General features: G+C 36.9%; 7 protein-coding genes across 14 annotated transcripts; 2 read left to right on the top strand and 5 right to left on the bottom strand.

The window, feature by feature from the left end:
• Positions 1 to 4,359: 4,359 nt before the first annotated feature.
• LOC117413406 (paired mesoderm homeobox protein 1) lies at positions 4,360 to 15,616 on the bottom strand. Of its 3 annotated transcripts, none has more exons than XM_034022589.3 (5): positions 14,650 to 15,616; positions 8,711 to 8,886; positions 7,147 to 7,328; positions 6,352 to 6,417; positions 4,360 to 5,273 (listed from the first exon to the last, which is right to left on the bottom strand). In XM_034022589.3, the coding sequence occupies exons 1-5, from the start codon at positions 14,894 to 14,896 to the stop codon at positions 5,141 to 5,143; spliced, it is 804 nt and encodes a 267-aa protein (XP_033878480.2). In that variant the 5' UTR covers positions 14,897 to 15,616; the 3' UTR covers positions 4,360 to 5,140. The 3 variants fall into 3 exon arrangements, with proteins under 3 accessions (XP_033878480.2, XP_033878470.2, XP_033878460.2); XM_034022579.3 differs by having other exon boundaries at positions 6,356 to 6,417; positions 14,650 to 15,611; XM_034022569.3 differs by lacking the exon at positions 6,352 to 6,417 and having other exon boundaries at positions 14,650 to 15,602.
• Positions 15,617 to 27,359: 11,743 nt separating this feature from the next.
• On the bottom strand, positions 27,360 to 32,317 carry LOC117403815 (RAB6-interacting golgin). Its single transcript, XM_034006257.3, has 5 exons — positions 32,086 to 32,317; positions 30,979 to 31,345; positions 30,507 to 30,608; positions 29,651 to 29,791; positions 27,360 to 29,005 (listed from the first exon to the last, which is right to left on the bottom strand). The coding sequence occupies exons 1-5, from the start codon at positions 32,138 to 32,140 to the stop codon at positions 28,618 to 28,620; spliced, it is 1,053 nt and encodes a 350-aa protein (XP_033862148.2). The 5' UTR covers positions 32,141 to 32,317; the 3' UTR covers positions 27,360 to 28,617.
• Positions 32,318 to 63,084: 30,767 nt separating this feature from the next.
• LOC117406079 (N-terminal Xaa-Pro-Lys N-methyltransferase 2-like) lies at positions 63,085 to 68,955 on the bottom strand. Its single transcript, XM_034009832.3, has 4 exons — positions 68,747 to 68,955; positions 67,257 to 67,432; positions 66,309 to 66,561; positions 63,085 to 65,102 (listed from the first exon to the last, which is right to left on the bottom strand). The coding sequence occupies exons 1-4, from the start codon at positions 68,898 to 68,900 to the stop codon at positions 64,846 to 64,848; spliced, it is 840 nt and encodes a 279-aa protein (XP_033865723.1). The 5' UTR covers positions 68,901 to 68,955; the 3' UTR covers positions 63,085 to 64,845.
• A 905-nt stretch (positions 68,956 to 69,860) lies between these two features.
• LOC117409820 (kinesin-associated protein 3) lies at positions 69,861 to 95,090 on the top strand. The gene is made up of 20 exons (XM_034016118.3): positions 69,861 to 70,054; positions 71,106 to 71,237; positions 71,424 to 71,578; positions 71,767 to 71,825; positions 71,907 to 72,048; positions 72,906 to 73,005; positions 73,939 to 74,063; positions 75,729 to 75,827; positions 76,011 to 76,189; positions 78,041 to 78,203; positions 84,115 to 84,215; positions 86,397 to 86,505; positions 86,681 to 86,793; positions 87,169 to 87,334; positions 87,452 to 87,577; positions 88,521 to 88,619; positions 88,905 to 88,990; positions 90,439 to 90,628; positions 90,965 to 91,064; positions 93,999 to 95,090. Exons 1-20 carry the CDS (start codon positions 70,023 to 70,025, stop codon positions 94,105 to 94,107), a joined length of 2,385 nt encoding a protein of 794 aa, XP_033872009.2. The 5' UTR covers positions 69,861 to 70,022; the 3' UTR covers positions 94,108 to 95,090.
• Positions 95,091 to 95,744: 654 nt separating this feature from the next.
• LOC117409827 (protein Niban 1-like) lies at positions 95,745 to 120,686 on the bottom strand. Of its 2 annotated transcripts, none has more exons than XM_034016131.3 (14): positions 120,483 to 120,686; positions 107,872 to 108,002; positions 107,554 to 107,685; positions 107,244 to 107,358; positions 105,910 to 106,074; positions 103,713 to 103,828; positions 102,825 to 102,929; positions 102,421 to 102,583; positions 101,856 to 102,043; positions 101,418 to 101,579; positions 98,952 to 99,062; positions 98,047 to 98,154; positions 97,558 to 97,669; positions 95,745 to 97,409 (listed from the first exon to the last, which is right to left on the bottom strand). In XM_034016131.3, exons 1-14 carry the CDS (start codon positions 120,535 to 120,537, stop codon positions 96,799 to 96,801), a joined length of 2,274 nt encoding a protein of 757 aa, XP_033872022.3. In that variant the 5' UTR covers positions 120,538 to 120,686; the 3' UTR covers positions 95,745 to 96,798. The 2 variants fall into 2 exon arrangements, with proteins under 2 accessions (XP_033872022.3, XP_033872032.3); XM_034016141.3 differs by having other exon boundaries at positions 107,554 to 107,682.
• A 1,967-nt stretch (positions 120,687 to 122,653) lies between these two features.
• LOC117407530 (E3 ubiquitin-protein ligase RING2-like) lies at positions 122,654 to 129,457 on the top strand. Of its 5 annotated transcripts, none has more exons than XM_059031751.1 (7): positions 122,654 to 122,674; positions 125,071 to 125,167; positions 125,597 to 125,757; positions 126,560 to 126,775; positions 127,313 to 127,585; positions 127,973 to 128,162; positions 128,639 to 129,457. In XM_059031751.1, exons 2-7 carry the CDS (start codon positions 125,081 to 125,083, stop codon positions 128,738 to 128,740), a joined length of 1,029 nt encoding a protein of 342 aa, XP_058887734.1. In that variant the 5' UTR covers positions 122,654 to 122,674; positions 125,071 to 125,080; the 3' UTR covers positions 128,741 to 129,457. The 5 variants fall into 5 exon arrangements, with proteins under 5 accessions (XP_058887734.1, XP_058887735.1, XP_033868568.1 ...); XM_059031752.1 differs by having other exon boundaries at positions 122,655 to 122,674; positions 127,991 to 128,162; XM_034012677.3 differs by lacking the exon at positions 122,654 to 122,674 and adding an exon at positions 122,722 to 123,410 and having other exon boundaries at positions 127,991 to 128,162.
• Positions 129,458 to 131,942: 2,485 nt separating this feature from the next.
• On the bottom strand, positions 131,943 to 142,946 carry LOC117407523 (TRMT1-like protein). The gene is made up of 16 exons (XM_034012653.3): positions 142,790 to 142,946; positions 141,655 to 141,810; positions 141,321 to 141,383; positions 140,388 to 140,501; positions 140,091 to 140,155; positions 139,577 to 139,733; positions 139,086 to 139,206; positions 138,747 to 138,826; positions 138,188 to 138,425; positions 137,678 to 137,890; positions 137,099 to 137,289; positions 136,678 to 136,756; positions 136,327 to 136,493; positions 135,892 to 135,963; positions 135,471 to 135,597; positions 131,943 to 133,065 (listed from the first exon to the last, which is right to left on the bottom strand). Exons 1-16 carry the CDS (start codon positions 142,848 to 142,850, stop codon positions 132,852 to 132,854), a joined length of 2,118 nt encoding a protein of 705 aa, XP_033868544.2. The 5' UTR covers positions 142,851 to 142,946; the 3' UTR covers positions 131,943 to 132,851.
• Positions 142,947 to 144,179: the final 1,233 nt, after the last annotated feature.

The raw sequence follows: 144,179 nt of genomic DNA, 5'->3' as shown, positions 1-144,179 counted from the left end.
ATGGCTCACCTGAAAGTGGTCTGATCATTGTTTTCTGCGGTTTAATCTTCCCCAGACAGCTTGGCTGCAGATGCGTTAAAATGTGTATTTGATGAATGATGCAACAGTTTTAATATATCCTGCTATACTGTGGATGAAAGTAGTGTTTTTTAAAAATGTTTTAAAAAATATGAAGGTTATTCTGCGTCAACAATGGTTCCTTCAAGAACCGTAACAGCCATTGGTATTGGTTAATGTATTGTGTGGTTGGTTATGAAAAATAAAGAACAAAACCCAATACACATGGCTTTTAAAATCCATGTCTGAATAGAAGTGCAGGACTGAGTGTCGCAGGCAGGTCAGAGTGTGTATGAATAGGAAAAGTGTTGTGGCCGGAACTGTGGTAAACAGAAACATTGGTCTTTCTGCTCTGAGCAACATCCTTCCACCAACAGCAAGCCTCAGGGATGGGGCGCTTCACCACATTATAGGCCCCTGTGTTAAATATAAAAACAAAGGTTTTGTGAACCAAGGCTAGGATTTTTTTTTTTAATCTTTAACAGTGCATGTGATTGTCTTTAGTGTATTTTTGTCTGTAAAAGTATATGAAATATGGGAGGACAGTATTTTCATATTCAAACAATGGTGGCATTTAGATCTGCCAACATTCATATAGTCAGTTAAACCGCCAGAGACTAAGTGGTGAAGATTTTTTTTTTTATAAATGGGTCTGTTTTCTCTTTGGTAAAGTGGTAACTCATTGTTATTACCAATATCTGTGTAACCATTTTTCAAACAGAAGTCTCATGACTACATGTGATATGGTTAAAAAAGTAGTCTTTTTTTTAATATAGTGGATCAGTTTGTCAAAGTCATATCAGCTACCAAGCCCTCGCTAGAATCTGTGTTTCATAATAACTCAGTCTATAACTGCGCCGCATATAATTGCCTCCAGATGCAAAGTTGAAGAGGTGAACTCCCTGTATGTCATCCAGCAGTGGAAGGAGCCGGCTGTCCGAAGGGACGCTGTCAGCGCTGATAGAAGGCTGTGTTTGGGGCTAGGAGCAGGAGAGACATCTGGAAGTACTCCAGGCACCCTGCAGCTCCATGACACCCGAATCCAGAGGCTTGAGGAGGTGGGGGCTCAGTATGGTCTGGGTGCTGCACAGGGAGTGGACTGGAAAAACAATACATGTCCAAACAGTTTCTGTCTTGAAAAAAAAGCCTCTGAAGTATTTTGTTTTCTAAAAGGCTAACACAAAGTTTGAATGAGATTCCAGAGTTTCTACACAGTATTCAAAATGGATGTTTCTATAAAGAAATGATCTTATTGAGAAAAATATACAGTATGTGAAGCAGAACTGTCAGTATATTCAATGACAAAGATATCTGTTAAGTATTTATAAAAAGCTTTTCCATACTGGTTAATGCAACTAATCCTTCATGGCAATGTTTATCAATAGTGAAACAAATACCTGATAACCAGTGAAAATTGTTAACAAAACAAAACTAAAATAATCAAAGAAAATTATTTCCAAAATTGGAAAGTTACTCTAATGTCTTTCTGAACGTTTATTGAACTGGTGTGACATGATCTTTGGCAAGGGCATAAAGATTATATTTCCAATTAAATTAACTTGGACTTGCAACTAGGGGATATAAAAACTCACCATCATTTTACTTTTATAAGGAATGTATTATAGGTCTTACATTCATGTGAAAAGAGCTAATGGGACTTGTAAGAACATTTTATTGTTTCCAGTTTCAAAAAATATGTTTCAATAATCTTTAAATAGTCTCCCAAAGGACTATACATAAAAATAGTTGCTCTTTAATGATTAAGTTACCTAATGAAAAGATATTGCCATTCAGGTAGTTTTTTTAAGACATCACACGTTAGTGCTTGTATTGAAATATCTGAAACTGGGAATCAACCCAACTGTTAAAAAAAAGTTTTTATTCTTCTGAATAGCCCATCAGTATTTTTCTACAAAGACATTCTAAATCGAGTTTCAAGCTGAGCACAGTAAATACATCTTGCTGTTTCTTGCTGCTCTGCTGTTCAACACTAGAATATATTTCAAAAAAGGAATGTTCTCACCTGGGAAAAAAATGTGTGGTTACCAGAAACCAAGCTATTAGTGAGCCGACAAGTAGCAGCCGCACTAAAAAGAAAAGAGAATCTGGATATCCAGTAATGTTCACAACTCCCAGTGGTTAAGTCTAACAAGCTCCCTGGAGACAAGGACAAGTTACAAACGAAGCATGAAGGCTCTAAGGCAGTGGTATCAAACAGTTCCTGGAGGGCTGCAGTGTCTTCTGGCTTTCGTTCCACCCGAGATCTTAGTTACTAAATTGGTCTAATTATTTGATTAATTGGACACATTTAACATTTCTCTCCAGGCCTCAAAATGTTTCATAGGTAGTGTACCTTGAATCAACTGCATTTTTCAAATCATTAACTGTAAAAGACATATTAAATATATCCAATTGAACAAATAATTTGATCAATTATGTTAATTGAGAGCTTAAGTTGGAATGAAAACCAGAAGACTGCGGCCCTCGAGCACTGGAATTTGACAAGTGAAACAGGAGTTTACAGAAGGCAATCACTCAGCTGATTGATGAACTGGCCATCAGATTGGGTTTAGCTGTAGAGTCACTGCTATAACGCAGCCCTAACTGAGCACATCTGAGTCATGATGACTTGCTTGAGGTTTACAAAGACATGTTTTGTTGAAGTCAACACATTTATCTCAGGGTCTGTCTTGGTCTTCATCGGCCAAGCATGTCATATAATACTGATGATGCTTTCTATTCTCACTGCCTGAGAAGGGCAGTGTTCACTCATCGCTTATAATGGGCTATTACAATATTATGTATTATAACTTGTGTATAGTAATATAGTGGAATATGTGTAATTTGCTATACAGTACAACTGTGTCTGTAATATTTAGTGGCTAAGATAAAGTTACACTGTACCTCAAAGCAAGATATAACTCCATTGAAGATGTGTACATATTATAAGGAAGAACAGGGTTTTAAATATTTACAAGGCCATATTTTCAGTTGAGAACCAGGCCTTCTTGCACAGCTGTAATGATTTCACTCTGTGGTCAGGGGGCATTCCTACTTCATAGCAAACACTACTGCGTACCATGGATTTCAAAAGAGAAGTGCAGCTAAAAAAGCATTGACACAATGGGGCAAAGCAATGGAACTGTGACCTTAAATCACCACCTACAGTTTCAGATGGGCTTCTCAGGAAGTCAGCTGATGCTTCAAGCTGTGAGGGACTCCAAGTCTTAAAGACCATGGCAGTGCAGCAATGCAACTTTCACAGACGCCCCATCGTCAGAGACACTGGACCCAGCTGCCACTGACTGAATGAATTTCCATTCACGCCTGATCTAGGACTTGTTTAAACTCACTTTTGAACTATGTTACAGTATATCGCCATCCCACTGGTTCCCTCTGTTGCTGGTTGACATAATTTCTTGGCTCAGTAGAAGAAAACTGGTCTTGTTTTTTGTTTTCCTCAGTCTTATATTTTTAACATATTTCTGTCTTGATCCTCTTAAGGTAATGTGCAATTTTGTAGCTAATGCTAAAATGTGGATGCAGAGAATAGAACACATTAGGGTCCTTGGTCAATCCCTGCTCCAGGTAAACTTACCTGTATGCTTCAAAAGCAGTTTGTATAGATGTATAGGAGTCACTGAGAATCTTGCTTAAGATCTTGAAATCAATAAGTCATATGTACCACATACGGTACTGTAAACCAACAGGCCTTTACTCAGCCAGACCATGAGCTGGGCAGCATTATGGGAGATGAATATGGGAGTACTGAATGATTGAAAACATGAAAATAAAACATGCCAAGGAATTGGATGTATTGTAGGAAAGACATGAGGAAGAATCGGCAGCTTAAAAGTTTCTTAGGACGGAAAGTGAATAATCTCCCCTGCAAGCTTAAAATATTTGGTGCTCCACATCAGTGTGTATAAGGAAAGTATGAACTATCACCTTGGCTTATATTACACATGCAAGTGGCAAAATTAGAAGAGCGTTTGGTAGAAATAACATTTAATACTACATTTAATCCAGATGAGACCACAGGGTCCACTGCTAAGAAATAAGGATTTCCTGTGTCATAAAAAAAGTTGTTTTTAAAATAAATATTTCCATTCAGCAAGTCAGTAGCAGCATGAACAAGGGAGAGGGGGCTCGCAGAAAAAAAGATAACAAGCCAGAAAAATAACCAGCAGCCCCAAAACACTACTGTGAAAGACCCAGACTTTTACCAGCACTGCAAATGATACCCCTTCTCAAATTCACAATGCATTTCTATACCAAGCCATGTTATACAATTTCACCAAATTGTTTGTACAGCATATTTTATTATATTCAAAATCGTAACCTTCAGTAAGAAATACAGATATAGTACAAAAAGAAACAACTTTTTTTTCAAAAGCATGGTTTTGTTCATTGAAAATGAATATGACACCAAATGCTTTGTTGACACGTGTTAGTCAGTGGTATAAAATGAAAAAAAAAATAGAAACAGTTAATTAAGACAACCCAGTCTGTAGCTTTTGTATTGTTCTTATAATTCCCAGCGACATGAGTCGATAAAATCCAAAATCTTGCTTTAAAGTTGTTTGAGACAGAAAGGTTGTGCTTGTTTGCTGTCCACAAGAATGGGGTGATTGAGAAGGTCCACTTTTTTGATTGAAGCTTCTCAAATCCATGATCTTCAATAAAGACATCTCTGAAAAGGCCAGGTGATACCTTCTCAAACACCAAAGACTGATGCATGGTGTCTGCATCTGTTTACTTTGACACCTTGCGGGCGAGAGACTTGTTGGTTATTTTTTGGGGGGGTGGGGGGGTGGGAACACTTTTTGGTCTAATTATATACAAATGTTTTAGGGTTACAGCATCCAAAGAAGCATGCCATGGCATAATATTCTTAACACTTCAAGTTTTATTCAGTCTTTTACTGTCTGATTGGATTTCGCATCTTATAAATTTTCATCAATGGAATGATGCACCAAGTAGAGTAAGCTTTAGTTGTAATTCCCAGGAGATTTTTCCAGCCTTGGTCAGTCTTGGACAGGTCTTCTTTGTGAAAGCAGGTGCAGCCATAATCCTGTTGCTTTCAGTTCACTGTTGGCACCTGGTTTAAGCTGTACTCCTTTGCTTTGAGGCGCAGGTTGGCGATGCTATTTGCCATGTTCATTCCCTGGGTGGTATTGGTGTTAGCGCATGTGGGTGGGTAGGTAGCCATGGCACTGCAAAAGAAAAGGAAAGAAGATTGTTAAAAATATATATAAGCAGTCTAACAGCATCTTAGGGTAACAGTCCTGATGCACACTATACTGTACCTATTTCATTCAAGATCATTAAACATGCAGACATTTTTCAAGGGAGACTCTGCTGCAGATTGAAGTTATCCTACTTGTGATGCTATAGGGTTAACACTCGCGGATACAATAATCTTTCTAAGCTTCCGTAACAGAGACTATACTCTCCCACAACAAGCTACCTTATTATATTCTTAAATAAATAGATGTCTTCTTGGATTAGCCCACTATATTTGGCATGCCAGTACCCACATATTTAAATGGGTAACATCCTCCTTATCTTAAAGGATATTGGAATTTGTAGCCAATGCTTTTATCTGAAAAAAAGCTTTATTGGTGTGTGCATATAACAGTACTAACTGAAACTCTTCAAGTGTATATACCTCAGTGTATAGAGAATGTAGAGGGCATCTAATTTTAATTAATAACAACCTGCACAATGTGATGGCTATGGTTCTTAAGTGTAATATGGGACACAAGCTAGACATTCCAAACAGTAACTGTAACAAGAGGCAGAGCTGCCAACCTCTTTAACCCAATTGAGCCCATAAAAAAACACCTTTTCTTATTTTAATTTGTGTTTACAATGTATCTGGTTGTGTTTCTTTTATTTTTTTTTTACTATTTTTCTTTCTCTTTTTTCCCCCCCAAGCTCCTTATTAATTTGACCCAAATAGACAAAAGAATAATACATCTAAACGAGACATTGAAAGTGGTTTTATATCTAAATGAGACATTACCAGTGGTTTATATCTAAACAGGACATTGACAGTGGTTTTTGGTCACTTGACATGTTGTGTTTTTCTGATTTACAAAGGATGGAAAGCTAATTCTTGGGTTTAGAAATAAGCACCTGAGAAACTGAGAAAAAAAAGTGTTATCAAGAAAACATAGACACTGATTGTAAACTAAAATTATGGATACTTTCCAAGCTCCTTGGCTGTCCAGGTGGGGGGGTTGTGAAACACATAAACATAAAACTGCAGTTAATAAAATCAAAAAGTACTTGCATTCTGAAGGCAGCATTTTCTGTGAGACTCTCATTGGCACTCCTTCCGGACTTGGATACCAGCTTGAAATATATAAATTGTAACATGTGATGGCTCTGTTGTGCCTGCATTCACTTGTTTAGGGGGTTTAAATGTTAGTGGCCGGTTTGCCTATTTTTTGTAAAGTACCCCTTACAAAATAATAAAATAAGTAACATTTGAGAAATTAATTTTGACAGAATTATAGTAAAATATATCTTTCTTTCAAATGGGAGATAACAATTCAAAGCCAATGGGAGTCACACAAAAATCTGTGCCAAAAATACTTAACAGTATATATAATAGTACATTTACAAAGGTTGGCACTCCTGTGTAATTAGAAATGACCAGCACTGGTTTAAAATGGGTGAAGGCAGACTGTGTGGGATTTCAGCCTCTTTTGCTGGCTCAACGGTTTTAATTATGGTTCAAGATTTGCTTATGCTGGTTAAAAAAAAATAACTGCAGGTTTTTTTCTTTTCATGCCAATACCTACAGCCCACTGAATGTTTTCTAAAATTAAATATACTTGGTAGTGCTGTATATTGAGTTGCTGTTAACTTGTGCTGCTTTTTATTGTAAACCAGCTGAATGACCAGAAGAAAACCAGTAAAGTGGGAGCAAGAAAAAAAGAAGGGGCAGTCTGAGAGAGTCTAAACAAGAAGAAACAGAGCAGAAGGAGCAAAAGGGAAAGAAGGAGACAGAGATTGAAGGAGAGAGAGAATACAAGATGCACAGGGGAGGGATGGAAAGAGTAACCGAGCTGTTCTTACCTGTACGGAGAGGCAGTGCCCCAGGACAGGTAATCATTGGATCGGGGGGCAGGGCGAGGCACTATTGGCTGCTCCACCGCCGTCACGTCCCCAGAGTAGGACTTGAGCAGGGAGGCGTTTTTACTGGCCAGCATGGCTCGCTCATTCCGGCGGAACTTGGCCCTTCGGTTCTGAAACCACACCTGTTTTTCAAAGAAGATATATGTTTACAATCTGATATTGGCATTTGTTGGAAACAAATGAAAAGAAAAAAATATATATTAAAAGATGATCCACACACATAGCAAAATGAAGGCAGATAAATGTTAACTTTAGTGGGTTCAGGGGGTGTGAGCCAGGGCTTCACTATTTCCTAATTTCACCTGTCTATCATCATTGACTCACTATTTAAACCCAGTCACAGCTCAGCTCTTTCTCTTGCATTTTGCTTTTTCCCTCTTCCTCCTCACTTCTTTCATATGCCGTGTGCCTCTTTCATGTGTCGGTCCCCTCTGGGGGGGTATAGTGACTCTCACTTCCCCGACCTGGAGTTCCAGTAACTCTGCAGGTTCTTTGTGTGGTCAGAGGGGACCACTGGCCACACTATTTCTTTCAGATTCTCTTTTCTTCCTTATGTCAAGGCTTCGTATGAGCCGTTCCATCCTCTGAGGGTCGAACCCGGTCGCTAAATGGGACCCAGTCGCGTGGCCGAGCGTATAACGACTCTCTGAGAAGTCAGAGGACTCTGTCTTTTCAGGGGCCCGGAGGCCATTAGGGCTAGCCTCGACTCCATAGGGAAGGCTCTCTCGGTTGGAGTCCGGCCCGTCCTTTTCTCTCTCCCTTGTCTAGGGGCAGAGCCTCCAATCCTAAATTGCAAAAAACGCTTCCTTCCTCTCGCAGCTTTGGCTCCCACCCAGTGAAATGGCTTAAACACATATATTAAAGGTTCCCTTGTCACCATAAATATAAATTCTACCACTGAGCTAAATAAACTGCTAGACTAACTTAGGTCAGTAGAGATATTTTCATCACTCTGACTGAACTTTTACAATCAGTCTCAGCCCACTAATACAGTGTTAGTGAATTTGGCTGCTGTGGTTTATGAAAATTGAGCTGCAAAAAAAAAAAAAAAGTAATATATGATGGTTTAGAAAACACTTGCAACTTCTTAGCCAATGTGTAATTAGATATTGGTTCAGGGTAAAGTTGAAACAACTGTCTACTCTTGGTATTGGTTGTGAATTCCTGTGGTCACATTTTGCCTTTTACACAGGTCATAAGTTTAGATTCTAGCCTTATCTGATATTACCAGTAATGTCTTGTGTACTTTTCAACATTCTCTAACAGGCACATGGCAGACTTACAATAAACTACTGAGCGCATTTAAAATGCTGAGCTGTTTGGTTAAGGCAGAGAAAAATGGCATTCTATGCAATGCTGAAAGAGTTGCATTAAAGGTATGCCTTTTAGTCTGCTGGTTTTGCCAAATACAATAATGCATATAAATAGAAATTAGAAAAAGAACAAAAACAGATCTATGTAAAACAGTTTCCTTCTGCTGAAGGGTCCCGTGTGTGTGCATTACCTGGACTCGGGCCTCGGTCAGGTTCACTCTGCGTGCCAGGTCCTCTCGCACAAAGGCATCGGGGTAGTGCGTCCTCTCAAACACTCTCTCTAGTGCCTGCAACTGGCTGCTGTTGAACGTGGTTCTGTTACGTCGTTGTTTCCGTTTCTTCTTTTCCTCTGAGTTTAATTGATCATCTGGAATTAAAGAATATAAAAAATATGTTTTCGGAAATGTCACTTGTGTAAGCCAGAGAACTCCTAGTTACATTTACATGCATGCACATATCTTCTGAAATATATAGGCGACAATTAAGTAGCACAAATGGGCATTTAGAAGTTATAATTTACATTGACATCAAAAATACAGGCTACCACAATGGCTTATAGTTTTCTAGAACTTGGTTAATTAATTGGGGAAAAAATAGTTTCCACCACTGCAGCACATAGTATCTCTCTTGTAAGGATAATACTATGTGGTTTTAGATGAAGGGAATAGTGGTATCAGTGGTAAAAGTCTCCTAGTGCTGCAATCGTTTGATGATGGACTTGTAAATAATTGTACTAAACTAAACACATGTCATATATAGGGATACATTTTACAAATATTACAATATAATAGAAATTAATAAGGCTTATGAATGATTCAAAACGGTCAAAACTGTTCTATTTTATTTCTACGCAATATATTACATATATTATATGTTAAAAGATGGTAGAAAATTCAAGTTTTTAAAGTGTTAAAAAAGTTATTTTATAATTACAAATAAATGACCATTTACAGTATGTCTTATAAGACTAGATACAATATTTATCCACGATACCTAATAATAATAATAATAATAATAATAATAATAATAATAATAATAATAATAATAATAATAATAATAGGAAACAGTATTTCTGCTATAACAGAACCCGCACCTCATATATGTTGTTTTCTTGTTGGTTACATCCCATTATTATAAGAATTATAAAGGCCCTGTGTATATTTTTTCCTGGAGATTACCTACAGTTTTTACAGAATGTTGTTCATATGTCCATTTCGTTTTGTTTGCCTTTCAATGTTATTTATAGAAAACATACAGTTACAATTACTGTTCAATGAATATTTTAAATAATGTACGACGCTCAAATAATAGTGTTATTATCTTTATTTCCGCACATTTAAATGATTGTAATAGCATTGGAATAATACGTTTTTTCAAAAGATAGATTTTAAAATCTCAGAGGTGGAAGTCTCCCAAATCTAGAGTTAAATATGTAGCTACCCCGAGGAATTATCAGGGAATACAGGCTATACATTTGTGTTTCATCCTTTAAAATCATCACATAAGTGTGTATATATATATATATATATATATATATATATATATATATATATATATATATATATATATATATATGACATTTTCCAGAATAGACACATTTAAAATAAAACGAGGCCATTCTCAAAAAGACACAGTTGAAGTTATTTTGTTTATTTTGCACCGACGTTGTATATAAGAGAACCTTCGTTTTTACTGGAAGGATGAGTCAATAATGAATTACATAAATACATTAAACCAAAAATGTGTTTAGTGATTAGTCTGACTGGTTTGGCAAGTACAGGCAAAAATAAGTCCTAGCATAAAGCATATAACCTTTATTTACATTGATTCATTTCCTTGTAGGCACAGTGGTAATTAGGCCTACAGGCCTACGACTAAATACTTTGGTTATACAACTTTGAAGCGTAGACCTATTAAAGACTTTACCATTAATAAGTGTACGATTAATGACTGGTTTTATCATTTGATTCATAAACCCTTAAAAAATAACCACAACAAAACAGTAACACTAATATCAGTTCCTAAACGTAATATATGATTAGATATAAATTGCAGTGCAAACATTATGGTTTGTAGATTGTGAGAATGAAAAATAGACCGAGTAAAAAAGTGCAATAGAGTGACAATAGAGCCTTATTTTGTTCAGTTGAGTTTGCTCTCAGATGTTTTATTGGCTATGTATAAATTGGTATGCATGAAAGATGTGACTAAGGTTGTGTAACGCAGTCTAACAAAACGTATTCATATACTTTATGGGTTATATAAAGGTTGGTTATAGTTATCATTTAAAAATGTAAAACTGATAATGGAAGCAAGACTGTATCAGCAACTGAGATCTTTCGTGTTCACTTTACCAAATGACCAAACCCAGCCTCCCTTTCATCTCTGTGGTTTGAGATAAAGAGGGTTTAGAGTTCAGCGCTGATCCATTCATCACGGTGACTTTTCCCTCTTTGTTCTGAAGTTTTATTACTGTGATTTAAGGTCTGATTGATGTGGCACGGCTGGCATTCTCCTGAGGCTTTTCGTCTGTACAGATTTAAAAAAGCATTTTCCATTCCATTTACTTCAACGATGAGAGGTCTTTATTGTGAAATTGTCTCAATAAACAGATATCAATAACATTTAAGATATTGACTGAGAAAAGCAGATAATCCAGTAAAAAAAAAAAATCATTTTATTCCAATGAAATTGCCAAATCCCTATTACGCTTCGGGAAGGTCTTACTCGTATTGATACAGTTGACTGCAGATAAAGTGAAGTGTCTTTTCTGGATCTATCTTAAAGAAGGACAGATTAATATTATTTTCAAAAATACAGCATTCAGCATTGATATATAAAATGTGTTTGCGGCTGCTAATCCAAATCGAGGTCAGATTTGGATTATTTTAATTGTCTCCAAAGCAGATGACTTTTTTGTGCAATATAAAACGAGGCTATTAAATAAAACACTTCATAGCATCAGAATAGTCACTAAAATTCACTATTGGACGCATATACTAAATGTGTCCAAAACATTAACTATATATAAAAAAAATGGGGCCATATTCAAAAAGTATCCACCATCCTAAAATGTACACATTTTTTGTAAAACGAAAAGCAAACTGCGGTGTTACAGAAGCTGAAAGCAGCATCTCCCATGTCACATATGTCACTGTTGTAGTCCTTACGAAACACTGGTTCAGGAGGTGGCATAGTTCGGTTTTAAACTAGTGCGCATTTATTGTAGACGTGTATGCTTTATGTCTAAAATCAGTTCGTCTGATATAGATTAAATCATAAACATTTCCTGTATTTTAAAGGGTCTTGTTTTTATTATTTTATATTATTTTATTTAAAAAGTCCAACTGGAGGCCATTTTTTTAATAAACGATTTAACTATTGTTAAACATGTTTGTGTGTAAGTAGGCCTACTGCGAGTATAACGAGAAATGCAAAGCAAATAGGAAGACTCAAACCGTGTAAAAGACGATGTTGTTTAGGGTAAAAAGGGGTGGAAGCTAAATATATTGTTTTTCTTCTTTAAGTGGTAAATTCGTTCTACCCGGAGAGCTCTGTATTAAATTTGACTCATGACTAATCGATGTAGCCAATGTAATCAGTTTAGTGACCATTTAACCCCAACTGCGCAAGGACATCTCAGTGCGAAAATATATCTCGCCAGCTGATTCAGTTTGTCTACCGTTTTATGGTTACATGTGTTTCTCACAATGAACTTGTTAAAATAATCTGTTTCCACTAATTTAGGAATTATATACTGTGAGAGACATGCTCATTTGATTATATGCAGATTAAAAGTGACACAGCAGCACACAGTTTCTGTAATTGAACAGTTATTTCACACAGATCGCGTGCGCAACTGTTGTTTCGGTCCACTAATTGTGCACCCTCTTTTCCATTTAGATATTACATCGCAATCTTTATTAACGGTTTTACCACTGCCATACAGGTGTTACTTTTAGGCCAGCTCAATGTCATTGCTATAAACTGCAATCACCGTGACCTGGGCTGGTTGATAAAAACAGACTGGACACATTTCTAAACCAAAAAGGCAACTTCTACACACTATAATAACAACAACAACAACAATAATAATAATAATAATAATAATAATAATAATAATAATAATAATAATAATAATAATAATAATAATAATAGTTTGTATTCATATTTCACGTGTTTTAAGTAGACATTTTTAGGCAGGCTAATGTTTTAAAATCGAAAAGGCTTTTAGGCATTTGGCTGTAAACGCACCCTGTTGAGAGATTTTCAGATTGGGTAATGAATTGAAAGTGCAATTATTTTGAGTCATATGTCGACTTTGTAAAATGTTAAACATTGTGGACACTAAATAAAAACAGTCTGAGTGTGAAAAGGGTTTTATTTTTAGTCTACACACAACCCGGGTGCTGATTTCGAGATTCAAACACAATTCCATCATTTCGATCCAATGACGAACGTAATAGTAGGCCTGCTAGCAGTTCAATTGCAGTTAAACTTCATGCCAGAAATGTCTCGTTTGCACGAATTTGAAATTCTGCCAAGTTGACGCCGTAGTAGGTTTTATTTATTTATTTAATTTACAGTTTAGCAAAGTATGTTTCATACAGTACGAGTGTATAACCTAAAAATTACAGCCTTGTTGTTTTTCGTTTATAATTTTTAAACTTTAATTTTTAATGGTGGTGGTGGGTGGGGGGTGTCGTATCTATATTATCAAATAAGATAACTGCATATCTGTATGCTTTTTTAATTTAAGCAATTGGTGATACTTACTAGTTACTGGTGTTAATTACGCAGCACTTCAGCAGGTACAGTAATTGTTACAAATGACTGTTTACGCTTGCAAAAATGTTTGACAAGTGAAAGAGCGCACAATTGATGAAGCTGCCTTGCACTCAACTATTTAGAGGCGATTTCGCTGAGCAGTGCCGAGTGCTTTCCTAAACTGAGCCACTGACAATATGCCACGGCACCTAATTGAAATAAATAATAATTATACAAAATACAGGTGATGCATTATGAAAGTCCACAATCAAGCGAAACAAACTCACAAGTTGTTTCTGAATCTGTTAAATAAATATTGGCCAAAAACATGTGTGTTTTTCTTTTTGCACACACGTGAACCTGATTCCAAATCAGAAAACCTCTTTACCCTAAAGACGATCTTAATAATGAATGACTTTGGTCTTTCTGAAGTGAGACGTTTTATAGCACAGTAGGCCATATCCCGGAAGTTCACTAAAGCAATAATTAAAATGAATTACATGGTGCTGAGGTGTAACCGCTGAATATGCTGGCAGCGTAAGGCATACTCTACATATTCCATTAGTTTACTTAAATACCGTGACAATATCCAGAGCCCACTGGCTACACTGTAAGCCTATTGTTAAAATACAAAGATCATTAGGCGCATCAGATTTCAATTAACACACAGAATAATATCAACCAATAGTCGAGCATATGGTTTTAATGTCATTCTAAACAGATGATAAATACCTACATACTTTTTCTTTTGTACCCATTCACCCGTAGGAAGAGTCGAACTGATAACATCAACTCACACTGCCACTCTTCGCTGACATCAAAATGTTAATGTTAAAATAATGACCAGTTCTTCAATGGAGGCGTCAAAGGGTGTTTTGCGATTGATGTGCAATTTTTAAAATATTATTATTTACACAGCCAGCAATTAAATAATTCATATATATATATATATATATATATATATATATATATATATATATATATATATATATATATATATATGTATCCTACATCGAATTAAAACGCTCATAACTAAAGGTTAATGGCAAATAAATGATAGAGAAATGGAGGCATTTTAAGTTGCAGTCGTATTACAAAATACAATGGCTTACGTGGATTCTAGTGCAATAAACCCTACTATGTAGATGTTTTTGTTTTTTCTAAATGTATTTGTATGAAAGACTATGCTAGTTCTATAGAATGCAGCGAGTTATGTTCATTTTATTCTCTAGTGTCTTACTTACAGATGTCAGATCATTTGGCGCCGTCTAATTGACATGTATGTGCTAATGTGACAATCCTTTCTGCATTAATTACAGCTCAAACCCCCAGATATTTCCCCGCGAGTTTAATTCGCACTTACTCTCCTGCTGCGTGGTGTCACTGCCGCTTGTCAGCCCCGGAGACTCCAGCATACTCCTGCCCGCCTCTCCGGCACCTTCCTCCGGGTGTGTCCCCACCATCTCCCCTGCCTCTTCCAGATCCAACAGGTGACTTACAGAGAAGTTCTTTTTAGCCTGAAGATTGTCCAGATTTGCTGTAATCGGGCTCTCCAAGCGACTGGAAATCGAAGCTTGCCTGTCCATTACATGGGCATAACTAGAAGTCATGACTCACACCGTTCAATGCAAAAAAAAAAAATTAAAAAAAAAAAAAATCCCCCAAAATATTCCTTAAATACAACAATCACAACCAGCACCAAAAGACAAAAAACAAACAAAAAAGTCTTTTTTTCTTTTACTTTTTCAAAACAAAGGACACAAAGTTCAAAATAGTAGCTATCCAGATGGAATAACGGTTACCAGTGAGCTCCCAGGTTTCTTTAACTTGTCGACCATGGGTCTCGTCACACAGATCAAGAGCGTGTTTTTGCAGAGATTGGTAAACACGCTGTTTTCGCTTCAGCCCTTGCTTACTTCCACACACAGAACATTCGGGACATAACTTGAAACGCCTCGCTACGTCTTTTTAAAATATCTTCGGGAAAATCGTTCCCCCTTTCTTACTCCTGTTGACTCACATAGATGACTAAGGTTATAGAAAAGATGATGTCTTACAGATGTAGATATGAGCAAACTCACTCGGATTACTCTCGCGGAGGAAGAAGGCTGGACACTGCGCTTTTAGGAGCGCTTCTCTCAGCTGGATCAAGGAACTCTCTTGCACTTCAAAAGGCACACACTGGCATGCTAGTGAGCCTTTACAGGGAATACATGAAAATGTGAGACCCCTGGGAGGGTAGATCGACTTAATAGGAGCCTGTAATTACGTGGCAATGCCTTTGCGTTGTTTCTGACGTTTCACAGACCCCCTGAGTCCATCACAAGCCACCCCTCCCCATACACACACGCACACACACCATTACTACCAAAACAGTCTGATTAAGGCAACATCTGAGCTGGGCAAGGAGCCCCGGGGTTTCGTAAGGAGACCTAATTAGCATCTAGCGAAATAATATAACAAAGAGAAACTGACAGCTAGGATACGCGGTCCACTTCAAACACAATGATTATTTTGATTTGGAATTAACTCCTCCTAATATGTTTTAGATCCTGGTCAAAAATCTCATTTGCATTTTTTGTTAAGAGCTGCAGGGAGACTTTTGGAAAAACTCCACATCCAATGCAATCAGCTTTCTTGTTTCCTGCTGTTTCTGTGCTTTCCGCTCTGGGCTCGAAAGAATATAAAAAGCAATAGAAAATTAAGTTTAGTTGAGAGGCGCGCTGTAAGGACCACGTTGGTCTTTTTGATTGTAGAACAAGGCATTGTTTTGTAGGCTATGTAATGTATAGTTTGTAAGTGGATTTGGGTGTGTGTACTACACCCGACCGACATTCTAATGATAATCCAATTTACCTAACTATTGTACCTCAATAACCCGTTCACTATTCTAAAACTGCACTGCATTATTTTGACAACGGGTAGATATATTTCTGTTTTGCCGTTTTTTTTAGGACGCAATGTATAGAGTTGGAAAAAAAAATAGCTAAATGGTAATTGAGGGGGAAAAAAAGCTTACATTTTTTAAAAACAATATTATTATCCCTGTTAATCTTCTCATTATAAATACAGTACTATCTGGCAAGGAATTAGAATGTGATGTATGTGAGTATTTTGTCGCTTTTCCATTAAGAAATGAATTTAAAGTAGGGGTTGAGTGCGCTTTGAGGAGATGGGGGTCCATGTGGTCAAATGAGAGGAGTCTGGGCTCCAAGCTGCCATAGACAGCCCATGGCTTCCAACCCCTGATCTGGGAAAAGAACACTTGATGCCATCAAAGGGATCTAGATTGAAACCAGATGTGCCTCTCCGTTCATTCCATGCATTTAATTAAGGCGCTGGGATGGAGGAGACCTTTTTCATCATTAGTTTTCCTCCAGATCCCCTTTCCCCTTTAAGTCTAAACGCCCATGTTGGTGCCAGTACAATATGTCTGTCTTTTTCATCTAGTGCAAATCTGCCTAAATTCAACCCCCCTGTCAACGCGTGTTTGGAGAAAGTATTCTTTTTTTCTTTTTTTTTTTGCTTACACAAAAACGAGGAAGGAAACGTCAAATGAACTCTGCAGGAAGTTTATTAACTGGCTTTTCCTTGATTTCTTAATCGCACCTTTCAGAGATATGTTTATTTTAAAAGCTTTAAACGTTAAAAGCTTTGTATAAAGAAAAACTATCAGATGTTAGAAATGTTGTTATTTTCTCTAGTAAAGTATTTTTTTTTAACAGGGCGGTCAGTTTTTGTTTTAAGCTTCGACTACCGCTAAGGTAAAAAAAATACATTTCTTCAACAGCTGCTATACAAATAGATTATGTCATCTTCTGGATCCAGTGAGACAAATGTAGTCAACTTCAGTAATAATAATAGTTAATTGTGAAAACCAGCTTGGCAAAAAGGTAAAGGAAGAAAAAAAAACGTTGTTTAAAAAGAGTGTGGAACTATTAAAATATATTGGGTTGTTTTTCTTGTTTTCCCACAAATAAACAACAATTACACACATAAAAACAGACACGTGTTTAAATGTAATGTTGAGAAAACTATGATTTTACAATGTAACTGAGGCAGGCTAGCGACTATAATTTAAGGCCCCTTTTACAGCGTTCTTCTGATATCCGAGGCAAAGACTCAAGACAGGGCTATAGATTTGGGGAAATACGTACATTACATACACGTCATTATTACAAATCAGCATGTAATCCTTTTTCTGTGGGATATGCTTTATTAAAATCGTTTTCCATATTTCAGAGGCATCCACAATGGTGTAATTTGCCCAACAGTAATCTAGTAGACGAGTCCCCATTGTGTATTTAAAACCAGTCCTTAATTATCAATCGTTATATTGGACAGACAGCCTTTCCACTTGTTAGATCAGTGAACCATCCCAGGGTCACCGGTTGATCCCCATGTCCCTACTCGGCTAACGGTAGGAATGATTAAAGCAGTCACTTCCAGACGTCTCTGGGCAAGGCGACGCCAACCTACAACACTACTCTCTCTGTTTGAGGCTTTGAAGCTACCCTCAGGCAACATCCCAACGTCTTGTAGACGTCATGCAGAGGCGTGTCTAAGCTGTTGCAGGAGGTACCCCCAATTTAGTGAGAACCATAGGGGTGCTAATTTTTGCAGAATACCGCTTGTAGTAATTAGTAATGTAAATACCAATGCAGAGCAGAAAATACCACTCTGCGCCACGCGACGCCTAAATTACACCTTACCCTTCTCACCATCGTGTTGGCAACATGAAGATGGCAATATTAGGCTACACTTGACCCTGGACCAAAATATATGAGCTTGCCATAAAATGCTAGCTATCGTCAACTATTTTGCTTCTCAGTTTTTTTTTTTAAATTAACACCAACATGTTATGAGGTAACAAAAAAGCGCTTAAAAGTACAAGTAGTAGAATAGTTGTAGCATAGTAGTATTAGTTTTTGTCTACAGAACCATTGCTGGGTGACTGGAGCATGTTTCTTAAACAATACACAGGCTTATCAAAAACAGCGCATGAACCATCGACAACTGAAGTAACACATATACAATAACAATACAACGAAATGCTGAAATCAGTCTTTATATAACGATTGGATGCAGGAGAAATTTGAAGTTTTTTGTGGGAATAACATCTGTAGTGTTTTAGTACATTTTGAAGCCTTAGACACATATAGCTAGATATTTGGTCAGAGATTGTAATGAAACAATATAAACGTGTTTCACATGGCGTATGTTGTGTCCATTCATTATATGTTAAATTAATTTCACACCTGGCTTGGTAATCTCTATATTGTACATTGCTAATTCACAACAGATTGATCTCATATGGTAACACCGCAAGCAGTTTGTAATTAGTGTTTAGAATTAGTGTTGAACACAGTGAGAGAAAGACGGGACGCTTTAATGTGCGGCCGCCCGAGCTCAGCCAGCGGTGATGAACCATACAGGAACACAGAGCTTCACTCAGGGACAGATTAACAAAGATTCTTTTCCAGTGCAATATTTGCTCCTCATTTGAATGTTAATAAAAAAAAGAAAATCCTACACACACCTAAATTGTTATGTTCGAGCTCTGAAATAACAGCAGTTTTTTTTGTATATATTATTATTATTATTTTTTAGCAGACGCCCTTATCCAAGGCGACTTACTATTGTTACAAGATATCACATTATCTTTACATACAATTACCCATTTATACAGTTGGGTTTTTACTAGAACAATCTAGGTAAAGTACCTTGCTCAAGGGTACAGCAGCAGTGTCCCCCACCTGGAATTGAACCCACGACCCTCCAGTGATGAGTCCAGAGCCCTAACCACTACTCCACACTGCTGTGTGTGTGTATATCTATATACACACATATATAGATATACACACTACACAGGCGGTGACAACATCTGTATTACCTACTCCATCCTCCCTCAGCACCGTTATATATATTGCATTCTGTATATTGTAATCAGGCATTGTATTTCTGTTGGGATTACCCCAATAATATGCAGCTGGTGATACAAATCTTCATTGTCATTTGGCTTTAAACGATTCCAAGTGTTTGCATATTAGAAACATATACAAATCAGAATGTCTCTGAAATACTTTACATCATTGAATCATTACACGTAAAGGAAAACACATAGCTTTTAAATATTACTGTTATTGCAACAAAATCAAACGTTTAAGAATTAAACAAACAACTGATGGGACATATTATAGACACACATTGGTGATTTTTTTAATTATTTATTTCTCTCGCCAAAGTTCGGGTTACCAAATTAATCATACAGTGAGAAACAATACAATGCATTTATAATCTACTGCAAAATATACCTATCAAAACAACGATGTGTTTCTTCATACCAGCATCACAGAAAATGTTATCGAGCAAGGAAAGAAAGAATTAGGAATTCGATTTGTAAACGAATTCATATTTTTTTGAAAAAGAAACGGTGCAGCATGACAGCGAATCGAGGAAGCACTTCAAACTGTCTTTGCAAAAATAGAACGTGACTATCACATATTAATTTTCGATAAGTTGCAAGCGCCAAATTGCAGCAAGGACAGAGTTGTATTGCCAAATGAGGGGAATAAAAGCAGTCTGAGGTCACGGCGCCCCTTTAATCAGCACCAGGGGTCACTGGACAGCGCTGTTTCACGTGAAGAGGGGCAAGCGAGAAGGGTAAAGGGATTGAACCAATCAGGTCGTGTCGGAGGGAGGGGGAGAAACGCGATTTGAGTATCGAGAAAAGTCAAAACTAACATAATTGCCGAACGGAAACTGCAGATCTGATACACATTTAGGCAAGAATTTGATCCAAGTTTAGTGGGAAAAAAGGTATTTTGAAGTTTGGCCCCAAACCTCGGCCCCGGTTGGGTATCAGATAACTCTACCCCAGAGGAACAGAATTCCCACCAATTTCTCTTCACTGAAAACTAAAGCCAAAAATGAGTCTGGGCAGACAAATTGGCACCACTGTGTTTTTTTTTTTTTTTTTTCCAGAGGAAAGAAGGCACTAGATTTGTTTTCATAAAAATTACATAAATTAATGTATTAGGATCTCTAGGTTATTATATATATATATATATATATATATATATATATATATATATATATATATATATATATATATATATATATATAAAAAATAAAGAGGACCTAATAAAATCAGCTTTCAATGTTGCTTCCATTGCAACTGTTTTTGATTTAGGCTATTATTGGTTTAAGGTCAAATATAGTTTAGTGCAAATATAAAATGTAATGCTTGAAAAGTCACCTTTGACTCAAATAAAATGTTATTTAATTGTCAATTTAATGTGGTAAAGTACAAAATATATAGTCTACTTTATGTCCACCGCTAATGTATCATAAAAACAAGTGCACTTAAAATAAAGCAACATCAAATGCACTTTTTATTTCTGACAAATAATTATTACAAGATCATTATAAAGGATTTAGTTGTAAAATAGACTCCTATATCAGACAAAAACAGTATTGTTTCATTTTATATGGGAAGTCGCTGATGACATTTTACATAGCTGTTTACGTGGTCTTCAATTCACTGCCTACATAGTACAGTGGGGGTTGGTTGGTTTGTTTGTTTGATATCTGTTTTCAATATCAATTAGCAGCGTATATTTGAAAAACATCTGACCTAATGTTTTTCATTCTGTTTGTAGCACGTGGATATTTTAATATCAGTTTGCTTCAGATTTTAAATATGATTTTAATTTTAAAAAGGCAGAACTGTCCCTCAGTTTTATTTCAATAAAAAATCATTAAAACAGGAACTGTTTTCTCTGCAAACGATTCAAATTTGACCTGTACCAGAAATAATATGACATTTCAGGCGATTACTCAGCTAACAAAACCGTGGCTATACTGCACACTGCAAACCAGAAGCAAAGGTTCAAGGAATACACTCTGCGGAGAAGTTCCACTTGAAATCGTAGGATGCTTGGTTTCATTTATACAGCTATTTTACTAGAAAAACATAATCCATATTTACGCTGTTCAGATTTAATTGGATTATGATTTAATATGATCAATATGCCTAATAATCGTCACCATCATCATTAACATCATCACTATTCTTTGAGTAATGCATAGATGCAATTTACATAATAAAAACATTGCTGGTGGTTTGAGCCTTACTCAATATGTGTTGAGATCTTAGGTTGAAAATGTTTTGACAATTTTACTGCCAGTGTGTACCATGATGTTCCTTCCTTCTAATGTTGTAATTACCACCTGAGTGAGGGTTATAAGGCGTTACCAAAAGAATATATGCGAACATTGTTAATCAGTAAACCAATGAATTTGTGGGTTGAGATACAGTATTACTGTTGTCAATTAGGCAAAAAAGCTAACCATTTTTTGCGTTCGAGAATTTTTGTTTTCTGTCCTGATTAGGACAACACGATTTAGTTACATTTGACTCAAATCATAGCCTACTGCCTTATCGTATGCACGTTAATTAAACGTTTGTCGTTTGGGGATGCACATATAGCCGAAGAGAAGGGTACAAGCACACACATTCCAGAAATCTGTTGGTTGGGAAATCAAAGTATCCCTTGTGAAAATGCCCCATGATAATTGTATTTGGATTCTGTGATTCAGCGTTTACTAGACTGTGGAAAAACACAATGGAATAATTGGGCTGCTGAATAGTAAAAACGACTGGTTGTGATTTCATGAGCGATGCGTTTAAAATATGATGACTTCGGTCTTTATCTAGTAATCCATCAATAGTATTTCTAAAGGAATGTCAACCCATTTGGTTATTTTTTCATGTTTATTTTCTAGAAACAGGTCCAATGGTGGCATTAACTACATACATTATAAATACCCTACTACATTCAAACCCTAAATGTCAAGTTATGGAATCTGTTAAAGATAATGTTAATTATGCGCAACCTGTTTTAACTTTATGTAAATAATTTCAAAATGTAATTTGTATGTGTGTAGTTCATGGCTTCACTGACAGGTGCCACTTTGTTTTCTTATGAAATCTAAAATTATTCTTCGCTTTAAATATGCTTCAGACTATATTAATTAAAAATGACGCTGGAGATATAGAAATTGCTATTACTGTAGACAAGAATTACAATTCCGCGATTTATTGGACTCATTCGACGTTGAACAGCTGATTCAATGCTTCTTTTTTACATGTATCTGTTTATTGTGTCAGTTTAAGAATATCAGTTAACTTTTATCCAACACGTTATCCATTTCCTTACTAACTAACGTAATGTTTCAATTAATAAGATTGATAGTTTGATGGGACAAATGTCTATTTTTTAATGGCAATGTGTTAACGTGTCATTATGCTAAAACACAGTCTTTATTAATTTAACGCAAGCTTTTTTATCGTTAACCCATTGCACCTTCACTTTTTATGTGATACCAAAAAAAAATGGATACATTAATTATTCAAATACAGTTGTTAATATACAGACCTATGTAAATGCTGACATTTGAAACAGGTCTGCGTTCAATACCAATGCTTTTCGTTCTATAACCCTTGATATACACCATTCCATCGTTCTGGTAGGTTCTAATATTCAAACGTGTTACCCACTCATCGGTGGTTTTTGATACTGTGGGGCTTTTGTAAAACTGCAGATTAAAAATAACTTAGACCTATTGCTTTTACTATTTTAAAAGCAATCAGCATTAACAACACTAAAGTAAAAGCAGCTAAGTAATATTGTGCAGGCAACAAAAGCTAGACAGTTCTCACATTCTTTCAATAGGATGCATTTTCACTTAGGGCCAATTAATGTATTTAAGTACGTTTATGCTTTCAATCATATTTATATATATATATATATATATATATATATATATATATATATATATATATATATATATATATATATATATATAAAGTATGTTTGAACACCAGCGTGTTAACACATTCAGTATTTAACCCATTAAAACTATATAACTGTACAAAACTATTTATTAAAACAACACGCATAGAGCTTTGATCCTTGCTTGCATATGGGTTTTAAAAAAGTAGACCTACGTGTTACATCTGTGCAAGGAGGCATTGCTATAAGCCTATTTGAATAATAACCCCCATGTAACATTTAACTGCAGATAAGTCCGTAGGAGATTCAGCTAAAACCGCTCTAATGTACTTTTTACAGTAGCCTAGTAATTTATATAAGTACTTAGGCATTGTGGTGTTCGTTTTTAAGCTTCCTGTGGCCTTGTCAGAGTAAAAGGTTAACAAAGCAGAGTGTATAGTTCCAAAGTTAAAATGCACCTCTAAAATACCCAACACCAAAAATGCGCCTATAATTATTAATGATTTATGTTAATCCAATTAATTTAATTCATTTCGTATACACAGCGTGTCAATGTTTAAATTTTGTAACTAATGCGTGGCCAGAGGCACAGATTTTCAATAAAAGTTGATCTCACCGTCTTTCCAGTTCTCGGGTTACACAGTCTTTTCCAACCTGTCTGGCGAAACTGGCTCCATATAAATCAGGAACAGTTAGAAGGGAGAGTGGTCCTCTGAAGTCAAATCCTACATTTGACTTAATATTAGGCCTATACCTAATGTATGTATACGACCCCTCTTCTGCGCCGTCGTATGGTTTTCATTATGCCGAGGAAAATTCAAGTCATTATAATCAAGTTGTTAATCTCCCCTATTTATGTCTAGAGCACTGATGATTATTGTTTTGAAAAAAGGTGATTATATTTGTATAGGAAATACAAACCTCACACAAGTTACAGTCCTGATTAATTCTTGAAGATAACAAAGCTTGTTCTGTTTGGAAACGTTGATAAGGGGTTAGTAGATTATTTACAGGTGATGATTGAAAGCATCTACATCTGTACGTATCTCTATATTTATAATCGGCTGTTAAACTAGTCCAAGGTATATTAAGGGGAATGAAATGCAGTGGTTTTTACTTTATGTAAAAACAAAAGCGATCTGTGCAGCTTCTTCCTTCAAACACCATGCAGGGCTGAAAGGAGATGAGCTCCAAACAACGAGTAAGTAATACATTTGTTTGTTCTTTACATTTCAATATATATATCTATATCTATATCTATATCTATCTATCTATCTATCTATCTATCTATATATCTATCTATATATATATATATATATATATATATATATATATATATATATATATATATTGTTTGAAGCAGTCGGTAATAAGAATGTCGCCGTAAATATTTTCAAATATTTTTTAGCAAGAAACAAAACATAGTTGCACAAGACTATTTATATGAATCATTTCTTGCTCGTTTTATACAGTTGGGAATTATACTCTCAGAAAATAGAGCAGCAGTGTGGAGTAGTGGTTAGGGCTCTGGACTCCTGACCGGAGGGTTGTGGGTTCAGTCCCCAGTGGGGGATACTGCTGTTGTACCCTTGAGCAAGGTACTTTACCTAGATTGCTCTAGTAAAAACCCAACTGTATAAATGGGTAATTGTATGTAAAAATAATGTGATATCTGTATAATGTGAAATAATGTGATATCTTGTAACAATTGTAAGTCGCCCTGGGTAAGGGCGTCTGCTAAGAAATAAATAATAATAATAAAATGTGCCTTTATCTTTGCACCGAATTAACTGTGTTTATATATAGAGAGAAAGTCAACCGAAAGTTTATAAAATCCTTAAATTGTAAGAGCTGGCTGTTTTTTTGTTTTGTTTGTTTGTTTTGTTTTTTTAGTCTAAAACATTATAATAAAAAGTAAATTGTGTTTATAATTTGTGTGTACTTGATTACTGTACTTGATTATTTACACAGTCAGCACTTCCGCAGTACTGGCATCGGCCCCGTTTAAGTACCATACAGGTATGGTGCCATGTGTAAAAATCTTTTTTTCCTAGATTTAACTTAAATCTTGTATTTTTTCCCCCAGATTTATAAATGTGTGTGTGTGTGTATATATATATATATATATATATATATATATATATATATATATATATATATATATATATATAATTTATAAATCTAGTTACAAGATTAAACATTTAGCTATATATTTTACAATCTTAAATCTCTTAACTAGATTTAACATTTAGCTAAATATTTAACTGGCCTAAATCTGGGGGTTGTATGCAAATAAGCTCCGCCCGCTTTGTGCTTTCACGCGATTTGATTGGCTATGTAATGCTAATCGGGAAATATGCAAATGTCAGCATTACAAGAGCCAATCGAATCGCGTGAAAGGATTTAAGATTCAGTTCAATATTTGGCTAACTGTTCAATCTTTTTTTTAGAGATTGAGCAGGCCAGTTAAATATTTAGCTAAATGTTTAATCTAGTTAAGAGATTTAAGATTTAATTAAATATTCAGCTAAATGTTAAATCTGGTTAAGAGATTTAAGATTTAGCTAAATGTTAAATTTAAGTTAGATCTGGGAAAACACACAAGATTTAAGTTAAATCTGGGAATAAAGACATGTTAAAATATTAACGCTTTTTTTTTTTTTTTTTTTTTTTTTTTTTACACATGGCACCCCATATACTGGTAACCTCACCAATACAAGCTCTCAAGCATATGCTGAAGTTGAAAAGGAAAAAAAGGATACAAATGTGGTGTATGGAAATCTAGATTGCATTGATTTTTTTTTTTTTTTACAGAAACATATGGCACATTACACACTTAAATAATCTTTTAAGTTTTTTGTTTTGTTAAGAAATGTGTATTTATATAAAAAAAAAAGTGCATTACAACAAAATGCATGGATACTGCCACAAGTTCCAGTTATATATGAGCAGAAGAAATCTGCAACCATAAACCTGCAAGCCGCTGAAACAAACACGCTATTCATTTTAATGAACAACTTTTATACCAGAGATTGTGTGCATATAGAACCGTTTGGGGAGGCAAGCCGTCTACCTAGAATATTTGTACTAGCACCATATTTCTAAAATGTACGTGACAAATAAAGTTTGTTCATATAATATTGAAACACTTTCGTAAATATAATATGTACATGTAAAATATAACTCTTCTTACTCAAATGTTTTAGAATGTAAATGTTTTTTATTACGATATTCAAGGTTATTATGCTGGACTGCAGAATATTTCTTTAAAATATATTTAGTTAAAAATAGTAATCACCATCATCATAGTTTTCATTGTAAAACATTAACAAAGCACAACCCGACAGATTAAATCTTACTTGGTAACATACCTTATCATCAGGAGCAGTGTTTTCAATGAGATTAGCCTGCTCTCACTCAGAAAAGCACACGTTCATGGCACGGTTGATAAACTGAATGTCAGGTTCCCATACAAGTGCACAAAGATAACCTCTTTAGTCAGACCTCCTGCAGTCATTTACACAAGATATACATGGCTCACATGTCACTTCACACTTAAAAGACAAAGTGACTCAGAAGTCACTGGACAAATGGGATGAACACATTTATTAATGAATAAACATTAAAGTTAGATACCGTTCAGACTTGTCCAGTGACATTTCATTTTTCAAATTAAAGTTGGAACAGCAGTGTAATTACTGAGTTTGCCAAATCATAAATGTGTTCACAGATTTCAAACATTAACATTAAAGCAAGATCAGAAGGCTGCTATTTTAAAAGTCAGGGACTTATCAGTGTATGATAATGTATACTTAAACAGCTTGTTCAAGCTTTGAAATGCGGTATAGTTATTACTGTAGAACATGTATTATTATTTAGTCATTTAGCAGATGCTTTTATCCAAAGCAACTTAGAGACATGGGGATGAACTATGCATCACAATTGCTACTGCAGAGTCACTTACAATAGGACATCAGTTTTGCATCTCATCTGAAAGATAGTTAAGTGACTTGCTCAGGATCAAATACATTGAGTCAGTGGCTGGGATTGAACCTAGAACCTCCTGGTAAACAAGTCCCTTTCTTTAACCACTGGACCACCAAGCCTCCATAACACACAGCATAAGATACAAAAGTACTAAACTAAAAATAAATCAGTCAAATTTGTAAACTATTTGAATAAGTCTTTAAATGATATCCACATCAGCCATTTGTAATGTAACAGATGTTAGTGGATTAGCAAAAGCAACAGAATAAAACATGCAAGGCATCAAACATTAATAACCAAATATCTATTAACATTTATTTTGTACAACCCTGATTTTAGCCAACAGTTTTGTTAAAAATGCATGTATTACAAAAAGTGTAAAGATTTAAGTACATTGCTATCAAGCAATTTATTGGCACAAGCCTAACTTTTGTATTTGTTGCCAAACTCAAGATGTCATCATTGTTGTGGCAAGATCTGTAAACAAGATGCAATTGTAAATACCCCCTCCCAAAGACACTGCAAGAGTAATTATAGAAACACAAATAAATAATCCATAATACAGGTGAAATAATGTCTAACAAATGCCTATGAACCATTTCATTACAATTGAAGGGTTCCCAAGATAAAGACTTCAGTAGCTCGGGACATTAAAAAAAAAAACAAGTCACCATGGTCTACAACCACAGTATGCAGAATCCTTTGTTACAACCATCCATCAAATTCAGGATGCCAGTTCTAAACCTAACCAACCAGAGCTCTCAAGAAACTAGAGGAAAAGGAGGCAACTCTGATCTACAGTCTCAGATGTTGAACACAATTCCATACCACACTTCATCACAATAGTTGAGCGGTTCTCAACATACATTATATAATCATTCAAATGTGGAGTAGTGGTTAGGGCTCTGGACTCTTGACTGGAGGGTCGTGGGTTCAATCCCCGGTGGTGTACCCTTGAACAAGGTACTTTACCTAGATTGCTCTAGTTAAAACCCAACTGTATAAATGGGTAATTGTATGTAAAAATAATGTGATATCGTGAAACAATTGTAAGTCGCCCTGGCTAAGGGTGTCTGCTAAGAAATAAATAATAGTAAGACTTCCATATACTGGCAGAGAGAACAGGAAAAGGTATGGAAGTTTAGATTCAGTATTTCCACACTTATTCTTCTTTGTATCAAATATTAAATTCAATATATAACTTTCCACCATCCCCTGCTCAGAATAATTAAGAAGCAAAACATTGGTGGATATGTGTTTAAAGTGGTTGGAAATAATAATGAAAATGGTTTGGATTGCTCTTGCATATTGTATGATTACAGTACCATCAGACAACCCTTAGCAGTTTACAGTGCACCATAACATACATTATATATGTATATGTATGTTCATGTATACTACCTACATGTACATTACACAAAATGTGTTTCTTTTATGTATTAAAGGCTTTAAACACAAATATAATACCCCCACCACCCTTCTCATATTGTGCAGGTAGGCCCATTATTCTTTAGCAGCTTGCATTTCACAATGAGTATTACATTCTGTCATTTAGTGTCTTCAGCTTTTAGCTCCTTTGCAGAGTCACACAGCTTAGTATCCTCTGCTTTCCTCTCCTCCACTTGTATACTTGCACTGCTGCTGCCGTCTTCCTTTGCTTGGTCTCCCGTCTGTGCGCTGTTCCCCTCCCCATTCCCAGACTGGGCTTCCTGATGCTGCAACAGCCTCTCAACCTCAATCTCCAGCTCTAGCCTCTCCTCGTCAGTCTCCATCTCCAGCAGTATCATGAGCTCCTCCAGTTTGTAGGCTTTGCGCAGCTCATTCTGCTGGATGATGGTGTACAGGTGCTCTGTAAGCTGCTCCTTCACATCCATCTTCTTGTGCAGGTCCAGCTTCGCTGACACATACTCCACCTCTGCCTTTTCAAAACGCTTCCTGGAAAGAGAACACAGTAACCCAAACAATACAATAAGAAAAGACTTAAAGATAAGCATCTTCAAATACTTTGCGCAATAACTGATTTGTTTATGTTTTCCTTTTATTTATACATTTGACCCACCTTTTTTAATCTTACACTGCTTGTAAAAACCTAAAGGGCTTTTTTGTTTATTAAAAAAGGGAACACTACTCCTCAAATATGTATTTATTTGTTTAGTAGAGAATAGAATGTGAAAAGGTTCCTAATGTACATCGTCAGGGGACAGCCTGTTAGGAGGACAATCAAAACAGACTACAGTTTGAAATTCTGCATGTTGCTGTGCGCACTGCAGTAGGATATGTAAGCAGGCATAAGGACAAGCCAATACTGCTATTTCTCTGTAAAAGGTCCAAAAATGTCAGAGAGAAACAAGAACAGGCTGTCGACCCTTGACACAGTGGTCAAATACAAACTGTTAATAAAAAATAAGGTTACCATACAATCAAAATATGAATATATGCTGCCTTATATTTACTTTTGGGAGGCCCAGAGCTAAGTTTGGTAATGTTTCAGATCAACACACTAATGGAATACACAAATCTGTCCAGTCTTGCTTTAGAAAGAAAACTACAGCTCCCAGCCTGTTTAAGTGCTTACAGTACCTCGCTTGGGAGTACTCCCAGCTGGCTTGCTCTATGCGGCTGCGCAGGATCCCGATGCCATTGGACACCATGTCATCCAGTGTCTGTAGCTCCTTCTGGATTCGCTTCAGTTTCACAGCCTCTGCCTGTGTGTGCTTAGACCTACAAAGAAAATCAGTTTCATCTTTAGAACAGAAAAGAGTAGAGCCTTGCTACCCGACCCGAGCCTGACGGGACCCGACAATAAGTGTCGGGTTCGGGTCGGGTGTAGTTTGTATATGTATAGTTCAGGCTTGGGTCGGGTCAGTGTGTTATCAGTGAGTGGATTATGGCATTTTTAATTTTAAGTGAGTATTTTTTTTCTCCCTCTGTGTGCAAGTGCTTCCTAAAACTCACTTCCTGCTTCACGACTTTTGAAAAACCACTCGTCATGCACGATAGGTTCTTTGAGAAATGACCCCTCTTAATATCTTCTCACAAACACGCTTATGCGTTTTGTGCAGCCTGTCAAATGCTGCGTGGCCAGGCTTTACTAAGGAACCACAGGATATAATTAAATTTCCAACGCAACTAACAACCAATAATCATCTCAGCTGATAAACTGACATTTTGTGCAGCCTGTCAAATGCTGCATGAGTGGTCTTAATGGGATATAGTTCAGTTACAAAACACCAATGTCACCAAATTTTAAGTCAGTCTTACACAAATGCACACACAAAACCCACCCAAGTATTGATAGCTATCATCAGTCGACAATTCATGCCTTTTTTAGATAATGACACAAGCAGACCGCTAGAAGAGAGTATTAACAATCAACATTGTTGTTGCTGACACTCATCTCCAGTCTTGTTCCATTAGTAATGTGCATTACTCCTACCTTTCTGCAATGGCTTTTGACAGAAGTGCCTTTTTTCGTTTATTCTTCTCTTCCATGAATCGCTGTTCCTGCTGCAGATGCTGTAGACGAGACTTCTCTCTCCTTTAAGAGAACACCAAAAGAACAGTGTGAACAGCGTTCAGAATTAACACAGCTTTACAATATGGACCAGTTACACTGTTGTTATGCACCCTGTAATAATTTCGTGTCAAAATAAGAATCATTTTCATTTACCTATTCACTAAATTAATAGGACTGTCCTATTTCTATGTAGTAATATGAAGTCTTGTATATAAAAACTAAATCTGATTAATATATCAATTTGTAAGAAATTCAGTCTATTGCTCTATACATAGGACCTATGAAGAAAGTCACTATTCAGGTTTACATTTATGAACCACATGCCTTACATTTTTCAAGCACTACTTAGTCTAAATCCTGACCCCGCCTTAAATGTCATAGACTTACTAACAATTCCCCCTGCTGCTTCTCTGGTTCTTCCATGACTGGACATTTTTCTGCTTCTGTTCCTTGTGGTGTGGGATAGCTCTGGACTCTGGCCTCGTCCTGCTGGTTCTTGGCTGTGTGAATGGCCTCCTTCTCCCGGGTTAGTGTTAGTGCTGGTGCTGGTGCTGGTGCTGGTGCTGGAGCTGGAGCTGGAGCTGTCTGGATAGAAGGCTGTGGTTGGGGCCTGGAGAGCTGCTGCTCAGGAGGGATTGAAGGGGCTCTATTCAGCTGAGCTGCCTGCTGCATGGCTCTCTCTTGCTGTAACTGCTGGCGGCTCCTATTGGTGGGAGGTGGTCTTCTGCCCCGCACTGGTACATTGGGTGCAGCTTGTTCTGTAAAAGAGAATGCAAAACAAATGAACTAAGACTATCAAACAATAATTGGGCATTTTGGAATGTGACCATAAAGTTAAGTAATAATACTGTAGGGCACCAGGTAGAAAATAAAATCATCCTAAAATGTAGGCTTTACTATACTAATAAAACTGGAACACTTTGTAATATTTACTTTTGTGTGCTTTAATAAGATACCAGTACATTATTACAAACAATAAGACTCATGTGTACATGATAGTAGGCATGCCTCAATTAAATTATTTAACATTTCAGAGAACCACTTCCACTCTCACAAAACCCCCAATACAACCCTAATTACAGAACAATTAATTTGACATGTATGTTGTGGATCTCTGTGCTTTGTTTGATATAGGCCTATATGTTACGATCAAGTGTGACAAGAATATACTCACTGTTTGGTTCCAAACACAAGAACCCTCAATTTACGCAAAACTTAAATATTATCAAATGTTTCATCAGACATTTAGCAGCAGAATGTTCTTATTACTACAACTCTATTGACCAACATGTAAACAAATAAATAAATTCACTGCTGCAGTACACAGGAATGTAATTTCTGTTAATTAAAAATACGCTTCCTCTTAAACAGTGCCTTGTGTGGACACGTATTATATTACAGTATTGTACTAGTAACACCTATAGCACGACAATGGCGATAAGGTCAATTAATAATATGAAGCAAAGTCCTAATCAATAACTGATTTAGTGTCCGATACCTTTTTGCTGCAGTCTACGAAGTTCTTCCTCCGAAAACCCCGCCCAGCCAGCCATTGTCGAGCCTCAAAACAAAGTGTTAGATAAAATCCTTTAATCTCAACGACAGAAAAGTCAAAGTTAAATAAGCATAACTGAAAATGACTATGCTTCCTACTAGCTAAACTACCATTACTACACCACAGCCACGTACAAGCCCCAAATGAAGGCCCCTATTGCTGTCTGGTATGAAGCCTGACAAAGCGATTGATTTAAGTGAATTGTGCAGCCCCATAGCTCAAATAATATCCATCGTAACAATTTAATATGTGAGTGGATTGCTGATGGGGTTTTAAAATGTGTTTATTTATTTATTTATATTTAAGGCATATTTTCAACAGTTGAAACGAAAAACGACCACGTTCTCTGAGTAGTTCCCATGGCAACAAGACGCTGGCCGACATCAAAAGCATTGCAACTTTCTTAGCATTTAAGTTTTTTTTTGGTGTCAGCTTTTTAGGATTTATTTATTTATGTATTTATTTATTTATTTTTTACATGATTAGCAAATAAATGTGTCAGATGCTATTGAGACCATTTCCTAATTAAAAAACAGACTTAATATTTGATAAGGTTTACCAAAATGTTACATTACAGCCAATAATATTTCTGACAACTTTGTATAAACACCCTTTATTCATGTTCTACCAAGGTGATTATCAATGTTCTGCACAGTAGACTGTGCAATTACAAACCAACAAAAACAACAACAACAACAACAATTATTATTATTATTATTATTATTATTATTATTATTATTATTATTATTATTATAATAACAAGTCAAAAGCATGAAGAAACCGACTATCATCACATTTACGTTTCCATTGCAGACAGTGTGTAGTGTCACTGTCATATTAGCTGGTACCCATTAGCGAGATGTAGCCTCCTTTCGATTTCATTGATAAGCATTTTAGTTGTTATAATCTAGGACAAGTTGTTTACAAACGGAGGAACTCATTTTTTCTCTTTTATCAATAATTAGTTTATATTCTGCTTGCTTAAACCATCGGTATTATTATGCTGTGCTTCGAACACAGTTTAATACAGCGCTGTTTCAAATTCCAAGACTCCCAGGAGAGCTCACGTTGTTTGAAATTGCGCTCATTCTTATATTAACCTCTGAACCGAATGGTTGCGAGGTTCAAGAAATTCACTGCAAGGAGCAAAAGGAGCAAAAGGTTAATTGTTAGCTGTAGGTCATATTTTTGGAGTGATAGTTAACTAAAAGCATGGACTGATGTCTGTGACACTTCTACATTTGATTACATGCACCAGAGACAAGGTTTAGTGCTGTCTATGGATTCCTCTGGGATGTATAGTAGCTTTGTTTTCATAGAGATGATTACTTCAGGACCCATTACACCATGTTTAATTAAATCACTACAGCTATGAATTGTCTTTACATTTCATGATGGTTTACAATAAAACCTTTTTAATGCGGTAAAACTCAGGTCTATGACCATTTTCAGGGCTGGTATTTTTCATCAATACACCTTGACACGTGGACAAGCACATGTCATTTTTATCAATTCTGACATCGACGTGACATGTCATTTTTATCAGTTTTGACATGGAAGTGACATTGATCATTTTACATTTGTGCTCTTGAAATTGGAAAGTACTGGTTATTGTGGAAAGCCACTTGTGTTATCTATAATGGGCTCCCTTTGGTACAGTTTAATATTGCGTAGTTATCAAAACCACGGATACATCACTGGTAAGCACTCCAGAAAGAGCCAAGATTCAAACAATCAATGTGAACTATATCAGCAAACAACAAATTATTTCTAGGTTATTTTTTAAAATTATTATTATTATTTTTATGCTTTGCAGTAATGTCAAGTTTATCTACAAACACTCCTCTATGTGTGTACAAACTGTTTAAAATATTTATCCAAAGAAGCATGCAATATATAAACAAGTATACAGCCTGTCCCTCTACTTGCTTTTTTGTAGTTTTGTTTTTGTTTGCCTGTGGTTATTCTTGCTTGTTTCAAATTTCAGTTGTTTGTCCTCATTTGCATTTCAAACACAAGAGCCTTCATCATTGGAGAAATATTAGCAGGAAATGTTTCAACAGCAGTGTATAGGTTAGAGCCCCAGACATTGCCCTTAGGGTTGTGAGGTGCCCAGGCGCCTACAATTCCGAGGAGTAATCCACTGGACACTCGCAGCATGACTCCAGTGCCTCCAAGCACTAAAAAAGGAGGAAAAGGGGGTATTTTTAAAGGACCATTACTCACAATATTTTCTACTGTGCCAGACTTTACTGGCAAAGCTGAGAATTTGATATGGAACATCTGGGGCCGAGCTAGGTTGGATAAGCCAGTTTGGGGAATTCAACAAAAACATTCTAAGGAACAAAATATGAAAAAAAAACCAGCTTTGAACAAAAACACACACACCATATAAATCGAATCTCACTAGCTGTAATTGCACTTTAAATTGATATGAATTGCAGTTGGCAGAAGCAAGCTTAAAATCCAATAAAACAAAAGTCACGCAATATTAGATCCAAACTACTTTGTATTATTATTATCACCATAATGCAATGGCACTGCAAAGAGTTATAGCTGTGATTGTGGAAAAATGATTGGGATAGTGGAAGGCTGATGAAGTTGTCAACACTGTAATGAGGACATAACAAAGGAAAAAAAACGAGTTCTATTTATTCGGACATGGGGCAGTAACCATATTTAATTGCACGTAGCGATTTAGATATTTGGTTTGGTTCAATAGTTCCTATAACACATCTGAACTCAATTTGCTATTATTTACTTTTGATATTTGAAATCAACTACATTATATGTTCCTATACAGGGTATACCGGAATATGTACCACACTCAGGGATCTTGCCCATCAAGCATCTGCACGGCTGAGTAATTTACGAAATATGAGTGTTACACCATTGAGATATAAAACAAAACAACAGAGTAATAGACCAAACAACATACTAGCAACAATATCCATGTGTATTTGTAGACAAGTGACTTTTTTCAACCCAAACAGTCTTTATTAGGAAACAGTTTAGACAAGGCTAGGGTAATCCCTTCCCAGACAAAGCTTAAATTTTGATCTGTACCGATTCTGTTTTGTGAGTAGAGTCTCCACTGGTCAAAACAAATTGTGCCAAACCCTTCTAACCCCCACTTCCGTTGTGACCACCCAGTCACCTTCAATGGCACCACCAGCCACTGTTTTACCAGACTGTACTGCTTCACCCTGTTTGTATTGTTTTAGTCTTGGTTGTTCTCTCAGAGTGCTGGTGGTCATCTTCAACACTTAGCCAGTCAGCAGTTGGGATGCTTCAAGAGCTAAACACAATAAAAACAATGGTGAAGGAGAAAGAGGTCTGCAGAAAACATATAAGAAATACCTATAGTGTCCTCTTGCCAGAGCACACAGCGGCCAGATATGAGTCTTAAAACCATTCATCTTCAGATTAGCTATCTCATCAGTCCTTCACAGTAGGCTGTCATCACACTTAGAAACAGAAGTCTGTTTAAAATGGACACTATAAAGGGTAGTTGGCTCATTGCTGTTTTTATTTAAAATGTCTATGAAATCCCAGTAGACTTTAAAAAAGCTGGTGGTGTATTATGCACACTAGAGACTCAATGACTCCAACTAGATTGTAAGGATGTGTTATTTATTAGCAGCCATAATTTCAGGAAGTACAATATATACACGTATATATATATATATATATATATATATATATATATATATATATATATATATATATATATATATAGTATTAAAAAAAATGACAAAGAATGTCTTTGTGTAACATCATATACATTAACAAAAGTGTCTCATCAAAACATTTGTCTTATTTTAGTACATCAGGGTTGCTTACAGACCTTTTCTTCAAGTTTTATAAACACACATGGATATCTGTTATCTGTAAAGAAGTATTAACCACAATTATTATCTGACAGACCCTTTTGCAATTAACAGCAGAACACATTTTCAAACAATCTTCTTCCTTATAGCTACCCAAACCCATTTTAGGCTAATTTCTTCATTCAGCTTCAGATTAAAACACAAAACACCTGGAACTTTTCAGCCAAAGAAAAAAAAAAGCTGATATGATTTATAACTCAAAACTCCATTATCTTTGAAATTGGTTAACTGGCCTTTTTGACAAATGTGTTGTGGTGTGTACCCTATCCCTAGAGGGGATGTACCGTAGAGGTGTACTTATTCAGACAGGAAACAGGAAATGGGGTTTCATAACATCTTATCCCAGACTGATCGTTCTAACTGTTCCACTGCCTGGCAGCAGAATGCATCATACTGGGATCCCGGAAGACTCGTAGCACCCAATCCCACTCATATACATTACTGTACCTCCAGGAAAACAGAAAACCTGTGCTTCTTAAGGAGACAATGTGAAACATTCTTTCACACACAGTGCTTGGATATTATTTCCTCCTGTTGCAGCAGTTACAAGTGAAAACTCACAGCAAATGAGGGAAACTCAGTAGGCATCATTTCCACTTCTCCAGGAAAACATGTTTTTATAAACCAATTCCTGTTTAAAACTTGCTCATTTTGTAGATGGTGGAGGCTTGTGATTAATAAATCTAGCAGATGAATATGTGATGTTAAATATAGCAGACATCACAGCGGTTCTCAGGGCAGGTTATGGCTATATCAACCAGAACTGTTCTGAGGGAGGATGAAGGGGTGGGTAATACAGATGTTGCCACCCCCTCCCTGTGTGTGTGTGTGTGTGTGTGTGTGTGTCTATATATATATATATATATATATATATATATATATATATATATATTTTTTTTTTTTTTTTATGGTATCGCTTTGGTCTATCAAAAACTAAATTACAAACCAGGCATGTAATGTTTCACATGCTTTTGTGCTATTTGCAAACAAAACTATAAAACAAGCGCCTTATAAAACTAAGCGCTGCATCTTTCTCACATCTGGCAGCCAATTATTTCTGTGCTAAAAATGTGGAACACCTCAGGAGAGTATAATCCCACAGGGCACTGAGACACGGTTTTACATGGGATCCAGATGGCAGAAAATTTAACGGTCATTTGTAGCACGTTCCAGACGTCGCTGGCTTTGAGCTGGGTCTATAAGAGACTAGGCAGAATGAATGCCCTGTTACACATGAGAAGTGTCCAGAGTATTGATCAACACTGGATTCTCAATACGATCTCTATTAACCTCCTCGTCCTTCAAGGATCACTTCTTAATGAAAGGTGCAGTTTAACCAAAACGTAATCACGTCTAAAATCTCTAGTAATCGATCAATCTTAGGAAATCAGCCAATACAGCATAGACCCATGTTAATAGCAAAAAATCAATTACTTAAATAGCTGTGTTCCATTTCATGAGTACAGGGCCACTTTCCAGGACACATCCAATAAATGTTATGGTTGTATGTATCATATTGGCAGTTGCTTTTAGAAAGTGCGTTCTCACTGTTAGATTATGTGAACTATAATTAGGAATATCAGCAAAAAAAATAATCTTTTTCTTAAAAAAAGAATCTTAAAAAAATACTTTTATATGAATTTACAGATGACATGTATTGACATGTATTTACAGGTTGAAGCAACAACTGATTTAGCTTATTTGGATTATAACCAGAGATGCACACCGTAGTTTTGTTTTGTTCCTCAACAGGTTCTCCATTGACAGCAAATGCAGAGACACACAAAGGCTGATATCAACAATGCAAATAACTTTTTGGTGTACCAAGTCTCCCCATGTTGTCTCACCCTATTGTTTTAGCCTTTTTGACCTCTCCCAGTACTCTATTCAGCGCATTGATGCTTCTGTTCTGAATTTGTTCTTCTTCTGCTTCCATCTATGACCCTTGGTCCTGCTATCTGTGCTGGTTGACATCAAGTACAAAACTCATCTCCTGCATATCAGAGAGAGCTTGAATAAATAAATAAATCTTTGACAACTTAGACTTCCTCCCTACAGATAATTGGTATAGCGTATGTGCCCTGCAGCTCCCTGTTTCTAAATGCTTGTATCCTGTAGTGCCGCTACACACAAGTAAACCTTGGATGATTATCCATTTACTTCAACAGCCGACTTGCTGTTTCTTGAAATTTGGCATTGCTACTCTATACAGAACATTGCTCCTGGATATTTGGTCAAGTGAATTGCATGTTTCATACTCATAGAAATAAAAATATTTTTCTGCAATACAGTATTTGTTTATTTATTTATTTATTTATTTATGGTAAAACTGTCCCTTTTCCTGTTCCTCAGGCTGGCAAGACTGGCAAGCGTTTTAGAACATGCAATTACAGTTGTAGTAAAAATATTCATGCATCATTTAACTTTCTTTATTGTAAACTACTTAAAAACACAACACAACACAATAATTGTCAGGTGCTAAATTGTAGGAATAATTGAAGTTTGAAAACCAGTAACTTTTTTTTACAGCTGCAAAACTGTCTTGTTTTGTGGCTGGTTTATTGCTTTCTTTTAGCTTAGCAAGCGTTTCTCTCATAATTTCAGGTTGGCATAATTGTTTCTGGCTGCAAACATAATAAATCAGCAAGTTATTAAAGAGAACAACATCCCCTCCTGATAAACAGGTTCAGCTGGACATTAGGTTTCTTTGTTACTATACTGTCAAAGTAACATTTCAAATGAATATTAAAGTGGTAAATGTCTACAGTTTGCACAGTTTATCTTCCACAGTTTATACTAACACTGAGACCCCTCAGTATAAACTTCTGGCAGCCAGCAGTTCTAAATAATGTCTGTACCTGAATAATCTGTACTGCTGTGTTAAGGGTTGAATGGGTTGCAATTGAATGGAGTGAGTGGGTTCCTTATGCATATTCTGTCAAGTTAGAAGGAAGCATTCTTGAGATATATCAGCCTACTACAAACATGGTAACAGTAATAAGTTTCGCTGAGAAAGAAAAACAGAAAAAAAAATGTTCAACCTATTTTGATGAATATTGCTGTTTGCTCCTTTTTGGCAGAACAGAAAAAGGATGTGTCCTTCCTTCCCAAAGGAATTAATACATGAATAGCTGACTGTGGGCTTCGGAGCAAAACCCAGCAGGTATCAATTGAAAATAGTCCATTTGTGCACAAGAATCAGTGAGGAGCTCTTTCTTCAGTGGGTTTTGGCAGAGAGTGAAAAAATATCTAACAGCTAAAGGGTTACAAAATAAATATATACCATTGCCATTTAACGTGTAGGTACGGTACCATATTGCACCTCAGTCTCTGTCAGTTATTAAATAAATGATGATGGTTTTATCTGATGCTGCATCTCTTTTATTCTTTACCTCTTGCTCAAGCTGAGAATATGCAGACATCTGGCAAGAATTATAAAATTCTTGCCCATCAGCAACAGAGGTTTGGCATAGAAACTCAGGTACTGGCCCTGTGATCCATTGTGTGTGTGTGTTTGTGCATAACAAAAACTATTAGTAATGTGATAAATTATTAACTATTTTATTATTTAAAAATGAAAGAACAACAGAAAAAATAAACAAGGAACGAATGTACTATTGAAACCATATTGAATTGAATTAAATGTTGAATGGATTTACATGAGACTAATGTCTAATTAGAACCTCCCTTAGACAGGAAAGTGTTCTGCATTACCAAGTTAAGTCAGAGCACCCCTATCTGTTCTGCGATAATTGAAATAGCTTATCTATTGAAATGGTAATTTACACTCTCTGGGAGAAACTGCAGCTACAACTTCTAACACTGTGACAGTAAGAATGAATAATGTAGTCAAGCAGTTTTACTAATAAATCTTCAAGCAGTGAAGGAAAACAGGATTTTTTTTGGCCAGGCTAAATGATGAATGTGATAATTTATATCAACATGAGCTACCATCCGAGCATAGCATTTAAGAGTGGACGAGGAAGTTTAGAAAACCAGGAAGTTCTGCAAAGAAGAGTGTGTGATACAAGCATCAACACACCCAACAACATATCTGTTCCATTTGATGCTTCAAATATATTGTTACTCGATTAAAAACAAAAACAGTAAGGAGATGACAGTCTGCTTAAGAGCTCTCCAGTTGAGATACGTTTCTCCAACTTATTTAAGGTTAACTTAATGTTTTTATTGCACTGTTAATTGATAAATAATGAAGTAACATACAGCAGGAATAGGTCAGCACTGGTGATGAAGCAATAGCTTGTTCTTAACACTACCAATGTTTGGAAATGGTGCTTCAACAAAGATGTTTGTATATTTAAGTAAAGTCTTAATGCAAAACACTGGAATCTTTTAAAACAGTACGATATAAACACAATTAAAAAAAATCTCTCTTGTATAAATAACTTGGAAACAATGCAATAAAAGTTATTGTGACACTATAACAAAAAGAAAAGAAAATAGAAAATACAATATTTTTTAATCTCCAAAGCTGCCCTTTACACAGCTAATGAATAAAGTGAAGCCACATTGTCAAGTTCTTTAATCTGATAATCCAGGCTATGAGCCATTTTTTCTAGTTTCAAAATGCTTGCCAGTTCATTATAAAATTCAATAAACCGGTTGACTGATCCCACCCAGTGATTTCAAATCACTTTTGCACAAACTCTCTCATGAAAGCCCTCTTATATCTTCACACACATAAAGTATATGTGTTTTAATAATATTGATTCCAAACACACTTTCTTAATCAACTCTGTAACTTACTAACACATATTTAAAAGCGTATACTGGCTGCATTAAGTGTTTTATAATAAACTGAAACGTATTCACTTTTTATTCAGTGATTAAAATAATGATAAAACCACCTGGCCTGGCACTTTTAACATCTTGGACAAACTATCATGGGAATACGATATTGTCAAACAGTTATACACAGGTATTTGTGTAGGTTCACATTTGTCCAAATATATTGTGAGGTTCCAAATTTTACAGTAGGTGCATTGGACCACACTATTTGAGCTAACGTGGTGAGAAACTGGCCTGATTAACCCTTTGCTGCCCAGTGTCCAATATATTTGACATTGAGAAAATATAAATTAAATAGGTATGGGTACATACCCAGGACAGTAAATGGTTAAGGGTTGACACACTAAATGAGATTTAAATCATGCCAACATTTAAATCATTAAATATGTGTTAAAGACACATTTTATAGGGTTTCAAAACCCAGACACAAGCCACTGTGTGGAGTGGCCAGTGATGCAATCGCAACAGAAAGTCCAAGTGAGATCTGTCACCTGCACAATGTGAAGGGCTCTTCCAACTGTACTGTCAGTGCTTCCTCAAAGATGTGTCACTGTGGATTACTGTATGACCAAAAGAGAAACAGAGAGACAGACAGAAGTTTCTAATGTGGAAGAAAGCTTGTTCTGTAATTAGTTATATCTGCATTCTTTAAGCTGTCTTTGCCCTGTCAATCAATACAAATATACATGACATGTACTGAAAAATACTCCTCATTGATGGCTAACTAACATTCTTCTATTAATACTGACGTGGCGGACAACAGGGCAAGGCAACCCAAACTAAACAAACTGGAATGCAAACTCAGTATCTTGCGCTTTGCTTCTTTGTCAAATAGAGCTTTTGTGAAGTTGTAAAGTGTTATACAGCTGACGCATTGCCTAACGTGTACTGCCTACTTTACACCACAGGGTTCCGTCCCATTTCCACTCTCACTTGGCATCTTTAATCACGTTTGGTACCCATGAGAGAGTTCTCAAGTGTTTGAAATAAAATGTGAGCGTAAAGTTTTATGAACAGAGTCCACAGAGTGGGTTGATAATTTCTCTTTTTTTTTTAGAAAGCAACGATTCAATTTCAGAAGCCTCTAATGCTTGGTCAATCTTCTGCACCTTTCCCAGTTTCAGACAATATCACTTTTTAAACTTCTCCTCATGTAAAGAACATCCAGACTAAGCCCTGTTCAGATCAGATTCCCTCTGGGCACTCTAACAGCTCATTCTCTGAAAACTCATTAAGGAACATCTGCTAAGAATTACTAAATCGTAACTATCAGCACGACACATTTGGCAAACAAACTGAAAATCTGTGTGGTTCAACTTTATTTCTTTATTTCTTTTTTTTCTTTTTTCCCCCCCTGAAAATAGTTTACTCAGTGTTTTATATATTAATTAAAAAATGAGCTGGCTTGAGCCCCAGTAATACTGGTTAATGCTGTATGATCCATGGTCCCTAGGACCAGAGCTGATTTATATGCTCAATGCATTTGTACTCCATGATACAGTGCCCCACCCCTCCAACCACACACAAACAACACACACAGGCGGCTGTGATTTACTATCTAAACCTCATTATGAACCTAATTAAATGTTTACAGCGTTTTGGAAAAAAAATGCTTGTTTATCTTGTGGAAAATTAAATCTAAACCAACATCATTCAGTTAAGGGATTGGGGCATAGTTTTTACTTTTCTCAAAGGCAACAGTAACACTCAGTTTTAATGATACTGATATTTTACTGTCAAGCATTATGGTCAGGTTGGGGTAAACTGGTCACATTTGGTTTCAAATGTGGGAAGAAAAAAATGCTTTTAAAAATATGCCTCAAACTCCTTATCTAGAATTCTCCATAGGCCTCAAACTCCTCATATAGAACTTCCCTTATGCATCAAAACAGCCCATAGAGATTTAGCTGAGATATGTCTTTTTTTCCCATTTGCTCAGCTTTAAAAGTAGGCTACTTTATTAAAGTTTCCATATGGGTAAAATAATATTGTCTCTCTCAGTACCAACGTTTTAACAATTATATACATTTGATACCTTAGTCCAGAAGACTTCTTACAACCTTTTCAACAGCTCCCCAATCCCCACATGTTATTTTAACTGTCAACATTTACCATCCAGATGGACAATATTAAAATGTGTATTGGTATCAACTGTGCATTCACCAACCTTTCTGTCACATCATCTGTTATTGAAGGGTGGACTAAAAAGCAATTTCTGAGTCATATATTTAGCCATGATTTGTCTAGATGATGTATACCTTATTATTTGTGGCTGTCAAATAGGAATGTTCCTTTACCGCATGAAGCCTAACGTGGCTGCATTTTAAAAAGCAGCACCGACACGGCACTTCTCTGCGTGGCAGAAACAGGTTTCTTTCTCAGTCGATTGATTTCGGGGGTATATTTAGTTTAAAAGCCAGGCTTTTGTCCAGGAAAGCAAGCTTACTTGTCATATAATATATCAAAGCATAGTACTAATTGTAAGATCAAATATAGAAATAATGAGTAATTATCATAGTAGTAACCTGTCATTTTCCCTGCTGGCAATATCTTTAAATAAGGTTTAGGGTTATGGTTAGGGTTAGGGCTAGGATTATGGTAATACAATACACAAGGCACTGTAGTAGATGGCTATGGTCAAATTATTTATACTCCATTGTATTTAACAAAGAAAACATGCTCTTGGTTTTTTTTTTGTTTGTTTTTTTATGGCTATGAGAAGTTACAAAGCAGTATGTAATTCAATATGTTACCATAACATTATTCAGCAGGTTTCATTCGACTTTATGAAGCAAAATTAGTTAATTCTATAGGGTGATGCAAAACTTTTGGCCATAGCTGTACATTGTGGGTAATGATTAATAGATTCCCTATAATGGATTACTTTTTTAAAACTAGATAAAAAAAAAATATTTTGAAAGGAACATGTTGATTCCTGTTCGTCATTCACAAACACACCCAGACTGCGGTATAAAAGGAAAATGAACTCAACTCTCATTTATGACAATCTGACCAACAGCCTGTTTTGTTGCAGATTATTCAATACCAGATTTATGCTTGGCTCTAATATATGCTACAGTAAAATCCATCAATTGTGTAATATTTATTTCAATAATATACTAAAGAACATAGTGATTAACAAAAAACAGAAATGACTCAAAAAATTATGAAAACACGAGACATCATAGTATATCAATATTAATGATCTATTTCGAAAATGTAACTTAAAATCTAGTTTTCTAGACTAAAAAGTAGCAATAGTTAATTTTATTATTTTGTTTTTTTATGGTCAGTAGTCTTCAACTGTGTTAAAAAATTAATATACAGGAGCTCCTGAGTGGCGCAGCTGGTAAAGGCACTCTGCCCTACAGTCTGGACATCGCCGGTTCAGGTCCAGGCTATTCCACTGCTGACTGTGGACGGGAGCTCCCAGGGGGCGCCACATAATTGGCCGAGTGCCACCCGGGGGAGAGGGCTTAAGTCGGCCAGGGTGTCCTCGGCTCACTGCGCACCAGCGACCCCTGTGGTCTGGCCGGGCGCCTACAGGCTTGCCTGTAAGCTGCCCAGAGCTGCGTTGTCCTTCGACGCTGTAGCTCTTAGGTGGCTGCATGGTGGGCATGCAGTGTGTAAAAGAAGCGGTCAGCTGACAGCACACGTTTCAGAGGACAGCGTGTGTTCGTCTTCACCGCTCCCGAGTCAGCACGTGGATGGAAGCGGTGAGCTGAGCCTAAAAATAATTGGCTATTCCAAATTGGGGAGAAAATGATAAAAGAATTGGCGACTACAAAATTGAAAGAAATAAATAATAAATATACAAAAAAAATGCTTGGTAAAGGCTTGCCAGCTATTTCCTGTGCTCACAAACTTCACCAGAGTATTCCACAGTGGATTTGAACAAAGCTGCTATAGTCCAAAGAAAAACTGCAAGAACAAAATGTCAGTAGGTTGCTGTGACACCCCCTGACAGTTAGCTTTCTCTATACTGTAGATTTTATATATATATATATATATATATATATATATATATATATATATATATATATATATATATATATATATATATATATATATATATATATATATAGGGTTATGTCAGACAGATTTGGAAGGAAACTGTTTAGACATCTGCATTCCTTATGCCTGGTAAATCAGCATACTTATGAGATGCAGAGGTTTTGAACAGACTTAGAGCCAGTATTACATTTCTTTTTTATACACAAAGGCTTTTCCTTGTATTTTTTCTTCATAAACATCACATGGCATCAACAGAGACAACATGAAAACTGCAACTCTTACTTTCAAGAACATAGCTTTGTTCCCAGGATTCCATGATGCTGTTCTGAGAAGCACTGTCTCAGTGTTTAATCTAAGAATTCTACTGACATTAAAATGTGTCAAGAGATTTTTTTTTTTTTTTTTTTACTAATTAAACAAACTTGTCTCTACTAAAATATAAAAATGCACCTGTAAAATAAATGCAGAGCAACAAATGTAGGCTGAATTTGAGATATAGGGCAGAAACAATTGGCTTTAACTTGGCTTTAACTTAATAATAGACAAGAAGTCATGGCTCTCCACATTTTAATTCTCAAAGTGTGAGCCATTTGGGCTCCCGAGTGGCGCATCCGGTAAAGGTGCTCTGCGTTGAGTGCAGGATGCGCTCTATAGCCTGGACATCGCTGGTTCGAGTCCAGGATATTCCACAGCCGACCGTGGACGGGAGCTCCCAGGGGTCGGCGCACAATTGGCCGAGCATCGCCCCCTCAGGTCGGCCACAGTGTCCTCGGCTCACCGCGCAACAGCGACCCCTGTAGACTGGCCGGGCGCGTGCGGGCTTGCCTGTAAGCTGCCCGAGAGCTGCGTTGTCCTTCGACGCTGTAGCTCTTGGGTGGCTGCATGGTGAGTCCACAATCTTCAGAGGACAGCGTGTGTTCGTCTTCGCCCTCCCGAGTCAGCGCAGGGGTGGTAGCGGTGAGCTGATCCTAAAAAATAATTGGCCATTCCAAATTGGGAGAAAATAATAAAAAATAATTGGCAACGACTAAAAAAAAAAAAAAGTGTGAGCCATTTTTCCAATAACCCCTATTCTCCTGAATGTGCCAGTGGTGCCCTATTCCTCTCATCTCTGATTTGTAAAAAGTGCGTCTCAGGACAGCTGCTTGTCCACAGTGGTGCAATGCCTTTTAAAGTCTTCAGTTTAGTAAACACAAAGGCCTCACAGGGAGAGAAGCTGGGTGTGTGTAGTATTTGTTCTGCATTATTTCCTACTATTGGTTGTGTATTTTACCAGCACATGCTTTTCTGAACTGTTGTTGACCATACATTTCATCTTCAAAAAATCCCGTCCCTGGACCATAGAACTTGAATTCTCTGAAATGACTACATTCCCTTATGCATTGCCACACAATGTTAGTATTATTGAACTGTTACTATTATCTACATTAAATAAAACAATCCAAAATAATATCACCAATATACTTTCACTGAGAAAATCAAGGCTAACGAATGTAACCTTCCTTTATGTTGCTGGATGCTTTGGCAAAAGTTTGTTTTAGCTTTCCTCACTCAAATATTATCTTTAATATCCTGTCCTGTCTGTTCAGCTTCTTCTGTAATCAGGCCTAGCCTGAACATTGGCCAGCACAGCATCTTCCGTCATGCAAAACAGCATCTTGGTGTAGTCTCTAAATACTATATTGCTGCCAAGACTTTATTATGCTGGCTTAACCATTTGAGCCAACAGACTTTGTTTTCTGACAAGGGATACTTTGTTGCTTTCCCTGTGGCAATGGTCAATGTCACTGATCAAATTAAAATACATTTTCCCAACTGAAATACTGTCATAACTAAGTTATAAATTTCGCAAACAAGGCTATACTATCATCAAATTACATTTCTTAATCTGGCTTCCAAAACCTGATTTTTATAACAGATATAAGAGATGAGCAATGGAAACAATGCCTCACTGCGCAGATCTGAGGTTGCTTTTCAGATTACAGTGCTGTGAATGCCGTTAGTTTGCCAGAGGGCTGTGCTTGTGTGCCTTGCAAAATTAATGAATCATTTTGGAAAACCAAGACTGCATCCAACAAGATTATGTTTTTACATGGGTCTAGTGATGATGGGATTTCATTTTCAGTAACATCTTGGTCATTGTCTTATTTATAGGAAATCAATTCAACACAAACATGGGATTTATGGAGCTCAGCCATTAAAGATGAAAATAAGATAACTTGGAGTTAGACTCAAGTATAGATACAGTATTGCATCAGTGAAGGCATTACATTATATCACAAAACCACCCAACCAGTACTTTCTATCTTATTTTATTAGTTAGGACAGGCAGCCTCATATCAAGATAAAGGATTCCATAATAAATCTGTACTAAAAGGAAGTCATTGCATTGCCCATCAGTGTTGAAAAAAAAAACTGCTGTCATTTTCAGAGCTTGAAGGATTGTGCTTTCTATGATGTTAGATTGAAGGACATTGAAAAAAAAAATCTTAAATGGGTGTCTGCTGTCCACATGATGTTAACTTAAAAAAAAAGCTGAAGGCCACAATTACGATGTAAGGTGCTCACATTAATGGATCTCTGGAAGATTTCAGCAGGATAAATAAAAGGCCTATAGGCTGTCAGATCAAATAAAAACCTAAGTATGGCAATTGTTGTTTGGCTGTGTTTTGAAACCAGGGATGGAGATAGCTCTTGTGTTGCAGTTTTCTTGAAATCACAAGATTTGTAATGTTTTTAAAGCAACATCGAGACTGCTCGAAATGTTTAATATTTTCCACTCTTCGTGTCCAGGACATTTACAGTTGGCGTCAGAACACTGAGTCGGTCTGAGGGAGGCACTTTGAAGTGTTTGTGGTATCGCCACATCTGCAGGCAAGATGTGCATACTAGGGGATCAAGTTTTGTCGGTATTCTCAACATCATGTGACAATGAACATGTCTTAACTCTTTAGAGGCCACTGAAGCAAAAAGAAAATAGTAATCTAGTATGTGTATGTGTATATTTGTGTGTATGTGTATGAAAACAGACCAGTTGGAAAGTCTTTAAAAAAATACAATGCAAGTTTAAGTTTTCTGAATGGGGCCCCTTCAGGCACAAGAGCAATACAATACCATGCAATCAGAACTCTAAGGTAAAACTGTAAGACAAACGTTTGGGCTGGTGCCTTCTTCGTATTGAAATAGGCCAAAACTGACTACTTAACTTAGTTTCATATATAATACAATATTTCTTAACTGCCTATAAAGTTTCACAGCAGTCTGAGAAAATGGATGATCCTTCCAACATGAGAAAGCCTGTCTGCTTCTATTAGTAGGGCTGGGTAATTCAGATGTAACCCTGCTCCTTTTCTACTCCCATATGGGTGAAGAAGTTGAGACTTTTGAACAAACTTATGGCTCACGACAACTTCGAGAATAGAATCCAACACACCTCTGCTTCAGGGCTCCAGTCAGGCTCCACATTCACATGTAGATCACACTTACTGGGGTTTTCATTTAACATTGACCTAGACTGAGGCAGATTTACTAACCTTTTGTTCATGTGCAGGTTGAACCAGAGATTTACAAAATGCTGCTGTTTCAAAACTGAACAACACTATGTTTTAAAGTGTCATTAATTAGTCTACATGCACAGATACATAATTACTTGTTATAATTATTTGTTTTTATTACATCTTATTAGTATCAGGTTTTTTGCTTGCTTTTTATACTTTCACTCAGAATATAGAGATTTTTGAAATACAAACATTCTGTTTCTTTCTGGTATCTAATCACTTCCTGTGTAGTAGATCACATGACCTGATTGCAACTAGACCATTGGAGTAAACTGAGCTACAGCACAAAAGGTGATGTGGTACAAGGAAGCAGAAGCAACTTTTCCTTTTAAAAATGTTGTCTGTGAAATATCGACTGAAAAATCAGAACTGAAGTTCAAAATACAAACAATACCATATGTTTAGTATAAGAAAAGGTAGACCAGTGATAATGGATCCTTTTCACAAAGCTTTAATTCATGTTATTTTTTCTGTAAATGCCTTTTATAACAAAAAATAGACAGTCCATTGTTGTGAATATATTGGTTCATACAAAACATACTAACCTTAAAAACCCAACCTGTTAATATTATTTTTCTAAACACACACACACACACGTTTGCATTCCTATATTTGTGGGGACTGCTCATTGACTCCCACTATATTTTTATTTTCTATTTCTAACTACCATCAGACAAAACTCCACGCAGGGTGAAAGTCGACAACAAACTAAATATTTTGGCACTTTTTTTTTTTTTGGTTGAAGGCATAGTTACTATCTTTGTGGGGACATTTTCTCAAATTTTGGCTGCACATTGATAGTAATACCTGTATTGTTAAATATAAAATGTGATGCCATGTTTATCCTAAAAAGCTTCCTTTTTATCACAAAAAAAGAAACTTACAAAGGGAAGAAAACAAGCAGGCATGTAACACCCAGAGTAAATCCTACCTCAGACATGTGGTTGTTGGCACCATGTGTCTGTCTGTCTGACACTCAGACACTGCATATATAAAAGTGTCTTTTATTTAATCACATGAAACCACAGGACAGTGATTTAATCAAGGGTTTATGGAATGAGTTTGCAATACTCATAACAAGCCCGCCACAACTATTTACACATTGAATTAATAATAAAGAGCTGGCCAGGATGGTTGGCCTTTACATAAACTTCACCAAAGTATTTATTTACCAGACAGCAGTCCTGACATTTGGAACCATATTTCACAGCTCTGTTATAAATAGATACAAAATGTATAAATTCAAGATGGATTGTATTTTTTCCTCTTTGCTTTGACAGCATCATTTGGCACTATGAAACGTCATATTAAATGTGTTTTTCAATCTGGCTGTTGAAAGAATTAGCGCAGTTAACTTGACTAAAAAAGTTGACTAATTGATTTACTGCCTGTGATAGGGGAGACTTGTGCTGGCTATCAGGCGCATGCATGATCCTGCAGGGAGAGGTCGGGAGCCCTGTGGGATCCACCTGCCAATCATGGCAATGACACAGAGAGGTGTCAAAAAAAAAAAAATGGCAGAAGACGCCATCAAAGTGCGGGACTGGATCCTGGAAAATGCTGGGCTGGAGGCCCAGTCTATACCAGTAGCCGTCCAGTTCCTGCGCTTGATGGACAGAGAGCGATGGGAGGTGTATGCAAGGGAACACACTCTAAGCACCTGGGAGGAAGGTGTGGAGTTGGTCCTCAGCTACCTGGAGGCAGTTATAAGTGGAACAGCAGCCCAGGTAGCAGGTCCACCAGCAGAGGAAGAATGCCTGCTGTCCCTGTCTCCACCAGAAGAGGAAGAATGCCTGCTGGTTTTGCCTCCACAGCCCAAGCGGGAGGAGCCAGAGCGTCCACAGCCCGAGCGGGAGGAGCCTGAGCGTCCACAGCCCAAGCGGGAGGAGCCTGAGCGTCCACAGCCCAAGCGGGAGGAGCCTGAGCGTCCACAGCCCAAGCGGGAGGAGCCAGAGCGTCCACAGCCCAAGCGGGAGGAGCCAGAGCGTCCACAGCCCAAGCGGGAGGAGCCCGAACATCCTACGTCTGAGTGGGAGGAGCCCGAACGTCCTACGCCTGAGTGGGGGGAGCCCGAACGTCCACAGCCCAAGAAGGGGGAGTCGGTGCGTCCACAGCCCAAAAGGGAGGAGTCGGTGCGTCCACAGCCCAAAAGGGAGGAGTCTGTGCGTCCACAGCCCAAAAGGGAGGAGTCGGTGCGTCCACAGCCCGAAGAGAGGGAAGTCGGGGCATCCACAGCCCTAGGACCCAAGCTGCCAGCAGAGGGAGAATACCTGCTGGTTCCACCTCCACCAGCAGAAGAACAATGCCTGCTGTCCCCATCTACACCAGCAGAGGAAGCATGCCTGTTGGTTCACCTGCTGCTGCCATCCCGAGAGCTAAACGGGGAGGAGCCATCGCTGCCGTCCCAAGAGCCAGAAGGGGAGGAATTACAGGCTCAACCCCCTGAATTTTTCTGGGGGGGAGAAGGGCAGGATGCTGGTGTCCCCCAGCAGCCTCTATTTATGCTGCTGAAGGGAGCACGGCGCACACCAGCCCAGCCGCCACAGCAGAGGGAGCCAGCACCGCCACAGCCTCCCTCTGAGTGGCCAGCATCAGCCCCATGGCCTCTGCCTCCACCGCAAGGAGCAGAGCAGTAGGAGCTGCCTCTGCCTACGCCACCTCCACCGCTTCCTCCACTAGGAGCAGAGGAGCAGGAGCTGCCTCTGCCTCCACCACCGCCAGGAGCAGAGGAGCAGGAGCTGCCTCTGCCTCCGCCACCGCAAGGAGCAGAGGAGCAGGAGCGGCCTCTGCCTCCGCCACCAGATATCTTGTGCTTTTAAATGTCTGCCTTTTGTACTGTGGCATATGACCAGGAGATGTATCTAACTGAACTCACCTTGGAAAGAAGCTTCCATGGTTACCTATTCATCCTCATACTAAACTGTGTCTGTCTGTGTCTCTTGCAATGACAAGCTGCCCAGTATCAAGCCAAAACAATCTGCTTTTTATTATTGATAATTGTTGGTAATGGAATTGGCCTTCGCTGGCAAATCCCAGCACCTGACACATGTCATTCTTTCATGAAAAGTTACTGTATTACTCTTGGTGACTGAGTCCTTATTTATATTCTATGAAAAATGCATTCAATTTTAGGTAACTGGTCCATTCTCCATGTTTACAATGCAGGAGAAGAACATGAGTCAAAGCCAGTGTAACTAATTGCATTTGTAAATAAACTTTTACAAACCAAACAGCTGCCTGAATTTCCCTTATATAAATATGTACATCAATAGATCTAAATAAATACTGCTGTTAAGTACATTTCAAATAGCATTTAAAAAAAATCTATAACACCTTTTTAATGGAAAGCTCATTCTAAACTTAAACTTACTGTCTCCTTATATTAGGACAGCCAGACAAACCACATTTTAGGTTGTCAGCATTGTCCTTGCACACAAGACTCGAAACTAATTTCTCCAATTAGATTTTTTAAAATTCACATCCTGTTTTCTTGTTTCCTCTCTGAATATGATAAATTCCATATATAAGAATATCTGAGGAGTTCAAATGTTCTTGAAGCCACTGTATAAACTCTGTAGTGTGTGGGAGTGAGCATTATTGAACGCAGAAGAGGTTTTTTGGCCGTCGATCTTGCTTTCAGCCAGACGCCCTCTTGAGCCACAAATTGGTGCAAAAATCCTTGCGTTTTTGCGCTGAGCTGCTATAAAACTTGAATAATAAACTGCTGGCATCAGACTAAAACTTATTATAAGCTGAACCCTGTGGAGAGAAATGTGTTTTGCCTGCCTAGATCAAGAGACAGGAAATACCTGCTATTAAAACTATTCTTTTTTAGTTTTAGTTTTAGTTGATTTAATAGAATTGCTCTCCCTTTGCATTCGTTTAGCACCAGAGCACACAACAGAAAGTTCCCTTTGCTTGTCCAATTCTGCTTTGGCTTTGTGACTCACTTGGAAAAAATATTTAATCATGGAAGTAAATTGGTTTGGTGGAAAATGATTCAGCGGGCATAATGTGCATGTTTGAGCCATTTTGGCTCATTATTTTGTGCTTTAAAAGGTTATGGAATTGAAACCAGCACAGGGAGCTGTGTTTCCAGAGGTAGAAATTGTCTTGTAACGTAGTTCCACATGTTTTACCCAAGAAAAGTATCCAGTATGTTTTTTGTTTTGTCTAATTGGGTGGCTTATTGTTAACGCCGGGTAATGAAATTAGGTATTTGTTACACCAAATTTAGAATATATGAATGCATGTATTAACACATGTCATTTTCATCCCACCATTGCAACTACTATTAATTCCCAGCTGTGAAAGTAAGTTGAATGGAAATGCACACTTAGCTTTAATAGCACAGATATGCACCAGGCCCTTTATGCCAAGTCAGCTGAGCAATTTAAACGACAGATGGTGTGCCTAAGTGCAATTCTTACCATTTTCATTAAACACAGTACAAACCCCCTCAAATATTGTCCCTTTGCCCAATTGCATCTTCGAGCAAGACAGTCACCCAACTGTGAGCCTTTGTTGTGAAAAATTCAGTTCTATTATGAACACATGGTATAAATATGGCTCATATTAAATAATGGCACACTGTAGCTTGGTATACAGCATGTGCTTGCTTTAAATACAGATACCCAAGGTACCTGGTTTTGTTAAGCTGAGTACTCACAGAGCTTGTACCCCCAATTTAATCTATCTTATAATAACTCTAAAATTGCTGATGAATCAGGAAGGAAAATAAGATGGCAGTAAGGATATAAATCATAGCACATGTGCTTCCTTTTCTAAAAGATCACCGTCTCCTACATTTGTAAACGGGTGACACTGAAAAGAATGTTTTAACAAAAAATAAAACCATTTTAAATCGTTACCTATTCAATCATTAAACATTGCAATAATAATAATAATAATAATAATAATAATAATAATAATAATAATAATAATAATAATAATAATAACACAATTTATCAGTATGATTCAAATCAACAACTTACACTGATAACCATACAAAATACTTTATAAATAAAACCCACTGTTTCAACCATAACCCTATGGGAATTTCCCTATGAGAATGCATTTTATTTCAATAAGGAAGTTTGTTTTCTCCCACGCTAGGAAATGTAACATATGCCCAAACCTTTTTTTATTTTTAAGTTCCCAAATGTGGGTTCCTGAGGTCACGGGATAGGGCACAGTAATCACAGACAATTAACTTTTGTTCACCAATAAAAGACTGGAGAAGTATAAAACAAGTTCTGACAGATATTTGAAGAATACATTTATAAGGAACTTATGTATCAAAACCCAACTTGAATTGGCTTGCCTATTTATAGACGCACACAGCCGTTGGTGACGTGTTGTCATAAGAACATAAGTTGAACAAAGTTCTTAGACCAAACAAACCTGACCTTGGTTGGGTTCTTTATATCTTTTTTCCACTATCCCTGTCACAGTTTAGTTTTGTTGCTTGTTCCCATTAAGATCCCCATTTTGAGTCATGTCTCTGTGGGTGATATTGTAGGGATTATTAATATTGTTAAAACAATAACCACATTTTATTATAATGCATAAACCCATTCTCAATATCATTCACAATGATAGCGGATTTACACGTTATAACAAACTAAAAATAGACGACATTCTATTTAATTTAAAGTTCATAAATCAAGGTTGTTACAAGGGCCAATGGATTACCAGGAATCTATTTTAAAGCAAAGGAATTTATTAAACATGCATTCAATCTAATAATAGGTTCAGAAAAATAAAAACGAGCAATGCAGCATATCAAACAATTAAGCAGGCAATACATTAAAACAATTGCACATTTAAGTGTTTAAGTCAATATTACATTAAACAAAATTTATAATAAAACAAAGCATTAGACAACGATGTATCATAACAATCAATAATTGGTCAAAACAACTTCTAGAGATCTCACTGTAAGAGATGATTTACTAATCGCTTAGCTTTAAAAGCATGCAATGATGGAAACTCCTTAATAGTTTACCATACACAAAACAAGTAATAATCATTTAGGATTGTGTTCTTTAAACTCAATGCTACATTAGTGATATATCTGATTCAGTATCTTAAGATATTCTGTAGTACTGTTCTCAATGAACAGCTGGTCTCAGTTGTTAAAATTCCTTTGGTCCTCTTCTATGTATATCTGTGCATTACATAGCTGTATCTGACATGAATGAATGATTTTAATAGAGGTACATGACACACAGCCACCACCCAAAATTGAGGAAAACAACCAAACTTCTTTGGTTTCTGTGGCCCTATATCTCCAGGTCTGTGAATGGGGTTCAGGTTTTGGCTTTGTGCATACCCCTAATATCATCAATGACTATCATGAACAATAATCTTAATTCCATCAATCAGTATATAGCATAAATAGTAGGTGATGTACATAAGGCTGTTAATCATGTATTCTTGAAAATACACAGCGAACAGCTGCCCATATAAATACTACTGGAATGGAGCAGGTGGATGCTTGTTTAATTAAGAGTAAGGAAAATACCATCTAACAATACAGCATAATTCTGTCCTGTTTGTCAAGTGTGGCATTGATAGTAACAAGTGAGATGGAATTAGCATTGATAGAAGCTGATCTTTGGATGACTTTCCTCTATGTAATTCCCTGGCAGTACTTGTTCCTGATACAGCAAATTACAAATTATTTTATAAAAACAGCTTTTTATATAACTGAAAAAAAATCTCTTAGTTTTTCTAAATATAAAAAAATAGTGGCAAATAATAATTGATGCTTAACTGAAGCTAATGTAACTTTCGATGAAACATAACCCTGCAATAATCTGCAGCATCTGCCCTTCATGCAAACCCTGTAAGGCGATTTTGGTGTTCCTTACCCAAACCCTGCATGATCTGGGCTCAGACCAGGATTAATTTCACACAGGCTCTCAGTGTCTGTCAGTCAGAAGTATCTTCAGTCACCCGGGAACACTCTGAACCTCAGATCTCAGAAGTGAAAGCCAAAAGTCCTTATTAGTTGACAAGATCACTTTACCCCACAGCAGCATGGTCCATGTCAGGTGTCTCCAGCAGATTCACACACAGTGACAAACAGACAATATTTTGTTAAAGGCCAATGCAACCTGTAAAGATTCTAAACATGGTCGATTAAATTAGCCCCAAACATATTTGATAAGGATGCTAACAACTTAGTTTTTTCCTCTGATACCTTCTGGTGAATTCCTTGTGGTCAATTCTTATTTTCATTTTGAGCACTCAGTTATTATTATTATGTATTCTGAATTGTGTTATTTACACTATTATGAATCAATTAGTTTCATTTTTATAGGTCTCACTCCCAGTCAAATATCCTGTAAAGTAAACATGGAGGGTTCCAGAAAGGGTTTAAATGCTGAAAGCCTTGTCTGTGGCTTTGATAATGTTGATGTCTTTCTCACATCAGGAAGAGTTTTTACAAGCTGATACTCCCTGTTGACAGTTACATTTAGTTGCCAACTTCATGGAAAGGTTAGCGTGTTACTATTTTGGGAAATTTCAATAATTATTAGCTTACACCTTTATGTAAAGTACTCTACTGCTGATTGAAGTAATTACTATACAGCATATACAGACTACAGTAGGCACATACCAATAATGATGATCATTGACACCACAAGCAAACAAAACCAACACTGTACAGAAGATACACAGCACTACCTTAAAGATAACATTATGATTATCAGGCTTATCCTTATGCTTGTTTTTTTTTTTTAATTAATGTTAATATTATTTTAAACTTTATAGACTTTGATGATCTGATTAATTAAAAGCCAACTAGTAACTGTATGCAAATGCTCAGGTTAAATATGTACTTTGTTAAAAAAAAAAACATTATTATTATTATTATTATTATTATTATTATTATTATTATTATTATTATTATTATTATTATTATTATTATTATTAATAATAAAAATAACTATACATCTGCATATCATTTTAGTGCTTTTTTTGTCGATTGTTCCACCAAATTGAATTTGTTACCAATGCTATGGCATATTGAAAATTAAAACTTCATAAATAAATGAAAGAAAACTTGCTGCATTTCGGTGATCAATTGAGAATTAAGGGAATGGAGGTGCTCCTTCCCCACCAGTAAATCTACACTCATTTACAGAGATTTGTCTACTTGACTTTGGGTCCAATTTGCAAGCTTAAACTAATCACTTATTTAGAGAATGTTCTTTGAGATTTTAGACTTTTGTTGGCTTCATTAAAACTAGCTTGGGAATGTGTCGTGAATATCAAACTTCATTGTATTCATCAAAACAGACTTTGTTTAAATAACTGTTTTGTATAAGGCCCATAGCCTCTCTCTTGCTTTGTATCAGGCTTGCCTCAAGGCTTGCACAAGCCAAGACCTCTCAATACAAAGACACACTTTCAACACATATCAACACTTTGAAAATATGGCCCTACAAGTGCAATAGCTAGTACCATATAAACTGGGATGTGTGAAACAACTATGCAATAGGAGTCTTATTTCCATCCCTCCATAGACCTGTGTAACCCAGGCTAGATCAGAAACAGAAGACAGAGCCAATGATTTTGTAATGTTAAACTTTGTACTGTGATATTTTGTAACAATTGTAAGTTGCCCTGGATAAGGGTGTCTGCTAATAAATAAATAAATAATAATAATGACCTACAGCAAGTACTGCAGTATTTGCTGGTTTCCAGACCTGTATGACCTTGGAAATCTAACACGGTAGAACGTGAACTGGGAATAATTTATCTTTTCCAGTGAATCAAAACTTCACATTAACATCAAACTTCAAAAAGGGAGCACAATATCTGAGGGGAAAGTTAGGTTTATGAGTACAGCGGAGAACAATTGGGCTTTAGTGGATCCCAGAACAGAAACAGATTGTACCTTCTCTAAACTAGTGGTGAATTACTTGTGCACAATACAGTCATTTTTTGGGGAGACCTGCACAAGGAAGCAGAGACAGACCAGGGACGTCTTTCAGTCAAAACTCTGTTTCAAGTTACTTTTTGAGGTCCATGTCATTATGATCTGCTTTTGAAAGATTTAAGGCTTCAAGCTCCCTTAATTTTTTTGATTCTTGTCTGCATCAGCAGAGCTCCATACTGGAAAGGGTAAGCAGGACCCTGAGGGCAGACCTGTGTGGTTGGAAATTGTCATACTTTTGGTTTGAAATGGACATTTAATAAGCCATTTACCAAACCAGGCTCTAAACCTGCAATAGATAATGTAAAAAACAAACATTAACTAATAATGACATGGGAAAGTCTTGCTTAGAAAATAGAACTTTAACCATTGTAGTATGTTACTCACTTCGGGGCCTTTGCTTGTGTAAAATGGGAGGCTGTGTGGTCCAGTGGTTAAAGAAAAGGGCTTGTAACCAGGAGGTCCCCGGTTCAAATCCCACCTCAGCCACTGACTCACTGTGTGACCCTGAGCAAGTCACTTCACCTCCTTGTGCTCCGTCTTTCGGGTGAGATGTAGTTGTAAGTGACTCTGCAGCTGATGCATAGTTCACACACCCTAGTCTCTGTAAGTCGCCTTGGATAAAGGCGTCTGCTAAATAAACTAATAATAATTAATAATGAGGTCTCTGTCTGTTTAAGTGCAAGTACCAGGTTCTCAATGAGTCGTAACATTTTTTTGTTTTCACTTGAAAACCTCAAAGATGTTTCCAGTCACTTGCTTTGCAGCTTGCGTTTGCAGTACAAATATGGTATTCAATTATCGCCTCTCCCCCACCCTCTCACAGAGATTGTTCCCTCCCAGAACTTTACACTGCAGATCACACGACAAAAGGCGTTATAAAGACAGCACCTTGATTTGCCTTCTACAGCTTGCATCTTGTTCTTGGTTTAAAGGATTAAAGAGTAGAATTGTGCATAATGCCTATGTCTTTATCTACACATGGATACATTAACTGGTCTATTGTCTATTGGTTTATAAAAACAACATATGATTTAAAAGATAAGTGAAAGTTATTTAGGGTTATGGAATAATCAGTTGCTCTTATAAACAGTTCAAATGTGAGTGGGTGGCTTTTAATATTTAAACCTCACAAATGTTATAACATATTATAAGATCATTGAATAGGATGACTGGTGGATGACATCAGACCAGGAAATGAAACCACAACAATACAGCAGACTGGGGTACGAATGCACTGCTTGCACTTTTATTATCAAAATAAAAGGTCCAAAACAAACAAATAATTATAACAAGTATCATGCTGGTAGTTCCAGCACGAGGAGCAATTGTTTTCTTTTAATTATTATTATCATTCTCTCGCTCTTTCAAAACATAATACATAATAAAATAGAAAACATAATATGCACAGGGGCGGGGAGTACCCCATCACAGACCATCTATTCAACCTTGGACAATTTCATTTTTAAACTGAATTGTATCACATATCTAAAGAACCTGTTCCAACAAGAACGACTCTTAGAGAACCATTGAAATCATGGATAATAATAGAGGACGTGACCTGTGACCTAATATTATGATACATGGTTTCTTAGTCATTATTTTGTGTCCAATACTGTCCATCATTATTGCCTTAAATGAATACCATATTTCAAATGAATCTCTTTTAAATGCTCATATAATAGGGTCAGTTTCTATTAATCTACTGCAGTATGACTTCCTTGAGCCATCATTTGTAGAGGGATGTGTACCTAATTATGTAGTTGTCTGGCCAAACATATTAGTGCTATTTTATTTTCTAAATTCTAGTCCCCGTTAAGTTGAACCTCAAAGACAGGAGATATTTTAGAAATGATATCCTTGATTGTCAAGACTGCTAACAAATACTGAAAAGGAGAATGTACAATTGGCTATGTGTCTTGCCTCCTGGCTTTTGCACCTGCATTGGAAAAGCATAAATTAAGCTTCAGGCACTTTGAACTTTAAAGGATGTGGAAGCATATCATTTTCAAGGAATCCAACTGCGACAGAAAAGAGCTTTGCTCACCAGAACCGTTCAATGCAATCATAACTTTGTAATATATATAACTATTATTTTAATTTTAGAAATCTAGTGGGAACATTAGGACCTATTTTTTTAACACAGTAACCACTTTCCAGTCCCTAATCTGTTTTTTCACAAGGCTTTCAGAAACAGCAGTCCATTCCTTCTGCAACTTCAAACATTACACTGGGGCATTCAGACAGAATTCTTGAGGAAACTACATAATGCATTTATGTAGATCATTTATGACAACCTTGAACCAGAGCCAAGGTAGATAAAAAGGGAACATTGTCTGCTAAACTGGGAACAATTGTATCCTACAATCTACAGTCCCATCTGAAACTCATTTCTCAGAACGATGTGGTTTCTGATTGGTAATTGAAAAAATACTTACAAACATTTTTTAAAAACTACTTAAATTGATCTCAATTATCTATTTTTCTCAACAAAAAAAAACATTATTTCCCAAAACACGGTTACCCAAATTTGACATTTAAAAAACGCAAAAGGTAATTATGATCAGATTGATTTTTCTCAATTAGTCTTCAACCAGTCCCATTACTCCTGAATAATCATGACAAGTGTGATGGCTCCTGAGGTCTATACATTTTTAAATGTAATGATTCTGTAGTGTGAAAATAATAATTTTCACACTACAGAATAGTGTTCACCTAAAACGACAAAAAAACGACAAAAACTATGGTTTTGTGTGTGTGTGTGTGTGTGTGTATGTGTGTGTTTTTAATTATTTTTTTATATACTATGCAGTATAGCTCTTTTTTGTTAAAATAAATGTTTTATTGATTAACATATTTCAAGGGAATACATCTGGTATCACATTTTTAAAACTGTAATTTTTAAAATCTTTATTAAAGTTTTAACTTGCATAATATTATGTAGTAATAGGCCCCCATAACTTCAAACACTCCAAAACAATTTCCCTTCCAAATTTATAGCAACCTATTTCAGTAAATACAAATTGAATGATTTGAAAAGACCAATAATATTAATCATACACAGACGTTAGCAACACCTAAAGTTTTTTTTTTAGTGTCTAGAAGAAAACATAATACCATCACCAAGAGACCAAAATGGTTAAAGAGCCTTAAGGGTTTTTATAATGATTTTTACTTGCCTTCCTTTAGTTCACAAATCAATGAGTAATCAGACACTAATTGAAACCACATTAACTAACCCTTTAAAACACAATTCAATAAAATAATAGAGGATATAAATGTTTCATAAATATGTTCATAACAGGCATTTTGAAGCTGTTAAATGTAATTCTGAAAAGGCCAATAAAAAGCTAAAAAAATATTTCAAATTTTGGGACTTTGGTCCACTGAATTGAGTGAATTCAGTGCAATCGGTTAATGATATATCACAGGTGATTCTGGATAGAATATAGAAACTATACAAACAATTTTGTTTTATTTTCTGAACATTGTAGAGTTTAAAAACTACATGTGATCAATAATACAATATCAAATGACACATAAGCAGATATATACCATCAAGTGCAATGTTCTGTAATGGACGTTATAGCTGTTATCAGTCCACCTACTAAAGAATATTATCAATCTTTATGTTTTTAAAGTTGAGTGTTCAGTTTGTTTAACTGTGAGTTGAGGAAAAAGAAAACATTATAATGTGTGAAGAAATAAATGCAAAAGAAGTAAAATCAGGGACCAAGCAGAGAAAAAGGCATACTTTATTAAACATGTAATTTTCAAGTCTATATTTTCCAAAACCATTTCCTGTTATCTGTAGTGTGAAATGACTTCATTCCTTTGTGGACTGCACCAGTACATCAGACTAGACACTAATAGAAAGCAGATGGCATCAAAAATAACAGTTAGAAAACAATTAGGATGATCCCATTTTAATAAAGTCCACCCGCTCAGATAATAAAAACATCTCTAATGGAGGAATCCGATCTTTTGTGGTCGTGGAATAAAACATCATCAGCAAACTCTACAGTTTGAGGTATTTACAGACTGTAGTATTTACTATAGGCTTATGATTACACTTACTACATGAATCTTTCAATTTTTAACACATTTTGAGCTGGTAAAAATGTCTGTCTGGCCTCCTATTATTAACCACCTCACTGCTGATGATAATCACTGTGTAAAATACATTGCAACTTTAAAGGAATACTTCGTTTATACCGTCATATTTTGCATATAAATCTATTATAGACCACCTTCCGGCGACTCCTCAAGACTCACCTCTTCAGACAGCACCTGTGGAACTCCTCTGTTTTTCCCCCTGGACAGTACTGTAATCTGTCAAGTGTTATTTAATCTGTAGTATTTTGTATTTAATTATATCCTGATGCAACTATCACTGACACTGTTATCTGCTCCATTATTGAATCGTATTTTGTCATATTTGTACTTGCTAGAACCAAAGTCATTGTATTTTTCTTGCTCTTAACTGTATTATTACTTGTACTGTGATTCTTGAAATGTATTTGCTTACGACTGTAAGTCGCCCTGGATAAGGGCGTCTGCTAAGAAATAAATAATAATAAATAATAATAATATTATCCAATGTATGTGTTTTTAGACATCATTTATTACTGTTTGTGCATGTTTGATAAATTCAGCAGCATGATTTACCCTTGGGACTGTCTCTGAGCAAGTCTGAGCAAGGTGGGATTCTGTCATGTGGCCTTTATAAAATGACCAAAAGGAGGGGTGCACCAGTACCCCCCCCAAAGTGAGTTTGTTAAAGATTTGCAAAGCGAATGCAGAAACAGTCATAAAGAACCATATACATTTTTTACATGCAGCCACATGGCTTGAGTTAATATTGATTTGCTCCTGACAGAATGACTTTTCGTTCCTCTGTACAATTGCAGTGCAGATCTAACCCTATTAATCGTGGATGGTCAGCGTGGGTGTCCTTCTGGTAGGTTTCTATCATCTAATCAAGACAGTTTATTTGCCATTGATCCCCTTCACAGATAAATATATTCTCCTCATTGTGTGGTCTTTTATTCTCATTTTTTTTATTCCATGCCCTTAATCTGTGTTATCACAATAGTTTTTTTTTTTTTTTAAATACACGTAACTGTTTCCATTCATGAGAATATAATTCAGATTTAAATTTAAATTGTCTGATTTGAATGTTCTAAAACCTATCTGCAAACCAGGAAAACCATAACATTTTGAAAGAATCAGACTCCATCAGTTTAAACTGCTTCGCCTGGCTGAATTCAACAGATATTTTCCATGGAAGTATATATTTAAAAAAAAAAAAAAAAGGTGTTGATTTGTGACAGCAATGGCTCCCTCATTGGTTTTGGGCTGGTATATTCATGACTTTACCACTTGTTAATATGCAAGCCAGAACAAACTTGGGGGGATTACCGCCTTGTAATCAACTCCCCACCATGTGTCAGGGTGTATTTAAAACCTCTTTATAGATATTGAAAAAACAAGGAAATGCCAATCATGTCTGTTCTGGGGTGTAGAAATTTGGCTGCAGCTGTTATTTTGCCACTGGTGTTTGCTTTTACTGAGACTGTATTCCTCTGAAATAGCACACACTATATATTATCTGCCTATGTAATAAAATACTGGTTTTGTCATGGCAGTTTTCTATTGTATTTCACCTTCTAAAAGTAGGTGCACATTGATTCAATGCAACATAAGTAGACATTGTGTTCTGTTCAGTTTATTTATTAATTTTATATTTCAAGCTTCAGTCTTTGAGATGCAACACATTGCATTCATAAATCCTGAAGATTACAACGTTCAAATATCACAAATCAAAGTCCCACGTCAACTCTCATCAAATCTTCAGATTTGTGAAAAAATGAAGACACTCTAATAGACATCACTATTCATGCCCTGTAATCTCAAGTACTACCACTTTTCGTACAAGATCGGACACTGTTTTGTGTGCTTTATGAAATGACAATATTCTGTACCTCGGTGGGTATGCAATTTACAAGATTGTTTCTTGGTTCATTAATAACAGCTTGCTCAAGACTTATGAAAGGAGGACAAGTAGCAATTCTGGTTAATTGGGACAAAATCTAATCAAAAACAAAATAGCATTAATAGTTTACAAAGTTTCTAGCCACACACCATTTTGCAAGTGCAATTCAGATAAATAAACAGTTACCATACCGAGACAGGTAGAAAGCATTTTTACTGATTTTTTACAGAAACACTTTGATAAATTAGATGTTGTCCTTTCTTGGTAAAGTTAGTTACTCTCCCTGTCATACCACCTTCAGGTATTTGGACACAAAATTCAGGGGCCAAAAGACCTTAGTTACAATAAATTACAACGATTAATAACAAAGGAATGCATACCTGGATAATGAGAAATAAATATTAATAAACATGGTTAAAAGATTTTTAAAAGGAATCTTGATAGACTGAACTGGAAGTTGTTTTTCTTTTTTTTATAGACAATCATTTCTATATCCTGTAAATTATAGTGACTTAGAAATTGAACATTGTGATTTTCCATAGCCTGAACCAATACCGCATGACTAGAAAACACAACGTATATATTATTTTTAATAAATAGACTAACATTCAAATAGTTGCTAAGTTTTGACACAAAACACATCATCTTTTCTGATCTATTCAAAACATATATTATAAAAATAGATAGGTATAAATATACAGACCAAAACTGTAGAACAACTGTTAAAGAAACAATATATTTTAGTGGCAAATGTAGGTAGATATCACACAAAAATAAATGTACACCAGTCTAAAATAAGTGACTGGTTTCAACAGCACACTACAGATTGCATTTTTTAAAATTTTTTAAATACGATTTTTGTTCTTGGAATAAATATTTATTGTAATGGATTATACAATGATTGACAGTAAAAATGTGTTCTAGACGGTTTACAAAGGTTTCCCTGCATACAAAACTATATCTGATTAATCAAAACAGACTTTACAGCTGAGAGGACAAATGTATGCTGGCATTCTCACCACGCACACAGCTATTACAGTTAATTACCCCTCGCATTCCAAGAATGTGCAGTTGTTGTGCACAAGCTTGTACTAAAAAAGAATGACATTAAAATAATCTTGTTTCAGGGGAGTGAGGGGCCTGACTCTGTGTGTGATTGATTTACAAATTATCTTTAAGTGGCTGATCAGCAGATTTACAGTAATATAACATTGTCAGCCAAATGTAATGATATTGAATACACTGAGAGTAGCTTTAATTTATCTCTACTCTAGTTGTTTATAAATGATACAATATTGTTCCTTTCATATGCACAGTTTTTCCCCTGTTGAAGTTGAGTATGAAGTCAATGGAATAATAATGTTCAACCATGCAGAATTGAGATCCTCTGTCACTAAGGGCAATATGTGTGTGTGTGTGTTTTAATAATATGGCTTGTACCAATCTTTGGTCTTTCTTTCTACAACAAACACTGCAGTCCTAAGTAGTCTACTTCAAGGCAATCATCCATACAGGAACGAATGATTCGGGTATGCCCTCCTGCTTCTGTGTGCAGATGATCTCCAGATCAGTTTTATGGATAATGCTCTTGACAATGTCCATGTGTCTGATCAAACTGCTGTCATCTGGGTCCAACCTGCAGCCCTCTCTGGCCATGTTATCCTTTAAAATTATAACTCCGTTCAGTTTAAGACTGGCTTTGCATCTCGTCAGAAACAAGGACAAATCTTTGTCAGTGAGGTGACCTGAAATGATAAAAGAGAAGCCTAGTGTATGAAACCCCATACAAATCAAGCTTTGTAAATAATATATCAAAGATACAAATAGCACATTTTAGGTGACAGAGCCAACCGTTACATACATCTATATATAGAATGGAATTTGTAAGTAGGTCACCAGTATGTTAAAAAAAATTGTAACCAATGAAAACCAAACTTGTATAAGTAGGTCAACTTTTGATTAATGGGGTGTTGTTACAAAGATTCATCAGATGTGATTAACAGTTCTTAAGGTACAGTATACTGTAGCTAACAATACAAGTGTGGCACACACATTCAAACTTACTAATGAATGGACATATAATATATCAATCTTATCTGAAAGGATCTTGAACTATATACACATCTTAAGTACCCCTGATGCTTGTATAATAACACAGTGAATGAGCAATAATAAACCTTTGTGTTAGCTAAAAATTACACGAAAAATGTTTTTTTATTATTATTATTTATTTATTTATTTATTTTTGTGCTCGTTCCTAAGCTATTTAGATTTTGCTAAATATTTCACAGGTGTCCCTATGCTTACCTTTACCGAATAGCAAGAGAAACCACCCTTTAATGACACAAGTTAATTAAGTGCCATGTAATTCAAACACACACCTCCTGACACTTCATCATGAATGCCGCTGAAAGCGAAACCAGACACTAGAACTAAAAGAAGTTAAAAATATCCCCAGCTGCTTCTACACCCTGTAGATCGTGATGAGATCTCAGAAAAAATCACCTACCATTCCTAATTTACCCAGTGATAGCTCTGCACTTTGCTTTTACAGCAGAATTTAAAAAACGTCTTAAGGGTTGTAGGTATAAAAAAAAAATTCTACGAATATGAAGCTATTATTTCTGCATCATTCAATAACACAGGGGCCCAGCAATATTGTACATTAATGTGATTAGGGTGGTAAGGGCTCTACACTTCAGCAGCACACTTTGCTCCAACATGATGATCAACTACCGCTCAGACAGGTGACCATCCTTAAAGTGTTTCATTATACTGGATGGGGTTCAAATCTTAATTAATATACTGATTACCATCAATGTTTCAGAAGGACCATTTAAAGGTTTTAGGCTGGTAATAATATAACAGTTTACAAAAAACAAAAAATCAGAATTAGATCCCGTGCATATACCGATATATCTAGTTTTCAAAAGGTTCCTGACAGCACTTACATGCGACCCACTGTATCCAGATGACATCATACTTCTTAACGGGAGGGGTCAGGTCCTGCAGGGAGTAGCAGTAGTAGGTCTCAACGCGGTCTGCATCGTCGCCTAGGTAATGCTCGTGAGCATGGATGAGAAAGTTCTCCATCATGTCAGCCATTTCCACTTTCTCAAACACGGGCAGGAGGACGTTCTTACTGACCCTGCCAATCCCACAACCGCAGTCTAGAGCACATGCCGTGCCTGCCTTCCCTGGACCCTGTCAGAGACGGAGACAAACTGCACTCAATGGGTTTCAATGCTAGGAGATAGACAATTTTCTATCCATTGTACACAACCAACAATCCAAATAAGTTCTGACTGTGTAGAAACTGTGTAACCCTGAGTTTTAGATAGCTGTGACTGGTGCACAATCACACTGTGCAATGATGGCAAGTTATATTATTGTGTAAATGCTATGAGATTATGATCTGCAGAAAACCTCCAGAAACTGGCAAGTCAAGTACACCGTCAGTGAACTATAAATAGTACACTGTCACATAAATCATTAGTCTTCCACTCCCCTTCATATGCCGCCTACAGTAATAAAGCTTGGCAATGTGAGCTATTTCAGTGGAGGTGTCTGTCTGTATCCTTTTGTCACTGGGGGATGCAAGAAAGAAACATTAATGGGCGAACAGCTGGAGATAAACCCTGGTCATGGAGTTCAGTGCTAGTGCTGCGTTAAAACTTATTTCAGTATAGCAGTTAGGAATCCCTGACAAACTGTTGTCAAAGTTGACAGGTTTAAATAGAGATTGCTTGTGCAGTCATCTTACAAGCAATGCGAGTAAAATGTTTTCTTCTTTCTGCACTGAAGGGTATTTACATATATTAAAAGGGGGGGCTATGCTCCTTTTTGGAAGAAAACAATTAGTGGATGTGTAGATTAGGAAAATGCCCACATTGGCTTACCCCAACAAATTTTTTTAAGAATTCTCTGGAGCCTTCAATGTCAACTTCCGACAGTTCAAGGAAGTCACCCATCATCCCCTCCTCTGTGGCAGGCACATTTTGGTAGAAATGTTGTGCTCGGACATAGAACTGCTTTTCCCCATCGATGACTTCACTGGTCAAGGCATAGAGTTTAACTGTCAAGTAATCATCATACATTTAACATGCTAGACTAAAAATGAACAGAAACAAAACAAAGCAGGTGAGTCATACTACTAAATAAAACAAACTAATAATAAACAGTATTCTACTGAGGTATAGCCGAAGAGCTAGTGTATGCTTGGGTAGGGCTAGGGTTAGGGTTAGGGTTAGTGCATGCTACTGTATTTTACAAAAGAGGATACATGTCTGTTAACAGGATGTGTGTTTTTATTAACACTTGAACGTGTATTGAAGGTGGGTTTTTTTTCCCAGCCAGATTACAGCCCTTTAAAATAAGTTAGCTAATTTTATTCAGACTCCTCCTGGTAAAATATTTTATACTGTGTCAAATTAAAGTATACTTCCATCATAGCTGGTTGTAGATCTTCCACATATCAAAGCTAACATCACCATTTTGACATCATTGTTTTCCATTGTCACCAGGACGATGCTTACCAAGTTTGAAGTTTGTTGGTCAAACGGTTTTCAAATAAACGCAGTTTGCTGTTAGGAGTGCGTTTCGGTAAAATTTGTATCAGCCATTTTGATAGTAAACTTTATCGCAACAACTTCTGCTTTGCAAACTTGAAGCGGGTCTGGTTGCTGATGACATCTGCAAAGTTTCAGATCAATCGGTTCACCGGTTCCCAAGAAGAAGATTTTGAAAGGTTTTTCCAAAAAATGCATCAACCGCCATCTTTGTTGAAGCAGGAGTGCATTTTTTATTTTTGCATCTGAACTGTAATTTACACAGGATGATACCTATCAAGTTTCATGTTGATTGTTTACACTGCGTGCAAACAGGAGCAGTTTGAAGAAGAAGAAGAAGAAGATATTTATGATATCAATGTAGAATCCCATTATACAAATACTATTTGAAAACCAGAAAGTGAGAGACAGAAATAACTACCAGACACAAAAAATAGCTAGCTAGCTAGCTAGCTAGATAGATAGATAGATAGATAGATAGATAGATAGATAGATAGATAGATAGAACAATTCTAGTGGTTTGAATATGCAGTTTTAGAAATAATCTTAAAAATAAGATTAGAAAAAATAGTTAAGTGAAATTGGATACATTAGTCTTAAGCATGTTGATAATCAATCCAGGGCACTTTGCCCTTTACGTGTTGACACAAATATTATCAATAGGACTTGGCAACATTTCACGCAATGGCCAAGCCTGGGTTGCTTATGATCTAATAATCCAGAGAAATCAGAAAGCAATGCACTACTCAGCCCTCAGCTGTGGAATACAGCTCCATGCCGTGCAATGCAGTGTCTCCCTGGCCCTTCACGAGAAGCCTTACCCAGAGGGATTTTCTCCAGCAGGAACAGATAGCTCACAAAGAAGTCGTTCCTAATGCAATTGTGCAGAACGAAAGACATGCTGTGTCGACAGAGATCAACGTCTGTCGCTTTCCAGCGCGATTTAAAGGCAAGATGAGCACCCATGTAATCCATGTCTGGAGAGGAGTTCAGGTCCCAGCTAGCAGAGAGGTTGGAAGAAGAGTGTATGTGTGTGTGTGTGTGTGTGTGTGTGTGTGTGTGGACAGTTGCAGCTCCCTGTCACTGCTATTTCAGCTGGGCCTTGGAAATGACATTGAAACTGAGCAGCTCTGATCCCTCACCCAGCAGGGGCTTAAAGCTACTGAAGCTGAACAAATATATTGCTAAGTGTGAGGGAATACTACCTCATACTTAATAATCTCCAGGTTTAAAAAGACCCTCACCCCCAACAGAGAACACACTAAACAGATTTGTAAGAAATGAAAAATGTCTAATTTAAAAGCTAATAATATCCCTCAAGGAACCTTGCTGTGATTCTACTATCAAAAACATAACCGGTATACTGAATATGCTGAACCTATGTGTTTATGTGTGTGAGTATGCATGTGAAAATATAGCTTAGTTAACTTGTCTTATAAATCTGTGAGAATGTAATATATTTATTACTTTTATTTATTTTTTACATCCTGTTATGATTGGGGGGGGGGGGGGGGGGGGGGGGGGTATTATATATAATTTGAAGAAGTCCAGATTCAAACTTAACTTTACTTAGTGGAGAATGAGTTAAAAGAGGCCAGATTTAATTATGTCCACTAAGCTAAATTATTTTATCTGAAATTACATTTGTAAAATTGAAGCAAATTATGTCAGGAGTAGTGACCTTAATGTGGGTGTCTGTCTCAAGATTTTGTGTTCTGAAACCAGCAGAGATATTATTAATATTGTTATTTATTTATTTATTTATTTATTTATTTATTTATTATTTTTATTGCGCCTGTTTCGTTTAGTTCTGGGACATTTCGTAATATTGATTTCCTCAAATAAAAAATGCCTGAAAATGTCCTCCTCCCCATGAGATGGCGCTAACACAGAAAAGGACACGTAATACCATTGTGTTCAGACTGTATATACAGGAGTGGTCTCTGCAGTGCATGCTGGGACTCTCCCTAGCAACAAAAAACAGCTGAATTTCAAATCAGTACCAAAATAACAATATTATTTTTATTGTTTTGCTAAAATAAATAAAATAAATAAATAAAGCTTAATCCCGGATACTGTTTGGGAATCTGGAGCACAATGCAGGTAGAAGATGCGCGGTATCTGAAAAGGTAAACAATTACATTGATTTTGTTCACTGTTATTTCTGCAAAGCGACTGTTGCGATTGAATAGTGTGACTGGCCATTGCTAATAGTTTAACTGATGAATCAATGTCATATGTGTATATTGGGACCTGTTTAATACATATTTAGTACAGGAATAGCAGATTATTCGAAACGTTCAACTGTCATTCATTCATTCATTCATTGGTTGATTATTCTGATTATACAAACATTAGTATTTGCATGACGTACTGTCTGTAGTCTGCAATAATCCATATCAGTGTTGTGTGGTTGGGTGAGGACTGTTTTTATTTAAAAATAAAATAACGTATTTATCAATCGTTTAGCACTATGAGATTTATTAACGGTATACTACGTGTCTATGCCTTTGTATCCCCTTTTGATTTAAAAAAAATATATATGTAATTAATAATACTGTAATTTACAGTATTCATTTTATGTTTATTATTATCAGATATTCTTACCATTCAAATGCTTAACCTGAACACCTGATCGATAAAAATAAATAAATAAATAAATACTGTTTAATGCGGTGACCGAGATGTCATACAGCACTGGTGATGTTTGAGCACAGTGATGTCATACCTTGTATGTTGCATGAACACATACGTTTTTCTTTTGAACTCCTATCATTTGGGGATTTAAAAACAAAAATCAGTGTTATCATTGATGGGTTATTTACTGGGATTCAGAATAACAGTCAATATGTGCCCATCCCTGACTTGCACCAATATATTTTCTGATACCCACCCCTGCAAGGTGTGGGCATCACAATGCAGTGGCTGGATTCTCTTTGGATTGTCAACTACTTTTTATACCTCTTTGCATGCGACTAGGTGTCTTGAATGAAACATGTTTAACTAGTGAAAGAAAAACACTTTGCATAGTTTTAAAGCCTTTAAGTCTATGTATGTCATGGTATACAGATTGCAATATGTTATACTATTAATATAACCCATTCAAGTGTCTTGCAAAGTATGACAACAAATAGTGATGTGAAAAGTATGTGACACATTTGTTGTATCCCTTTTTTTCAGAAAAGTGAAGGGAGGGAACATAGATGTCCACCCAACTGAAAAGGCCCTTGTTGTTCACTATGAGGTGGAAGCAACTATTCTTGGGGAGATGGGGGACCCCATGCTGGGGGAAAGAAAGGAGTGTCAGAAAGTGTAAGGGGAAATATTTATAAGCATAAACTAAATAGATTACACACACATTTACTATTACTGGATGCACATATATGTTCATATGCAATACACTGCATTTTTACCATTTCAGCTAATATATCATATTAGTGGCAAACAAAAATTATAAGCTTTAAATTATTTAATTTTTTTTGTAATATTCCCTCCTAGCATACGCCTCAAGAGCTTGAATGCCAACACTGACATTGCATCCCTTTCACGGAAGGTAGTGGAGGAGTGTAAGCTGATCCACACATCTAAACTGGCTGAGGTGGAGCAGCTGCTGTTCTACCTGCAAAACCGAAGGGACACTCCCACTGGGAGAGGTGGGTGTGAGGATCAGAGCTGATGTCACATCAGTATTTTGGTAACAATCACTGTTGCTTTTATGCAAGCGTACAAAAGCTTTTTGTCAGGGTAGCAAAAGATGATCAAGCTGTTTTTTTTTTTTTAAATAACCTGCATTTGAACTACCAGTAGCCATTATCATATTTAAATAAATTAATGTTTGCAGAAAAGAAAGAGAAGAAGCTGAGCAAACCAAAGGACCCGCCTCCCTTCGAGGGGATGGAGGTAAGGAGCCATGGTGCTGATACGAACATTTCCAACTGAAACGTATTTTGTTCTCTGTTGATTATGGCCCTGTTATTTCAGATTGATGAGGTGGCCAACATTAATGACATGGATGATTACATTGAGTTGCTGTATGAAGAAATTCCTGATAAAGTCAGAGGTTCTGCACTAATCCTACAGCTGGCTCGCAACCCTGACAACCTGGAAGAATTGCTGCAAAATGGTAAGACACTTTCAGTGTACTTATGTCTTAAATCAACCATGATAAGAAAATATTAAAAGGTAAAAGTAGTGAATTTATTTGAATGCGGATTGGCAGTCTAAACCTATGCATGCTAGTCTGTTTATATTCTTGTGATTCTGTGCCACCTGCCTATAAAACTAAGTTCTTCTGTTAGAGGCTTCTTTCTATTTTCTCTCCTTTATACACCCACTGACGACATTTATAGAGTAAGTAGGAGGGTTCCAAAAAATATAGCATCATACGCCCCCACGTGTTGCTAAAGATGTTTAAATAACGTACCTGTGTTTTTTCTTTTCATTGTTAACATGCACACATTTTTTTACGAAATGGCTGCTCTAGTGCACTACGGTTTGAGATCTGTCGTCTAAATTACTGCAGGAAAAGTGCTCTGTCTTTTCTTTTCCCTACCACATCTTTATTGCTGTGATACCTGTTTGACAATGTGGGCAATACTGCTTACACTATCAGTGCACTAGAGCAGACATTTTGAAAACAGCTTTGAATCAGACTTTACAATTATGTGTAAAAAGTTGTCAGGATATTAACAATGAAAATAACAATTACAGCTACATTATTTAAACAGTTGTGGCGACACATGGTGACGTGTAACACTATATTTTTCAGAACCCCGCTACTTAGTCTTTAACACCAGGTAAAAATGTCCTTTGTTGAAAATCAGGCCAGACTATTTTTTAAACTAAGCATTGCCCCTCCAGGAATGCTTCACTATGCTTTTATTTTGACAATGCATGTTTTATACTTACTGGTACTAAACATGCTTCTTCCAAAGCAGTTTCCAATTTGCATCTCGTCCTTTTGTATTTGTTGTTGCTCAGAGACTGCACTAGGTGCTCTGGCAAGAGTCCTAAGGGAAGACTGGAAGCAGAGTGTGGAGCTTGCTACCAACATCATCTATGTATTCTTTTGCTTCTCTAGGTAAGCTTGCTAGTTAATCTAAAATATAGCTGGTACAGCTGTTTACAGAAACACAACTCAACTTTATTTCTCCCAGAGAGAATGTTGCATTTAAAATTCCAAATTTTAAAAGTGTTTTTGTTATTCCTACAAATTATAAAATTATTTTTTACAAAATTTCTTGGAGTCACCTGATCACACTGCACCACCTCCTCTCTAGTCCTATGGTTAAGACATGTTTCCAGTGGTATACAATTTAGCAGATATTTAGTTATAATGATTTAAATGCATCTCTATACAATGCATAACCATATAGAAATACAAACTATTTGCTTGCATTAACAGTGCTTTTTATTCTGAAATATAAGGCAGATGTACAGTATAAATTTCCAATCCCATCCAACAGCATTGCTTCCTTTTGTTGGCATTGTTCTCTTAACATATTTTTAACACAATTAAAATTCTATTAGAGATTTAGTCCATTTTCAAATGATCAATGCAGAGGCTCTAGACACTGGACATAGACGCTAAAGAAGTTTTAAAAAAGTAATTTAAATGATATATGGTCAAACAATATACATAGCTACAGTTAAATATTAAATTGTCTTTATTTTAGTATAAAATGATATTAATGTGGAAGGAATGCAGATCTTAATTTGATTATATTCAGTGAGTTTGTTAATTTTTGGAACATATGGAATTTATAAATTCTATTAGTAAAATACTTTTTGAATCTGACTGGTTAAAGTGAAGTCTATTCACTCTATAGAGTTTTAGTACTTTTAAATGTAATGTGCTACATTACATATCGAACAGTTGTATCTAGATAAATGCATTGCATTATAAGTTCACCACACAGTTTAACATTTTTTTATTTTAATTTTATGACAAATATAAGCGTTACAAAATGCATTCATAATGGTTTCAAAGGATATCTTTTTTTATTTTTTTCAGCTTTTCACAATTCCATGGGCTGATCACTCACTATAAAATTGGTGCTCTATGTATGAACATCATTGACCACGAGCTGAAGAGACACGACTTGTGGCAGGAAGAGCTGCTTAAAAAGAAGAAAGCTGATATCCTTTCAGGGGGCTGGATTGTTGAGTTAAGTCCAGATCATACAATATATGGATGACTGGGTTCCTTTGGGTAATTTCAGATACAGCTAGCTATAATCATAACTAGGGCTTCTGTTTTATGTTTTTTTCTGTCATAATATGTGTAGTAACTCGACAGTACTTGCACACTTAAGGTGTACCTTCTTTCCTTTGCTGTCTTCCTCAACGAAATCATTCTTCTGAGGTTTTTGTGTATCTAGGCATTATTTACATTTCGCCACAAATTGCAATTCTGTTTTAAATCCTCCCTATTTCACTGTAATATAGTTTTAAATCCAGCGTCTCCATTCCTGTAATCTCGTTTTAAATCTCGCAAGTGGAGATTAAAGTATTCAGATTGAATCAATGATAGATACAAGTCAGGAAGGAGGGACATTGCCCAACTGCATTGGGAAAGGATTTTTTGGGGTGTTTTATCAGTTAAAACCGAAAAAATCAGAAGCCCTAATCATAACTAATAAACAGCACAAATCAGGGTTAAGTAAACTTCTTCAGCAGGGAGAAAATATGCAATAATCCTCAATTTATTTGAATTCTCGTTTTATTTGTTTATTTATATCCCCGCCCTTTACAAATTATCGTAATTGAACATTTTTAGTTTTGTATATTGTTTCATTTTTCACTATGAACAATGTTAACCTTCCGTGAAAGACTTTATAGTGCTGTGTTTTACAAGCGCAGAACCCTGCAGCCGATCCCACACATTTCAAAAGTGAGATGATGCAGGGATCAATTTTTACAAGCAAATCTTGGTAAAAGTAAGCAGTAACCCAAACACGGCACCTTGTGATTGGAGGAGATTGACACTTAGCTGTTAATTTTTTTTCCATCAATGAGAAATAAACATGTGTAAATTATTTTTTCTTGGGTCTTAGTGGTGCAGTTTGTTTTGAAAAATCTCAGTCTACATAAGTAGCGCAGCTATGTGTAAATATTAACTTTAGATGTTTCAATGGTAAGTGTCTATTGATAATTAAAAAAAAAAAAGTACAACCAAATAAAATGGTTTAAAAGAAGATCTATGGGGGCTCCCGCATTACTGGATGCGCCCTGTAGCTTGGAGATCGCCGGTTCGAATCCAAGCTATGCCACTGCCGACCGTGGACTGGATTTCCCAGGGGGCGGTGTACAATTGGCCAAGTACTGCCTGGGTGGGGTAGGGGTTAGGTTGGCTGGGGAGTCCTTGGCTCACCGCACACCAGCGACTCTTGTGGCTGGCCGGGCACTTGCAGGACGGCCTGTACGCAATTCAGAACTGTGTGGTCCTCCAAAGCTGTAAGTTCTGAATATGGCTGCACGTCGGGCTTGCAGTGCCGAGTTAGTTTGGGGGTTGCAGCGGTGAGCCAGGTTGAATAATAATTGGACATTCCAAAAATTGGGAGAAAATTGGAAAATTAGTAAAAATAATTGTTAAAAAAAAAAGATCTATTGCAATATCACTTGAGTTAGAATGTATAGGTGAACTTTGGTGCTACCTGATTGGATAAGACTTGTTATATGTACAGCAATCAAGCATCAGGAGAAATCGTAGTTACCCCAAGATGATATTTATAGGGCAATAGAAAGAAAAACTGGTGTTTGTCGAATGAGCTTGGTTAATACCTTGACTTAAGTTTTTTTTACTCGAAGATGATCCTGAAAACCAGACCTTGAAGAAAGACTATGAAAAAACATACAAGAAGTACCAGGGACTTGTGGTCAAACAGGAACAGTTATTAAGAGGTATTAAACTGTTACTGTTAAACATTCAGCATCCTAGATCAAACACATTTTTGCATGCGTTACAGTGAATTTCTAGCTTGCGTTGCAATATTACATGTGTCTTTTACTGTCTTGTTTTTGGTAATGACACTTTATCTTGTACTTCACAAAACCCTAATATCTAGTTCATATCACATTTTTTAGTTGCCCTCTACTTGTTGTTGAACTTGGCTGAAGACACACGCACAGAGCTGAAGATGAGAAACAAGAATATTGTCCATATGCTGGTAAAAACTTTGAATAGAGACAACTTTGAACTCCTCATCCTTGTGGTGTCCTTCCTTAAGAAACTCAGCATTTTTATGGAAAACAAGAATGATATGGTAAGTGTTTTTCAGTCTGTGATGTTAGAACACATGCACAAAAAAAGGATTCTCTACTAATAATGTGTAACTGATTTAAAAGATAACTTATTTTAAAACAACAGTGGACAGATACCACAAGCAAATAGAAAACATGTATACAATGACAAAATAATTTCTTCTTGTATATTTTACTTATGTTTAATTAATTGTCAAAGCCATAGAAAAATTTAATAATAAAAAGAGTGTGCCCCACCCCTGTACCATACATAGGTTAAATCACCAGCAATGTCTGTGATCATTTCTAAACCTTTATCTTGTTTTTTCACCTGGAACCAATCACTGTTTCAGTAACGCTTTCATTCATCAAGGGAAAATTAAGAGCATTTGTTTTATCTTTTAACTTCCACTTTCTGTATCTTTGTTTTAGATAAAAAGACTTGGTGCTCCTCTGCAAAAACACTTCAACATGTTCTTGTGTAAAACCATATGTACGGCAAAGCTGCACACTAATTTAGAGCCAGATTAAGTACAAAGAAATATTCTTAGTACTTAAAATGAGTGGAGTACCAAATGTGCCACTGCCAAAAAAAAGCCTGTTGAGACTTTGTAATTAAATGCAGTGAGTTACTGTATATTGTTCCTAAACTGTGAATGTTATATTCCATGAGCTGTGAAAGTGACAACCTGTGTGGAAATATGGATTACATAATCTTTCTTATTCTAAAATGAAACACTAGACTTATTTATTTTCTCTTTTGTTCTACTGTTGGTTGTAATTGTAACTTTTGAAAAAATGACACATTGTTAAAATTGGTTGGAAATTGCTTGTAGATTAAAATGTGTTAATGATTTGGCTGTAAGGTGTGCCTTCCGTTAAAATGTCATCATTTAATCTTGATCACGTTTTATTGTAAGAAGACATGGAGATGCAAACTTTTTGCCTTATAGGGTAATGCAGTCAGGCTGGCATTGATTAGAAAAAAAAACACTAATTGAACATATTTTTTAATTAAGGACAGAACTTCCCAATATTTTTCTCATTACTGTGACCTCAAAACAAAATAAAGCAGAGTGTTAACAAGTTAGGGTGTTAAAGTTAGTAAAATAGACAATAATTTAGATGGGCAGATGGTTGGAGTTTTTTTGTTGACACCATTAAAAGTCTCTCACATTGGTATAAGTGGAATATGATAACATAGTAATATTACCCTTGGCTTTGATATAGCATTATCAGATTATAGCCATCCTAGTTTTTACTCACAGTTCTAACTGTATGGAATTCTTTTTGACATTGATTTATTAATTCTTCTGAGACTCTAATTATGTCACTGTTCTTTCTCCAACAATCCCTCCAATAAAGCCTATTTCAGGGATTTTCTCTTATCCCTTATTGGACCAGGAAATACTTTTGTGGAAAGCATAACTCCATTGCACCACTGTATGTAAACATGCTTTGTGAAACATTCATCAATGCCAAACTGGCCTATGGATTACATAATTACTGCTATACCTCGGAAGCTTCCATGTTTTAATAGTTTGAAATAGTTTAAAGTTTTTGTTTACAGTTTTTGTAACTCAGTGTAGGTATTGAGTGTCATATCCACATTTTTTAATGTATGCCTGCTATGCTGTTGACTTCCAGAACATCCATGGAATTGACACTTCATTACACAGGTCTAATGTTGCCAAGAGCCACTGTACCAGTAAAGTGTACGATGAAACAGAAGCGATATACATAAAGTCAGGATGCGCTCGTCAGAAACTTCTTGCATGTGCCATGGTAACATGAACCACAATGTCCTGTATGTTGTACAAAGAACAGGAAGAAAATTGTATTTTTGTTATTTTTTTTCCCATTTCCATTCACAGGCAGAAATGGATATTATTGAGAAACTGGCCAAACTGGTTCCATGTGAACACGAGGATCTGCTGAACATCACCCTGCGTCTCCTTCTCAATCTCTCCTTTGACACTGGGCTTCGCAACAAGATGGTCCAAGTGGGGCTGCTACCAAAACTCACCGCACTCATAGGTAAACGTGAGCACACCAGTACATGGCTGTTTGGATTTAACCAAAACATCAGACTACCTTCTGCTTAAGGTCATGTCATTTTGATCTGGATAAGATTTTATTTTAATAAATCTATTCTATAATAAAATATACATGTTTCTCCCTAGCATAAAAATGACAAAAAAGGTCTAAAAATAAAAGTTTATTTAGATGTATGGCATTACACTATCGTGAATGCTCAGCCTTTGCTGCTATCGTAGATTTACTGAGTTAACGAAGAGTACAACATTTTATTAAGGAACTCGGTAGTAAAACCCAGAGAGGAGCTCTGTCTCTGTAAATACTGTACCTCAAAGTCAATTTAAAAAGTCATGATTGTGCTGCAAACCTTTTTTGTTGGTATTTTTACTTGTGACTTGATAACCTGCAAATATTTTGTCATTGCTAGATTTCCTGTTTAAATCGCTAATCTTTCATCAGCCTTTCAGGAGCAATGCCTGTTATAATTATACAAACATCTTAAACCACTTTAGAACTTTTAAACAGCCCTACTACTGTTAGATCTATAAATCTATTCTATTAAAACCATCAAGCAAAATGGAAAGGTTTTAATAAAATAGGATGTAAAGTGAAGTGCTAGTTCTGTGTTCGTATCTGGATACTTGTTTGCATGTGGACTCCATATTTATAGCTATATGAAGTATATCTCTTATTTAGATGTTTGCTTTTTAGATGTTTAACTGGGTAGAGATTGAGGATATATATATATATATATATATATATATATATATATACACACACACAGGTATATAATATATATATATATATATATATATACACACACAGGTATATAATATATATATATATATATATATATATATATATCTATACGAAACAATAAAAAAAGACAATTAACTCACTAATTATGGAGTTAATTACAATAGTTAATTGGTCAATTAAATAGTAACCGGATGGTTTAATATATCAAGCCTTACATTATATTTTTGAGTTAATATAAGTGTGAATACAAGAGTTAGTATACAATCCTTGTATCCTCTCTTTTTACCATGAGTGTCTGTTATTATTTTCAGGCAACAGAAAAGTAAAATTTGTATATAACTTATTATAATCATGTATAATTATTTGTTCCAAACGGTCGTAATTATGAAACCTATATTATTTTTCAGCACTGTTACAATGTTGTGTTTTTATTTATCAAAATTGAAACTGGTTAAATGTGTTTTTTTACGCTTAATGGAAAAGAGTTGTCTCGACTGGCTGAGATCAGCTGTCCTTGCTTTCTGTGCTGTCAGTTCTAATCTGTTCCACACTAGCCGTTAATGACATTCAGCTGCAAGATTGTCTGTCTCTGTCTACGTCAGGGCTTCTCAAACTCGGTCCTGGGGACCCCCTGTGTCTGCAGGTTTTCATTCCAACCAAACTCTCAATCACTTAACTAGACCCTTAATTGAACTGATCATTTGCTTAATTAGACCTTTTTACTTGTTTTCAGCTCTTAAACAGTTGTAGATTTCAAGTTAGCCGTAACATTTTATAAGTAACTTGAACTGCAGAACTGAATTACAAAAGGGGTATTCAAAACTCTTCACCACTAGGGGTCACCACCATTATTATTATTATTATTATTATTATTATTATTATTATTATTATTTATTTCTTAGCAGACGTCCTTATCCAGGGCGACTTACAATTGTTACAAAATATCACATTATTTTTACATAAAATTACCCATTTATACAGTTGGGTTTTTACTGGAGCAATCTAGGTAAAGTACCTTGCTCAAGGGTACAGCAGCAGTGTCCCCCACCTGGGATTGAACCCACGACCCTCCGGTCAAGAGTCCAGAGCCCTAACCACTACTCCACACTGCTGCCCATGCATACTGGAGTCTGTTTGAAAAGGTTGTTCTCTCAACAGCAGATGCAGTTACAGCATACAGCATGAGTGTGACTATAGGCCAGTGTCCGGCTGCATAAAACGCCTTCAGTGAAATCTCCCCCTTAGTTTTCCCCTTAAATGTTCTCTAAGTTTAAGTGTGTTGCATAAAACAGCTTCATGGAAATCTCTTAATTGTACTTAAGTGTTTCCCTTAAGTTAGTTAACCGTTGCACAAAACGACTTAAGGGGAAAAGTAAGTGAAAATACTTAACTGTCATAAAGTAAACAACAGTTCATAAACCCATGTTATGTATTGCATGTTAACTGATTAAAAAAACACTGTTTTAAGACAATTAATAAAATGGTAATAAATGTTACTGAAGTTTTAAATTAACAAATAAACATCATCCATTGCTTCACTGAAACACATTATTGCTCAGGTTCATTTGGGGTGCCAATTGACAGTTTCCCACTTGTAATTTGTTTATTTTTCATTTAGAATGATAGATTGTAGATTTTAAATAACGTTTTTCAATTTCAAGTTTTTCTATTTCTAATTTTATTTTCTGCCTCTCTAAGATTAAAACTTCCTTTTGAAGATTAGTCATTTCTTCTCTTGATGTTTTCAGTTCTGCTTTGTCCCCATCTTTGGCTCTTTCCTGATTTCCCTGTAACATTAATAAATGACTGGTAACATACAGTGTAACAATGTCGGCTTGCCAAATGCACCTTTAAAAAAGTAAATAGTATGGGATTAAATTAATATAGTTTGTTAGCAAACTACTGGACACTCAAATTAACTACCCTATACCATTGCCTTACAGTATTGTCTGTTTATGTATTTATTACACTTGTAATATACTGTACATGCTTCCATTGTACATTAGTTCTCACAATAGTACCTCGTTGCTACCTTCATTAAATGGTATCTCACTTTCCATACCACCAGAAATCCCAATTAAAAAGACAAAGTTCTTATATTACGAACATAGCTGCTATACAAAAGATGTAAGTTAACTATATCGAATTAACTACTGTATTCAAGCACATCTTTTACAAACTTGCTTAAGTGTTTTAATTACTATAAAAACGTATACTCAAAAAAACACATTTGGTTGGTTTCATAACATCTTAAGTGAGATTGTAATTCCGCTAAATACAAGATACTGCTCTCACTTTTTTTTGTGAACACAGCCATACAAATAGTGTTTAAACAAATGTGTTTTGTGTACATTTTTTGTAGACTTACCTGTTTTTGTGATGCCTTTCTGAAATCAGAAAACTTTTTTGCAGCAACTGACATATTTTCGTATTATTTTTTTATCTTGTGAATGCTGTGATTTACCGTAAAATTTCTTGCATTCACACATTCAGCTATTTCTGCCCATTTCTTCTACTTCATGGCAGTTGTAAAATTCGGACACAGTTTGCCTGTTAATATTTGCTTTCTTTTATTATATTCCTCCAAAAGTATTATATTTTCTTCCTCTGTCCAGTTTGGGTTTCTTTTTTTTTTTTTATCAGCCATACTGTTTTTACTTAACTGCCCAAACGTTGCCATGGAGGCAGGATTTACGAGTACAGTAAGCTACTTGCCTATTGGTTGAAATCTTTAAAGATTCCAGGCACACTTGTTTTCCCTTAGCCAAGGAGAGTGGTTAAGTTTTTCCCTTTGCTAAGTGAAAAAATACACTTAAGTGTCACATTTCTGTGAACTACTTAAGATGTTTTGTGCAACCGGGCACAGGGCTTTTGAATTGCTGGAAGAGCAAAATAAAGCTTCTCAAACGTATGCATAAAGGGCTTAAAATCACGGGGGGTATGGATTAAACTAAATATTCAATTATTACAGGATGCTAGACATGTATTTATTCACTTTGATTTTAGTTAGCAGAGTTCAAAAGGAAAGGGTTCTGTGTTTGCTATCCATATAATTTATTGTAAATGTATCAATGATTCTATTAGTCCATTGATAATACTCATTATCTCCAAATCTGCTTTAGTTATAACATGGTGGCACTTTGTCATGTGACCAGCACACTTGCTATGTCATGCTCTACTGCTGTACTGTTCTGTTACATTTGAGTCTTTTTGTTATAGTACTTTTTGTTACAGTACTTTTCTGTTCATCTTGCAGTTTGCTGTAGCAATAATTGGTTTATACCCCAACCTTGATGTTACATTTTTTTTTAGTGTATTTACTGCCATTCAAACTTTTTGGTCTAAGCCACAGAGACTTAATATGCCTGGTCTACATCCCAGTTGTATTAGAAAACTATTTGGTTAACCCTTCTTGAGAGATGATATCTATTTATCAACATCACATGCCAGAATCCTAAATTTCGTGCTTCCCAGATAACACGAAAGGGGTTACCTGACAGGTATTCAGTGTTTTATCAACCTTCAGCAAATTAAATTATTGGGGCACAGATATTTATGTTGCATCTAATTGAGTTATTCAATATTTTATCATCAGAAAGTATCTCATTTATATAATTGCATATTCTACATTCCATATCGCACGTTCATGTTTTATATCCTTTTATATTTATAATTAAGAAAGCATTTCCTAACAGATTCCAAGAATGAAAACACCATGTGGTCATCTGCCTGCATTTTACAGTTGCCATGTTTTTTTTTTTTTTCAGCCTACAGAAACCTACAAAATACATATACATTATAGTGACAGATATAGATGATATAGTAAACATATCTTGATAACATGTAACCTTTTTAATTTTTGTAGTTGGTAGTCCATTAAATCTAGAAAGGTAAACTCTTGCCAAATGACGATGTATAATGAATATTTAACAATTTATTTATTTATTTATTTATTTATTTATTTATTGTTTCTGGCTACAGTAGTATTTTAAAACTTTAGTAGGCCCCTCTTCAACTCATAAAGAATCTTCCATTTACCTACCGATGAAGTGAGGTAATAATAAGGGTCAGATGTGGCAATCGCTCTAATGAGAAGCACATGTCCCTTCCATCAGGGTGTGGTAAAGACTGGTCAGGATTGCTTGAAGTTATTAATGGCAGTAAAATTTATGCTTCCTCCTGTTTTCCCAATTAAACGAAGAAGCTTTTTTCCTGAGGTTCTTCTACCAACATATGGTTTCAATAGACTGTGTGATAATACAGCCTGGAGCGTCTCAATCATTTTCTAGTACAGACTTCTTTCAAAATGAATTGTTAAGTAATAGGTCAGTATGTGGGCTTGATTTTACATCCCTAGGGAAACTGTAATTAATGTGCAGATTTATTAGATTTTTGGTTTTTCAGTTTTTGCCTTATTTTACTATGTTTGCTGCAGTCCTTTGACCAAAATCATTTATCAAATGTGATAGAACTGCCATTTAAATATGTTTCTCGATGGAGTGTCCATATATTTTTTTTTTTATTCATTTTTAAGACAAAAAAAAATCATTTTTGGTCAAATGTTATTAAATTGTTCTTTTTAAAATGCATGTTTGTAATTATTTGAAGTAGGGGGTTTAACAAACATTTTTAGCTGATGCATCCTGTTATAAAAAACTGTGTGTCTGTTTGTGTGTAGTGTTCTCATGATCTACGTATTTTACAGTTTAGATATTTTTACTTTCCCTTTTATGATCCCAAAACCATTGTCAAGAAAATACAGCTGTGGGATGCTATTTTTATTTCAACTGCTGCGAATAGACAGTCTGTAGTTTGCTGATAATATAAACCACATATAGTGCATGCATAGGGTAAAAGTGAGATCCGATTATAGTACTGGCCTGTTTTAAAATGTGGATCCTATTAGCCTAAAAAATAAAAACAAGTGTAGGCTGTCTGTTAAGACTTTCTATTAAACCATTAATGTCCATTGAAATTTTAATGGTAGTATAATTAGGAGCAAAATTATTTCTAATGAAATCATTCATTATTGTGGGTTTTTTTGAATATAAATAGAACAACTTTAAATCAAGCCCCATTTAGAAATAGAACGGTTAATAATTCAATATTCTTAATAGTAAGAGTGAATTATTTTCAATTTTTCCTCCAACAGAAAATGAAAACCACAAGCAGATATCGATGTGTATTCTCTATCACATCAGTATGGATGATCGATTTAAATCCATGTTTGCATACACAGATTGCATTCCACAGGTAAGAAGATTTAATAGTAGTTTCAAAACAATTCATTCATCCAATTCTTGCAGTGTTTTAGACACAGTAACTTTTGTTCACCATCTTTTGTTATCGGTAACATTACACTGATAAATTCAGATCACACCAGTGTAGGGATCATTCAGTAGGAATACTCATGGGTGCTTGGAGAAAACAAAACACACCAAACTTTCCAAAAAAAAAAGGTTACGTAGTTTTGGCTACAAACTGTCACCTTGAGCTACTTTTGTTCTAATTAAACTAGCGAGCTTTTTCTTGACTAATTGTGACATAATTTCCAATGCAGTAAATGCTTAAATACCCCAGTCACCTTCAGGTCATGAAATGATCCAGTGACCAATTAATTATCTTTGCACATTGTGAATATATTTTAAACGTAATTCATTAACGATAGGGAGACATTTTTAACCCTCTACAGCTAACAAGTTATATATTAATATCTGGAGTTCTGGATTGTGGACATCAAATTAGATTCACACAATATTCTTAAGCAACAAACCCTTAAATGTACAGTATTTAATCAAAAAGAAAGACATGCTACAAATGTGTGGATTACAACAATGTGACAGTAGTTGTTAGATGTCGATCAACTCTCCTTTTTAACCCTTTTTAATCATTTTCCATACTGCCACAACCAGCTAATGATATTTGAAACCCCACTCATTGCCTCTGATTGGCACCAATTAGGATTCTAGGGTTAAGAGAATTTGTCTGGTAGCCATTTCAAAGAAATAACAGTGTTCATTGTTTGGATCTTTAAAATGCTTGTTTTGTTTAATTAGGTGAAAATGCCACACATTTTCACCTAATTAAGCTTTTTGTAGTTATTAACCCAGCCAATGAAAGTGTATGGTTCAATAGTGATGTCATAGTGATATTTAATTCCAGCTTGACCACAAAACAGCAAGTTGGCCCTTCATGGCTCTCCATATATTTCTAGAGCTTTTTCGGTGCAAGTATGTCTTTGATCTGCAGTCCTCAACTTTGAAAGAATGCTGCTAAACTCTGCTCCCTAACAGCACCTTTTGCTCAGGTCCACTTATCTGCAGGAGCTTGTGGAGCAGAGCAGCAGATCAAACAGCAGAGTTGGGGAGTAGCTGGTCAGGGGGACAAATTCCTCAACAACAGAAAGGTCCTGCTGTAATCATTCAAAGATGTTAGAGTGGTAGAGAGGTGTGCGTAGGGTGGGAGTAGAGGGGGTTGGCCTCTTGTCGCTGGTAAATAAAGTAAAGTCAGGTGCCAGAGAGTCTAGACGCAGTGATTTCAGTTCTGGGACTGTGGTATCTGATACTCAATATGGGACTTGTCTGATTGCACACTGCTGCCTCTTCACTCCCGTTCAGCCCTTTAATGCTTTCCTGTTTAATGTTAAATCAGCAAATGATGACAACGGCTGTTATTTGGAGTCGATCCGTTTTTATATTTCCTACTTGATTTCCTGATTGCTTTACATTTTACCATGGTTAACTGCTGGGGTTTACCATTCCAGTAGATCTGCTATTTACAAATATTGGCTACAGGATCTGGTTTCAAATCGCAGGCTTCAAGTAGAATGTACAAATTAGTAGCAGCCATTAAATAAAAAGTAAATATGTGGTTTAATAACTTTTACTAGAGGGCCTATTTTAATAATCTGACGGTGGCAGATCTTGATACTGCCACCTTAAAATGTATGTCCTATTTTGTTCTGTTGTAATATTAATAAGTGGGTCAAATAGTAATCCATAGGGGAAAACATCAGCATGCCCACCACTCTTTACATCAGTAAAATTGACCCCAATGCTGTAAAATGCAACTCCTTGTTGAAAATATAATGCAGGATAAATGCACTTTTTCCTGAAAGTTAACTGAGAAAATGACTTTTTTTCTGTGTGCCTGATTCTCATCCTAATTGAAAATGAAAGCTGTATAAATTGCTGTCAGATTCACTCACGCTCACCCATATTGGTTTTTCGTTTCTGACACTAAAGCTGTTCTGTTTGTCAATGAACCACAGTTAGCTCATTATCATGTCAATGTGTTCTCATTTAGCTCTCTACTCTTGGTTTGCCTCTGCTCTGTTGCCAATTCTGGTAAAGAGGTGACCTTACAGAGTCATGGCTCTTACATCTTCATCTCAATAAATGTGAATAAATACTAAACTTTTTGTTTTCTTGGCAGTTGATGAAGATGTTATTTGAATGTTCAGAGGAGCGAATGGACCTGGAACTCATTTCATTTTGCATTAACCTGGCTGCTAACAAAAGGAATGCACAATTAATCAGTGAAGGTAACCACAGACTATTACAACGTAATCACTTCTGTTATAGTCTGATATTTATTATATTCTCCTTACTTAATAGTAAAATATTTGTAATTTTTGTTAAAAGCTAATACACAGACATTAGGTATGCATGCATATTGCAGAGGATGAATCCCAATAAATCCATTCTCCTCTTCTCTAGGTAACGGGTTGAAGATGCTAATGAAACGAGCATTGAAGTTTAAGGATCCACTTTTGATGAAAATGATTAGAAATATTTCTCAGCACGATGGCCCTACTAAAAACATATTTATTGTAAGTATCTTATTTTAAGTGCAGGGGCTGTTTCCCACAATCGACCACCATAAAACACACTTCTGCTTTACAGCTTCACCTGCTGGGACATTTCGTTTGCTGTTTGCCGGGGGCTTATGCATCTAATAGACAGAACAGGGAAAATTAGGTATTACAAGTTTCTCCATTTCAGTCCACTAAATAAATCACTGTTTCAGTGAGGGACAAGAATGTCCCAGACAGGTAAAACTTAAAAGAAAGTCAAGTAGACAAACATTTCTGATTATTCCTTCATCAATATGGTTGGTTTAATATATGATGTCTAGATTAATAAAACAAACAAGCATATAAATCCAGTTTGTGACGGATTGCCTTTTGAAACGTCTTTCCTTTCAGGACTATGTGGGAGATCTGGCAGCCCAGATTGGTCCCGATGAGGAGGAGGAATTTGTGATCGAGTGCTTGGGGACGCTGGCCAACCTGACAATCCCAGACCTGGACTGGGAACTTGTACTGAAGGAGTACAACCTGGTTCCCTACCTGAAGGACAGACTCAAACCAGGTACAACATCATTATGAAAAACAACACTAACAGGAAAGCAGAGCTTCATGATGACTGAGGTGTGGACTTTATGGCATAAGGTTGTACTTATGTGAACTTGTGTTTTGAACCAATCAGGTTCTGCAGAGGATGACCTGATGTTGGAGGTGGTGATAATGCTGGGGACAGTGTCGATGGATGACTCCTGTGCTGCCATGTTAGCCAAGTCTGGAATTATTCCAGCACTCATTGAACTACTGAATGGTAAGTGTATAGAACATTGCAGGGGCGGCAGGGGGCAGGAGGGGGGGCGGCAGGGGGCAGGGGGGGGGCGGCAGGGGGCAGGGGGGGGGCGCAGGGGGCAGGAGGCAGGGGCGGCAGGGGGCAGAGGGGGGAGGGGGAAGGCAAGGGCAAGGGCAAAGAAGTAGCTTTTCTTCAGCCAGGACCAGCATGGTTAAATAACAACAAAAGGTCTTTAAATGCTTAGCAAAGACATTCGCAGGAATGTCTTTAAAAGGAACAGGGTTTCAAATCAATGTTCTCTTATGTTAGAATGAAGAAAAATAACAATAATTAGACATGCAACTTTTTCTTGTCCCCTAGATATTTTCTTCTTATTAATTTTGCTGAAGGTTACTTTTTGAAAATAATTGCATACATGAGCATAACTTAAAGTTAAGTACTGAGAAGCCTGTTGGGGCGCAGTAATACCCTTTCTGAAATTTTACAAGAGTTTTCTTGGCATGTGTTTCACGTGTAAACAGCTACAGAAGAACAGCGGGGTACCAATATGGATCAGATTTGCAGTTTCAGTCCGTGTGACCTTTCAGCTAATGTAATGGCTAGTGGCACAGTTCTTGAACATAATAGGAAGCAAATTAATGTTTAAGCAAATTTGATATAAAACAGCTGTCACTGCTGCTTATTTTCTAACAGTTTCAGGAATGTGCAAAAACGATCATAGGTTCATAGGTGAATAATCCTAATTGGCAAAATTGTCCAAACAGAACCATTTTCTGATACCTTTCCCTCTGTCACAAATATTTCAGTTGTCATCCTGCTAAAATGCACTGTTAAATGAAATACCAGCCTCTTTAAATCCGTTTTATATTTTAACATCTATAACTTAACAGCCTTTTTAACACTTTATTGCATTATAGGACAAGTTATGTCACAAACGAGAAAGAAAATTGCTTTTTTTTTGTAGCCCAGCAGGAGGATGATGAATTTGTTTGCCAGATTGTCTATGTTTTCTACCAGATGGTTTTTCATCAAGCTACCAGAGATGTCATCATCAAAGATACCCGTATCCTTTTAAAATACATATATTGATGAATTTTTCCTCAGGAGCCCATGTACTGATTGGTTTCAAAAAGCACAAAGAGAGATCTGGACTGGAACCTGCTCAAGGTCCAGTCCAGATCTCAAGGTCAAGGTCCAAACTACTGAATTGAATTACAGTGTGTGCAAAGATAAACGTATTACATAGCTAAAACATTTGAATATTGTAACATGATGGATTGCAGCACTTGAATGGATCTCCTATATGTCTGACTGTGGCTTGTTTACTTCTTTAACTCCCATGTCTCAGAAGCTCCAGCCTATCTCATTGATTTGATGCATGACAAGAATGCAGAGATCAGAAAAGTCTGTGATAACACACTGGACATCATTGCGGTAAGGAAGGAACGTCAGAGTATTTTCTTAAAAGTAGGAAAACCTTTGAGTATTACTAGTTCCAAAAGTTCTTTAGAACTGGGTTGTATTTCCAAGCCAATGGGGCAGGGGTATTCTTCTCATGATGTCTACGTGTGAAGTTTGTAATCTAAGGAGATGAAAGTTTGAAAGGTAATACAAATGAATTGCTTCCAAGATATATGAATTCCTGGCTGTCTATTTTTAATTGAATTAGAAATCTGATTATGCTGTAACCACATAAGTGATAGGGGATCCTGTTTGTATCAGCTGCAGCAGAACTGAACAAACTTCTGGTTGTCTGTTATCCTACACTGTGTAAGCCATATGCAAGGCATGATTACAAACAGCAAAACTGGAAAGTGCACTTGGGCGTAGGCAGACTATGACAGATTTGTTTGCTTGTGGGCTTTTTTTATGTTGCAGGGAACTTTTTGTGGTTTGTATGTAAACTGAGGGTTTGTGACTTACATATAATAAAGATCCATATAATATGACTTGAAAAGAACCCAGCTTTGATCAAATTGCTTTAAGAACTTTCCCAGCTTTACTTTTTACTTTAAACATGTTTTTTTTTTTTTTAAAGAGATAGAACCATGAAACATAATTCCTCAGTTTAAACCTATTTATTAAAATCAGTTCCATAGTTAAACACTGATATTGAATACATAACAAGTGAAGGCACTGAAACTACTCTCTTTCTTTCTTTCTTTCTTTCTTTCTTTCTTTCTTTCTTTTAATTGTATTCATTTATTTATTAATTTATTTTTTCTTTCTGCTATACATTGATAAAAACTGTCATTACCACAGTTTTCAGCCATAGCTTTCAGTTTCTGTCATTGCTCTTGGGCCCTGCTCTCTGTCTCAATGATTAATCAGCTGCACAACATTCACAACACAGGGCAACTGAAAGAAAGGCTTTCTCTGCAATTTGCCGGACAGAAAGGAAAACAACACTTATTTCCCCAGCCAAGCACAACATAGCAAATCTGATTAATTCATATTTTTATTACCAGTTGTGTTGCATCTGAAGCACAGCAGTGCCCAGTATCAGTCCTGAAGGCCCAGTATTGATTTCCCTCACTGCAGTGATCACCCAGTGAGAAGGGCTTGGCTCTGACAGACTGTGGAGCTCTCCCTAGCTCTTCATATTGACCTGAAGTCTGAAAGCAAACATTTTCACTTTGAAGCAACCAAACCGCTGCTTATTTCTTGTGTCAACCACAGATCTTGCAACTGACTAGCTGTTGTCGTTGGCAAAGCATGTCAAACTACAACTGAGGTACAAGAATAATAATGTGGTGGGGGATTCCACAAATTCACATAACAAGGTGATTTTATAGGCAATGTGTTTCAGCAAAAGGCTAGGAACCTGAAGGTCTTGGCTTCAAATCAAAATTCAGGAGCTTGTATTGTGGTTCCTGCTTTAGGAGTATGATGAGGAGTGGGCAAAGAAGATCCAGAGTGAGAAGTTCCGCTGGCACAACTCCCAGTGGCTGGAGATGGTAGAGAACCGGCAAATGGATGAGGGTGAACCCTACATGTATGGAGATGATGGCATCGAGCCATATATCCACGAGGGAGATATACTGGAGAGACCTGACCTCTTCTACAGTGCAGGTAAGACCATGGAGCTGAGAAGGATGTGTTGTACAGTATCTGTTTGGTTATCTTTAGATAAATAGTTTCTGTAGTACAGTGCTTGCTCACCCCTCCTTCAATCGGGCAAAAAATATTTACCCTGAAATAAGGTGTCATTGTTGTATAACACATTATAGTTACTGGAGACAACTCTTCCAGGTTTATACAAGCCATATTAATGACTGTATAGGCTTTAGGTCTTTATCTTATTTATCAAAATATAATTCTTTCCAACACTATTGAAGGCCTTAATACTGTGTATTAAGAAAGTAAGAAAATACTAATTAACTACATTAACCTTTTGTTTTGTTTAAGATGGAATGATTCCTTCTGATGGAGCAATAAGCCCTGATTTCTTTAATGACTTCCACGTACAGAATGGAGACATGGTTGGACATCATCTCTTCACTGGCAGGTAATGTTACATGTAAGGTATATAAACCACTGCACAGTCTAACCAATAACTGGTGCTATACATGGTGCTTTAGGAAGTTTTTTAGAATGGATATTTTTTGTTTTTTTAATTACCATTCACTTGGTAATTATAAACACATGGTTTAGGTTGGATTTATCTGAGGGCTTTCCTCCTTATGTCAATTTAAGATAACTGTATTGGCAGCACTTTGTACATTGTAGCTATTTTGGGACAGTGGTCTGTATTTTATTGTTTTAAGTTCAGTAATGCTTCAGAGGGGTCTGCAATGTCTCAGGGTCCATAGCAAATGCTTCAAATTCCAGTTACTGCTTGGAATTAAGGTCAGTTTCTATGTTTTAAAATTCTAAAGAGTGGTCTATAAGCTTTAGGCTTTTTTTAAAAAAATTTTTGTCAGCTTTGAAAGTGCATTTCACATTTTGACATTTTGGCTTAAGTTGCAGTGTTAGAAAGTTTGCATTCGTTTGTTTAAAAAAAAAAATCATAGTGCAATCAGTTTAAACAAAAAACCTGCTGTTGATTTAGCACAATAAATATGTGGTGTATGTAACCTGAGAAGTGACAGGACATGGAGATCAAAGACCCAGGCCAGAGAACAAGTAAAACCATGGACTGTTTCCTGTTCAAAAACTCACTTAAGCACAGTAAAACAAAGTTCCTTCACGGTTTATGAGCTGTCACCCCAACTCCACTGGGCTGCTCAGGCTAGGTTCAACACTGGATCTCTTTGTTTTGTTGCCTTTTGGTCTCTGTTGATCTTACACTGATTTGCAGAGTACGATGTAGAACTTACAGAATGATAAATCGCTGGAGAATCATGTATTTTTCATGAAGTTTATAATTTTTTTTTTTAATATACCCCTTTTGAATCAGACATAGTACTCATCCTTAAAAAGTGCAATAAAAGCATTACAGTATGTACTGTAGATTTAAGGCCACCATAGTTTTCTAATAATGACAACATAGAAAATGACTTGCCACTGAATTAGATCAAAGTTTTTTGGGGTTTTTTACAGTGAAGTTCATGGGAGTGAAAGCTTTGTTTTTTGTTTTTTGTTGGGTTTTTTTGCATGATGATGATCTTTTTTTTCACCTTCATTTGGACGGCCTGGGTTCTTATTAGAATGGCGTGGTTTCACTTCTGTTGTCCAATTCCCAGGGAGACACGAGCCAATTGGAAAGTTCAGCTGTCATATTTGAGAGGGTCAGAGATCACACAAGCAGCATGTGTAATCCAGAGGGTTTTAAATACAAGAGCCTTAAGTTGAAAACAAAATTTGTTTTGACAGCGCTGGCAGGTCAATAGGAAAAAAAAATATTTTTGCCCAGAGAACTGCGTGTTTGAAAAGGAGGGATATAACTGATTGCTGGAAGTATTTTCAGTTTAAAACAACAAATAATTATGTAGGGGTAAAGAAAAGCTCTCATATTTTAAGGTGTTTGGCTCCAACTGAAGATTTGTGTATAGTGTTACCAATAAATCAACTGTGCCCCAAAAGATAACAGCCCACACTTGCACTCTCAGCAACTTATAATGAGAATGGATGATGGAAAACAAGCATTTTTCTGTTTTGTTTCATGGATCCCTCATGAATACAAGCTGGCTGTCGTGGTATAGATGTTACGGTTCATGTGTGAAATTGGTAAATGTGTAGATTAACCAGCTCACCAATCTATCTATAAAATAACTAGTCTATGTGTAGATTTACTGGTCAATGTATAAAATAACTAAGGGGATGGTAGTTAATGCTACAGCATTTGAGGTGAATTCGGAAATAAAGTAATGTCCGGGAGCTTAATAGCAAAAAGAAAAATTCTGTAAGATCTGTTACGTACTTGGGTAAATTAACAAATTTTATTATTTATTTTTCTAAACTCTATTTAAATAAAATTGGTAATAAAATTTTCCAAGTTTAATTTTCTATCAAAATTTACAACGTTAGGTATGGTAATAATGCCATCTCTTCAGTGAAACTCATGCCTCTACTAACTGTGATTTAGTTTTAAGTTGAACTCATTTTGAAAATAGCACAACCAAAGTGCACGCAGGTTTTGCATTTCAGTGAGAATCATACTTAGTATGCTATGTTATTGTGAATTGCTGTCAGACATCTCCTTAGCTATTTTATACATTGACCACTGAGTTGGTAAATCTATGCATATACCGGTTATTTTATAGATAGATCGGTGAGCTGGTTAATCTACACATTTACCGGTTAATCTATAGATTTACCGATTTTACATCATAACATATATACATTTATAAAATAAAATAAAAAATAATGAAAAAACTGGACAGAAGTAACTTTAGCACCATCATTTAAGATATGTTAAGGTTTGAACCCATGTTCTACCCAAAAACAAAAAGCATGTAAGTAACACATTTATTTTAGTTAGTTTGAAAGCCAACATTAAAAAAATATAATAAGAGCAGCAGATCGGTCAGTGTAAAATATAAACAACAATGTGTAATGATTATGTCTTAAAAGTTACATTTTCTAACAGTCTAGCAAGAAAAAAGTTATGTATGAAAAAAGTGCATACTTCTAGCACCATCTAGTGGTTCAGTAGTGATAGCCACAAGACAACATAACCAGAGCAGAATTGCATGATCCTTACATTCTTGCCTACATTGATTTTGTTGTTCTGACACTAGAGGACTGCACTGTACATGTATGTTTTATAACTTGGTGCCGACGGGGCAGCTGCTTTTATAAGGCATTTTTTCCCCCTCTTACTGTCCATGCATTGTATTTCAGTGGCAATGTGAATAGTCAACAGTCATATAAACCATTGCAGTTGTAGTGTGATGACCTGTGATTTTGGTTATTATCCATATTCAGTGTTTTTATAAAACATGTTTAATATATCAGCACTGCTGTAAATGGGGAAATAAATAAAGTTTTCTTTTTTCAGTATGGGGATGGATGGAAATGTTCAGCCAGCTGGTGTTCCTGGGCGCCCCACCACAGCCTACGGCTATCGCCCTGATGAGCCATTCTACTATGGATATGGGAGCAGATAAACAAAACCGTTTTCACAGCACTGATAAGAATAGCCTGATCTCAGACACCTACATCCCTGACTCAAAGCAATTTAGCATTTCTTATTTACAACACTATATTTAGCTTTCCTGTTCTTATGGCTTGGACTGAGGATTGTGTTATTAGGTTAATTGTTTACATGCATATTTTAACATCTGAACAACATGTAAAGAGAGTATTTAGCCGTGACAGTGTTTTAGAACGACAGGCTCCATGAATTTACAAGTTTTCTAGACTGAACCTACATTCCTATCTGTATTGGACCTTTGCAGATCATTTGGAGAAGGTGTTTTATTTATATTTATTTCTCATCTATTATCATCATCTGTATATTTGTATACCATTGAAATGTTCATGGATTTGGATGCATATTTGACAAATGTGCAGCAACATCATTGTCGTCCCTGCAGCAAATTTTGAAATCTATGTTAAGTGGAAAGTGTTGTTACATAGAAAACCCCACCAAATTCAAGTAATCCAAGGATGGGAGCAGTGTTGCACGATGCTTTCTCTTACAGTATGTTGCAGTCTTGCACTAGAGGATATACAGTACATGTATGTTCTGGTATAAACTGATTATTTGTAGACAGGAACACTTTTATTGGTGTGGCCTGGATGTGATACAGCTGGATATGAGTTTTATAACTTGGCGCAGAAGGCAGTACATGTACCGTACAGTTTCAGATTGGAAATTGGCAGCTACTTTTATTTGTCGTATTTGTTTTTTGTTTTTGTTTATCAGAAAACATATGCTGTTTTGTTTTTGAGATTGTGTTATTTTGTGTACTGGTTTTAACCATTTGTTATCTTTTTTTTTGTGGTTTGTAAGCTGAAAATTGTGAACCAAACAGATCTGAACAACATGTTTGTGTCCTCGTGCCTGAAGTTTGTATGATACTGTACTGAAAACTCTATTTGTGAAATACGACGATTCACCATCCTTTGGTAAAGTTTTCATAAAGTGGCTGTGCAATTCAATGTATTAATATTTTGGTACTACAAGATAACATCAGTAAGTAAGCAGGGCTGGTCTTAAGGCTTGCTGGACAATGAGACAACTTATCAACCTAACCAACCTTGTTTTATGTTACTTTTTAATTCAAAACAACATATAGCACCTGGACCATGCATTTATATTTGCATTGTAAAATATTGAAGAAAGAACAGAAGTGTATGTTACTAACTTAGTAATGCTGTATATTTCATTTAAATATATACAGCATTAGTAAGTTTGCCCATTTACCGGTATTGAAAACTAAAGCATTGAGGACTGAGTAAATCTAAATGGAAAATATACAGTAACACAGATTTTTTTCAAATGTTTATTGTAAGGAATAAAGCGAACACCTTTAACTTATAAACAATATTTAGAAATGACAAAAAAAAACGCAAACAATAATGTACACATTTATTAAATGCCAAAGTTTACACTTTGAAGTCTTACACATGGGGCTGACAGTGTTAACTCTATGAGGCAAAAATAATCCTTCAGTTTAGTTGATCATGAATGATCCACCATCTCAATTCTTCAAGGGATCCTACAACTTCTGGCACAGGTATTCAATTTCTGACTCCTAGAAGAGCATCTTCCTGTTTTAAAAGATGTGATGCTTTTGTAAGGACTTTACAATTCTCAATCGCTTTGCAGGTCATCATAAGCTGTCATTTTGGTTGACACTGATGAGAGGAAGTTTGAATATATGAGTTCAGCATTGGCCCCTTATTCTGAAGATACATTAGGGCCAGATATTCCTGCAATTACTTAGTTGTTGTTATAGTTAAGAATGTCAGGAATTGCAAAACTGTCTTAAATAATTTTGTCTAATACTAAAAATGGCAATATTGAATTATGAAAATACAGCTGTGTTCTGAATGGAACAAAATCAAAGATGTTATCACCGGAGAAAACTAAGAAAGCAAAACAAAAAAATAATTCAGTGATATGTAATAATAGTATTCCAGTTAGAGGGAATGTAATCTCTGTTGTTAATACTTAGTACTTATTCCTTACTTGCTATGATGTTTATTTATGTATTTACTTTAGATATGTATAATCAATCCATGCTGAGATTTAAATATATATATATATATATATATATATATATATAGAGTGTGTTTCTGAAATATGCATTCTGATAAATAAAATCAGGATATTAAAAGATATCATATGTTAAACCATTGTAGAAATTAATGCACAATTCTTGGCAGTGGATGGCTATTTGTGAGTTGTGATATTGAGTGGGCACAAAACCATTATACAAACAAGTGTACTCTCACTGCATTCATTTCCAATTGGTTAATGAATACACTGAACAGCCAGGACAACAATTATATGTCAGTTTTCCTTTAGGTCTGACTAAACTGTTGCAGCAAGCTTCCATATATCTATATAAAAACAGTCTGCTAATAAACCTTGTGTGTAGCCTGTCTGCAGTGGGTGGAGATACTGATCTACATACACAGTACTGTAATATTGTTTCTTTGTTTCAGAGGTGGGAGGTGTTCTACCAACTACATGAACTGTTTCAAAACCAGCTGTTCAGTTCACCCAAAAGGTAACCTTCTGAACCTGGGTAAATACACCAGCAGTGAGAGTTATAAATTGTGTTTGTAGCAAATAGTATGTGTAAATGCACTAAAGACTATCCTGTCCTTCATTTATAATCTCTGTCTCATTTCTCTGAAGCCATGCCACTTTCCTCTCCTGCCTCATTGTTCTCGGGCCTGTCACTCTCCAAGGTTCTGAGCTCCTCCTTCAAAATACTTTCTTCCTGTTCCAAGAGTTCGACATGTGACTCAGGGTCCCTGTCACCTGGATCTTCTAGTCTCACTACGGTTATTAGGTCTCTGATTTCCTTTAGATTGTCTGGAGCTTGAATCTCCTTGTGGATGGCGTTTTCCTGTGTTTTCTCCTCTTCTTCTTCATTAGCAATGTCGAGTGACGCCATGGTGACTGTTAGAGACTCTGCGTTAATTGTTATGCCAGGGTCAATACCAACTGCGCTAGGTTCCTGCTGGTCATTCTTGGCTGGCACTATACTCTCTGGAACCTCAGGTAAAGCTGGTTCTGGTTTTGAAGGCTGGTCTTGGCTCTCTGGGACCCCATTTCCTGGAGCCTGAGGATTAGCATCTTCAATGGGGGGAACCAAGTGCTTCGCCGGGCTTGCTGGAATCGATCCTGGCAGAGTCTTGCTGTCTGTCAGGCTGGATTGGCTTTCAAAAGGGAAATCGATGCTATCCACAAATAGGTTGTGCTTCTTCATGTTTGCAGCTTCTTTCACCACTGCGTACAACAAAAGCAATTTGTAATATTCAATATATAATCCAACCGGTAATGAGCAAAGCTCTATGGAGCATAATTAACTTGTTGACAAGACTGATTAGTTTACAGATGGTTATAAAGTAAATACAACAACAGATATGCTTCTTACCTTTGTCAATCTCACTCAGTAGAGTCTGAAGTATAATTTCTTCATAGACATGTTCCACTTGTATAAAGTTTGTATAATCAGCAAAGATGTACTGTTCAAACCTCTGGAGCTCCTGGAAAGAATCACAGAAAAAAAAATTCACATAGAGGAATTCTACCAGAATGCAGGTAATACATGTTATAGTGTCTCTGAAACTTGTTTTTCTAAAACTCACTTGATTTGATCATTCTTTTTACATTCAATTAACATCAGGTTTATGACTTATTAAACATCCATTTCAGTGTTTTCTATTCGCCAAACAAATTTAGAGGAAGTCCTGTTAGCCCATCTGCAAACTTCTCCCAATACGATTGGTCGCTGGAAAAAAAAGATCTAGAAACAATGTGTTCTTATTTGATATAAAACTCGGTCAACAATAGCTCCTGTTGAGCTTGGTTTTCTTTAGTGTTAGCTATAAAGTGGGTACTGGGTGATTGCTGAATCACTTACTGGTTTACAGTTGGGAGCCAGGCTTTTCTGAATTGTCGGCATGGTAATCTCCACTAGCGCCTCCTGGAAGAGCTTCTTCCTAAGCGTGCTGCTGTCGTAGTCGTATTGCTGTCGGACAGATAACAAGCATTAGAGAAACAGTATTGTATGGTCTAGATGTCAGGACACAGACAGCTGCTTCCCATGCAGTCTGCACAAAGAACCGTTTTATTAATAACCAATCCTCAATTTTAGCAGTCTTATTCCTATGTGTTTCTTCAAATTTGCACTCCTTTTTCTCTGACCTTTTATTTGCATCTATGCATAAGTTAAACACATACGTTCTGAGTCTGTAAAGGTCTCACAAAACAAACATCTTTGGAATTAAACATATTTGAATTCAGAAATCAAAAGAAATTGACACCAGCTATTTGATCACACATTGTTTATTAAAAATGATGTTATGTGTGTGAAACGTGCAGGTTATGTGTAAATTAAACATATATGCCATGCCTTTTTTATACTGGAAATGTTGAGATCATGAAATAGAATCAGGCACGTACTTAGACGGAGTATGGATAGCAGGGTCAGGATAGAAAATCAAAACAAAAGTATATTTTTAATACTAGACAAACTGAGGTTTGTTTGACCCATGTGGTTCCAGTCCATAAACCTTTGGGGGCAGATTTTGTAATATCTGAATAATGCTTAGTGTTCTCAACCTGCAGTATGGAAACCTTTTCTCATATTTTACACAGTGCTGTAACGATAAAGGCATGCTATAAATGTAAGTAATTACACCTGTTTCATATTTACCTTTTACTCTTAAATTGCATTTACTCTTAAACATGTTAAACATAATTTAAACAAAGGGGTATTTTCTACACAGTTTAATAAGGGAAAGAGGAAAGTCCAGACCAACTTACCTTTAACACTCTCTGCTTGACCTTCTCAATGGCTGAACAGATTTGGAATGGGTCCCCTTGCAGAGAATTGGACAGTAGTTGCTCGAAAGTGTGCACTACATTGTCCATAATCTGAAATTAAACACAAAATGTGTGTGTGTGTATATATGTGTATATATATATATATATATATATATATATATATATATATATATATACATACATACATACATACATACATACATACATACATACATACATACATACATACATACATACATACATACATACATACATACATACATATACACTACCAGTCAAAAGTTTTAGAACACCCCCATTTTTCCAGTTTTTATTGAAGTTTAAGCAGTTCAAGTCCAGTGAATAACCTGAAATGGTACAAATGTAAGCGGTAAACTGCCAGAGGTTAAAAAAAAAAAAGTTTAGGTTACCAAAAACTGAAAAATAATGTACATTGCAGAGTTATACAAAAAGGCCTTTTTCAGTGAACAAGTAATGGGTTAAGAACTTACAGCTGTTCTGCAGCAATGGAAGTAAATTAAGCCTTGAAAGTTGATGCTAACAATTCCTACAGGTGTCCCAACTTTTGTTGATTACTTACAAACCCTCTGTCTGTATAAAAGCAGTGTTGGAACAGACTGTTACTACACCCTCTTAAGCATTATTTGGACAGTATTGTACATGCATGAAGTAGTATATTGCTCTCATAATGGCGAGAAAAAGGCAATTAACAAAGGAACACAGACAGACCATTATAACCCTTAAAAGTGTAGGTCTTTCCTTTAGAGAAATTGCAAAGAAAGCCAAGGTGTCAGTGAGTACAGTTTCCTACACCATCAAAAGGCACTTGGAAACTGGAGGAAACTGACAGGAAGAGGTCTGGCAGACCCAAAGCCACAACAGAATCAGAAGACAAGTTTCTGAGAGTCAACAGCTTGCGTGATAGGCGGCTCACAGGACAACAGCTTCAAGCACAGCTTAACACTGGTCAAAGTAAGCAAGTCTCAGTTTCAACTGTGAAGAGAAGACTTCGAGCTGCAGGTTTGACAGGTCGAGTGGCAGTAAGAAAGCCATTGCTAAGATGGCAAAATAAGAAAAAGAGGCTTGCCTGGGCCATGAAGCACCGCCAGTGGACTACTGAAGACTGGAAGAAGGTCTTATGGACCGATTGAATCCAAATTTGAAATCTTCGGTTCATCACGCAGGGTTTTTGTACGCCGTCGAGTAGGCGAAAGGATGGTTCCTCGGTGTGTGACACCAACTGTCAAACATGGAGGAGGAAGCGTGATGGTCTGGGGCTCTTTTGCTGGATCCAGAGTCGGCGACTTGCACAGAGTGAGTGGCACCCTGAACCAAAACTGCTACCACAGCATTTTGCAGTGCCATGCAATACCCTCTGGTATACGCCTAGTTGGTCAGGGGTTCATCCTACAGCAAGATAATGACCCAAAACATACCTCCAGGCTATGTCAGAACTACCTTAGAAGAAAAGAACAAGACTGTAGGCTTCAAATCATGGAATGGCCAGCACAGTCTCCAGACTTAAACCCCATCGAGCTGGTTTGGGATGAACTGGACAGAAGGGTGAAAGCAAAACAACCTACAAGTGGGAACTTCTGCAACAGTGTTGGGAAGAACTTTCCGAACAATATTTGATCTCCATTGTAGAAAGAATGCCACGAGTGTGTTCGGCTGTTATATCTGCAAAAGGTGGCTACTTTGAGTCAAAAATTTAGATTAAATTTTGTTAAACAAAACGATTCCATGATTTCTTTTTTTATCTCCAATTGTTTATTTGTTCTATGCTTTAATTTCAGAGTACATTGAGACATTAAATAGCGTACATTTCAAGAAAATCTGAAAAAATGGAGGTGTTCTAAAACTTTTGACCGGTAGTGTGTATATATATATATATATATATATATATATATATATATATATATATATATATATATATATATATATATATATATATATAAGAAAGCAGGAACTCCTCAGCTGTATAGCCATGCAGGAAATGCTGTTTTGTAATATCAGTACTAAGCAAGACACCCAGACAGAAAATAAATAACAACTGTACTAAAAAGAAAAAAACAAAGACAAACTTTGTTAGTGAGAAGTTGAAGCAAAATTAAATATGACCACAAGAGGGCACTGTGGATTAAGAAATGCAATGATTCTTATCGGTAAAAGTCAATCTGCTAATTTGGTTAATTTGATTCTCTTTACTATGTTACACAGGGAGAAAGTATTTTAAGGGGGGGGGGGGGGGGGGTTCAGGCTGACAATGTTCAAGTTCAATAAAAGTTTAGTTGCCCAATTCATCTCATCTCAGACTGTCTGCATTAAATTCTGGTTTGCTTGCGACCCATCCCTAAAGCTGTATGCCATGTACCTTCAGGTATAGCACTACAGAATGGTCTGCTGAATGTACACATTAGGCATTACTATTGGAGTCAGACCTACCTGCTGCATGTAGTTCTGTGTGATCTGTACAAGGCGGTCAGTGTTGGAGAATTTGAAGCGGTTCCTGAGCTCCTGTAGCTGCTCACAGAGGACATCCACCTTCCTGTAGCAGGGCTGCATCTTCAGGGAGGTAAAGGGCAGGTCCCCCAGCTCGGCCAGGCCCTGCATACGGGGGTGGGGGGGAGGCATGGCAAGTTATAGCAAAGGTTGTTAAGAAAGGATGCAAGCACAGAGGGTCTATAGTATAGTATATAACTCTTAATCAGTCTGTTTGTCCCAAAGCAAGTAAGTACTGTAGAAACAATAAAATGTCATCAATCTGCAAAGCCTTGTGAGGACGTTGGGTACAGTGGTTTTAAAGGCAATTCATTTTCAAGGTATCAAATAGATTAGAAAATGGGGTTATCATTTCAACATTTACTCATACCAAGCAAGTACCTTCTTCAGCTTGTCGATGCTGCTGCTCTCTTGGTAGTCCTTGCTCATTTTATTAACTTCTGTTTCAAAGACGAAGCGGATCTCACTGAACCCAGAACTGATGGGTCCCATAAGCTCCTCCAGTATAGAAGACAGGTAGGGCTGGACATTCTCCATGCAGCATTTCACTGCTGGCTGTGAAACTGTGGCTGCACTCCAATGGGACAGAAAAAAACAGGCAAATGGAAGGTGTGTCTTGGTTTATTATTTTATTTAGTGCTGAATCAGATCTCTACTAGGCCTTTTAAAAGCCACACGTTGAGGAGTTCCAGAATAAATAAACAGTGAAAAGGTGAAATAATGTTTCATTTTAAGGTGGCGTTAGAGGCGTCAAAGGATACATCCTGCATTTCGCGGAAAACTGCCACACTGACAATACATGCTGTTTGGCAAATAGCTTTCTTTTGTTCTGTAATATTTATTACCCAATGCTATGGCTGGCAGCTGTATATACAATGCATAGAATGAAGCACAGTCCACTTGAAACTTTTCCATAAACATTCCCAAGGGACACTCCGACACTCACCTTTCAGCTTTCCTGCGAGGAAGTTCTTGGAGTTGATGATCTGATCCATGTCGGATCGAATGAGTCCCTCCTGCTGCTTAGTTGCTGCTCTGCACTCTTCTTCTAGAGCTGCTAACCCAGTGGAAACCTGTGACATGACCACGTTGTAGGCGTCTTCTACAATCTGCAGCGAAACAGAAACACGGTTTGTTAGAGGAGGTACTACACCTGGAAAGCTCTGCTGAGATACAGTGGTGATGATGTTCAACCTGGCTAAATCTCACTATAAAGTTGTTTGCTCTCCAGCCCTATAAAGAAGTTTTAAAATACATGTGGCCAGACATGGTCAAGACAATTAACATCGATATGTTTTCTATTTGTCATTTTATTTTATTTTTGGAAGGTCAATCATGCCCAACACATACAGCAAACCAGGCTCTCATCCGGTCGTTCTTCTTTCCCTTCATCTTGGGCAGCAGCTCTGTCTGAAGAGAGGGCAGCAGCTCCTCCATTACCAGGTTACTCAGAACCTGCAGGTGAGAAGCAAACTCTTCAAACTCAGCTCTATCCAAGCCCCAGGTCTGGTGGAAACCCCCAACCAATCTGACCCAACAGTCCCTTCAGATGTATTGTTCACACTCATTCTTGCCATATCTCCGATGCAATCTTTGCTGGAAGCATGGCAAATAATCTAAACAGAAGGAAGTATAGAGAATTGCATGGAACGCTTATGGAACACATGATATTAAACAGGTACGATTTTACGAATTTCTGAAATAAACTTTATTGGTTTATTAATTACACAGTTGAATCATTTCTGTAAATTGGCTGCCCAGACAGTTTTGATAGGTCTGAATATTTTCTATATAAAGCAGCCCTTTTCATCTCTTGTGCATGCTTCCTCTCCTTTGTTACCATGACAATGATCACACACTGAGGTGTTAACTTAAACAGAAGTTTACTAATGAAGTAGTTTCCTGTGGTCTGAGGCAGTTTCCTGCACACAAGAGCAACTTGTATATAAATTGGGGGCCAGCATGTATATCAGGGACCACTTTATCCTGTCATACTTATGTGTTTGTTTTATTTATCCTTCATATTGTAAAATACAGATAAAGAGTCAGTTGTGGACACTTAACCGGTTAGTTTAAAATGAATATCAATTTCTACCAGTGATTTATTTCCAGTACAGTACTACCTCAAAAATACTGGAACGCTTTCCCTGCCAGCAGACCATCCAGGTACCTAATTTTTTTAAACAATCATATTTGAAGCACAACTGTATTCAATGCTGCTGAATAACAATAGCCCACCTGGACATCCTTGCCAATCAACATCTCCCAGGACCCATAGTGGCCTTTCTCCTGCCTGTAGAACTGCACAGCCTCTAGGAAGGCCCGAACCTCACACTTTGTCTTCTTCTGGTAGTCTAGAATAGAAAACCGCTTTGAGTTCTTGTTAGAATGAAAAATAACATTGTAATCACGCTACCGTGCAGCTGTTTGTGGTGGAAGTAAAGCATACTTTAGGATATTACACCATCCTGAAAATACTTTCAATTAAACCCGGTCACAGTCATAACAATAGGTTGTGTGCTCTGCTTCCCCCTTTATATTTAGGTCTTTCAGTTATTAAAGCATTTCATTTTAAATAATACTAGTGAAGTGGTTTCCAAATGCAAGTTTAAAAATTCCTCATTTGCATGTGCTAATATACCAGAATGTAATTGTGAGGGGCAATCAGTGCCAGAGATGAATATGTATTTATATAATAGTATTTGTCTTGGCGTTACTCTGTGGAGGTCTGTTTAGAACTTCCAGAACTGTTACAATTTCAGACAATGGCAGGCACATTTTCATCTTCCTCTTTTGTTTTAAAAAGGCTTTTAAAAACTATTTCACAGCATGCAGTAGATATATTATTGGCACCTAACCACCAACCGACAAAAAAAAGATGAAGTAATTTCCACAGGATACAGGCCTCACACTTTTGGTTATATTTAGAGTAACAAGTTTCATGAATATCAAGAACAACACCAACTCCATTTCTTAATAAAATATACTAATTGTCACATGTGTTGATTGTCAGTCAGTATCAAATCAATTCAGTGATAAATAATTCCACTGCTATTTTAATCATTTGCCGGTGTTAAGATCAATAGACACGCTAATGTTAAAGCTATGATATGAGTGAAATGAATGTCTAGAATAGCTACATACGTTGTAAATCAGGCTGCTGGGTAACGGTTTGACTTGAAACAGTTTCACAAACGTGTCATACTATTTTTTAATACACACGTAGCAGGCAGTGTTATTTGATACACTGCCATTACGTATTCTGTCATTGTCGTCAGATTAGGTTAAAAGCTTTAAATCCACGAATGCAGAGGAGACACTTTTGCAATGTGGTTAAGACGTTTGGTGCACAGGGTCTTCGGTTAGCGTCCAGCCTCCACCCAGTTACATTGGTGCTGTCACCCGGATCTCATAGGCTGGCTGCAGCTGATCACCAAGGTTAAAGGGGAAAGAGTGTTTTGTGTGACACACTGCCATGACAGAATCTGTCCAGTCCCCCGTCTTGAGAAGAGATCCGGCTCTTTTGCATTGTGGTTTAGATGCTTGCTTGCAGTGCAGTTTTATTCTGTTTTTACTTAAAATTGTCTTTACTTGCTATTACTATCAAATAAATCTAATAGTACTAGCAAATAAAGACAATTGTAAATAAAGAAATTGTAAGACTTTCTTTAGTTCCAATCAGTCATCCCAACATTTTTCCAGTTTATCACAAACTTCTTGGGGTTTTGCCATATATTGATTGGAAAAGTAAATCACGGATACACATAATAAATACATTAAAATCTTTTTACAAAGGTTAGTCTTTCCCCAACATCATTTGCCATGAAGAAATCCAACAGATTACGAAGCAGCATACTGCACACTTGTCTATTTTTGTGCCTGAGGTTCGCCTTCAGGAATGGGACATGTATGAAATAATGAAATCCTCCTACAGCATCCTGATGTTTTTAAAGATCAAATCGCCACTGCTACCGTCTGCTAAAGACTAGTTCCACAGTTCAACAACCCACAAGCACCTTCTTTACAGTCCTGAGACTGTGGTTTACATCAGTCTTGCATGGCAGCACATGTCAAAGCAGGAAATTAGTCATTTATACTGCGATTGCAAATGGCACGTCAGATATTCATGAGCTTTTACAAGGGAGCTGCATTGTCACCCTATACAGATTTATTTCTGTCTGACATAATAAGAATATTTTCTAACTTTTTCATAGAGGCAATCGATTTAAAATAAGCAAGAGTAAAGTTTTTGGTTTTTTTTGTAGTTTTCAAACTTGTATTTCCAAGAAACTTCATGATCAATGGAATTATTTAAGTGGATTAAACAGAATGGATAATGGTGTGTGAGGAGAAATCAAACCCTTTTATTTGTTTTTAGATTTTCTTGCTTGTATTTCTTTGGAATTATCTGATGTTAATTTACAGCCCTTTGTACCGTGGTTTTGGTGTCTGATGCAGTCTCCGAGCGCGGCTGCAAAGCTCTTCTGAGAATCTGCGCCGTGGAAGCAGAAGTAGCTGTGTTTCTGATAGGGCTGCCACAGGTACACAGGGAACTGATCAGGCATGGAGACCATGGGAGGAGCGTTCTCCTCGCTCACACCTGGGGAGAGAAACGCAAACATAAGAACATAAGAACATAAGAACATAAGAAAGTTTACAAACGAGAGGAGGCCATTCAGCCCATCTTGCTCGTTTGGTTGTTAGTAGCTTATTGATCCCAGAATCTCATCAAGCAGCTTCTTGAAGGATCTCAGGGTGTCAGCTTCAACAACATTACTGGGGAGTTGGTTCCAAACCCTCACAATTCTCTGTGTAAAAAAGTGCCTCCTATTTTCTGTTCTGAATGCCCCTTTATCTAATCTCCATTTGTGACCCCTGGTCCTTGTTTTTTTTTTCAGGTCAAAGAAGTCCCCTGGGTTGACATTGTCTATACCTCTTAGGATTTTGAATGTTTGAATCAGATCGCCGCATAGTCTTCTTTGTTCAAGACTTATCAAAGTGTTAAGTTTCAATACATTTCCATGCATATCTCTCTGAGACACCACTGAAAATTAACTAAAAGGGGTCTCCCATGGGAAAAAGTTGATATTCCTGTCAGAGAGACAAGAAGTAAAAGACAGAATTCAATAGTTCAAGTCCATTTGATTTGAGCTTTGATTAGCCAAGCATTTCCTGTACTCAGATAATTTAAACTTTTTTAAACTAGCCAAATAACTAGTAACACGCCTCTAGGTTCAGCAGTTACATTTTTTTCTTTTAAAATGACAGTTTCCCATTCAAGAAAACATATTTTAGGGTTTTCAATTCCACATTTTATTTTTACAATATAGTTTCCCAATATAGTTCTTAATCAAATGCCAAAGAGGCATGGTTTGTGCTATTTAGTAATGTTACTGTTATTTTTTTGGTTTGTTTTAAACCAAGAAGCCCATTCCTGGTCTCTGCTTCCAGCCCTCTACCATTCTGACTATTTAGATTACTTTCAACTTCCAAGGTAGTGGCATAAACAGCCACTGGAGAAAGAAAAAAATGTCCTTTCTGTAGAACTGTCGTGGGCGACCATCTGTGGTAATGCATACCTCACATCATAGATAGGCGTGGACAAGACAGTGGTTACTTTCTGGCTAACAGTGTCCAGATGTCCAGTCCAGTGTGAGAACTTCATTTTTATTCCAAGCCCCAAATACAAACCAGTGGTTGTTTTTTTGTGTATATATGGTATTGTGATTTCTGTGCAGACCTTGTCAATTAACTTTCCGCCACACTCACCACTCGGATCGGGGAAAAACCTGTCTGCCAGTGCACTGTATTGATCCTCAGACATCAGCACAGCGCCTCCTGCTGGAAGCAGCCTGATCTTCGGGCTTGCTCCATTCATAAAGCTCTGGGGAGATTGTTATAACATTGTTAATCGATTCTATTTGCAAACATTTCTGATTTCTGAAATCATGTTTTGATGAAAATTAGATTAATCTAGTGATTTTATTTATAGTGAATAGACTACTCTGTTGAGTGCATGGTAAAGAATAACTCAAACTGGCCTCATAGCCATTAATCAAAGCACTGACTGTCAACTCACATCATAGTTTTCGTGGATCTCCAGGCTGTAATCAGCTCGCACCAGCACGTAGCGCTCCTTCCATTTCTTCAGTTCAGCAGAGTAGTGGGTCATCACCTCTTCATGCAGAACCTTCCCTGGTTCTGTGTGCTGCTACATGGAAACACAGAGCCATCACACACCAGTCTTCTACCCTGCGTCCCACCATGTAATCCCCAAGTTCAGGTTTGTAGTGCGGTAGGGTGTCACTGTCCCCACTGAGGTTAATCATTCTGGAGTGCTGCCTAACAGTTCTAAAACATTTATCAGGAGTAAGAATAAAAAGGTGGTGCCTCTTACTCTGTGTTTCAGGAGCTGTGTCTGGACTGTCCTGTGCTGCTCCACCTCATCATGTAGCTGCCTGAAGAATGCCACTGCGTACTGACGTCTGTAGTGGGGGCTGAAGTTCTTCAACTCTGCTTCAGCTCGTCCTAGAAGTAAAGAAACTAAACCTGTAAGTTCTCCTATTGTTGGGAAATGTTTTCCTTCTAATGTTTTGACTTCTATTCCTGTCACGCTGGGTAACATTTTCACTGTTCTGGAGTCCAAGGTTTATTTAAAAGGTCTATATGATTCATGTCCTGCCTACTTGAGAAAGTCTGCACTCAACACAATGAGTTTAAAGTGCCTCCCTCTACTCCCTCCTACCTTTTAAAAACCTGTGCAGAAACCATGACAATTAAGGCTGATACCATACTTTATTTCCCATGTTGCATTCTGTTTAACTATCTGTTTATAAGCCAGGTCTGTATATTACTGTGTTTCTTGTTTAGTTAATGGACACATTAGGTATGTATTGTATTGTACTGGAAAGAATGTTGGTCATCCATCGTTTCCTGGTAAAGGGCTTCATTTATACTTAAAATGTCTTGATAAAAAAAACTTTATGACAGGCTAGTAGCTGGTGTAAATTTGTTTTGGTATGGTATGATGTAGCACAGGGGTCTCCAACCCTGGTCCTGGAGAGCTACAGGGTCTTCTGGTTTTCGTTTCAACCGAGTTTTCAGTTACTTAATTGAACCAATTATTGGCTTAATTAGTCAAGATTAACAAGTGTTCCAGATTTTTAGCCATTGATTACGTAAAGACACCTAGAAAACCTGCAGCAGGATTGGTGCTCTCCAGGACCAGGGTTGGAGACCCCTGATCTAGCAGACTGAAAATGTGTTTATATACAATTTTTTTTTTTTTCAATGACCAATGGATTCCATAACGTGAAAGGGAGTTACACACACACACACGGTACTGAGAATTTGCATGGAAATTGTAGTTCAGAGAAGCCACAAGTTTATTGACAACACTAGTGGAACCCAGCATGTCGAGACTACAACTGACAACCCTCGTCTCTATTTACTCCACGTTACATTTTCCTTTCCATATTCAGTTCTGTGTTAGTGAGTGTTTACATGAAACTAAGCACAACATTTGCCAAACCTTTTTTTTTCCCCAATACGATTTTTTTTTTTCTGGACACATATTTTGTTACCAAGTGGAATTCAGGATATGGAATTTGGCTTGTTGTCTGGAGAACTAAGCTGTGCTCCAGACTGTCTGTGCAGTGATGCTTAGCACTCGCTTCACAGCTCTGCTTATTAGCCCTCCTCAGCTCTATGCTCAGATTCCTCAATATTTTAACCACAAATGGTATATACAATCTGTAAGCAAATATATGACAGGAACAATTAAAAAAACAAAATATAAGCCTTTGTGATCCAGCCTTTATTGACCAGTAATCATTAAAACACTAATATGCAACTCAAATTAAAACTAACAGACAAAAGGCCTTTTTTTTAGTCATCTCCTTGAAACCACAAATAAACAAGGCTTGAATTTGAATGACAGTTTTAAAATTTCAAATTAGTTAAATGTTTTACCCTTGAATTGGTGTTTGACATTAAGCTAATTTAACCCTTCCCTCACCTAAAAATGCCACTTTGAAAAGAGTCATACGGTTCAAACTAGCTTAATATCCAAGAATGTGCCTTCCAACATGGTCTTGATGGTTGTAACTGTGGTGGTTAAGCTGCAAGCTGTCCAGACGTGTTTTCTGGTTGCTTCCTGGCAACAGTAACTCTCTTTGATAAGGGGTTTTTCATGCAGCTTATACAGACTAGGTTATAAATACATACTTTAACATGTAAGTTCAACCTCCCCAACTAAATACAGGCACAACAGCATGTACAGCTTCAAGTATAATATTGTTATCTTCACAATGTTATACCGTATCATTTATACAGTGTCAGTAGGCATATTACCTTTATTGTTTAAATGATAAATCACATCAATCAGTTATTATCTGGTAAGTTGGCTACAGTTCCATCAAAAAAGTTTTTTAAAGTACTGTACCTGCATCTGCAAGCCAATCAGATCACAGGAAAGACAATGACATAATGGAATATTCTGCCACAGACATTTCAGAAATGTATAGACTAATTATTACCAGTATTGTATGTCGATACAAAAATAATTTGTTTTTTCTTCTTATGATTATTTGTAATATTCCATCTGCACGAAGTGCATTTTGAAATGTTTGTCCTGTTTTTTTTTTGTTTTTTGTTTTTTTGTAATTACAATACTTAAAAACAAACTCAACAAAACTGACACCAAGCACCACAAAGCAAGCGTAATTAGTTTTACTGACGGAAAATGTAAGGAGTTTCCTCTTGTTCTCTGTTCCCTCTGGGCTCTTGTCAAACCCACACAAGCGACACTAAATTGCCGATTCTGAAATATTCTGGAGTCTAATGGCAGTCTGCCTGGGCTACAGTCTCCTTTGTCAGGAAATCAAATTGAAAATTGAATACGAAGGAATCGTTTCAGTTTTGGAAAAGTCCAAAATGCGAAATAAAATGATTTATCAACATTACGGCTGCAGGATAACCCACCTCATTTTATCCAGTCGAGTTTTCCCCGGGATGTCCTATACACCAGACTGCTAATCTAATAGTTGGGTGTATACAGTTTGTAACACAGTTATACCCCCTCCTGCAGCAGTCCTATAAGCAGGCAGTTGGTAAAAGGACACTCAGCAGTACATGATCAAAATTAGCAGAGGCAGAAATAGGAAGGTAACAACCAATAAAGACAGGTTTAGAGCATAGAAAGGTTTCCAGGAGTGGAGAGTAATCCGATTGATTCTTGCTATATTGATATTGATATAAATTTGCTGAGTGGCCTTGACTCTGACCTTGTATCCAGTGTCCCAATCTGAAACTTTGCACCTTTTCTCAACTCATCCAAGGTGGCTGAATTAATTTATTTCAAATTTTATGAAGTAACAATCTTTCGCATAAAGGTGTGCTGATTAGATTTTAACTTTGTACCATTTGTACCTGAAGACTGGACGCACCCCCCCACTGCCCCCCCCCCCCCCCCCTTAAATTCCTATCCATTCCAGTTCCCCCTTTAAAAGGATGCAACCCCAGCATCTTGTTTCTGCTGCTTTGACACAGTTTTACAGCTGAGGTGGAACTGAGGAATAGGAAGGCTCCACACTGTGCAGTTTATAGTTCAATATAGGCCCAGCTTTTTCTTACAGTAAACAAAAAAAAGGATAGTAATAAAGAATTAGTTATTTAAGCTAAAATGCAGGATTAAGACTGCTTTTTCCTGTCCAGCATTCCATCTCTGTGGGAGCATTAATGGCACCACCATGTGTCTCATTGGCAGTCTGGAGAATTCCACACATAACAAATTGCATCCCAATGTAATCTTAACTTTTATGGCCTCAGTGGTTCAGCCCTGACACTTAACTAAGCAAGTGAGGCAAATAGCAGAGTGGTCTTAATGTGTGTGAACCTGCACTTTGTATTAAACTTTGGTATACATTTGAAGACACTGCATAACAAAACCCTACCTGACACAGCACCACATTTAAATTGATTACTGGTAATAGCTGAAGCTCTCAATACTGTTTAGCAGTGAGTGTCCGTACACAGAATGATTTTGACAAACGAGGAAAAGAGGAAACACAAAATTTGAATTTGTATATGACCACAGGGAAATGTCTAAGCCCTAAGCGTGCAATGCTATTTTGTCTGAAGACAGTGGTTACACTGTCTTTCATGTGAGAGTGTTATCTTTCTGTACAGTATCTTTTGAATACAGTACTGCACATAGTTTGCATGTTTTTAGTGCCTAATCTTTGCAAAAGCATTCTACTGCTCTCTCAATGGCACATTTTACGAGTTCAATCGAGCATGTCTTTAAACACACACAAACAATAAAATGCTGTATTACAAACGATATACATATACGTTTAATTATTTTGTATTATAAAAGATATCCAATTCAGTGTGCACTGACCTCTTGAAAATAAGATAGTTGGCATATGAAGGGCTTTCCCCAGTAAGGGGAAATTTTACTAAACAAAAAACACATAAGACCTGCAACAAAATGCAGCCTGAGCTCTTCGGATATCCTGTCATGATGGTCTGTGAGCTCAGTGTCTGGGCTACTTGCTTTGTAGTGGAGCACTCTCTCACAGGAGGTATATGAAGAAATGCTGAGGTTTCCTCTGCAGAAGGAAGAGAGACACTCAGCAAACGGAGCAGAATCTCCAGAGAGGCAGGCTGAACTAGACATGCAGGCAGAGCAGGGTCCCTCCTGTTGCTTACAGAGATCGTATACAGTTAAAAAGCAAAATAAAGAACTTTGACATACAAGCAGACTTACATTCTATCTATGTGTTGGTTTTAGGCATACAAGCAAAAAATGAATCCCTTTCCAAAAATAAACATGGAACTTCAGCAGGCTGTAAAAAGTAACCACATTACAGTATTGCTTTTCCCCCCTAAGCTTATTGTATAATGAAACCCAAGTAGACGATTTACTGTACAAACTGGAAAACTTAACTGGGTCTCTCCACATATGAGTGCTTTGTTGTTTAGCTAAAGTAATAATTATTCTCTTACCTGGACATCTGACATGGCAAGGGCTTGAGTATTCATGCACTCTTCACACAATACATTATATCATTAAAAGATTAAAATTATCATGAAGTACAGTGTGAGATGTGGAGGCAGTATGTTTGTTATTGTACTGTATATACAGAACTGTAGACTGACAGTTGTCCTAAAAGCTGTTACTAAATAATGAGGAAGAAAAACATATGAGATAATATCCAAACATTTCCGGAGCTGTTATTAGAAGTTCCACTGGGTAATATAAAATTTATGAGGAGCCTTATTATTGTGATTCTAGCAGTTACATCATTATTTATTTTTGCATTAACATTTCCTTTATGAGAGTGCATAATGCTGATTCACAAAAAAGCAAGCGAGCAGACAGGTTTTATATTTTTATCATAAAGTTGTTATAGTTATATTAACCTCAAGTTATATTCAATCGTAGGACCAAAACCTGTAATATTAAAAACTACCACTGTTTAAATTTCAACATACTGGCTTGCAGCCCAAGAATAATGAACTAAATCTGAGAGCCCTAGAGACATGTGACAGGATCACCCTCCCAACAGCAGTGCCGTTTCTGTGGCTGGCAGCATAACGACCTCAGTTGAAGCTCAATGAGTGTCAAGTTCCTTTTTACAAATTCCAGGTTTAAGAAACACAAAAGCTGCCTCATTGAAGAACTAGATATTCTGGTTTATGAAATAAAACAATACATTTAATTCAAACACCAAAAACAACTTCAGTTGTTGTAAAACTGCTGAGATTTTATAGCCGGGCGGGGTAATTAACAAGAAACTAAAAACAGGTTTTAACATTTTTTTTAACTGCTGCTAGTCACATGCCAACCATCAGCTGGTAGAATCTCCAGCAGGGTAGTTTGTTTGTTTTCTTGTCAACAGGCTGCCCTTGTGAACAAGGTGCTGTGTCTCAAGGAAAGCAGCAGGCAATAGAACTGTTTACTGAAAAGATGACTAAATAAATCTGTCCCCAAGACACATATTTGGGAAGGAGACGGGGTTAGGATCCAAGGCTTAGGCTGGATTTGGAAAATGAATGTGTTTTTGCAGATGTCCAGTCTGAAAAATGAATTAGCATTCCCAAACTGTATTTCTCCAGCCTGGCTCCCTATGTAGTCTCTCTCTTTCAATTCCTTTAAATGTGGGACAATAGAATCTGCAGGCACAGCAATGCCTCCGAGTTCAATATTTCCTCCAGTAATGCTGTACATTCAAAGATACTTCAGAGTTTCAGGGTTATCCTTTACAGACCACTAAGATATCATAATTATTGCATGTAAATGATTTCCCTCCCTTCATGCAATATATTGGAAAATAATGTTTTTTTTTTTCTTTTTGTTTTTTGGCATCTCAGCCTTATACTGAGATAGAGATGAGAGAACAGCTGGCCATGATGTCATGGTAGGACATTCGTATGATGTCATGGTAGGACATTGTCCAGGAACTGATGATCTAATATTCCTTACACTTGGTCCACATTAAGTGATGTCAGTGATGTAAAGATATCAACAATGATATCTCAGAAAACAAGACAGCACTGAAATGTGATGCTGTATATCGTAACCCATATCTGGTAAACAATCCAAATGGATTATCTTGATATAATTCCTGTTCAAAGGTCCTACCCCTAGTTTTCCAAGAATGTTACATGTCCAATACTGTGGAACATAGCAGATTGTATCAATTAGTTACCTTGTATTATTTATTTAAATGTGTACAAGCTGGAATGGGTAGATTCTGCCTCCTCCCCTCTGCTCTGCAGCTGTATCTCCCTCTCAGGGGAGCTCAGCTCAGGGGTCCCATCAAACTGGCCATGGTTCACCACTCACAGCTGTCTGAGGCCTCAGCTCAGAAGCAGTTTTCATTTTGTTTTTGGTTCTTTTTGTAAATGGTTTTCCACAAAAGGAAAAAGGAAACACTGCACAAAGAAGATGTGTGGCAAAATCATTCCCGAGGTGATTGGCATAATTTAAGCATTTCCTTCTTTAGATTAAATTAAATGTATTTTTTTTAGGTATACCATTTCAGAGAAAGGGAAAAGCACCACGAGAATGCCTTTATAGTAACAATTTATAATATCTAACAACTGACCTATCGGTAGACCCCCGCATTACAGCACAATGGTACAAATACAGCACATGGCTTTGATACAGAGCATGGCACTACAACAGTTTATCAGTGTATATTGGTTCATACCACTGGTGTGTCAAAATATGAAAATGGGAACACCTGGCTTGTTGTACCATTCTAGTAATGGTTTGTAGTACCATATAGCTACTGTAGAGCCACTGCATTGAATAAGTATTTAGATAATAACTATAATTTAACTTAGATTATTAAGCATGGCAGCCTAACATTGATACAATTTAGTACTGGTGTATGTATCTGTTTCTCTGCAGACTTCAAGTTTACTGGTAATGCTAAACACTTATTTCCAGTCTTTAAATCCTTGATGCTTGCTGCCTAATTCTCACCTGATCTTTTTATATTGGGAGAATACAAATATTTGATAGACCACCGATCACTGCATCAGGAGCCCCCAAATCTCTCTTTGAATGTTGGACTAAATTGTACAGTTTTGATTCATGACATTTTGACAGGCTACCAGCATGTATGATATCAGAGACTGCAGTGGCTTTTCTGCTTGAAGGAAAGCAACATTGCAACGGAAAGTAAACTTAACCAAGATATAACTAGGATACAGGCTCCTTGGTAGACACTGACATGTGGAGACAGACTCTGTTACTCCATGTGACAGAGACAGAATGATTCTTGGTGATAAATCTCCCTCCCGACCCGTGAGGGCACTGTGTAAAGGGAACAGAGTGCCCTGGACTGGATGGCCAGACAATTAATTCCCAGGGTTAGGCAGTAGTCAGCCATCTAGAAAGGGGGTGGAGCTACGGTACACTAAATCATCGACCTGGCAGGGAAACGATGTGGCAGCCTCGGATTGGAGGAGCCGTTGCAGTCATTAACCAAGGGGGGCATGATTGACGGTATATAAGGGGATGTAACAAGGTGATCTGTTCTTTTGTATGGTTAAATGCTGAACCGGAGTGTTTTGTTTGTCTAAAATATACCTGTTTGTTATTATTAGACGGCTAACACGATCCGGAGCTGTCACTACAGGCCAGCACAAACCCAGGCAACACTGCACATTGATCACAATAAATTGTATTTGCACCACGAGCACTACAGCACTCACTTTGGACTTGTGACCACGTTTTGTATATTAGTGTGTGTTTAAAAATACTGTGTATATTATTTCGGGGCTGAACCCGTGGATTTAACGGAGCAATACACATCGCTGTGTATTGCCTGTTGTCTTTATTGTTTACTGTTGTCATCAGACTTTGGATTATAAATAAACTATCATTTTACCAGTAGTTTGTTGTTTGTCCTTGTCTCGAGCACTGCATCGCCCCTACACCTGCGCACTGCAAACCACTTTGCCACACTCCATTACAGAGCCTGCCAGCATTCCACATGTTCCTTCACAAGGAAGAAATGCAGTTCTGCTACACAGTTAAACATATTTTAGTTTTCTGCCAAAATAATGGGGCTGAACCCATATTGAATACATGAGATCACTGCTGAGAGATTCCCCCAACGTTTTCTGTAATTGAGTTGCCATGGAAACAAACAGCACAGTCTATAAAATGACATAAACCACCAATAGGCTTAGTTCATCCTACCAGTGAAAAACAGTACGCTCACAAACAGAGGGACCTCATAATTGAATAACAACTGCACAGTACCCGAAAGGATAACAATCTATTTATAACATCAAGAGTTTATTGGATAATAACCAAATGCAATCTGAAATGTCTACAGGAGACTGGGGTGTATGATAAACGTTTGTTGGAGATTGTGTTCCCCATGTAGATTGTAACAGAGGGATGCATGGACACAATTAGCGGATAAGAGTCCCCGTTTTTTTGGACGAGGAGCCTAATAAAAACTTGGCAGAGCAATAAATCCGCTGCCAAGCATTGCGTGTTTAGTTTCTGTAATGAGCCACACTTTGTAACCAGGACTTTTATATTTTTTAGCTGTGGTAGTGCTACTTCTGTGGTAGACAACTTCAGGGTTTTCCTTATTAAGGTCATTTAAACACTTACACCACAGTACACTGTAGGTTGTGTAGCGTCAAGTTAATCCACTCGATCATTGCTCCAGACCTTATGAGCAGAAACTCTGCTTGTTTCCATTTAGTACAGAATTATTTTTGTCATCTTTGCTTTGAAATTATGACACACGAACACTGAGAGGGGGAGGGGGAGGGGGAGGGGGAAGTGCATCTATTTCAACATCAATTACATATAACACTCCTCAATAGATCTCATTGTATAAAGAAAATGTAATGCCAGGAAAATGTGATTGTGCAAACCACCATCCATTTCCTGAAGGCAACATTTAAAAACCATATTTGAGAAGCTCATTCCTAACTGGGAAATTCCTGCAGATGTTTGGACTTCCCTATTTAAAAATAGTTGTTTGTACAGGGTGTATTTTCAGCTTATTGTACCAAATACTATATACAGTACATAATAAACAACTGGAATTTAATTTAGTAAATCAGTTTAAAATCTATTGGTCGCGGTACTCTTCAATGGGGCCTATTTAGAACAAGAGTAGGACAAATTTAGAAATCTAAAGAGTAGGACAAATTAATTTTCCGTCAATTTGGAATACATTATTTTGCTTCGAGTGATTGGAAGGGATGGGCAAAAGAAAAAATGAAACAAAACAGAGCAGCACTTTACATTTACATTTATTTAGATGTTTTGGTGTAATTGTGTTAAGGATCTCTAAAGGGAAAACCAAATGTTCATTTTCTGCACACCTCTATTGCAGTTAACACAGTCTAGGTGCAGTACAGATGTAATACTGCAATTAAATGTAAATATGGTAATTGCAGTGATTGTAAATTGCAGCTTAATGTTCTGCATTTACACATTTTAATCAAATGCTATGAAAGATCTTTTATAAAGTAAGTCATACAGGAATTCTGCAGAGCGCACAGCCACCCAATCCCAGTGCGTATGTTAGCCTGTGCCCTGTGATCAAGCTCAAATTACAGCGAACATGACATCATTCAGTGAATGAATCATTTAGTATCTGGACCTGATTAATTCCACATTTTTGATACATTTTGGAAGCGGATTACAGAAGGGTATGTCTGTGCTTCTTCTGTAAAGATGTTTTCTGGGGTGTTTCTATTGGGTTACACCTATGCACTCATCCTATTTTGACAAAATCTGAAATTGCATTAAAAAGCTGGAGACTGACTTGAATGGCTTGGTATTCATAACAGTATTTAACCATTATCTAGTGTAGTCTCTGTGTTTGGTATCTCTCATTTTCATAGACACAACTGAATGCATTTTTTTTAATTTGTCTGTTCCTCCTGTACTCTCTATACTTTGTCAAAATCAACTTCTGCTGGAAAGGGCCAGTGCATTTGATAAATACTGGTCCTGGGTAGCTAGCAGCTGTACATTCTGCAGATTATGACAACAAGACATCTATCTGAGCAAAGCAAGTGTTAGAATTTGTTATTATAATAAAGTTCCTGCTGAGTGAAGAGCACATTTCTTTCTCTGACTAGGAAAGTGACAGATCAACCCTTCACCCTACAATTGTTCACAAAATATACCATGAAGGGTACAGTAATGCTAGTGAGGGACCTTGATAAAAATGCTCCCTTTGGCATTCATATAACTGTAAGGCTTATTAAATGTAATATGCCAACAGGAATAGTCTCCAAAAGGGGATAGAGTTCAGTTTGACATTCAGCCCAGAACTAATTATATAGCTTCGCAGTGGAAGAAAATGGTCATGAAACAGCTTGGCAAATCCAAATGCTCAGCTAGTGCGGATCTGGACGTGGTAACAGAATCAGAAAAAAAGGATTATCAAAAACACACACACACACACACACACACACACACACACACACACACACACACACACACACACACACACATATATATATAGTGATTTATTTCTTGGAATTGTGTAGGATCTGGTTATAAACAAAAAAAGGACTGAAATGGCTGCTTAGTTAAGAAATAAAAGTTAAATATTTTGTTACATGCAGCAGAATAAGAATTTACTGTAGTGCTCTTTTGACGACTACATATTTCTATACAACTAACTGAGTAAAATACAGGATCTGTATCTCATGCTTACTTTGTGATGCTGCTGTGGGGAAATCAGTTGAGGATCTGGCTGACAGACAACGAGATTCAAAGACTACCACTACAGAGAACCTGCATTTTTCCCTGTAGCCTACATAATATTGTCAGTTATTATCTATGCTGCAACATCGACATATCATCCACTTACCACATACTTTCCTTCTTTGGATAACAATTATGTGTCTAGCCTTAATTAGCAGCAAATCTGTGCTAGCTACAGTTCACTAAAGAAGCTAGGTTATATTTGAACTTCTAGCTCAAATGCAGTCTTGAAGTGCAAATCGAGGGTTGAAAAGCAAAGGTAAAGTAATGTGTTTCTTGTAAACGCTCCTGGGTATTCTGTAACCCATTAAGAGATATTCACAAGCAAATGAAATGGTTTTCTTGTCTAGCAGTGCTGTTCCTGGCAATAATGATAAGACCCCTCCTCAGAAAGCTGTTTAACATCCGCCCAACACAAATCCTGGATGCACAACAACTTGCTATCGTCTAAAAGTTCTCTTCTCTTAACACCTTTTGGTAACAGATTTATTTTGGGAAACTGATATAGGACATGTTGCAATGTGTTCTAAATATAATTTCTAACAGACTCCAACAACAAGTTTTTTTGTTTTGTTTTTTTTTTACTTGGGCTTTGCTGACATATGCATTTCTAAGCTACATCCAGCTACATGTTCACAAGTACTATGTCTAATTTTAATTTGAAAAGTATGTTTTTTTGGGGGGGGGGGGGGGGGGGAGTTTGGGCAGTATGACTCTTCCAAGATAGGCTATTACACGCAGCCACGTAGTGAGAGGTGCAGGACAAGGAAGAGAGGAATTCATTTTTTTTCCTTTGCTGGACTAGAAATCAGTCTTCACATCAGCCAGTCATCTGAATTTGCCAGACTTCCTCGTAGCTTGTCTGGAAAGATTGCTTCTCATGAGGTTACAAAGCACAGGATTGTGATAATATATATGCCTTATCAACTCTTTTAGATATACTGCCCTCTACCTGTCAGAGAACCAATGTATTATTATTATTATTATTATTATTATTATTATTATTACTTGACAGATTTTTCTATTGACAACCCTCCCAAAAATATCAGCTATCTTGTTGAACACTTGAACAAATGAAACAAAAAAACATTTACAGTACTGGGTACAGTATTCATAGTTCTGTTTTCTGCTATTTCCACTGGCAGTGAGATTGTGGGCGGCATGTGTAAGCTACCACATGACTGCACTGTATTAAAAGGGTGAAAATATTATTTGGCTTGTACTTAAACTTAATAGTTATGAAATTAAACAGGACGATATCAGGCTAAAACCAGTTATTGGTTATTGCAATGCGAGTCCCCAATATTCTGGGCACGCTGCCTGCATGCTGCTATAGTCATGCACGCAAACCAAATGAACCACAAACTAAATAAATCAAAAATACTTTTTGTAATTTATCATGGACGTTGTTGAAAGTTACACTACTGTCCAGCTATAAACAATGACAAAATATGCCCACAATATCACAATTTCGTGTCAAATATTTTTTTCTTCTGTGAAATGGATATAATACAGAAGAAGCTACAGCAATTATTACAGTGGTCATTCTGACAATTACAGTATAACATATCTACTATTTAACACGTTAAATGTGTTTCTGATATTCTCAGATCAAAAGCGATAATACAATAATCAATCAGTAAGTGACAACAAAATACTAGTATTCGGTTAGTGACAGGTGGATGTGTTTCTGGAAATAATACAAACTTCAGCACTGTCTAGGCTATATTACTTACCCCTTATGTAGTTGCATTTATTTTCATCCAGAAGGCTGGAAGAAGATCCTCCCATTGTGTAATAAAAACCCGTTAATTATCTCTCAGAAATGAATTACGGCTCTTTTAATTGCTTGAAGAGACTTGCAGATGTACAGCACGCTCCTGTGTGACTCGCAATCACTGACTGGTGGAGAGAGACTTGCTTAGTGTTTACTGTGGGCGCTCTCTCTATCTCTGCGATATATCATAAACTTCCTCAAACTGAGCAGCACCGCCTTCCGTAATAATCCGCCCATGCAAGAGTAACCGGGTTTAATTAAGCAGCTGCTGTATAAAAAAATGGGTTTGGGTTTTTAATGTTTAAATAGGCTGTGCAAAATGTGAACGCCAGACTGCCGCCTTCTTACTTTTTGAAACGGGGCATCGTATCCAATCTAGAAATTAGACTGTTAATTCTTGGGAAGTGTGTATATATATATATATATATATATATATATATATATATATATATATATATATATATATATATATATATATATATATATATACTAAAGCTGTTCGCCACATGGTGCTCTGTACTCTGTGTTACGTGCATTCGATTTAAATGTGATATTACAAACCGCGTTTACTGTTCTAACCCTTTTGTCTAATTTGTTCGACACTGTTGCAATATTACCTTAACCTTTCCCTGAACAAGTTACCATATTTTAAGTGTTTAGCAAACACATTGTAAACAGTAGAAAAAACAAACCTATCCTTGAACCTTGTTTTGATGCGTTTTTTTATATGCAACTATAATGGTATAAAATTATAATTATTCAATAACCACTTAATAATGTCAACAGACACAATACCTCAAAATATCAATGACGAGACGACATGAACTCTTTGCACCCCCGCGAGTTTTCCAAAAAAAAAAAAAAAAGTCCATTGCAAATTACCCATTACAATATTCACAACTGTATTACCTTTTCACGACAAAAACGGAAATATTCCTGTCTGATGTTACAATAAAACGCACTAAACTAGCACAACGTGAATGAGTTCTTGTTGGATGCCATATGATATGACAAAAAGTCTCTCTGCTGTTTTTTTTTTATTTACATTTTTTTTTTTAAAGATGTTTTGACAAAGTTTGGCATGATAATAGATGTAAAATTATGCTTTGGTTACAGATGCTCATCTGGGTACACCATGTTTGTGAACAGCTATATATTTACAAACATCAATTACCTGTACATTAAATCCTTATCTGCTGTAGTGCTTTAATAGTCGAATAAACACCATAAAAACAACAATTATTTCACACAAAGAAAGGAAATTACAAGCTTTGTTTAATGTTTCTTTAGCCAAAATATTTTCAAAACATTCCACGTTTTAAATGTGTGTTTTTTTTTCCATTTTTAACTTGGCAGGAAAACAAACTTTAGCAAAGCACACCCTTTCCCTCCCTCTTGAGTAATGATAAATGAATTATAATAATAACCGTGTTTTCCCAACGCATGTACCATAGAGAGCTCGAATCCTGCCATTCGGAAAACAGCACCCCACGTGGCGACAATTACAAGGTGTATTTATAAACAGGCGTGAACCTATAGGATTACGGTAGACTCTAGCCACATTAGAATTACAAAAAAAGTATGTATTATTAGACAAGAGTGAGGAGAAAAAACTAGTAAGTGGGAAATATATTGTGATGGTAATTTTTTTTTAAAATGTTAAACTACTCGCTGTTTCACATAGATCTGCAGCGATCACTTAGGTACTATATTTAGGTCACGTGGTCTGCATGGTCTGATTGACCTTCATGGTGGTTTCTCTGACCATAATTATCCAGGGCGACTTACAATTGTTACAAGATATCACATTATTTTTACATACAATTACCCATTTATACAATTATACATTCATACAGGATTAATCGTGGACTTCTTTGCAATAGCACATGGGTTTTCAAGAACTGGGAACCAAAAAGCCATGGCAAAAGTATCAGTAATAAAAACGTTCTCTCATTTCTTGTCATGTGACTTTATTTTTATTGGACTTGGTGATAGTCTGGTGTGCAGCAATGTGGGTGTAAAGCCCACGTGGGACCTCATGTACCCGCTGCTGCAGGAAGTAAATCAATAGAGTTGTGGTAGGACGCAAGAGCTTCCCCAGGGTCAACGAGAAAATAAAGTGCAAAACGACCAGTGGCTTGCCAGAAAGAGGTTATGCTAAATAGAGGGCTTATAATTATTTCAAAGTCTTGTCGCATAAAACTCTACATTACTCTAGATGTATTTTTTGCATGTAGTCTATATGTAAGTAACCCATTCTCATGCTGCATAGGTTTACCCCCGTAAGAGGTGGTCATGTAAGTAATAAAATAAATTCAATCCGCCTGTATTACTTTCTCTGAAACATATTACGATTTAAATACTGAACAAGCAAGACATCAAGAACAAATCTATTCATGGATCTATTCTATTTGCATTAAAGGAAATGTTTAAATACAACAAAACATGAGGTTAATCCTCTGAGCACATGAGTCCCCGCAGGACCCAGGCGTGCAGGACACGAGCTTGCACACTTAAACCTGGTCATTGCGTCTGTAATTGTGATTCATGATTCATGATTCATGATTCAGACACTGTACAAGAACGATAACAAACAGAATGCTGCGGTTACAACAAATATGTTGAGTTATTGTAACCAGTCTGGGTCATGTTTACGAGGAATTTAGAAACAGTAAAGAGTTTTTAAATCTCACAAAACCACATTGCAAGGTTCAAACATTTTTTTAAAAAAGAAGCCCTGTTTTTTTTTTTTTTGCCTGACTCGTGAGTACTGAATATTTATCTCCCTCCGTTTCCCAAACTCCATTGCGGAGCCATAGCTCGCCATATTGAAATTGTAATTCGCAGGGAAGCTTTAGGAAGTACCTTGGATACAAACACTGAACATGTAAGTACATTAACAGACAATGGGCAGCCACGACGATTCACATTGACTGCTGATGCTTGTTGTTCGCCTAAAATAATAATAATAAAAAAGAATGGAAATTTGCTATGGTGAAAAATGGAGTCTTAACTGTGGAAATGTTACAAGAAGGTTGCAATTGTAGGCTAGCGTTGTAAAATAAATAAAAAAAATGTAATTTTGAAATCGAGAAAGTATATAACGTACGTTGTTTAAATGCCTTTGTTAGGTATAAATTCGAGATAAAAATGTAATGGCTGTTTACGCAGAAACTACCATGATTTATAGGCTGTTTTTGGCTTGGACGCGTTCTCCTCAGCTGGCAGTGTAAGACTAGCAGTGTGGTTGTCAATAAACCACACACAAAGGATAATGGTGAGAATTAGATTTTACTGTCTGAAAACACATTACTTGAAATTACATCTTGGAAAAGGGCTCGAGGTGTTATTACCATTCTATAATTAGTTTACACCACAATGTATAGCTATCATGCATTAATGTTTTTTTTAAAAAAAAAAAAAACGGGTAAATAACAGATTGCGAAACGATCGTTAAAATAGTATAGTTTTAATAAAAACAATTCTGCTTCAAACGATTAAAGGGACTAATGATAGGTTCATCGTGAACATTCTAATATAACTATTGATGTATTAGAAGTGCATGGCTTTGGTTAATATACATGAAAAAAAGCAGGCTGGTTAATTTTCACTTGAGCGAAGGCTGGAAATGGTCACATAAAATTACCCTGTTTCAAAAAATAAATAATGCGACCTAGTATATTTATAAATGCATTGTGTAAAACGTTGCAAAAGAAACAGGCTTTATTGTGTACATAACGTGCTTTGTTGTGGTAATTCAATTAAAGAGCAGACGAGAAACGGATGCGTCTATTTTTAAAGAGGCATTTACAGCATTGTAACAACCGCCGTGCTTGTAAGCACCACTGTAGCCTACTGTAATTAACAAACTTTTTGCGCCTATAACGGTCTAGATTTCAGTGCAAAAATGCATATGAATTATTTCCAGAAATGTTTGTGTTTTTAGTTGCAGGAATTGATATTGAGAACACTGCAGTAACAGCTGGTGTATGGGAGCACACATTGTGTGGTTTATTTTATATACTGGTGTTTGAACGCCCAGACCTTGTTCAGAGGAATGACATAACTAGCAACAGCTTGGACCAGGATAACCAGATCCAATAAGGTCACAAAAAAATAAATGTCAGTGAAGTGTTGATTAACAGTATCTAGACACTGTTCGTAAGCCCCTGTAAAGTTGGCTTAAATAGTAATTCAGGGCTGACAGAAATGTAGTTGCAAAGCGTTAAATTGAATGTAAAATACATATCTTGTTTAAGTTTGCGGACCATCATTAGAGCCCTGAAGTTGTAAGCTGTAACTTAACGTAGCACTTTTTTTCCAGCAAAATATGGGCAACAGCATTTCATTGAGCCATCCTTTGAAAGATATTTACCAACCTTAGCCTAGTCATAGTATGATTAGGCTAACTGGTCATTATGAATTACTGTTCTATCTATCTGTCTATCGCTATTAATTAATTAATTATTTTTCTGAAACATTGATGTTTTTTGGCATTGTGACTGAGTGACCTGCTGTAACCCAGCTGCTGTGCTTTTCCTCTCCAGTTCTATAATAATGACTCAGACTGTGCAGACTAATGGGGTACAGCCCCTGAGTAAGACATGGGAACTCAGCCTGTACGAGCTACAGAGGACTCCCCAGGTAAGACCCAGCCTAGCAGAGACTTATTTATTTTAACAGAACCTTTTTTTAAATAAATAAATAAATAAAAATGTTCCTACTTTTCAGCAGTTTTATAATAAAGTGCAAAGAAATTAAACTGTTTAATTTAAACTATTTACCATGTACATTTTAGATTGCGTCACTGGAATGTATAGCTGTGTTCTTGAAAGCCACCTGTGATGCAACTTGATTACGGTATTGAGAACATCCGAACCTGTCTGATCTGACACACAGGGCTGCTCTGTTTGTAATGCAGTGCCTGTTATGAGTTGATGCTGACCTGTCTTCTTGCATTGCTTGTTCCATCCGTCTGTACGTCTGTCACTTTGACGTGTAGGGCAGCTCTTTTTAAAATGAAAATGTACTGCTATTAATGAATGTCAATCTGTGTTCCTACATTGCTTGCAGGAGGCGATCACAGATGGGCTGGAGATTGCCGTCTCCCCGAGAAGCCTCCACAGTGAGCTGATGTGTCCGATCTGCTTGGATATGCTGAAGAACACCATGACCACCAAGGAGTGCCTGCACCGCTTCTGTGCCGACTGCATCATCACAGCTCTGCGCAGCGGGTACAGACTGTTCGTTGGGCCTGTTTTAATTTGTTCACTAGAAACATTTTACCAGGAGAGATGCTTAGGGCTGGCTACTACAGCCATTATCAATTAAACAGAACAGGTGCAAAGTACCTACTTGTCCTCCAGCCTTCTCTACTGTAAACAATAGAAGGAGCTTTAAGAGCTATGAACAACTGACTGGAATCGGCATTCACAGTATTTACCCAAATGAATGGGTATTGCCACAACTATCCCATTCTACTTATGTTTCTGTACAGGCCTATGCACTATTATTATTATTATTATTATTATTTATTTCTTAGCAGACGCCCTTATCCAGGGCGACTTACAATTGTTACAAGATACCACATTATACAAATATCACATTATTTTTTTACATACAATTACCCATTTATACAGTTGGGTTTTTTACTGGAGCAATCTAGGTAAAGTACCTTGCTCAAGGGTACAGCAGCAGTGTCCCCATCTGGGATTGAACCCATGACCCTCCAGTCAAGAGTCCAGAGCCCTAACCACTACTCCACACTGCTGCCACATTCAAATGTACTGTCTTTTATATATTGGGAGAAATAAGCAGTAAAAACTGGAAACCCTCTTGTTCTTGTTGAAGAAGCAAAATATTTAGTAAATGCCGACTGATCTTATTTAAACTCAGCATACCTGTATCCCTTATAAATTGTCAGTGTTTGAATCTGTAGGAGATGTATTAATGTATGATCTAACTTGGTTGTTTTTGTACAAGTAAAATATTTTTCTGGTCAGATAAAATTCTACAAGAGCTCTTGTGTGTTTTTAGGAACAAGGAGTGCCCGACGTGCCGAAAGAAGCTGGTGTCGAAGCGCTCTCTGCGCCCTGACCCGAACTTCGACGCGCTGATCAGCAAGATCTACCCGAGCAGAGACGAGTACGAGGCTCACCAGGAGCGTGTCCTGGCCCGGATCAGCAAACACAACAACCAGCAGGCGTTGAGCCACAGCATTGAGGAGGGCCTCAAGATCCAGGCCCTGAACCGGTCAGTCAGGGGCCTTCACGTGTTTATCAACACATTTTTAGGATTACGTTATTTGTACCACCAGTAATGTAGGACAGTTATATAATAATATAAAATAGAGCAATAGGATTAGCAGATCAGGAGCCCATTGATAAATTGGAAAGGGCAGCAGTGTGGAGTAGTGGTTAGGGCTCTGGACTCTCGACCGGAGAGTCGTGGGTTCAATCCCAGGTGGGGGACACTGCTGCTGTACCCTTGAGCAAGGTACTTTACCTAGATTGCTCCAGTAAAAACCCCAACTGTATAAATGGGTAATTGTATGTAAAAATAATGTGTAAAAAATAATGTGATATCTTGTAACAATTGTAAGTCGCCCTGGATAAGGGCGTCTGCTAAGAAATAAATAATAATAATAATAATAATAATAATAATAATAACAATAACTAATGGTTTAAACACACAGATAAAGCAGAACAATTGTTCCTAGAGATGTAATAATATGCTTGTAATACTGCAGCATACATGAACAGTAGTATACCCTTCATCAACTCTATGCAGGCTCCAGAGAGGGAAGAAGCACCAGATTGAGAATGGCAGTGGGGCGGAGGACAATGGTGACAGCTCTCACTGCAGCAATGCCTCGGTACACAGCAATCAGGAGGCAGGGCCCAGCATCAAGCGGACAAAGACCTCGGACGACTCGGGCCTCGACATGGACAACACCACTGAGAATGTGGCTGGGGACCTGGCGCTGGACGGGGCCTGCGAGATTGAGCTTGTTTTTCGGCCGCACCCCACACTGATGGAGAAGGATGATGTCACACAGACCAGGTGAGGGGTCAGTGATCGCCAAATTCCTTGAGAGGCAGTTTGGTCTCAGGCTAAAGGTCTGATGGCATAAATTGGTTTTGGGGGTCACAGAAAGGGACTGAAGAGAAAGGGGATACTGGATTTAAATCCCAGCGAAACACGCTTGAAATTAACATTTTACAAGAAGCATTCTGAATTTGGGATTTGGACCCAGTATCCCTAGATCTTCAAACCTTTGCTTTTACTCCTAGACCATGGAGCATAAAAATTATTTTAATATTGTCAATTATTTTGTTTCCCTTAATGAAATAAATGTTCTCTTAAAAGTCCCTTTTAAACATTAACATGCCATTTTATGCTCCTTAGTCTTTTGACAGTAGAACATTTCTTAAAAGTAACCCTTTTCAGTATTCGGTTTGTACCCAGGTACATTAAGACATCGGGAAACGCCACGGTGGACCACCTCTCCAAATACCTGGCAGTACGGTTGGCCCTGGAGGAGCTTCGCAAGAGCGGGGACGCCAACCCCATTAATGTGGAGGCAGCGAGTGAGAAGCAGTACACTATCTACATTCCTACCGCCAATGGCCAATTCACAGTGAGTGTGGCATGGGCTGGAGGGCAGCCTATCTTTGCTTTGCATTATTGCCATATATATATATATATTTTTTTCTATATTCCAGAAACCTTTTGCTTTATTTCAGAACCTGGTGAGGGAAAGTTTGTGGGGATTATAAACACATCCATTCTGTGATATTTGTACTTCTAAAGTACTAGTTAGTTATCCGTTCTATTAGAACCTTTTTACAGAACATGTTTCACAGTCTGCAAAGTTGAATGCAGTTGCAGGTAGAGGCAGCACAGAATCTGGAACGACATTCCCTGTTTTCATAAGTTTTGTCATGTTTTTTATTTGTTGGCCGTTGCTGGATGCCGATGTTGTAACAATGGTTTAAAAGAATACATGCAAGCAGGAAACATCACAACAGCTTCACCCGAATAACAGAACGTAGCCTGTCTGGAAGAGCCGTGCTGTGTTTCTGAAACTCTGTTGCATCTGTTTGTTCCTCCCAGGTGCTGAATGGGTCCTTCTCGTTGGAGTTGGTCAGTGAGAAGTACTGGAAGGTGAACAAACCTATGGAGCTGTACTTCGCACCCACCAAGGAGCACAAATAGTTGCAGGACTCAGAATGGACTGAGAATTTTCTAATCTGTTGTCTCTTTGTTGGATTTCCTGGCTCCAGAGAGCTAGCGCTGCTTTTTTATAATTTAGTTTTTGTACTCGAGTCCCATAGATATTCAATCTGTTTTAATGGAGCATTTACACCCTTTAAAAAAATTATAATCCTCCACTATAAATCAATTTTGAAGTTCCCAGGAAAACATTTAATAACCTTTATTCAGTAACCCTGGGCCATAACTCTCCCAAAATTGTTTCAGAAAAATTGTTTATTTGTGCATGTAAAAGTTGAGGGTCAGTGGCACTTGCTACAGTCTGGATACACGCAGACAGACTACCCCTTATAGCTCAGTGAGTGCTCAATCCTGACCACAATACCTGCTGTTATTCAGTCCCAAGCCTTTTTAAAGCCAAGTATGCTGAATTGTTAATGGTTTTATGTGGATTAAGTCCACCAACCTCCTTTCACTTAAACCCAGGTTTCCATGTGAAAGCAACCAAATAACCCAGTGTGCCACCTAGCCCCCTACCCTGAAACTCACAACTGCTCACAGCACAGTTATTATTGTAAAGGGCAAAATGATTAGGCATGTAACCTGACAAGAAAATGTAGTGTAAGTGCTGAAATAACACTTGAGGCTGTTTTTTTTCACCCAAATTAGTTTTAAATAATAAAAATAAAAAACAGCTTAAAAGGAACTATGGGTAAACTACTGGTGGTTCTTCGTATTTTTTGTGAATGTGTGTGACTGAGTTTTTTCAGGAGATTTGTAATTAAATCACCACTTGTTTTCTCATGAAAAGTGAAAAAACTGAATGCAATTCAACATCAGAAGACACTGAATGCAGAATGTACAGGAAACAAACCAGTTAATAGGTTGTACATGATGTAAAAACAGCAGAGCTGCTTACTCTGAGGGGAGGGGGGGCTAGGTTGGCCAGGGTGTCCTCGGCTCACTGTGCACCAGCGACCTCTGTGGTCTGGCTGGGCGACTGCGAGCTTGCCTGTAAGCTGTGTTGTCCTTTGACGTTGTAGCTCTGGGTGGCTGCATGGTGAGTCTGCAGTGTGTAAAGAAAGAGGCGGCTGAAAGCCTGTGTTTGTCTTCGCCCCTCCCGAAAAAAAACCGGCAACCAATAAAAAAATAAAAAAAATTAAAAATCATTCCTTTGTGTGAGCATTTATCATTGTTGGTTTTTGATACTTTTTATTTTTTAGATAGTTATTTCAGTTGCAGTGCAATTTTTGTATACTTTTAGTAAAGTTATATACTGCACTGCCATGTTCAAGTATGAACCGTTTCTGTTGGATTTGTAATTTCCACATTTTCTTTACTCCACCAGGAGCAAATTTCAGCCCTTGGCTACTGTAAAGTCTTGGGAATGCTGTAGTTTAATATGCACAGGGGATTCATCGAGTACGCAGCTTTTAAATCACCTGCTACAAGTCTGTCCGTTTTATTTAACTTGCGCTGTAAAAGTGTTTTGTATAGGAAAGCAATATGCTGTCAACTCTCTGACAGATAAACGCAATGCCAGTTTTCTTGCCATATTTGTTGTTTTTTGTGATGTTGACCAGTAGAGCTGGGCTGAAACCAACAAACTCCAATAGTCATTCTGTAATCTGGTGGCTGGATTTGAATTTAGGTTCCGAAGGTGAAAGTTATTGTCCTGTGGAAACACATTTCCACTTGTTGATGTGGATAGAACATAATGCAAATGAAAAATCATTAACAATTTTATTTAAAAAAAAATAAATCAGGAAGCCACAGGTCATGCTTATGCCCAAAACGTTATTGTGTTGAGGGCGAGACAGATATTGCCATACATAAGATGTCTGCAATTGTTTGGGAATTGTGTCAGCTCTATAAATCTGTCATACATAATATTCCAGTATCTGTCAGGAAAAGGCATTAGACCTAAGGGAAAGAGTGTTAGCAGCTGTAGCACACAGGTCTTTTAGCATTTTGATGGGATAAAAGAGAGATGAGATACATTCCTTGGAGCAAATCTCATTTGTAAAAATAATCTTTCTCGATACTGGTTGTTTTCCAGCACCACAATTACCAGTCCTAGCTGAGTGCTGTGGAACCACATGTCTACTCTTGAATGTTTTAACAATTTCTGCATTGTATGGAATTTCTACATCTGAGGTCTTAGACAAGGTTTCAGGGGGACAGACATGTACAGTAAATCTGCATAAAAAAATAAAATAAAAGGTCTGTAATTTAAATTACCAGTTCAGTTTAATTTAATCTGTGTATTTAGTTTAAAGTTACATATCCATTCCAAAAATAGAGCACTAACTGTTATTACTATGCCAAGTGTCGTCATACACTTTATTCTCCCTTTATTTGAACTGTCCTGTTTGAGTGTAGAACATTTTATAACAATATCAACTTGAGCTTTATCAACGCATGGACACTATATGAACTGTTCTAGCTATTTTGGCAATGCTCGAGGGGAATAATTACCACCGGTTGATAAGAGTGGAATGTTTGAGTTGTACATGAAATCCGGAATTTCCACTTAAAAAAGCAGGAATTATGATTCAATTTCAAATGCACAACTTATACCTATATTCGTATAGAAACTATGAACATTAACCACTAGCATTGAGTTCATATGCAGTAATACACACACTTAAGGACAAATGTACACGTCAATAAGGCAGGGCTTTCTGGCTGGGCATGTACATACTTCTGCTGTGAGCTTGTCTGTTTCTCGAACTTTGGGTTGCAGCTAATTAACTAGAGATGTGAGCAGTTTGCAGTCCTTGGAGGCTGAAAACTGAGATTTCACCAAGAATCACCCCACCCCAGATGAACATCAGTTATCTGCAGAGGAGATAAAGTAGGTATGCAAACAGGAAAATGTAATACAAAAAAAAAATCATCCCAAAACAAATACATTAATAATTAAAAATAATAAAAATAAAAAAACAGTAAGCATGGAGAATCAAACACCATAATAAGTCCATGTCAGTGCAGGACATTTTCAAATTGAGTGCTGTTCTGTTGTTGGTAAATGGGTTTACTTTCAAGGATGTCAGGAATCTGGTGTAATATGCTTTCAGAAACAGAATATCCTTTCAAGGAACCTCAATGACCAATTTTTAGATTTGGCATTAGTCATTCATTAGAGTAAACTACTACTTAACCTCCTGTATAGTTCTCTCACATATCTTAAAAACAAATCAAATGAAGACATACATCCTAGTTTATTAAAAAAAAAAAAACATGCAACTGTGAGGCTAGACCAGACTAGACTGTGATACACTTTAAATTACAGAAAAAAAACTGTTCTCTAGGAAATACAAACATATTGTTACTACCGCTCAGAACATTTCAGGTGCCTTTTCAAGCATGTTGTGTAACTGTAAGAAAACATTAAATCGCTCAAGAGCAAGGCAATGGAATGCAGACATGATACCAGAGCTATGGGGCTTTGGAGGTTAATCCCTACACTGGAATACCTCACTGTAGCATTGGATCAATTACTTTCATGTAAAAGATTATGAAAACACAGGAACATACAAATGATTAAATCTACTTTCAAGCAAGCATCAATTTACAGGAATTCCTTTTAGGCCCAAAAATACATTGTTGAAAAATAACAATGTATGTAACTGTCAGGCAATTTTATTCTGTAAAAACTCACAAGGTGGTCCTGGCAAGACAACAGATATATTCAGATAATCAGGCCATGGTGACAAATCTTAACAAATTATTACAAAATGAAGTCAATTATTCTGAAAAGAAATATGGAAGGGAATAGGTAATTAAGCCTTGAAATGTTCACACACCCATCTAATATTCTGTCCTAAAAGTACCAGGTGTCAGTTTTGTGCACATAGCTTAAACAATCCTTTTACCATTTTATTTGAATGCTTGGGCAATGCCCGATATTGCATTCTCATCAGCTTTAATATTTATCAGAAGAGTAGAGCATGGTATAACTTTTCAGACACCAGATCAGAAGTCTAGTTTATAAGCACAGATACAGACAGCAAACTTGCTTAATCTGACCCTTTGAAGCAAGTTTCACAGTCAAAATCCCAGCTAGAGCTAGTAATCAATTAATCTGAGGTTTAGCAACAGTTCAGCATTTTCATGGATTAGCAAACTCCATGTCCAACTTGACTTCATCTGAGGCATGGCTATGGTCCCCTGTCTGGACAGCGGTGTAGGTCGGCACACTGTACTTGGTGAGAACAGACTTGAACTGGGCCAGAGTGGCATCTGTGCGGACTCCTGTCGGATCAAAATGGGTCCGACTCACTCGGAACCCAGCCTCTGTCAGGTACTGCAGGAATTTATTTAACCTAGTGACAGAGGACAACAACCAGTCAGACTGCATGCTTTTTAACTTTTATATATTAAAAAAAAAAAATAGTTATTTAGAGAGTGCCCAATTATTTTATCCTTGATTTTCTCCCCAATTTAGAATGTCAAATATTTTTTTTTCCCTCACTGCAGCGATTCCCCACATAGCTCAGGGGAACTGAAGGTTCAGTGGGCATTCTCCGATCCCTCGGCCAAGCCAGCTTCCTCTTTTACACCCAGGAACTCCAGAGCAGATGTCAGCGAGTTACTGACCTCTGGAGGACAAAGGCCAGCAGTGCAGATGTCTGCCCAAACTCACTGGGCGCCTGGCCAGTAGGGTCCGCTGTAGCGTGCTGAGGAGAAATAGTCCCTTCCGGTTTTGCTCTCTAACACGTGGGAGCACCAGGACCAATGCGCCGCTCCCTCTGGAATCCCCAACGAAGACCGGCGACTTTGCACAGCCAGGACACAAACCTGTGCTGTTTGACTCGCAGCCGTACATTTACCAGATGAGCCACTCAGAGACCACTACATACAGGGTGATTAGAAAGTAAGTGATGTGGTGAACTTACTTTGTAACAGTGGCGGCTCACCATGAAGCTAATGTTATATTTAAAAGAAAAAAAAAAAAGCTTCATGCTTTCCAAGGTCTACTGTATTGCTATTGGCTAATGTAGCCTCAAAGCGGGTGGGATTCTGTGTGCCTTCCACCTAAAATCACCCTCCATGTCAAGTTTTACTATATTTGTATTGGCTACACGATACAAGGTTTGACGTGTCTGTTGACAGGCAGGTTTTGGGTCACGTGTAGCTAGCTCTTAAGTTACGATTTCCATACAGTACGTTGTAGATTTTTTTTAAATTTATTTATTTTTTAATTCATACGCCATTTTCCTCGCTTTCAATTGAGGAAAATATAAGAATAAAAAACAACAATAAAAGGTCGTCCAAAGCCTCTGGACCACCTTCTTTAATTTCTCGTGATACAAAAAAACAAAACGGTTACGCATTCGCAGTTATTGCATATAATAAAAAGAATATACAGTAAAACTTCAAATAATCTTCGGTCTCCAATTCTCACTGGGTTTCTAATAAGCACTAGGGCTGCTGGGAAATATGGTAAATAGATGCCGGGTCTCTTTTAAAACGTCAGGTTATGAATAATATAATAATGCGCGTCACACTGAATGTTCCAGTCAACACACACACACACGGCTGTACAGCAAGCTTACCAATTTGTTTTTCAACAGCGATGAAGAGACCCTGAGGCTCAGGATGAATGATAAGAAAACTGAATTTAATTTATTTTAAGGTACACGTAATGCATACAGGTTTTTTTTTTGTGACGTTATTCATTTCAAAACCAGTTGAAGCTTTTTTTGAGCGTGCTGAAAGTAAAATGCAAACTTATTTTCTGATATTAATACTTGCCTTTTAGTGTATTTGTACATGTTTTTTTTTGTAACAGTATTTTGTGCATTGAGTCTTGCAATGAATATTCAAATTTTGCTCCTTTTCCATAGTTTCTTATTTATCAATGTACACGTTATATAAAAAAAAAAATAGTCACTTTTGCTTTGATTTTGTGATAAAACTGGTACTTGTATTGATTTTATTGTTAATCTTTAAACAGTTTGAAGCATTGGGCCAACAGTATAAACTTATTTTTCGTATGAACACAGTATTTCATGCAGTTGTTTTGCAGTGAAGATTCGTTGCTGGTTAATTTTTCATCAATTGTCCATGCTTGCCAATGTACACGGGTGAACAATAAATGTGCTAATAAAGATGATACTTTTTGCTTTTACTAATTTTAAAACCATGTTTGTTTGTTTTTTATTGTGATGCAAGCCTACCTTAATACACGCTTGTGTTCTGATATTTACAGGGCTGTCTTTAGTGGATTTTACTGTTTATATTATTATTACAATACAAACTGTTATTACCCACTGACACAACCTTTAATGACGCTGCTGGAATGCTGTAATTTACTTATGTCGTTTCTATTAGGGTGTGTGCAGGCAGCTTTTTCATGATTGCATCTGAAGTATTTGCAGATGTTAGTGATCTTACATAATAAACGCTGAGTCTCAAATAGTCGCCGGTCTCCAATAGGCGCCAGGGCTACTGGCAAATATTGTAAATAAATCTTTTATTTAAAGATTTATTTACAGTGTGTATATATATATATATATATATATATATATACTGGATGTATATATATATGACCTTTTTAATAAAAGCTTAAAGGTTGAACTTCTCTGTGAGACTCGCTGAACAATTAAGGTATTTTCTGATATCAATCTGATAAAAATAACACATTGCTGAAATGTTCTTGAACAGAACAGCACCATCAGTACCTAAACCCAGCTGTTAAGGTGTGTTTAAAATGCGCTCTTCTTACTTTGGCATGTTCATTCCCCGGATGCTGTGACGGTGAATGCTGTAATAGAAGGCTGGATGCTCCACTGGCACGTCAGATTTCTGTCTCTTCAACACGTTTCCTGCTCCTTCCTGCATCTTCCTCTTTCCTAGAGGAAAAAAAATGGTTTGGCCAAAACTGCAAATAAAAGATGTTCTAAGGGACATTATTTAATTCAGTAATAACACTTAAATGAAACTATTAATTAAATGATTAAGAAACATACAATAAACAAGATTATATGTGTATAAAAAAAAAAAAAAAAAAAAAAATACTGCCCTTATTCCCCTAGTTTTTAAGAGATATGAAGACACAGCAAGGAAATACATCCAAGCATGAGAAAACCTGTACCAGGATATATATTTTTTTCATTTCTATAAAAAAAGACAATACTATACTGTACCTGTCCCCAGAGACTGCTCATCACTTGATACATCTTCCTCTTTTTCTGAGGTTTTAATGACTACACCACATTCTGAAAAGAGAAAAAAACAGTCTTAAGTGAAAGGAACACTGAGGGAACTACCCATTAGCAATGTATATGATACATCCTAAACTGTATAGCCCAATGTACACAACAACTGCCTCCTGATAACCTACTTCAGCAAAACAGGTCTTATAGCTTCTACCTGTGAAACTAGATCAGAAGTACAGAATACTGGCTCGTGGTCTATGTTTCATCTATACCCTAAATTCCTTAACTCAACCAATTTATCCTCATTCCAGTTATTTACTAAATGATCCATTAAAAATCTGAACCACTGGATTAATGCACCTCTGCTATAGACAGTACTATCCATGAGTTATTCCAACCACCCAGTAGGTCTCTCACACGTACCTTGGCGGACGTTCCTGGCAAGCCCAGGGACTGAGAATTGTTTCAGCGTTGTGCACTCTGATTCACAGATCAGCGACTTCACTAGTGGCTGGATCTCATCCATCCCATGCTGCACAGCTTCAAACAACATCCTTCTCAGAAACCCAGTATTAAACAGAGAACCTGACCTGGAGGGGAGAACACACATGTTAACTAAAGTATCTGTCTGTTCTTCTGTGAAGAGTTCTAGACGATTATACTCCAGGTAGCCAAGTCACTAAATAAAACACACATACCACCTTGAAAACGTTGCACTGAATTGCTGCATTGTGATGTAATGATATAATCAGAGCATATGCGAGTAGTACATACCACAGAGGCCCCAGTTCCACTGCAGTCTTGCCTGGCATACTCCCGTGGCAGTCACATGGTAGCTGTCTGTACAGGTTTTCTGGAGCATGAAGCAGAGGTGGCAACCCCAAGGTGCCGAAATAACAGCAATACCAATCATTAAAACTTCATTAGACACAAAGTCTGCACCAGCACTTCATTTGAAATGATTTTTAATTGCTTTATTTAATTTTTATTTAGTAACTAAAACACAGAAAGTGAAAAATCTAACCCCGAACACTAGGAGTACGGAATGCTGTGAAAAAAGCATTTCCCCAGGACACACTTTTTGTGCGACTAACAAATACAGATTATAATATAGGGAAACAGATCAAATGTCTTAAACACAAAGTCTGCGCCAACGTTTGGTTTAAAAGGATTTTTAATTGCTGACATCCCTTACCCTCCACCATGCTGCCCTCCTTTAGGAAGACTCTTTCCTCACACCACTGGCAATGGATAAGCTGCTGAATTTTTTTGGGCAATTCGTCAGCCTGCGTGGGTCCTCTCAGCACCTGCACCATCACCAGGACAAAGTGCTCCAGGGCCACTGCCAGCAGCACCTTGATGCCCTTATTACAGCGTGCCGCAGCCCTGTAAAAAAGCGGGAAGGCAAACAAGATCAACCCACCAGAAGCACTGCACTATTTGTATATAAATGCAAAGCAGCACCTTGAAGTTTATTTCTTTTATTAGTATTGGTTCTATTTCTACTCCTCTCTTCATAGTTCTACATTTTTTAGGCTTCTGTGTCTCCCCTTTGTGATGGTGGAGCAGAGGGTGCTAGTTAAGGGCTCAACACATGCCCACTGTTGCACCAGAACAAAACAGAGGGAGGTTGTTTATTATTTTATTTATTTTTTAAAACTGACTTGTGCCTGGTAGAATAGTAACCCAAACAGGCGTGACAAACTTAAAATTGTCTTAGAAAATTATTCAAATTCTAATTAAGTTATTTTAGAGATAACCGGTTCCACAGTACCTTGCCACAGTGGCTATGACCATTCTGGCGGCAAGCTCTTTGTAGTACTCTGTCCTGACGATGTGACAGGAGTAGTGTCTCAGCGTCACATTCAGAGTTTTGGAGTAGAGAGAGCTGGTGTCTGTGGATGTCACTGACACAATTCCCAGATTCCGGACGTTTCTGAACGCTGCATCCAGGTAATTGACTGCCGTTCCATACGGGTCCAGGTGTCTAAAATCAGTACCATATATAATTGCATTAAAAAAAAAAAGTGACAGTAAATGTATTCAACAATGCAAACCTTCCATGAGAAAGCTCGTGTAAGCTGCTGTGGACATTTAAAAAAAAAAAAAAAAAAAAAAAAAAAAGTTCTGTAGTGCATGCTTTTTATATAACAGCAGCTCAAAGTGGAATAGGCATTATGTATGGGAGAACAAAAGGAAAGAAAAGAATTTTAAACAATTGAACAAAACCAAAAAAATGACTCGGGTTCGACCGTGCAGCTTGAACACCCCTGCGGTGACTCACATGAAGTCAAAGGCACGAAGGTGCATCAGGACGTTGGCATCCATCTTGGTGACCTCGATGGTGGAGAGTGGCTCCTCGTCAAGCTCCTCTCCCTCGCTGTTATCGTTTTCCCCTTGCACCCTCATGTGGTTCAGGTGGCAGTTTTCACGGATCATCTTCACAGATGTTTCATTGATGTCATTGATGGTGACTTTCACCGCGCTGCACAGGTGCTGTGCCCACTGCAGCCCCATGATTCCTGCCCACAATGGGAGAAGTGCACCGTTAACACACTCTCAAACTACATTACTCCTCACTACACTTCTAAAGGCAGCTCAGAGCAATATGAAAATACATTTTATTTAAACATATTTACTTTGCAGCTGCCGAGATATACATGGTCTAAAATACATGGTTAACAGCTACACAGGCATAATAGGAACTTGAGTTTACTTCATTCATACCAAGATTTCTATCCCAACCAGACACCGAGTATGAGCTATTTTAAAGTAATCAATGTCTCCCTCTTTCTGTTTTAGTGGTCTCGGTGTTATAACCCAGTGTATCGGTTAGCTCTCACCTGTGGCTCCAAAAGCATCAAGACACTCCAGAGGAGTGCGTTCCTCTGCCAGAACTGCCAGGGCACAGAATACCAACTGTCTGAAACGATAATAAATATCTAGATTAAAAGAAAGGAAAAAAAAAAACCTTTTTGGATAAATGTTACCACAGATTGCATAAACTGTTTATACACTGGCACAAATGCATGTATTTTCTTATGTCTGTTTAGGTCCGAGAGGAAAGATAATACAAGTATAGCCAATACAAAAGTGTTCCTTCATATCAATTAAATCCAAAAGAGCAAGTTGCAGCTTAAAAGACGTAGCTGCCACCAAATGTTACGTTTAAGTTTCCTGACCTGTTTGTTTTCATTTTGCGGCTGAAGTAGGAGTCGCTCTTTTGTGGAGTGCTGTAGTTTGGAAGGACCTGGACGTTGGTGTCTGATTCTTTCAATATTTCACAGGACTGTTTGGCAGAAACTATAATGAAAAAAAGTTAACATTGACAAATACGTCTCAACTGAAACCTTTGTGTAATTCTCCCCAGGATTATTATTTAACCCTTTCAGTCCTGCGTTATTTTTGTTAGCCAATGTTTAAAAAAAAAAATCCTTTATTGAGTACACATGACAGCTAGACAAAATTATTTTTGTACACATATTTATACACTACCTCATACTGGGACCTAAGAGTCCTGTGAGGTTCCACATGATTTCTGACAGCATATGTTACCATACAACACTAAGATAAGGTGGGACCTTAAGGTCCAGCCAGGACTGAAACAGTTAACGTTATTAATGGTTACCAGTGTTTTAAGCCACACTGTAAAATACACTTGCAAGTGACATGCCTTTTGTTTCTGTTGAAAAGTCTGGACCTCCTGTGTAACTGGCCTCGGTCTCCCCCTTGTTCACATGCCGTTTAAGGTGGCTGATCATGTCAGTTCTGCGAGCGATGGTGGCTGAGCACACAATGCAGTGGTAATGTGCTCCTAGTCGACTTGAACACTGTGATAGCAAACAAAAAAACAAAAAAAAAATGTTTGTTTACTATTGGTAAATAAGGGGAACATTTTCAAAGCATTTACTCTTCTGCAATTAATGTTACAGTTAAACTTTATAAGTGCTTAAGACCTGTTAAAGCTTCACCTCATTTTTTTTTATAAATATAAAAATCAGGTTCTTACAGATTAATGCATATGCTAACTATTAGTTGAATAAAAAGACATACAAAATGATATCAACCTTTACAGTGTTTTTCGGTATTATACATCACCAAAGCTCTCCGACAATTAAAGCAAAACTAAGAACACTGAGACATCATATGTCAGTGTTTTAGACTGTCTGCCAAGCGAGGGACTTTACCTGGTCTCCATTAAGGCTGGGTTTCAGTTGCCGGCAAGGCAGATGACAGATGCACATTCTGTGTCCTGTACGAAGAACAAATGAATTTCACAAAAGCAATTTAAAAACCTGTGCAATGCCCCCTATACTAAAGGAAATGTAAAGCTGCTTTTCCTTTGGTACAGACTAGATCTAGGTGCCAAAAAATGTAAACTAGTTAACCGTTGTTTACAAGTAAAGGGAAATATCATATTCTGAGTATTCCGACTAGAAACAAATAGTGCCATTATAGAAAACAACTTGGAATCACTCCTTTACCTTCAAACTCCACTGAGACTTTCCAGTGCAGATTCTGTAAGTGACGTCGTAGTTTGTGATTGTAGCAGGCTTTAAACTTCTCTTCAGAGCACAGAGGGCATAACTTCTTACCAGCTGAGGAGGAAAAAAAGAGAACATATCCAGCATTAAACATGCAGGCTTCATTTAGCACACAAGTCGTTGTTGAGTTTATGTCCCACCCTGCATATTTATGCAGGGATCTAGGAGAAGCACTGACCCGATGAATAACTTTTTATTGTCGCCGGTCATATAGCTAGACATTTTTAATAATTAATGTGCTTTTGTGAAAAGAGACCCAGGTACCAATGTCTGGCCTATATCAATCTGACAGTCACATCATTTTTATCACAACCAAAAATCTGCGATGTTCCCTTCCTTCAGAAAAAAAAAAAATACATTCTTTGTAGGCCATAAAACAAACTACTCTCTGTTGCCATCACCTCAGCACAGGACTTGGCTAAACAATACTTTAGGCCATAAACAATAGTGCAACACTTAATTTTGCCATTAACTGATGCGATGTTGTGTGTATAGTATCAGTTACAAGAAACATTCAGAAACGCAAGCCAAAAGTATTGAAGATAATTTCCTTAGGAAACTAACAATCCAATTTACAAGGTATGAATAAACATTGTAATGTTTTGATAGTTTAGTGGTACTGAGAGTTAAGAATTGGTTTCATCTCAACTACACAAGATATCTGAGGTTTCACAGCAGAGGCGTGGTTATTCCTATGGTAACTTTTTATATACAACCTGTATTTTATATTCACTTTTATGTTTAATGAATGAACTGTTGGGATATTGAAAAGAAACAAGTGATTCCCTTATATTGAAGACACATTTCATTATAAAAGGTATTCTACCTACATTGTATACGACGAAAGCAAATGGAAACCGTAATTTCACTTACTTTCATTTAGATCCGTCAGATTCTCTAGGTCTGTCAACTGAGCCTGAATGGAAATGTGTTTCTCTGCAACATAAACATGTTTACTTTACTTTTATACAGATGAAATAAGGGTGCAATTTTGGAGTGGGTGCATACAGAATCACAGGTCTCTCAATTTAATCTTTACCAACTGTCCTTTAATAACTTTTTCCCCGCACCGTAATTAACTCAGTGGGCCAATAGAACAAACATAATTAATAAAAAGGTTTCTATACAACCTCATATCTTTGGACTGATCTTTGGAAGTCAGACCAGTTCACAAAACACAAGCTAGCATGTGTGAGCTGTTCTGTACCTGCTGCAGCTGTGGATGATGTGGAGGCACCTGTTTTGTCCTTGGGATCTTCGTTGGTTGCATCCTCTGCTTGCTCTGTCTTTTCCTTTCCTTCATCACACTGCTGAATGTTTGATTCCTTATGATCTGCCTTTGCTTCACCTGCTGTTGAACCACCTGCACAAAAACAAAAGTGATTAACTCTTTACACTCAGCCCTATTTTTGCCTGTTTTGTACTGTTTTTATTTTTTTATGTACAACTTACTGCTTGAGTGTTGTATCCAAGAATGAAACGAACTGGATATAAGACAACTGTTTTATTAATTTTTTTTTTTTTTTTTTTTAAAACACCAAACGAGTACTATAACAACTCAGCTGCTGTCTCCTGCAAGGGATCTGTAATTTTCTTTCTAGGAACAAGATTTGTATGCTGGATATTTCAGTGCCTGGGCTACAGGCATGTAAACACACCCACAGACTTGACGCCTCTCCCAGGACTGAACCATTGAATTCTGATCATTGTAGTTTTCTGGAGGAACTCGTTATACGGGCAAGTGTCCCCTACCGTTGCACTTTAAGAGACCTAACCCAGAAGGCTGTCTTTTGAAGCGACCAAGTTCTGATCCGGACACATGATACATCTTTGAAAAGCCCCAAGTCTGCTCTTTCAAACGAGACCTCAACCAGAATGCAAAAACCCACATAAAGTTAATAAATAGGGCTGAATGTAAAAGGTTTTAACACCAATTCACAAAACTTTAACTAACTCATAAAGACCAAATCCACTTTAAAAACAGTCTAGAGAATATTCACGAATATCTTACTTAATTATTCCAAAAACTAGACTTTGTTGAGGACTGTGCAAAAAATAGAAAGTGGATACACACATTTTTAATGATATAAAATGCTCTTTAAAATAAACTAGAGACAATGACAGTTGCTCACATTCTTTTTAAGATCTCATAATCACAACATGCAGATAGCAATATCAGAGGGCCCTATTGTGGAGCTCCGTCATGAGGCCCTTACAATACTTTAATAATACAAAAGCAATTTGACTGCCCCCAAAACAGTTACATAAAGATGTAATTAATTTAACCTATTTAATTCCTTAATGGTTCTTCAAAATAACCCTTAGATATCAAGATATCTTACTGTTATCGTCAGCGTACTCTTCGTGCAGTTGCATACTCTCTTCTTTCTGCAGCTCCGCCATGATAGAGTCTGCGCGGAGGGCGTGTTTTCGAAATTCGAGGCGGCTCTAACTAAGTTAGGCAGAGGTAGTGCACTAGATGCAGGTTCAGTTGTGATTACAGAGTTAGTAAATGAGGGGTTTAACATTGTTACAAAGTAATAACAGAAGGTTTAAAAGTTTTGAAAAAACAAATTGGGGAACATAATAATTAATAAATATAAACAGGGGCGGATCCAGACTTTCATGACGGGGTTCAAGACTGTCATGAAGGGCGGGCATAGAACTAAGGTATCATTGATTAAATAAAGCTTACTTAGTCTTTAGCTAGGTAAAATTAAACGACGTACAACTAAATATAACAATATAATTACTAGAATACTGGTGTAGGGTTATTTTCAGGTAAACGCTAAAAAGTGGTACAGTGCACTGCGCTTGCTCGCGCATGCCAAAATTTCTGCTAAGAAAGCAGGGAAGCGCCCATTCGAATCTGATGTATCATATTGTTTTCGGTCTTTTACATCTTTTTAAATTTAATTTATCAAGATTTTCCAGTCTTTTACGTATTATTTAATGGAATTTATCACATTTTTCAACCATTAAGAAAACAGTATGCAAATATTTATCATATGCAATACTTGCTTGCGATTGTAAGTCGCCTTGGATAAGGGCGTCTGCTAAGAAATAAATAATAATAATAATAATAATAATACATCGTGCCTTGTACTTTTTTTTTTACTTGTGCAACTTTTTGGTGGACTATTCATTTAGTCTTGTTCGTCGATTTTTTTTTTTCTTTTTAGAGAAATTTATTGTCTGTTTACAGTTTCAGTTTGCAAAAAAAAAAGTATTAATTGTAAATGTACCTCTGTTTGACAGTAGGAAAACACCCATCAGATCGCAATTGATTGCACATGTACCAAAATCTGACAGTGTACCATTTCCAATGTGACAGCGCACCACTTTCTAACACTACACCTGTACAGACCCTAAAATAATTGTACAAAATTCTACGGAGCCTAATTATCAGTAGAAAAATGATATGCATGCACAGCGTATGTTTTGATAGTTTAATATGATCTTGAACCATCCGTCCTGAAATAACCAACTAACACAAAAAAACTGCCACTGTTACTGAATTACAAGACACGCATCGGTAAACTGCATCGCCCACTATTCCTCGAGACCGCTGCCTGTGGTGCATTGTAGTAGGGTGCGTTGTTAAAAGCGGATTCACCAAACCGTTGTTCAATTCACCAGGAGTTGCTCAACTAACTTGTTAAACTCAGTGGATTCACTGGGGTTGCGAGTCGGTGAACTGCAGCAAAATCAAAATGGCCGCTCCCACTGTGG

The sequence above is a fragment of the Acipenser ruthenus genome, chromosome 10 (assembly GCF_902713425.1).
Source record: "Acipenser ruthenus chromosome 10, fAciRut3.2 maternal haplotype, whole genome shotgun sequence".
Taxonomy (NCBI): Eukaryota; Metazoa; Chordata; class Actinopteri; order Acipenseriformes; family Acipenseridae; genus Acipenser; species Acipenser ruthenus.
Note: the sequence above shows the minus strand (reverse complement) of the source record. Positions and strands in the feature narration are given on the sequence as shown.

Coding starts and splice junctions, on each gene's coding strand:
- LOC117403815 (XM_034006257.3), bottom strand. CDS start 32,140: ATGGCTGGCTGGGCGGGGTTTTCGGAGGAAGAACTTCGTAGACTGCAG. Junction 30,609..30,978: donor GAGAAGCAGCAGGGGGAATT/GTTAGTAAGTCT, acceptor GTTCTCTTAAAG/GAGAGAGAAGTCTCGTCTAC. Junction 29,792..30,506: donor TCAAAAGCCATTGCAGAAAG/GTAGGAGTAATG, acceptor TTTTCTTTGTAG/GTCTAAGCACACACAGGCAG.
- LOC117406079 (XM_034009832.3), bottom strand. CDS start 68,900: ATGGATTACATGGGTGCTCATCTTGCCTTTAAATCGCGCTGGAAAGCG. Junction 66,562..67,256: donor TCTTAAAAAAATTTGTTGGG/GTAAGCCAATGT, acceptor CGTCTCTGACAG/GGTCCAGGGAAGGCAGGCAC. Junction 65,103..66,308: donor CTGGATACAGTGGGTCGCAT/GTAAGTGCTGTC, acceptor TTATCATTTCAG/GTCACCTCACTGACAAAGAT.
- LOC117409820 (XM_034016118.3), top strand. CDS start 70,023: ATGCAGGTAGAAGATGCGCGGTATCTGAAAAG. Junction 86,506..86,680: donor TGCACAATTAATCAGTGAAG/GTAACCACAGAC, acceptor CCTCTTCTCTAG/GTAACGGGTTGAAGATGCTA. Junction 91,065..93,998: donor CATCATCTCTTCACTGGCAG/GTAATGTTACAT, acceptor TTCTTTTTTCAG/TATGGGGATGGATGGAAATG.
- LOC117407530 (XM_059031751.1), top strand. CDS start 125,081: ATGACTCAGACTGTGCAGACTAATGGGGTACAGCCCCTGAGTAAGACA. Junction 125,758..126,559: donor ATCACAGCTCTGCGCAGCGG/GTACAGACTGTT, acceptor GTGTGTTTTTAG/GAACAAGGAGTGCCCGACGT. Junction 128,163..128,638: donor CCGCCAATGGCCAATTCACA/GTGAGTGTGGCA, acceptor TGTTCCTCCCAG/GTGCTGAATGGGTCCTTCTC.
- LOC117409827 (XM_034016131.3), bottom strand. CDS start 120,537: ATGGGAGGATCTTCTTCCAGCCTTCTGGATGAAAATAAATGCAACTAC. Junction 102,044..102,420: donor CCTCGCAGGAAAGCTGAAAG/GTGAGTGTCGGA, acceptor ATTGGAGTGCAG/CCACAGTTTCACAGCCAGCA. Junction 99,063..101,417: donor CACAGAACTACATGCAGCAG/GTAGGTCTGACT, acceptor GTTTAATTTCAG/ATTATGGACAATGTAGTGCA.
- LOC117407523 (XM_034012653.3), bottom strand. CDS start 142,850: ATGGCGGAGCTGCAGAAAGAAGAGAGTATGCAACTGCACGAAGAGTAC. Junction 141,384..141,654: donor ATCATCCACAGCTGCAGCAG/GTACAGAACAGC, acceptor TTTATGTTGCAG/AGAAACACATTTCCATTCAG. Junction 135,964..136,326: donor TGCCAGGAACGTCCGCCAAG/GTACGTGTGAGA, acceptor TTCTCTTTTCAG/AATGTGGTGTAGTCATTAAA.
- LOC117413406 (XM_034022589.3), bottom strand. CDS start 14,896: ATGACTTCTAGTTATGCCCATGTAATGGACAGGCAAGCTTCGATTTCC. Junction 8,887..14,649: donor TGACACCACGCAGCAGGAGA/GTAAGTGCGAAT, acceptor CTTTAATTCCAG/ATGATCAATTAAACTCAGAG. Junction 7,329..8,710: donor TGACCGAGGCCCGAGTCCAG/GTAATGCACACA, acceptor TTTGAAAAACAG/GTGTGGTTTCAGAACCGAAG.